General features: G+C 46.4%; 1 long non-coding RNA gene and 1 other non-coding gene across 2 annotated transcripts; one reads left to right on the top strand and one right to left on the bottom strand.

The window, feature by feature from the left end:
* The first annotated feature begins 27,701 nt into the window (after positions 1-27,701).
* Positions 27,702-103,498, top strand: LOC142786486 (uncharacterized). Its single transcript, XR_012889069.1, has 3 exons — positions 27,702-27,832; positions 68,985-69,042; positions 103,309-103,498. It is a non-coding gene; the product is annotated as an uncharacterized LOC142786486 (long non-coding RNA).
* A 7,662-nt stretch (positions 103,499-111,160) lies between these two features.
* On the bottom strand, positions 111,161-111,233 carry TRNAT-CGU (transfer RNA threonine (anticodon CGU)). Its single transcript has one exon. It is a non-coding gene; the product is annotated as a tRNA-Thr (tRNA).
* Positions 111,234-144,179: the final 32,946 nt, after the last annotated feature.

Here is a 144,179-nt window from a genome sequence, read left to right as displayed (position 1 = left end):
TAAAATTTGAGAAGCGATTGAGAGAAATGGGAAAGAACCGTTGGGCTAGGAAGGTATTCAGCTACATGTACATGGAGAATGTCGATAAAAAAAGAGGAAGCGAACCAGCAAATTGACTGGTAAATACTTAGAAAACAGCGGGGGGCCAAACCAAAAAAAAAAAAATATTGGTTAAGAAGGAGGTAAAGGAAGCTGTGACAGATATGTGGAGAATTGGCATGATTAAGAAGTCCGCACTAGAGATGTACCGAACGTTTAGGCAGGAAATTGCCAAAGAAAGGATCTATGATAATACTCGTGATAGTTCTTTACTGCTTGAGGCCAGGACGGGAGTATTGCGAAACAAGATATGTCGGGCCAAATACGAAGGGGTAGACACGGTATGCAGTGCGTGTGGAGAGTAAGAAAAAAGTGCCGAACACTTGATAATGTTCTGTAAAGGGATTCACCCTATAGTTCAGGATGATGGCGCAGAGATTTTGAAAGCACTGGGGTTTAGGGACAGGGAGGGCGAAATAGGCTAAAGCGGGTTGAATTAACTTGAAGGAGGTTGTCTGATTGGTGGCTGAAGTCAAGACACGACTGAAAATTAAACTCTTCACTGCAAAGTATGACTTCTGAACCTCACTATATATAAAAGAAAAAAAATCCAGTTTTTGGTTCATTAAGTACTACGGCTTGGTGGCGCTAGCCACCGCTTGATCTAAAGGGTACAACCATATCCATTCATCCATCCATGCAGGCAATATTGAGTTTGGGTGAATGGACACTAGATCGCATTGGAGGTGCCGCTGCTCCGATTTACTTTTGCACGGTGCTGCGCTGCCGCGCCCGCTTTCTCTCATTCTCCTGAATCGTCGCCGTACGTGTCAGATTACGAGTGTGGTACCGGGCGGATTCCGAGATGGTGCGCGCCAAGGACGCCACTGCGAAACAGGCTAGAGGTGAAGCGGACCCCGAAATACGACAGCGGGAAACGGCGAGGTTCTCGGGGTTTTCATGGTATCATTGGAAAACCCCCGGAGCTTCGCCCACCTTGCCATCATTAATTCCTTGCAGATTCGGGAATTTTTCGCTCGATACTTTCTTTGATCGTAGGTCAATTTAACAAAAGCATCACAGAAATAATGTTATAACACTTCAGCACAGTGTTCTGCGAGTGTTTCAGACATGGATAAAAACAAAAACAATAAAAACATTTTTACCTTGCTTAGTGTTACGTACCTAGAAGTCTCGAAGTGCCATGGTGAGTTTTACTGTGTAAAAATAAAATAAATTGGTTGAAAGAGTTATACAAACAGAAATAGCTCAATTTTAGCAATAAACGCTTCTGAGGGTACCACATTCAGGCAGACATTTGGCAGAGCATTCCAATTTCTTATGGTAGACGGGAAAAATAACTGACTTTTGAAAGGGCAAAAAGAAGAAGTAAGCGCAGTTCCGTTACTGCTTCTCTCAATGAGGGCACCTCCACAGTTCTGTGCAGGGGATGGTGGTAAGGAGGGATTGAAAAGAATAGGGAGGAATTAAAGGTATAGAGATATAGAGCGGAGCAGGGACAGTCACATGCGGAAGTAAGGAGAAAACAGGAAAGATGGACGTGGTCGCAGGCGTCCGAGCACAGCGCACCACTCGGCGAGAGCTCTTGTCGGCTTCAGGAAACGGCGTAGGGTGAGCCAATCGGGCAGAGCTGTATTGTCGCTGGAGATCGCAGGAGCACAACCGGTTGGCACGAAATCCAGCGAGCGAGTCCGGTATACGGAAAGAAAGAACATTCGTAAGTGTCGCAGCGTGCTTTTATATATAGTGCAAGTGGTTTGAATAATCCCACGCGTCCAAACGGCTTGACACCACTTGGACGCATGGGATGATATCGGCTAAGCCTACCCTGATTTGTTTCGGATCTACGTTCCTCGAGGTGCACCAGAAGCGGAGACAACACCACAGTCATACTTCGAATTGTCTAGGACTGTCGACTCCCTTCGCCAAAAGCTCTTTTGACACGCCCTACTGACTAATGGTCTAGAAAGGGCTGTTTACTGTTGGAGCTGCTTCAATTTTTCAATTTCAATTCAATTTCAAAACTTGTGTTATTGTTTTCTTGTACAAGGCACAAGAAACAAAAAGATGTTGGGGCAAAACTCATATAGCCTGAAAGAGGACCCAACACCCTTGTACACAGTTCGTACATAAAAAATAAACATAAAAACAGCTTTCGCGGCATCAGTCCTTCATGAACAAAAGAAGCAACAGAGAAAAGATAGCTGCCAAAAAATATCATGTTACATTGAATCTGACTCACTGTACAAATCTCGTAACATACTTAGTGCATAACATACTTGAATAACAATCCCTCAGGAAAGAATCAGACTAGAGCATTAGAGACATGTGATACATAACGTTTTATTTTATAGTTATTAAAGTACATGCAGTACAAGATTTCCATCGCCCGACTACTACCCTTGCTAACATCAGTATTTTTAGTATCCACCAAAAAGTATGTTTTCCTGCATTAGCACTTGTTCAACTTGTGCCCTAAATGCTTTTTCTGTCCAATCAAAATTAAGCTTATGTTCTAATTTGTTTATTATGCAAGTTGTTTGGTGGGTAAAAGTTTGTTTACCATAATTTGTTCGTGTTCGTTGTGGACTGCGTAAGATTTGGCGAATAGGATAAGTGTGCTGTCTAGCTCCTTCGTTGGGAGCTAGAAAACACACAATTTTTTGCTGTACATGATTTGCATAAGTTTCATGTAATAGAGTTGATCAGCACGAAGCATATGATATGTTTGAAATAAAGGTGCTGTGCTCAAGTTTGCGTAATTTCGTTGGTGTTTGCAGTATATGCGAAGAACCCTTTTTTGTAGAATTAAAAGTTTCTTGTAGTTAGTTTTGGTAGTTGTTGCCCACACCAGAGCTCCATAGCACAGCTTAGAATAAAAAGGGCGATTGTATAGCTGTTGTTTCAGCCATAGGGGAATCAGTTTAGAAATTCTTTACATAATACCAATGATTTTGATAAGTCTACACATACTTGGCTAATATGCGCGTTCCAGCTTAACTCTTCATTAAACGTCACTCCAAGAAACTTATAGTTTGTCACTTGCTGCAGTTTCATTCCTGAATAAGTAATGGTTATTTCCTTATCGATGGGTGTATTGCGCGACCTGAACATAATGTATTTTGTTTTTTCAGCGTTTAATTGCAATTTATTTTAATTCAATGAGCAAGCTAGTGATACAAGGCAGTGATTCACACTGTATTCTAATTCATTCAGGTCCCGTAATTTAAAAAATAGATTAGTGTCGTCAGCGTACATCATTATTTCTGGGAAATCAGGTATATTAACTATATCGTTTACGAAAATTATTAATAATAAGGGACCTAGCTTAGAGCCCTGAGGGACGCCTCGTTCAAGCATTAGATAACTAGACGAAACATTCTGCATACGTACGAACTCTTGATGATTATTTAAATAGCTTAGCAGCAACCGACTTGCAACACCCCTAATTTCATACTTCTGTAACTTCTGTAACAAATTTTTAGCAAGGTTGGTCACCTCAGCACTGCTTTGTTTATCGAGGTGCCCTCCACAATAGATTGAGCATCTGTAACCCGTCTTCGGTACTTTTTCCACGCGAAATGGCCTGCCCGGCAACGCAGCCGCATCGATGAGTCAACCCTGCACTTGCCTACACATTTGTTCTGCACGTAGAACACCACGTCACTGCACAGTGCTGTGTTGTGTAGTATTACCGCAGATGTCTTGTGTTCTGCTTCTACGTCACCGTGGGACACACTTAGCGTGCCTCTTCCCTATTTCCTAGTTTTGAAACGAGAGCGCCCTGCTTAGACGCGGACAGAAAGACCTCCGACTACGCGACTGTATGCTTCTGCAATGGTTCTTTCAATTTTCTGACTGCTGAGCGCCAAAATAGTAGCATCCCTGAGATGCGGGCTATAATTATAAGCAGAGGAGCGCTGAGCGAGATCCCCTTTAATTGCAGTCCTGCTAGTGCTATTCTTGTATTCCCTTAGCGTTCTGTTGAGACACCTTTCCGTCTGTGCAATGCAAGAAAAAGGTACTCGATAGACTACTTCTAACTCGTACTAAATGAATTTCTCGACACATTTTTGTGTATAAGTCAAGTCAAGTCAAGTTTATTAAATAGTTCAGTTGAGTTACATGGTTAGCAAATTACAGCAGGAGGTCCCAAAGTTTCAGAGAAACTGACAGGGGGACCTTCTATGGCTACATGGATGGGGTAATTACAAAAAATACAGCAATAAATACGGACTTGTAATAAGGAATAATCTTGATTAACAATAAAAATACGACCAATACACAACATAATGGTAATACTCACTATTGAAAAATAACAAGGAAATAGTCAAAAGCAAGTGAAGACAAAAAACAATAATAATGAACTCTACGTGACAAATGCAACACGTTTCATTATCAGTGTTATCAAATATACAAAGGCAAATTGAAGTAGTAAAATAGCACAGAACTGTGGAGAGCTATTAACAGTTAATTACACAAATGGGATGCGTTGATTAATTCCTGAACGTAAAATTTCTTACTGCACGAAGTGAAACTATGGATGTTATGCGATGATTTCAATTCGAAAGGCAATGAATTCCAAATGGCTATGCGAGTAAATAAGGTTGAGAACTTGCCGTAGTTTGTCCTTACGGCCGGCAAAAGAAAATTATTGCACTGAAAAGCCGGATAATGTTACTATTAGTTAAGTGACGATGATCAATGCATGCAATGAAAATGTCATGCGTGATGAGTCTAAAGGCGACAACGGACATTCTATGACAAAATAATTGTCTCAATGGGAGTATGTTAAGCTGAGGAAACAACGAGCTGCAGGAGAAGTAAAATGGGCTGAAAGTCATTAATCTAACTGCTTGATTCTGAAGTCGCTGCAAACGTTCGATGTGCGTGAAATATGTGTTGGCCCAAGATGATACGCAATACGAAATATGGCTATGAATATAAGCAAAATACAAAGTACGTATGATGTGAGGCGGAAAATAGGTTCCTGTCTTGATGATAACGTGAATACCAAATGCAATCTTTTTAACGAGTGATGCTGCGTGTTTATTAAATTTTTGTTCGCTATCTAAGATGACGCCAAGAAACCGTGCTTCACTGGAAACGTTTATGATGGTATTACCAATGTGAACGGAAGGTTGTATGTCAAGTGAAAGGCGCGGGGAACGGAACAACATAAACACGGTTTTAGTAGCATTGATCTGAAGATAATTGGCCTGGCACCATAAAGTTATGTTATGTATATCTGTGTTGAGGTCAGACTGGAGTGAAGAAACTGATTTAGATGACTGAAAGATAGTTGTGTCGTCAGCGTAAAGTATGCGCTTGGTCTTTGTAAGAATGGTAGGTAGATCATTAATAAACATCAAAAATAAAAGTGGGCCTCAAATTGATCCCAGTGAAACACCAACGTTAATTAACTTGGGCGTTGAAAGATGGCCATTAACATGAACCATTTGAGACCGGTTACTGAGGTAGCTCATAATAAAACTTAGTGGCGGACCAGACATACCAAATGATTCGAGTTTAGCAAGTAGAACGTGATGATTTATAGTGTCAAAAGCCTTCGTCAAATCGATAAACACAGATCCCACAAGTAACCCTCTATCAATGGCTTGTTTAATTTTCCCCGTTAAGGTAATGAGTGCCAGTTCCGTTGAATATCTTTGACGGAATCCGTATTGTTGTGGAGATAAAAGATTAATTTTTTCAGATAACGCATTAATCTAATGTGAAATAACTTTTCAATTACTTTACCGAAGAAAGGCAGGATACAGATTGGCCTATAATTCTGTACAAAATTCTTATCATCCTTCTTAAAAACTGGAACTATTTTACCAGCCTTAAGGCAGCTCGGAAACACACCTGCTGAAAACAGCTTGTTAATAATTACTGCCAAAGGTGGTGATATTAAGTTTGAAACTAGTTTTACTTTAAAAGGATCAATATTATCTAAACCAGCACTTGTGGTCTTTAGTGATGTGATGACCTGAAGGACTTCATCTGAAGACGTGGAATGAAGATAAAAAGAATGAGCACACCGTGGTATATTGCGTAATTGACCTGGTGATTGCTGCGTATGCGCAGATGCGCAGAAATGCTCACAGAACGTGGCGGCCACTCTTACAGGGTCGGTATACATTTCGTCGCCTTGCTTTATTTTTATTGTGGGCTCTGAGCAGTTTTTCATGTTCAAAATTTTTTTAATGATTTCCCAGCTGCGTCTCGTGTTAGCTGTGTTTTTTACAATGAGATTCCGGTAGTAATTGCGCTTAGCACGCCTAAGTATGGAAGATAATGTTGCTGAGTATTTGTGAAAGCGGCATTTTAATGCGAGGTTATAAGGCTGCGTCTTTAGCTTCTTATGAAAGTTATTCTTTTTATTAATGGACTTCAACAACGAGTTGCTTATCCATGGATTTCTAGGGTAACGATACCACTTCGTGACAGTAGTGGAAGTGGTGCGTGCATCTATACCTGAAGCTATTACTTCTGATAAAGACTCAAGAGCCTTTTCTGCGCAGTCTAGATTAGTCACCGATGTCCAGTCTACTGTGCTAATTATTTCCACAAACTTGTCCGCATTGAATCGGCGTTTCGTAAAGTGTTACTGGCCTTGGTATTTTCGGAGCCCAGAATGAAAAATACGGGATTATGGTCTGTAATGCTACGATCTATTACAGCTGCGACGTGTTCAGTGGAAATGTTGGAGATGATATGATCTATTAGAGTATTCGAACCTAGTAAATCGTTTCTAGTTGGTGCTGAGATATGCGACGTAAAGCCATAGCAGTATAAACAGTTCATATATTCTAAGCACGATGCACTATCAGGAACAATAATGGTTATATTAAAACCACCACATAAGACAACGTTTTTATTTTCCCTCACTAGGTTATTTAGAATGATGCTTAACTGATTACAAAAATCGGAATACGACGATGAAGGTGACCGATAAATGGAAGCTATAATAGAACTACGGCTATTCAATGGTATAACACTACGGTCGAATTCAAGCCAAACAGATTCACATAAAATATTGTTGAAGGTTATGTCACTACGGCGTGTGAAGGTTAAGGATGAGTTGACAAGTATGGCACTACCGCTACCACGACAGAGCTCCCGATTACAGTATTCAGAATAATAACCTGGTAATCCGTACAAGTTATCATCCGTACCAGACAACCAAGTTTCAGATAAACATATGACAGAGAATGAATGTTTGAGCAAGAAAATCAACGCAACAAGGTCATCCTGGTGCTTTCTAAGACTGCGAATGTTTAAGTGAAGTAGTGATAGGGATGGTGACTTCTCGAGTAGCAATTCTGATGTTTGCTGGCACGAGAACGCAGCCATGTTGATCTAAGGTCGGTTTAAAATGGAAACTGATATCATATCTAAGAGAATACTCGCAGATCTTCTGCGCATGCAATTCGAAACACGTACGCGACTGTCATCCGCCTTTCTGGCTTTGATTGTACAATTGTCAGTCCAGAGATGCTTCCACTGGTTGGCTTTCTTAAGCGCAAGTGCCTGTGCAAAAAGGCGCTTTCGCTCTGGTGTGAGATGGTCATTGACATACACAGGTTTAGGGCCTGTGCTCTGAGAAAACCCTATATCTGCGGTAGACAGGCGTGCCTTTCTTGCCTTCTTAGCGAATTCAGCCTTCTTGTTTCTCGAACAGAATCGCGCAATAATGTTGCTTTCATTCTTTGCGGGCACCCGATGCGCGGCTTCTATGTCTGTATCGGCGATTGGACAACCAATCTTCTCACGGATAACCTGGACGACTGCCAAGCAGCCTTCGCCCTTTGACTCAGGGATTTCCTTCAGTTCAACGTTATTAAGTCGCGAGTATTGTTCGAGATCACACATTTGTTTACTGAGCTTCTTATTCTCATCCCTCAGGACCTTGTTTTTTTTAGTTAGAGCCTTTTTGTCATTCTTTACACGTTGACAGAGGTCATTGAACATCACAAGGCTTGTTTTCATCTCTGCGACCTCCTGCCGAAGAGCCTGTAATTCCTTTGCTAGTCCCACGCAAGTCGGCATTCTCAAGACAAGTAATGAAGAAAAGTAAACTCAAAATACGAAACACAAGACACAAAAGAAAAAAAGAAAATAAACTATATAAACTATATTAAAGGCAGCAGTGGAAGCGAGAAAAAACGCAAAACGGAAAGGAGTGCACCGAGAAGCAACGAACCTGGACGGAGCGAACACAAGGGTCAATGCTTGTACACAGCCGCAACCACTGCTGCCAAAATGACAAGCAATGCAAACGATGGTCTATTTGTAGGGCTCCTTTTCCGGTAGATGGCGAATGTAGCGGCTGAAGTTCAGTGACGTAGTTGCACGTGCCGAGGATACAGCAGCAGCAGCTAAGCAGTGCTGTCCAGTGAGCCGTGCAGATAAGATTCACCACCTGGACGGAGCGAACACAAGTGTCAATGCTTGTACACAGCCGCAACCACTGCTGCCGAAAAATGTCTACTTAGTGATCAAATAGTAAACGATTTACCAATGATGATGCCACGGAGGGACGAACAAATGCGATATAGATCAGTGTAACAGGTATCTAGCGCATTTCCGAATGGGTGCAAAAGCAGCGTAGGTTCCCTCCCCGCCGTCAAGCATAAAAAGGGCCCTATCTGATCGCGTGGTCATACAAAATAGTAGCACGAGTTTCAGCGGACATTGGGAACACGCTTACTTTGTGGATACCACCGGACCCCTTCACCACAATCCTACGGCAGCCATGGGTAACTGGAGACAGGTCATGGACTGCATCTTGGCTACCAGAATAGGTATCTCATTCATGAAAGAGGCCGGTATAGCCCCAGTGATGCGTAGCCGAAAAGCCTTCACAGATTTCCAGGCGGCATTTTGCAATTTAGCCAGAGGTCAAGTCGGCTGCTTAGCACATTCAATTCTGCAAGAGGCTGCGGCCACTTGTCAAGGAATTCAGTGAATACCACTGCTATGGATACCAGGGCACACAGAGGTTATACGCAATGAACTTGCTCATGCTTCCGCCCGTAATCTCTTACACCGGGCCTCCACTGCTTCATCTACAGTACAGCTCATCACTGACAAGGATGACTCCCAGCTCCTCCTTTCCTATACTGGCATCCAGGAACACCTCAAGCTGAGTAGACGCACTCTACCACCACCTGATTTTAAATTAAATAAGGTGTCGCAGGTACCTTGGTGAGGAATACATTCATCATCATTTCCCAATACTTATCTATTGTCCAAGATAGACCCTTCGGTGTACAATCCGGTGATCAGATTTTGTTTCAGTCGGCCACTTTATTTTATATTGGGACTATATTGGCCAATCATAATTCTGAAATAGTCAAGTGGGAGGCGATCCTGTCTAGCTGTGACCCAGTGCATCAACTGGCTCTGGCCGACCAAGCCCGGACGGCGGCCAGTGTCATTGGTCTTCTGAACTAGGAGGTCCGACCACTATAGCGACCTTAATATTAGCAACAAATAATTTTTTATTCTTTCTCTCACCTGGAAATTCGTCTGCCAGTAGTGTAAGTATCACCATCATCGCCACTGCTATATTGAGTGTCTACAAGTTATAAAGAAAACAGAAAAACAAGCGCAAAAACGATGAGTCACTGGAACCAATAAACAGGATAGAACGCTCACTACCAACTGAATTCATTATGAAAGAATTGTAGGAAAAACACAGATCGTACGTCACGATGACGATTGCGTTAGCTAAACGTCAGTGTGTTTGGGAGCGTGAATTTATATTGCTATGTCGTGTTGTGCTACAGTTTTCTATACAAACAGTTTTTATATGAACCACCGTGGTTGTGACGTACGATCTGTATTTTTCCTACATTTTTTCTATATAAATCATTTGTTAGTGAGCGTTCAATTCCGTCTACTTGTTTCCTGTGCCTCATCATTATTTTGTCGCTTGACTTTTTTGTTCAGACATGCACCAACTCGTCTAATAAGGCATTTTATTATAAAGAAATCATTGCGGTGTCTGGAATCACTGGTATGTCTGAAGTCACGACTAATTTTCGCTTCGATCTATCTAAAAGCAGAGATTCTGAAATTGACACAGGTCAGAGCAGCAATGAGAAGGAACCTGCAGATGAATGCTTGGGCCATGCTGGCTAAGAGCGAGTGATGTATTCAGGACTAACGGTTGATCGTCTTGAAGGTGAAATACTTACGCACTGCATAGGAATCCATTCGCGTCTGCCGATTCTTTTATTACGCTGAGCTAACATCTACCCACCCAGAAACAGCCTGTGGACATCTCGGCACCAGCCAGGTGTCCGTGCTGGTGCGCCGTGCCCATGTCGCTATTAAACTATCAATAACAGACGATTCTGTGTTTTTGAAGCAAACTTTAAATGTATCGCGAAAACGCGTGCAGAAACGTAGATTGCCAGTGCAGTGCTATCTGGAAGCTTATTTGTTTTTTACCATTGGAGCTCTCTGCGACAAGGCATTTATTCTCGGGGTACTTGAGACGCCGAGGGTGTAAGTCATTTACAACTGCTCTCTGACATTACGGCAAGTAATGCTATTGAGGTCGTCGCTCTGCATTATCACACGCTGACGGGCACACGAAAAGTCGTTTGTAGGGGCGCGGCTCTGACGCGGAGCGTGAGATGATCTAATGCAGGCAATCGAAGCCAAGCCAGTAAAGCCGCTGCCAGTCGACATCGCGATGACAGCACTGAGATCGTCGACGTTATGGTGGTTATCAGACTGTGGGTCGTGGCTTGAGGTCCACTGAACTCGTGCTGAATGCTCCCCTGAGCCTCCACACACTGTTCGCCTTAGACATAATAGAACTTCTACGTAAAGAACACAATTATTACTTTGCTCAAAAGAAATCACAGCACGTCCATGGAGTGAATGATGATGAATGCGTCGAAGCTTCAAAAAGTTTTATCGGCAAACCGTGAATCAACCGCTGACCGCGTCTGTCTGTCTGTCTGTCTGTCTGTATATATGTCTGTCTGTCCCTGCGTTCCCGCATGTCTATCTGTCTATGTCTCTTCATCCATCTGTCCGTTCGTTTATCTAGTGAAAACTCCAAATACCGTCATCTCGCTTCTTTTCTTCATATATTCACCAGACACAAGTACCGTCATTTAGCGGACAATCCAAGGATTAAAACGAGAGCTGGTGTTGTGACCCTCGTTAATTGGCGCTATTCTGTCCCTGAAAAGCGTAGCCGGGCAGCGCTCCCACACCCGGAACTCCAGTTCTGTCGGAACCAGCGTCCAGAAGCGTGACTCGTATTCAAGACCCGAGCCCTCCACAAGAACGTCCCTTTATTCTGACTGCTCGTGCCCAACTTCTACCTTCTCTTCTGTTCTCCTGCTTGTTGTCGTGTGGCCGCAATCATTCGCAACATACTCCCAAGGAGCCAAGACGATCACTAGGCCGTCTCGCTAGTCTAGATCACTTGCCTCACTGACTTGCCTCCAGAATATTTGCTAACTGAACCAGTCGCTTTCCTTGCCTTTCTAGAAGCTAGTCACTCCAAAGCATGAGCACAGTATCGTTCTCTTCTGTGTCCACTGACTACCCCATTCAGCTATTGTAGCACTGGACGTGCGCTACCGTAAACATAGGAACACACTTCGCAGCTCCCAACAGCAAGGCCTTCGGCGTTCAGGCTGTAGCACAAGTACCCATCTCGATGCATTTCCTGTCAAGCGGGTGATCTAATCTGACCAGTATTCCCACCAGTGATCTCCCCTGAATTTCCACTGGACGACTGGGTGGCTCTGGAAGATGAGCAGCAACTATATAAAATCATCGTTGAGCTTTGAACCCTTCAGCAATGCGTCGTTGTGGCAGGGATGACCCAGCGCATGCGAGGCGTCAGACCCAGCACGAAGCCTTGGTGTGACAGCACTTTCACGTAATGCATGATGCGTCACATAATAGCTATAGTCCCGTGGCTGTGGTGCTTTGAATCGCCTTGTCTGTTTTTTGCTAAACGCCACTGTAACTGCCTCACCGCGGTGCCTATACAGTTCAGAACGGTTCTTGAACCAGTCCAATTGCACTTGTGGATATACTTCTCCCAATCTTCCATAATTGCTTCCTGAATGTCTACCCGAAATCTGTGGTTCAAGCGGAACCTTGTAGCAGCCGTCAAACCTGAAGATGACTTGTTCAGATGCCGCGAGTTCTGGTGGATCCTTACTTTTTTTTCCTCAGCGGGCGTCTTGATCACCATGACGTCAAGACGCCACATTGCAGAAAGATCACAGTCTGGAACAAACTTCATGCTACAGTGGAGGAATAGAGTGCTCATGGATTGTAAACTTCTCTCGTGTTCCATGGAACCCTGAACGGTCCAGCCGAACTTGGTTTCAACAGCCATCAGATTGCTGGGTAAATGATCAACCCTTCCAGTCGCGACCTTCCAGTGAACGTCAGAACAAGCAGGACGCTTATTTCCTGTGGGTACCAAGTGTCGGGATGAAAGTTGTCTGCAGCATCATAGTTCTTGTCACACAAAAGTTGCAAAACATAGGTACCAAGCGGCAGGCTTGTAACTGCGCACACTTCGGGTACCTCCAAGGCCTCCAGGGTTATCGCTGTGCCCCTACGTTGGCCTCGTAGCGTCAAGGTTACCCGTCGACTGCGTGTTACTTCGCGGGGCTTCGAGTGGCCGAACGTAACGAAGGAAAGCTCTTCGGTTCCGATGACCAAGCATCTGAGGCTCTTTGTAACATCTGCTCGGATAAATGTGCGCTGACTGCCACTATCATGAAGAGTGCGCACGAAACGCTTTCGGGAGCCGCACTCGATGCAGGCTCATCCTGTTTGAAGAAGAACGGCGTTGATTTCGCAAAGGACACTTGGGGCTGATGTTACTGAAGGCGTGTGAGTGCCTCGCCCGGCAATGTGCGGGTCGTCCTGGTTCAGTGTCATCGCGTTTGTACAGGTTGGGGCAGCCGCTGTGAACAATTCACAGAGGATAGTGAGGTGTCGTCGGTTGCACTTACTACACATGAGGCTGCGTGCACGTCGGCCATGTGGTTTTGCAAGCAGATGGTAGCATCAGCGAGCAGTGAGCAACCGAGCCCGTTTCTCCTCAGCCGAAAATTGAACGTTGCAGTCCGCGATGGTGTGCTGAGAACTGCTGCATGTAGGGCACACCTCTTCCGGAACTCTAACAGACTCGGCAGCAAGTGCGGACGCCGTATACGATGAGACATTTGTCATTGGCAAATGTCCCATCGGCGTCGACAGAGGTTCGACCTCTTCAGGCCACAACCGCAAGAAACCAGACGCCATTTGCTCTGGCCTGCTTTTCTCTCGACCCTCAATCCAAAAGCGCACAAAATTGAGCGATTCGGCAGCCTGGAGAGCTCTCTGTTCAAGTGTCGCGATGCCAGATGGTTTCTGCGGCACTTCCTGCACCTTCTGGCGGTAGAGAATTGCAAGATCGACCGGCAGGCACTTCATCAAAACGTGGTTGAGGACCATGCTGTACTGGGCAGGTGGGATGCCAAACCGGTCAACGCGGAGTCTCGAAAGTTGACCTTGTCGTAGAGCAGGCGAAGCTTCTCCACGTCTGCCGATGACTTGAGTGCCGCTAAAGCGAGCAGGTGGTCAACATGCTCGATGACAAGCAAGTCACGTCGACCAAATCGCTCCGTCAAGGTCTTGATTGCGAAGTTGTTAGTCGGACACCATCGGTTAGTCGGCTGCCTTCGATTGCTCTCTTTGCTGCATCGCTCAAATACGACTGAAACTACTTGAAGTTCTCGATCTTTAAAAGGTCTTCATTCAGGTAAAGCATGGCACTGAAATGGTCCCAGAAGGACAGCCAATCACGAACTGTGCCGGAAAACTTGGGGATCTGTAGTTTTGGCAGGACCACCGTGCGATGACACGGCATCGTTCCTTGACTGAGAATCGCATCGGCTACTCGAGTAGAGTCACTGACCTGGCTTTGGGCTGCGGTGCTGAGACCACCAGCGTCGGCGTTCGGTGATTAGCCAGCGACCTCGTAGCACTCGTTACTGTCGCCTTATTTGTGACCTCTCGGAGGAAGAAACGCGCTCGTGACACGGCGTGAGAGACCCTTCGGTTGTACTCTTCCGCGACCTGGAGCTCTTCCTCGAATAGTTGTCGTCACTCGGTGTTCTTCTGAGGGAGGTAAGCAACGTGGCAGTCGTCCTGACTGACACCGGGAACGGAGGCCTGCAGCACGTCCTTCTTCCCGGGTTTCGGTCCCAGAAGGTCCTTCCTCCCGTGTTTCGGCACCAGAAAGATGTCGCATATTCAAGACCCGAGCCCTACACCAAAAACGCCCTTTATTCTGACAGCTCGTGCCTAACTTCTACCTTGTCTTCTGTTCTCCTGCTTGTTGTCGCGAAGCCGCAATCATCCGCAACACTGATTTGAAGACGGTCCGTGAGCCCTACAAGCATTTCCCGCAGACTGGCTTGCTTAGGGAGACGGCGAGGCAGCCCGACCGCGCAAGTAGTCATTAAGCAATTCAAGTCTCTACTCCTTGGCTGCCCTTCCAGGGAAAGGCGGAAGAACCTACCCAACCACCAAATTGTTGCGAGAAAGAACCCCATTTTCCTTCTCCTAAGTGAAACTTGAACCGGGGGGCATTGCGTCAACAGGTGCAATAAGTATTCGATGAACCGTGTGTATTTGACTGATGGTCTGAAGAGCGTTATCATGTGTTTGTGTGTGATTGGTGCTTCAGTCAGGAAGGAGGAGTCCGACAGGGCTTGAAAAGACGATGACAGTGCTGGACGTTGCTTTGAACTATGTAACGGTTCAAGAGGTTAGGAGTTTATGAAACTCCTAACCTCTCTATTCTGTAAATAGCTGTAAATAGTGTCATAAACCTGTTCGTTTTTCTTATCCCCATCTTGTAAGCGTTCGTTTCCTCCACTCGAAGTTACACCACGCTACCGAAGAAACCAGGTCTCACTTAACCCTGACGTTCTGGGAACCCCCGTCAGCGGGGCAGCGTTGGGTAGACCCTGGTCTGCAACAATTGGTGATCAGCACTGGAATTCGAAGCGACTACTGGTGAACAGCGTTGAGATTCCCTACAGCTGGTGGCCGCGGTGGTACACAAGCTACAAATGATCACAACAATCGGCCCAGGAGAAGCAGCTGGCTAGAGACATGGATCCCGCATGGGTGAGTGCTTGGCTTTTCCTTTGAGTGAACCAGGTTCTAAAAGAGGGAACATTTTAGAACTGGTAGTTAGCTTTACCGAAAGATTCAGTTTCGCCGTTTTGGGAAGTTTCTTTTTTGGAAGTAGCGAGCACTTAGTATGATCATGGACTTGCGGGAGCTGCAGATGTCAGACTTGCTGCTGTGTGAGGAATCGCAGATTGATAAAAAGGGTTTGGCACGAAATCACATAATCATTCAAGCGATTATCTCTTTAGAGGCTAATGATGGGGAACTAAGCGAAAAATGGAACCTCATCATTGAAAGAAATTTGAGAGCAGCTCAGATGGAAGGAAAGACAGAAGACGAACGACTAGACCTCAAGATAAAGTTTGTGAAACAAGATATGGAGTTGAGTAAGAGGTTTCGACCGCCGCGAAGAGTACTTCTTCTCGCCAAGAAGGCAGACTTTGAGACGTTTAGGTACATGCAGCCATATGAGCTATCATGTGATATGGGCCTGTATCGGAACGAAAGTGTAGGCAACTGTCATGTGAATGAGACACCTGGTATCAGAAGCTACTCACGGTTCTCCCCTGCAGAGAAGTGGATGTTGTTGCGTGACTCAGTGAGCAGGACGCGAACAACTACGAAATCAGTAAATCAGAGCTAATCAGGAAATTCGGATCTCCTGTTAGCAAAACGATAGAAAGGCTCAGACCGGATTTTAAAAGCGAAGCGCGTCGCAAAGCGCCAGAAGTTGAGGCGCGTGATGAAGCGCTATAACCAGAGATTGCACCAGTAAAGGGCCCGCGTATTCTAGAATCCATCAAGATAGAGTATGCTGAGAACGAGGCCATGGCTGTTCTAGAAGTAGGGATGATGTCGAAAAACGCTCCTTGCGTGGATGAAGAAGGTGTCAGCAGCCCTGATGGGCTCAGTAATGAACTGGAAGCTTTTCTCGTTTTTTTCAGAGGACGTTTCGACAGCGTCAATTGTAGGCATGTTTAGCGCAATGGTTCATGAGAACAATAATGTGATGCTCCAGCAGTGCAGCGATATCATCGAGGTGGTACGCAAACATCGCCGAAAAAGGAAGAAGCGGAAGCGTACGGCACTGGGATGTTTAGGGAAGGTCCCACTCCGCCCTGAGGAAGACGAAAGGCCAGGCCGTTAATCTGTTTTAAGAAACTTCAGTGGTGGCGTTCATAGAGCCAGAAGCGGCGAGCCAGGTGTAGAGGGGCAAAACGAGGTGCGTCACCCCAACGAAACGCGCGGTTCAGTTCATTAAATTCAGGAAAGCGACCTTATCCGAAGTGAAAGGTCAAAGTCGAAAGAACACAATGACTAAATGCCGCGTTAGGGCGAACACAAAGTCACAATGGCCCGGACTTCCCGCCTGTTTCTGGCGTCCCTTGCACATTCCTGAGGGGAGCCAGCCGAAATTCAGAATGAGGTGTGACAGCAGGACACAGCCTAGCGTTCCTGCACTTTGTAGCCTCTGGCGTCCTATAAAATGGCCGGCACCACAACCCCATCAAGTGCGATTCAAGCGAATCTAGTTGAGAAAATGAACGGTCAGTTTGAACAATTGTTGCACGTGCGTGTTAAGCATGATTGCTTAGTGTTGCTTTGTAGATGCAGATTTCAGCCATTTTAAATGCGAAGCATTTCTTAGTAACTTCGGCGACCTTGAGCGTATCTATCTATCTATCTATCTATCCATCTATCTATCTATCTATCTATCTATCTATCTATCTATCTATCTATCTATCTATCTATCTATCTATCTATCTATCTATCTATCTATCTATCTATCTATCTATCTATCTATCTATCTATCTTGCCGCCACAACATTTAGCTCTCTTGGCCGTTTCGATAATGGTATTAGTACCAAACTTGGTATGGCATAACATGACCGTATGAAGAACATATTTGCCTAGTCATAACATGAAAAGCATGGCATGTATGTCAAGAATGTCATGATTTACGTGTCATAGTCCTGCAGCTCATGCGGCTGTTTCATTCACATGGCATGTTGCAAAACTGGTATGGTATGGCATGATTGCTTGGCGAACACAAGCCACAGACTTTAACAAGAAAATTATGAATGACATGCGTGTCATGTGATAACATGACTACATGCTACGTTCATGATGCACTCGCGGCCGTTTCGCCAGCGTCACGTATACCAATTTTGATACTACAGTACGTGAATGTATGATGAAGGTATAGGACTGATGCAAAGATACTGAGCAAGCAATGCGTGTCAAATTGCCTAGAGAGAATATGTGAATGTTGGGGTGTGTATCATGCTTCTAGATGAATAAGAAACATTTGCCTCAAAGTTGATGTCGCCACACCTTCAAAAGTTAAAAAAAATTGTTTCTAAAAGACGTTTTGTGTTTTTAAGCTGATTCAGTGTTTCTTTTCACTGTTCCTTTCTCAGTAATTTTCATTCTATAAGTACCTCACAAGGCAGATTTGAATTGTTATTGATTCTATGCTTGACAAATGATATAGTTTAGACTTGGTCGCTATACAACCTCCTCCTTCACAACTGTGTAACTGGGATTGAAATTGTAAAACCGACTGTTGTTGGCAAAGTGCCTTCTTGGCCTTCCACATACTGTTTAGCTTCAATGAAGCAATCTTTGTCGACTTTCCACAAATCCAGTGCTGGTTAAGTCTAGTGATTCAATGTGGGGTCTTAATGAATGGCCAGTGGGAAAATATTGAGCCACCGTATGCATATCACTAATAACCTACCGGGGAACTTCTAACTCATACAGTGCAAAGCCCTAGTTGTAGACCTGTCGCCGCTCAGGTTTCATCAGGACAGGAGTAATAGTACCGGAACTATTTCGTGACCAAAATTAAGCCTAATCACTAAAAAGAATAATTTGGTAAGATCACCTCACAAACGAATTTAAATTTTGTCCACTTAATATATTAATAAACAGCACCCCATAGGCTAATCGGAGGCCCAACTCCGTACTCTCTAGGCCCTTAGTTAAGGGGGTAATCAGCAAAATCTCATTTCATTAAAACATTTTTGTAAAAATAACCACAAACTTGACTGATACACCGCTGAAACCTACATTTAGAACATAACAACCCGGGTGCGGCGATGGCGTAGTGGTTAGAGCATCCGCCTCGCATGCAAGAGGTCCGTGGTTCAAATCCCGGTGCCGCGCAGTTCCCAACCGGATTAAAAAAAAATCCGCGTGTTGATGGAACTGTATTAAGAGGCCTGGGGTGCGGCCTCACCGGTAACCACCGCCGGGAACGCACTCCCTCACCAGAGAAGGATTGGCCACCCTGGTGCAGAATCTGGCCACTACCTCCCACATGCATACCTCTAATAACTCACGGCCCTCAGTCCCCAGCAGCTGCGAAGCAACTGACCACGGCGGTGGTCAGATCTGCAACGGAGCAGAGGGTGCTAAGAAGCTCTGGATCCGGACAGGCCGCCATTGGAACCTGAACTTGGCAACGTTTAACGCTAGAACCTTATCTAGTGAGGGAAGTCTAGCTGTACTATTTGAGGAGCTAGAGGTTGCTAACTGGGATATAATAGGGCTCAGTGAGGTTAGGAGGACAGATGAGGCCTATACGTGCCCATTCTGTAGCACCTATACGGTGCTACAGAATGGGCCCGTCCTTTGCTATCGGGGCTTGGCAGACAGAAGAGAACTGGGAGTGGCGTTCCTAATTCACAGAAACATAGCTGGCAACATAGAGGAATACTATTATAGCATTAATGAAAGGGTGGTAGGTATTGTAATTAAAATGCATAAAAGATACAAGTTGAAGGTAGTACAGGCTTACGCGCCTACATCCAGCCATGATGACGCTTCAGTTGAAAGCTTCTATGAAGATGTGGAATCTGCAATGAGTAAGGTAAAATCACAGTATACTATAGTAATGGGCGACTTTAATGCAAAGGTAGGGAAGAAGCAGGCTGGAGACCAGGACGTAGGAGATTATGGCATCGGCACTAGTAAACCCCAGAGGAGAGCTACTAGTAGAATTCGCCGAACGCAATAATTGGCGGATTTTGAATACCTTCTACCGAAAACGAGAAAACCGCAAGTGGACATGGAGGAGCCCTAATGGCGAAAATAAGAACGAAATAGACTTTATAATGACTGCACACCCAGGAATCGTGCAGGATGTGGAAGTGGTTGGCAAGGTACGGTGCAGTAACCATAGAGTGGTACGGTCTCGAATTCGCCTAGACTTGAAGAAGAAACGACAGAAACTGATGCGCAAGAAGCCAATCAATGAGCTAGCACTGAGAGGGAAAGTACAGGAATTCAGAGTGTCGCTTCAGAACAGGTACTCGGCTCTTAGTGAGAAAACCAACCTTAGCGTAGATACAATGAATGATGATCTGGCGAGTATCATTACGGAGTGTGCAGTGGAAGTTGGAGGCAGGGTAGTTAGACAGGACACTGGCAAGCTTTCCCAGGAAACGAAGAACCTAATTAAGAAGCGTCAAATCATGAAAGTGTCAAGTACAACAGACAAAATAGAACTGGCAGAGCTTTCGAAGTTGATTAATAGACGTAAAGTATGCGATGTAAGAACGTATAACATGGAGAGAATTGAACACGCTCTGAAAACGGAGGAAGCGTCAGAGCAGTGAAGAGGAAACTTGGGATAGGCAAAAGTCGGCGATATGCACTAAGGGACAAATAAGGCAAAATAACTACCAATATAGATAGGATAGTTGAAATAGCGGAGGAGTTTTACAGAGATCTGTACAGTAACCGAGACAACCACGACCTTAATACTATAAGAACTAGCAGTAACCAGTAATGATAGAAGAAGTCAGAAAAGCTTTGGAGAGCATGCAAAGAGGCAACGCTGCTGGCGAGGTTCAGGTAACATCAGATCTGCTGAAAGATGGAGGACAGACTGTGTTAGAAAAACTAGCCACCCTGTTTACGAGGTGTCTCCTGACGGGAAGGTACCAGAGTCTTGGAAGAACGCTAACATCATCTTAATACATAAGAAAGGAGATGACAAGGACTTGAGGAATTACAGGCCGATAAGCTTGCTCTCTGTAGTATACAAGCTATTTACAAAGGTAATTGCTAACAGAGTAAAGAAACATTGGAATTCAATGAAACAAAGGAACAAGCGGGATTTCAAACAGGCTACTCAACAATTGACCACATTCATACTATCAATTATGTAATATAGAAATGCTCAGAGTATAACCAACCACTATACATAGCCTTCATAGATTACGAGAAGGCGTTTGATTCAGTAGAAATATCAGCCGTCATGCAGACACTGCGGAATCAGGGCGTAGAAGAAGTATATATAAACATTCTGGAAGAAATCTACAGGGGATCAACTGCTACCATATGCTTCATAAAGAAAGCAGCAGAATACCAATCAAGAAGGGTGTAAGGCAGGGTGACACAATCTCCCCAATGCTATTTACCGCGTGCTTACAGGAGGTTTTCAGAAGCCTAGAATGGGAACAGTTAGGAATAAGAGTTAATGGAGAATACTTCAGTAACCTGCGCTTCGCCGAGGACATAGCATTGCTGAGTAACTCAGGGGACGAATTGCAACTCATGATTACGGAGTTAGAAAAAGAGAGCAGGAAGGTTGGTCTTAAAATTAATGTGCAGAAAACGACAGTAATGTACAACAACCTCGGAAAGGAGCAGCGCTTCGAGTTAGATAATCGTGCACTTGAAGTTGTAAAAGACTATGTCTACTTAGGGCAGGTAATAACCGCAGAGCCTAACCACGAGACTGAAGTAACTAGAAGAATAAGAATGGGGTGGAGCACATTCGGCAAGCACTCTCAAATTATGACAGGTAGATTGCCACTATCCCTCAAGAGGAAGGTATATAACAGGTGTATCTTGCCGGTACTTAGCTACGGAGCAGAAACTTGGAGACTTAGAAAGAGGATTCAGCTTAAATTGAGGACGACGCAGCGAGCAATGGAAAGAAAAATGGTAGGTGTAACCTTAAGAGACAAGAAGAGAGCAGAGTGGATTAGGGGACAAACAGGGGTTAAGGATATCATAGTTGAAATAAAAAAGAGGAAATGGACATGGGCCGAGCATGTAGCGCGTAGACAGGATAACCGCTGGTCATTAGGGGAAATAACTGGATTCCCAGAGAAGGGAAGCGGGTTAGGGGGAGACAGAAGGTTAGGTGGGCAGATTAGATTAAGACGTTTGGGGGTATAAATTGGCAGCAGCAGGCACAGGACCGGGTTAACTGGCGGAACATGGGTGAGGCCTTTGTCCTGCAGTGGACGTAGTCAGGCTGCTGCTGCTGATGATGATGATGATGTCATGTAACAACATGAATATGCGCCACGCTCTTGATGCGCTAGGGGCCGTTTCGCCAGCTTCACTTATAGAAAATTCGGCATTACGGAACGTGAATGAATAAAGAAGGTATGATATTGGAGCAAACAAGGTAAACATGAGATGCGTGTCATGTAACACATGATTACATGCTGCACTCATGATGCGCTCGCGGCTGTTTCATTAATTTCCCATGTACCAAACTCTGTATTACGCCACGCGAACGGACAACATAGGTAAATGACACATCCAAACATGAAAATCAAGACATGCGTGTCATGTGACAACATGAATACATGCCACGCTGATGATGCGCTCGCGGCTGTTTCGCTAGCTTCACATATGCCAAATTTGGTATTACGTGACGCCAATGTATGGCGAAGTTATGTGACAAGTGCAAACATTATAATCATGAGATGCGTGTCATGTGAAAACATGAGTACATGCCACAGTCAAGGCCCCAATACAATTCGACATGACACAGTGAAGGCGTCAATACATTTCGCCGGCGTTCATTTAGTCGTGTCACGCTGGCGTTGCTACGGCAGGCGCCGGTCTTGCCATATACTCGCAGGCGCGCACTGCGCTGCATGGCTTTGACGCATGCGCATTTTAGCGCGTTCGGCGTCCCTCCGTAATGAAAAGAGGGAGACGCCCTGCGGTCTGGATAACACATTAGCACGAAATGCATCATGACGCCTTGCTGGCCGGTCGCGATTGAGCTTCGCCAACAGACGCTGGTCGTGTCTGGCGTAAGACGATAGAATGCTCGCGTGCCCAGCGTCGCTGTGCCTAGCCTGCGCATGCATCGACGTTTCATTGAAGTATATTGGGCCCTTCATGATGCGCTCGCGGCTGTTTTGCCAGCTCCACATATAACAAACTTCGTACGTGACGTCAATGGATGACGAAATATATGACCGGTGCAAATATGATAATCCTGACACGCCTTTCATGTAAGAAACTGACAACATACCACGCTCATAGCATGCTCGTGGCCGTTTGGCTAGCTCCACATATATATAATAAATTTGGTATCACGCGAAGTAAATAGATGACGAAGGTAAACGACACATCCAAACATGATATTCATGACACGGATGTCATGTGTGGCATCATTTATCTTCACCTCGTAACGTTGTACTGATTTCAAAGTGTCATATCAACATCTTATTCGTCCTTCGTATATCATCAATTCCAACTCTACGTACGATCTACCAATTTTTTTGTAAGTTACATGACATGGTTTAGAGATTTCAGAAGGAAAATCACCAAATTAAAGGCCGAAACTCAAACTGCTTTAAGAATTCGTACTAATATACTGAGAAGGTAAAAAACTGAACAAAATGTTTCATTTTTCTAATGTTTTATAGGTTTATTTTATTGTCAAAGGCCTTCACTGTCATGTGGATGTGGCGTGAATGAGTATTTTAAGTTGGAAGATGTTAACATAGACCAAATGATTTCGATGAATGATTAAGTTTGGCACGACACGGTAGAGTTGTCGTTACGTGCCACGAGAACTTAGAGCCATCTAGTGCATCGTTTCAGCATAAAACCTGTGCAATTGTTGTGAGGTGCTTTGATGAATTGACCTAGGGTTATTGTTTTTGTACACGGTGTGTTACAACGTAATGCATGAATGAGCATTCAGACAAACTGTGAGTGATTATGCCTTTCGTTAATAGTGCTGTTTGGCAACGATGTAGAAATGCTGGAATTGAAGTGCTCAGGAAAGACCGTGGTTTTTACGCAGAGGCGTTAGCTGAAGAGTTGAATTTAACCGAACGAACCAGAAGAAGGCAGTGTTTGTTTCCTATGTTTTCTTGTTTCCTTTGAAGAATGAGTGATCAAAAGCTCATAGGAGTGGATCATTAGGCTTTTCCTAAACTTCGAGGTAGACCATGGGCATAGGTTAAGGTTTCAGGAGGCTCAGTAGTAGACTACTATGGAGTAGATGGTTACTCCATAGTAGTCTCAGTAGTAGATGGTTATTGGCGGCCGTAGACAAAGACAGACGCTAGTACAATTGTAGCATTCGCTGAATTAAAGATCGTAAGCGTTCGTAAGGTTCATAGCTAATGCTCTCCGCAGGACGGAACAGATTAAAGTGTTCAGAGACGAAAGAAATGAAGCAGCTTCCTTAAGCCAGGAGGCAGTACCGAGCAGATGTTCCGTTAGGAAAGCTCCACATTGCGACTAAGTTATGGACGATTCAATGTTATGCGAGAGATCTAAGACTAGGTGCCATTCTATGTCAGGACGGCAGTGGTAACAAGTATTATGCGATCTCCTTGCGCCGGAAATTGGGCTCAAGAGAGATGACGTACTTCACTTCGGGAAAAGGAGTGCGCTTGCATTGTGTAGGTCATTCATAAGTTGCAGTGTTATCATAAAAGTGCTAAATTTAAAGTAGAGACAGACCATTCTCCCCTTACGTGGCTGCAAACCGTGACATCGAAGAACAGTCGCCTCTTGAGGTGGAGCTTGATTCTTCAGAAATATCGTTTTGACGTTAAGTATAAGAAGAACAATTTGAATGGAAACGCTGACACGTTAAGCCGCTCTTTCTAAGCCATCTAGGGGTGCTCTTGATGTATCAAAATCGATATTTTAGTATTTTTTGTGCAACCTATTATGTTAAGTGTGTAAGGTAACACGTCCAGTTTCTCCACACAACTCCTGAGACTTTTGATTGTGAGCTTCTCGTGAAAAGCTAGTAATGAAAATTGGTTTGCCATCCCTCTTTTGGCTTGGTTTGTTTGAAGGAGGCCGAGTGCTTGCTTGTGCATGTGGTCGAGTTTCCAAGACGCTGTCGAAGTTTTCGGCAATCACCCAGACCATGCGACGAGCGAATGCGAGTTCCTGACATTCAACTACGGACCCTTCCTTCGCCACTTCGTGCCGCAGCAGTGACTGCTGCCATCCGTTACTAATCTGGTGAGGTGGAAGCAGTTGTGACCCTCGTCAGTCGGTGCCATGCTGTCCCTGAGGAGAAGAGTAGCCGGGCAGCGCTCCCACGCCTGGAACCCCAGTTCTCTCGAAACCTGAGTCCAGCGGTGGGGAGCGACAGAAGAATTTGAAGACGGTTCGCGAAACCTACAAGCATTTGCCCCACGCTGGCTTGTCTGGGAAGACAGTGAGGAAGCCCGACCGTGAAGGTAGTCACTAAACAAATAAAGTCTCTATTCCTTGGCAGGGAAAAGCGGAAGAAGCAACCCAACCACCAAATTGTTCCGGGAGAGAACCCCATTTCCTCTCTCCTTAGTGAAACTCCGACCGGAGGAGCATGGCGTCAAGAGGTGCAATAACTATTCGGCGGACTATGTGTACTTGACTGATGCTCTGGAGAGCGGTATCTTGTGTTTGTGTGTGATTGGAGCTTCATTCAGGGAGGAGGAGCCCTACAGGCCTTAAAAAACACTTGAAAGTGCTGGAAATTGCTCTGAACCACGTAACGATTCAACCACCGCGCTCGTGGTTTGTGAAGCGCCTAAAGTTTGTATGCTCTAAATAAGTGTAAATAGTGCCATTAATATGTTTGATTTTGTATCCCCATCTTGTCAGCGTTCGTTTCCTCCACCCGAAGTGACACCACGCTAGCAAAAAAGACCGGGTACGACGTAACTCTGACGTTCCAGCAACCAACGTCAGCGGGAAGCGTCGGGTAGACACCAGTCTGCAACTGGTGATCAGTGCTGGAATTCGAAGCGACTACTGGTGAACAGCACTGGGATTCGTAACAGTGGCTACTGCGTACGGGAAACGTACAAACCACGTCTTAAAGAGCTTCACTCCTGAAGGTTACGCCTGCAAAGCTCTAGATTGAAGGCCACTTCTCTAGCTTGGAACCTTATGGAACTACTCCTCCTGAATCATTGTTGCAAGACCTTGCACCAACTCCTTGTTTTGCGTTGAAAGAATACTATGCGTCATCGTCATTGTATTAAGGTACTGTCGGCAACGACAGCACTCATCGCTGCATGCATCATGCAAAATGACCTCGGCAGTAAAAAAAAAAAGGTGGGGGTTCATACATGCTAAAGAAGAATCTCTGGATGTGAAGTCAATATAATAGTAGTTTGAGCTTTGCTAGACATTGAGAAATACATTTTGCAGTGTAGTGGTTCTTAGAGTAAAAAAAAATAGCCCAGCAATGGTTTCGTATTACTGAGAATATTTTATAAAACATCTTCATTTTTCTAGGATTACGGGGTATCTAAAGGTTAGACAATTTTATTGCAACACCATAAGGCGTGTCAGCTGTTCTAACATTTGAAATGACTTTAGAGTGGAAGTTTATTGATTGATTGATATGTGGAGTTTAACGTACCAAAACCACCATATGATTATGAGAGACGCCGTAGTGGAGGGCTCCGGAAATTTCGACCACCTGGGGTTCTTTATTGTGCACCCAAATCTGAGCACATGGGCTGACAACATTTCTGCCTCCATCTAAAATGCAGCTGCCACAGCCGGGATTTGAACCCGCAACCTGCGGGTCAGCAGCCAAGTACCTTAGCCACTATACCACCGCGGCGGGGGAACGTGGAAATTCAACATATGTAACTCTTCACATTAAGGTATCCTCCTGGTTGGAAGGTTTTCATGCAACCCTATGCCCTTAAGCTTAACTCGGACTGTTTATTTCATTTCATTTCATTTCATTTATTTAACCCTCAATCGCACATAGCTTTACAGAGGGGAGTGGGGTACAAAAAAATAATACACTATAAACAAGAGCAAACATAGTAACATCAAAATAATAAAGATTACAAGACATGAAAATTCGATGTTAGGCAATTCAGTGAATGTATGTGTAAGTATCATCAGAAACATGGGGGAAAACAGAGTACAATAGTATATATGTATAATTTACACTTCACGCGTCATCAAGTAAGTACTCCTGTATTGTAGAAGAAAACAAGTCATGATTTGACATGCAAACCATGTCCGAGAGAAGGTGGTTCCAATCATTGGATGTGCGTGGGATGAAGGAATAATGGAAAGTGTTAGTGCGGCAGCTAATGACGTGTACCTTATGTTGATGATCTAAACGAGGTGAGTAATAGAATGGAGTGGTAATGAACTGAGCTTTTAAAAGTGGAGTTTAACGTCCCAAAACCACCGTATGATTATGAGAGACGCCGTAGTGGAGGGCGCAGGAAATTTCGACCACCTGGGTTTCTTTATAGTGCACCCAAATCTGAGCACACGGGCCGACTACATTTCCGCCACCATCTAAAATGCGGCCGCCACAGCCGGGATTCGAACCCGCAACCTGCGTGTCAGCAGCCACGTACCTTAGCCACAATATTACTGTTCATTAGCAGAGTACTATTGCAGGAAAGTTAGCGCATAGCTTAACGAAATATTCGTGGCTAGTAAGAACGAGGGAGAAACACGGCAGATGACCGCATAGGCCACGAGGTGCCCTAGCTTGTCTCCTCTCATTTCTCTTTCTCGCTCTGACTGCCACTACCAATATTTAATTAGGCTGTTGCTGTTTTCAACGCAATTAAATGATTTATTTTGATTTTCGCAGAACCAATATAAAAAGGTAATGTGCCATGATGAAATGATACCAGTGTCTTCTGAATGTCCTGCTAATACTGTTACTTTTTGTGTTCCCTAAAATATCTAGTTTTTATCATGTGCATGTAAATTGCATGCCACCTAATGGCCACAGTGGTTATTCTTTGAGGCTGGGCTTACATTACCTTAGTGGTTGTTCACAATGTCAGAAAAAATACAAATATACCAAAACGTTCAGTCAAATCAACTTTCTGTATTGTTGTATTGTTTTATGAAAAGGAACTGCGAGTATATGACAGTAGAACATAATTCTAGAAAAAAAACCTTATTGCACAGCTTACGAGGCCTCGACTCTTTTATTATTTCAGGTCACTAGAATACCTTCATGCAGCTTTTTGCCAAGCTCCGCACAATTCCGATCTTTAAAAAAACCTAAAATATGCGTAGATTCATTTTGCTGTCATGGTGAAATAAGTTATTGTCTACGAATTCCGCTTTTTCATTCCCGCCTAATGTTATGGCTCTTTTTTGTTGTGAAGAGTGAACCTACACTACTGAAAAATTATTTTTATAAATGGGATGCATTTCAAGCGCCACCATTGGTGTGTTAGCAGGCTAACATTTCCACTCTCTTAAAATCTAGCGAAAGAACTTCAGGAATAATTAGCGCTGCGATGTCGTCTGTGAGATTTGCTTTCTTGTTTGTTTTCGCTCTGACAGTCATGACAAAGTAAGTAATGCTGCCATTTCGTCTAGCGTGTCATGCAAGTTTATGGTCATCTAAGTCATTGCTCTGAGAGAAAACTTCACAGAAAGGAAAGCACGAAGCCGTTTTAAAACAAAAGTTGGACACTCTAAATTGTATTAATAAGAAATTGAAGTTATAGGCTAATAATCAGACTAAACGTTTCCACCTAACATAAGTTTTATGGCATCCCACTACCCTTTAATGCCTTAAGCATTAAACTGCCGAACAAGTTAAGAATTGTTTTCATCTTTCGGATTTAAGTAGCAGCTTTTATATCGATGTGAAGTTAAATTATCTAAAACGTAAACTTTATGCATACTGTCACGTATGTCAAGAGTTGTTCATATGGCACAGAAGTGAAGACCTTGAAACAAAAACATACTTCTGAATTAGGTAACCTGACTGTGCCACATCTTCGGTGTTTACACACCAAATAAAAAGTATTGAAGATAGAATTTACGTCATAGGGAGGAAAGAACGAAAACGTTATAGCTGCAGCTGAGCTAATCAGGCTGCTTCTCCTGTTTGTGTTGTGTAGTCCCCGAGACAACAGACCATTATCATCATCATCATCATCATCAGCCTGACTACGTCCACTGCAGGACAAAGGCCTCTCCCATGTTCCGCCAGTTAACCCGGTCCTGTGCTTGCTGCTGCCAATTTATACCCGCAAACTTCTTAATCTCATCTGCCCACCTAACCTTCTGTCTCCCTCTAGCCCGCTTCCCTTCTCTGGGAATCAAGTCAGTTACCCTTAGTGACCAGCGGTTATCCTGTCTACGCGCTACATGCCCTGCCCATGTCCATTTCTTCATCTTGATTTCAGCTATGATATCCTTAACCCCCGTTTGTTCCCTAATCCACTCTGCTCTCTTCTTGTCTCTTAAGGTTACACCTACCATTTTTCTTTCCATTGCTCGCTGCGTCGTCCTCAATTTAAGCTGAACCCTCTTTGTAAGTCTCCAGGTTTCTGCTCCGTAGCTAAGTACCGGCAAGATACAGCTGTTATATACCTTCCTCTTGAGGGATAGTGGCAATCTACCTGTCATAATTTGAGAGTGCTTGCCGAATTATGACAGGTAGATTGCCACTATTATATTATATATATTATATATTAGACCATTATATAATATATTGTAAAAGATACACCGCATTGCGCAAAATTACATTAGATGCCATCTTCTGTAGGGCGAGATTGGAGTTAAACACCCCAAATGTCCTTTCTTTTCAAGCTTTGTTCCGCAGATTCAGGGACGAAAAAGTTGCCAATGCCTTGCAGGGTTTCAATAAAGCTTCAAAGCGATTCAGACTATAGAACAATTTACTACTTCCAAATACTTGTTTTGTTATTGCTTTCTTATTCATTTATTCATTGTTGTTGAAAAAATGTGCATCATTTTCTATATCCGTTATCTCTCATTGCCAATTTCTCATATTTTTGACTTTTATCCTTCTCATTAGTTTAAAAGACGCTAGCTAAATAATTACCAGTGCTTCCTTAGCCATACTCGGTTCTTCGCCAATCCATGAGCGTGATTGTGCGCCACAGATTCCACGTTCTTTCTGTTCCTCTTCGCCATCAGCTACAAAGCAATTGATTGCAGCATTAAAAACCTCAGACTAGAATGCGCTATATTTTACATGCTCAAAGCTAAATTCACCGTGAGTACTTGACAGCCGGCATTAAAGCCGTCACACCTTTCGCGACTTGTATTCTCGAATTTTTTCAAGTATATGGACACTCTCGGCTGGATTTTGCCCCCGGCGTCAGCTTCACCATCACTCACTGTATATGTATACTCATCTATAATTTATGAAAAAGACAAGACAAAAAATAATCTCGAAAAAGACTGCGGAGCGCGGAATGGAGTTCGGAACTTCAGCATCATGAGTGCGAGGCGTTTATCACTGAGCCACCGAGGAGCACGTCCTTCAACGTTCAAACGGCCAGCCATTTATATCTACCACTTAATGCTGGTAATGGGCATCTCGGGGGAAGGGGGGACTATCATGCTTTTAGCATTGCCAGCAAGATGGTCCAATGAGCGCGCGTAGCCACATCGTCACGACGTGGCGGAGTACGCTCTCATTTCCCACGTGCACTTTCCCCGCGGAGAGCAAGGGGTCGACGCTCACTCGCGTGCCCTGATGTCGGTGTGGGGAGTACCATACGTCTTGGCTGGCCTTCGGATTTCACCGGAACTATTCTGTTGTAGTTACCAGGCCCACAAAGGTCACTGCGATTGTTGCACAGTCTCCATTCACGAAAAGAGCTTGTTTCACAGACACAGCGATGTAACAAATGAGACGCTTCCTGGTGTTCATCTGTTGGTGAGAGTACGTTTCGTGCGTCATTTGTGCATCAGAAACGCGGGGAACGTTTCGATCTTCTGGCCATTTCGTGCGTGACCTTCCAATTTGTTGCTATTGCGTTTATTGCGTCGCCTATACGGCAAAGCTGTGTCTTTTTTCTGTAATGCGAATACTTGACGCCATGCAGAAAAATGTTAACATTTATTTGGGTTAAGAATGACCGGTGCTACTGGTGGCGACAATACCTTGGTAGGCTGAGGCGACGGACATCACCTCTGCTTACTCAGCCATACCATTCAAGGGAGTCACATGCCGACCAGCACATCGGAACTCGACGGAAGACCCGCTAAGCTTTTGCCCTCGCGAGAACTGCGGCTGCTCTTAGGCACTGCTTCGTTGCCAGAACGGGAACGCCACATGGAAGGTTGCGCCCTCCACGGATAGTTCGGAAGCAGCGTTGAGGCTTGGACACAAAAGACGCGACCTGCAACGGTCATTGCTGGAACTCCGTGAGGCCGCGTACTTCAAACTACACCGTGGACAGCTAAAGCCTTCCGGCCTCGTCGGACTTTACACATTCAGGTCCGGAACTGGACATCGCAGCCATGCGACATGAGCGATCTTCACTCTAGACTGTTTGAACTCTTTCATGTTCTTGTTCTTGTTGCCCTTCACTTGTGGACCATGTCCACTGTGGGGAATCAGCTTATAATTGAGTGGTCTTATAAAAAATTAATCTATCTTAGGGTAAAGAAACGTACAGATTGAAAACGTTACAACTTTTAGAATGAAACTCTGATGATCACTAATCTGTACTTACTATAAAGTTTTTGAATTATAATAGATAAAAAACCTTGATCAGAACCTAGCTTAAAAAGGAATTAAAAGGGAGAAGTTATGCGTATGTCGACAAAGAAGAATATTATGAGTTTGTTGATCTTTTCGTTTCATTCAGATAATTCCGCACTGCCTCGTGAACTTTCGCACTGGCAAACTCAGAAATAGAGGCTTCAAAGGACAGAATCACGGGCATGGATAAGTTTATTTCAAGAGCACGTAAAGGATTTTCTAACTTGAATCTGCGAGCTGTAGTAAATCATCTACATGTCAAAAAATAATGATCCATAGTTTCCGGCTCACCACAGAAAGCACACATTGAAGAAAGAGCCTGACCAGACCTGTGTTGGTAGAAATATAGTTTGGGCACCTTACAGCGCAGCCTGGTAATTGCGACTTTTAGTTTACGTGTGTCACAAGAGGATCAGCGCCAGGAATATAATAAGCGCCGATATACAGTCGAATTTGTGACTGATGTACCTGTGGAGCTTTTCATAATGGTACGCCTGCGAAATCGCGCAGCCGTTACATAAGCGGATGGTGGAAAACACGGTAAAATTTGTCCACTTATTGCTGACTTCGCTAAAGAATCGGCCATTTTGTTTAAGAGCAACCATTTATGGCCCGACACCCAAACTAATCTAACTTTTCTCGAATGGGGGGGAGGGGGTGGGAGGGTATTAATGCACGAAACGTCTTTATTATGTGCGATTCAGCACCAACCAACAGTGCAGCGCAGAGACAGAAAATCTGTAATTATAACAGCCGAAGAAATCCGCGTTTAACTTCTGTAGGGCCAGTACCCTTCCAGGAACTCAGCCACAAAAACGGGTACGAAATCAGGTAGTCGGAGCGAATAGGACCAATCCATGTTCGCGCTGAATATACCAACAGCTGACTTTTCGTCACTCTGTGATGCATCTGTAGCAATAATTACACTTGTTCTGTTGCTCTGCAAGTGTTCTTGCAATAAACCATCTAGAGTATGATGGGAGAGCAACTTTGCATTATTAGGAAAAATGTTGTCGAATTGAATATCCACATGGGGTGAATTATTGCTTGTCGGTCTTATATCGCTGATACGTACATTCAGCGGGTCCAGTAAACGTTGTACAAATATAATTTGTGGGGTGTGAAATTGTGGCCATCTTACACAAAAAAATAATTTCGGAAAGGATATAAATAGTGTCTTCGACGGCTGGAATGGCGGCTCATAAATTCTTAAAAATGTCTGAACGGCCGAGGTACGAAATCTGCACAAAAAAGAAAGAACTCTCGATTCTACGTTTAAAACGCAGATAGAAACTGTTTTAGGGAGACCAAGACATAAGCGTAGTGATTATTGTTCTAAAAAGAAAGGTCATTTTGTAGGCTGGGGCACCAGAGAAAAGCACGCATCCAAATTCCAGAATAGGACGAACATGCATTCAATATATATTTACTAGTGTATCTCTTCTCTTGCCTCTTGGGTAGTTGCTTATCCTACGTAACATGCCGACGGCTCATGCACCCTTTCCAGCTATGTATTGAATGTGTTGGTACCAATGTAGAGATTCATTATTAATTACCACAAGATATTTAATAGATTCCACCTGCGGTATGTCCTCCAATGGTAACGTAATGAGATGTGCGCGGGATATTTCAAGGGGAAGACAAGAAGAGCGCATTTACTCGGATTTAGTAAAAAGTAATTATGATCAAGCCAGTTTTCAAGGGTGTTAAGATAATATTGCAGGTGGTCGTATAACCTCCTAATGGTGTCTGTCGTGGCAAAGAAGGTGATATCGTCTGCATATACATAAGTTATTATGTCATAGTTATATGGATTGGTGCTCATTAACACAATAAATAACACAGCGGAAAGCACGGAGCCTTGCGGTGCTCCTCTTGTTTGTGTGTGCACAGTCAATGAAAAGCCGCCTTTGAAGAAATAGAACTTCCTGTCCAAAAGGAACTTGTGAATCCACGTTACTGTGTATGCCGAAAAACTGAGCGATTCCGTTCGATCTATCAGAATACCGCGCTCTACAGTATCGTATGCTTTGGCAATATCCAAAGTAACTAAAGCTGTATGTTTGTGGTCCCGCCGGGCTAGCAGTATAACTGTATACGACATTCTAAATCAACATGAGCATTCCATATGAAACACCCAGCCCTGAACCCGATTTGACAAGGACTTAGAATCAACTTTTTGTCAATAAATTTATTGATTCGAGTATAGATAATTCTCTCTATCAATTCCACCAGATTTTTTGTCAAGGCGATCGGCCTTATGTTGCCTAATTTGTACCTGCCGCCTTGTTTCTTCAGCAGCAGTATAATTTTAGCTAGTTTCTATTCTTGAGGTATCCAAAAGTTCTTCAACGAGTAGTCCACAACATTTAAAAGCCCAATAGGCAATTCTCGATGTAAAATTTTTAACATGAAATTTGTAATTCTATCTGGTCCAGGAGGAGCAATTTGTAAACAAAGTACAGTTTCAGTCAATTCAGATACGGAAATTTTGTAAATTCAAGCATAGATACCTGCATGTTGCGAATGGTTGTGAAATGTGTCCTAAAGCGACTTTCTAAACCTTTAGCTATCTCTTCCTTAGAAAGGCGGTTCAGCCCTAGACTTGTTTTGAAACATTTCTTCTCTTCTTCCTCGTGCCTGCTTTCCATGGGTCTTCATAAGGACCTTGCTTGCTTGCTTGCTTGTACGTAGCTTTAGCTCGTACCCACTGCGGGTGATTGGCCATTAATCCGGCGGTTAATGTAATAGGGAAAAAGGAAACACTTGAGCACTATAGTCGGAAAATAATTATTACTCCTATTTGTGAAAAAATTGCTACGTACCAGTGGCATGCAGATGACGATGAAGAGCATATGACTGCTCTTGTCGACACCGGCGATGAACTGTCTGTTACTACGAGTGCTTTTCGCCAAAAGCTCAAGAAGATTCTCCACCTGTGACCTCTCAGTTCGTCCGTGTTGCCGATGCAGAAACAGCATGTATCGCTGAAATGTGCTGCACTCGTGTATGCATCGTGGATAGACACGCACTGTTTCTCATCACCATCCTTCATAAATGCCCCCACGACGTAATCCTAGACATCGACTTCCTGTGCACGCATTCTGCCCTCATAGACTGTTCAACCAGCGCGCACTGTCTACACTTGCCCACTACAGAACCTCTTGCACAACGACTGACTTGCCTATGCACAACGGGACCTGCCGCCTCCCTCCACAAACACTCACCTATGTAGAGCTCGTCTCAATACCACCAGTTACCGACGGCGACTGTGTTCTAACCCCTATCACTGATGTCCTCCTCAACGGCTGCATACGTCACCGCACATCATTTTATCCGTCGCAGGGAGCTCCATGTGCTTCCCAGTTGTGAGGTTTAGTTCAACACCTTAAGTGCTGCCACGAAAGATCTCTTTGACGTTGGTCTGCACCTTGGAAAACAACGCAGTGGATGTTTTCATGATGGCCGCTCCTTTTGACCCCCTTCCTCAACATCAATCTGACACTTGCTCCGATAGTGCCATTAGGTCGATGATTACTTAAAATTTATTGCCGTAGCAGATTGACGAGCTCCACCAGGTTTCGCTGTCCTACATCAATGTTTTCGACCTCAGCGGCCGTTCATTGGGGAAAGCTACTGGTGTCACCCACCGCATAAACACAAGTAATGAGCACTCTGTTTATAAGCGTCCATATCGGGTGTCGGCGGCTGAGCGTCACATTATTCTAAATGGGGTCGACAAAATCCTTATCAAGCACATCATTGAGCCATCTTGCAGTCAATGGAATTCTCCTGTCGTGCTAGTTCACAAAAAAACGGCGCATAGCTTTTCTGTGTCTATTAGTGACACCTAAACAAAATTACCAGAAAATACCTGTATCCTATGCCATGACTGGGAACGCGAAGCGGACATCTACGAGAACGGACGTGATCGCATTAGGCTCTACAGTTTCCATCTGTTTTCCGGGTGTACCTCTTCAGCATCCGGAAAGGTTTTATATCACTGCATTCAAGACTTCAAGAGGAACAAGTGGATACCACAGTTTTGGACCTCAGGCCGATTTTCACGCCATCACGCTTCTGAGAAGCCTTCGATGCAGAAGCGGCAAATAAGGGAAGCGGCTGCTTTAACGCAGGAAATCGATGGCATCTCTGCAACAGACGGTGCCGACGGCGACCATCGCGAAAGCTGCGGCGGATGCCATGGCGGCGCAAGGCAATGCGACAAGGAGCATGACATCGATGTGGCCAGGTAATGTCTCTGGAGCCGATAGTGACGGCATAAGATACCAAGACGCCAATACACCGGTGCCAAGCAGCCAACCAAACTTTCGAACGCCCGTAGAAGGACATGTACGAAGCTCACCCGGTGACGAGGATGGCTTGAAAACGCTGCTGACGCTGCGTCAAAAGACAGCCTTGGCGTAAAGCAAGAAACTGAAGGCCAACTAGGCTTAAAACGAAGGCAACACCAGCCAGCCGCAACAATCGAAGGTGACACTCCCCGACAGATTGAAACCGTTCTTCCGGAAACTGCCACCGCTACGGAAAGAGAACTTTAAAGTGGTGATTCGGCCGCATAAGGGACTACCACTGAAAAACTTTACAAGCCAACAAGTCGCTGTAGCCGTGATAACAGCCTGCCGGGGCCAAGTAAGTGGGGACAAGTTCTTGCAACGCTTAAAGCCAGGGTCCAACATGTTTATTGTGTCGACGCCAGACCAAGCGACGGCGGACCCCATCCGTCGCATAACGGAGCTCAGCGTTCATGGAAGAAAGCACGCAGTTATGCATACTGGGCCACTGGAGAGGGCACTGGCAAAGTTGTAATACACCCCCTAACGCCCCTCACCGCTGCCGCAATGCTGCTTCCGAACCTACGAATCCACACGCAAAGAGTCTAGATCCTGAGAGCGCGAATGCTCGGCGATACCAAGACCACTGTCGTTACCTTCTACGAGCCATTAATACCACGATATGTATATTACATGGGTAGTGAGTTGCCGTGTTAGCCGGATAAGAGCACTCTTCAATTCTCGTACACGTGCCGGCAAACCAGACACCGCACAGACGTTTGCCCACAGCCTGGTCTGCCAGTTTGTCGAAAATGTGGCACGCAAGGAACCCAAGAAAACCACGATGGCCTTCGAACCTGCACCTCTTGGGGGGGGGGAGAATATATAGCAGGCGAAATTAATTGCAAAAGAAGGCTGGAAACCCAGATACGTTCCGTCATGTCCACAAAGACATCCAGCAAGAATCCTCGGAAAAACACAGCCAAGCAATCACCACCTCGACCAAGATGGCTCGTCTCGGACTGCTCGGATGGCTCGGAGGGCGAAGACGAGGAATGGCCCTCGCTGCACGCAGAAGTCAAGAAAAAACTCAGCAGTCAGCTCTGATCACGACCACCCAAGGGCCAAAGAAACCCAAGGTGACAACACGTTCCCTATCGCAATCAATATCGAGGAGAAGAGAGGCAGACGTGGGTACTCCCGACCCCAAACCCCACTCCTTGTGGCTCAACCATACGTCCAGGCTTTCAAAAACACTACGGAAAGCATCGACTATACAAAGGTGGGCTGTGTGGGGACGGCTTCTGCCAGGCCTCCCATAACATCAAATCCTGAGTACCAGAGAGTCTTGGCATAAAATCGCCTGCTCAAACAAACGCTAAGCGAAATAAAATAGGAAAATGGCTGCCTTAAGACGACAGAATAAAGCAACGGCTCAAGTAGAGCAACCGAAAGCCAAAAACACGGAAGTGAATATTCTTTCTCAAAATTCAAAGAATCGATGCTACAGCGAATGGTGTAGCAAATGCAAGCCATGCAAAATTCTCAGAAGCAGTTGCATAACGATTTCCAAACTTTAAAGAGCAAGTCGATGATCTTGCCACTAATAATAAACTACTAAACCGTAAGCGTGCCGCAGGTAGTCCAAGCGCTCTCACTCTTCGAACGGCCAGACAAAGTGTAGTCTCTGACTCTATGGATGCGGAGAGTGACACAAGCCATGACCACTAATCAAGCAAAAACAAACGACACCATTGAAATTTGGCAATGTAACTGTCGCAGTTTCCGAAATAAAGTGGTGGCCCTACAGTGCTACATCGACACGGCAATTATTAAACCGGACATTATATGCCTTCAAGAAATAGGCAAGGCCACTGTTTAATTGCGCGACTACTATACGCACTGCAATGGGAATTACCCGAAGATCACGACGGTGGCGCATGCATAGGAATTGCGTAGAATGTTAGGTACGCCTCTAGCAGTCAAACACATCACCATATAGTAGAGCTCCTTCTGACAGAGCGAGAACGAGCCAAAACCCTCATATATAATATCTATAGCCTACCTAAAGAGAGATGCACAGATTTTGTGCCTATGTTTACCCGCGCCATAAAACATCTAGAGAAGAAAGACAAAGTTATCATCTTGGGTGACTTTAATGCCCCACACTCAAACTGGGGCTACAAAAGAGATACACTTAAAAGAAAATTACTTGTTCATGCTGTAGAAAATGCAGGCCTACAGCTGGGAACGCTGCCATTTGCTCCTACTAGGACAGGGAATAGCGTAAGTAGCGATACGTGCCCAGGCCTTCCCTTTTCGCTAAATGTTCGCGATGGGCGCTGAAAATATTTAGAGGAAAACCTGAGGAGTAACCATTTTATCTTAAGCTTCTCCACCGCAACTCCCAAAATCAAATGCGCACTTGGTTACGCGTCTATAACAAACTGTCCATTATATCGCAAGTACCCCTTATCTTCAACCACGCCAGAAAACGTGGAAGAATGGGCACTGGGCCTTAAAAAGGCCTATGAAGCCTCTAGCAGGAAAACTACACTAACTATGGAAAACCCAGTGGTCGATTCGCACCTTCTACATTTGTGGGACTGTAGACGGGGACTAACCTAAAATGTAAACAGTAAAGCCTGAACAGGAAATTAAGAATAAGGATTGAAGAACTCCCAGACCAGACGAATGCATACTCGCGTAAACTGGAAAAGTGGGCCCAGTCTACTGATTCTTTAAGGGGAACCATATCGACATCGAAAACCTGGGGCATACTAAGAAGTATGCTCGATCCAGAAAATACAAAGACTGCTACTACAAGATCCCTCAAAACACTAACGGGCACGCACCAAGGCGACAACGCCAAATTGCTGCAGGATCTTAGAGAGCAGTACATCGGAACAAAAGATTCACAGCATGCTACATGCACATACGTAGGCATAGAAAATGACAGGCTACCTGTAACTAAGGCAGAAAATTTTGTGCCACACAAGCATTTAAGAGAAATTCAGCACCCGGGGAATATGGTACAACCACTTCCATGCTCCGCAATTTAAACGACGAGCAGCTTGAACGCTTAGTCAAATATTGCAACGAGCAGATCTGGGAGACTGGCACTTTCCACAACGGTGGATTGATGCCACCATTATACTTATTCTGAAAGCGGGCACAACTCACAGTCTGCAAAACTTACGTCCGCTATCCATCACCTCCTGCCTAGAGAAAATAGTTGAAAATGTCATTCATAAGAGGCTCATGAATTACATAGAAGACCATAGTCTGCTATCAGGCTGCATGTACGGTTTAGGAGATACCTATTCACTAAGTACACAATTCTTCGACTTAAGGAGGAGGTCGTGAGCAATATTCCTACGGGAGAGGAGCACATAGCTGTAGTGCTAGACCTAAACAGTGCTTTTCACATTATGTCGCCCACACTTATACTCGAAGAACTAGAAAAGGTAGAATGCGGAGAGAAAGTGTACAATTACATACGTTCCTTCCTCAAAGATAGCAAAGCCACGATAGAAATAGACCATGTCAGGTCTGTTTCCGGCGATCGTAAGCACTCCTTTAGTTGAGTTGTGAGGCACATAAACGATCCCGAGTGACTTGGTGGGCGATGCCCGCAGGGGCCAGGGCATCACGAGCATAGGCAGTCGATGAGGTGCGTCAGAATGGAGCATGGTGTCCATGCCTAAAGGCGGGTAATAACCAAATAGTAGGAAAAAAGGTGAAAATCTAGCTGTATCAAGACGTGAAGAGTCGTATGCGAAGGGAACGAAAGGGAAGCGGATCTCCCAATCCTTGGGATCCTTGGAAACATACACCGCTAACATGTTTGTCAGGGTATGGTTAAGACGTTCGGTGAGGCTGTTGGTTTGTGGGTGGTATGCTTTGGTGAACTTGTGGTGGGCAGAGCATGACCGCAGGTGCTCGTCGACTGCTTTAGATAGAGTACAGCGGCCGTGGTCGGTGATCAACTTACGTGAATCACCATCACGCAGAATGATGTCACGAAGAATGAAATCGGCTACATCAGTAGCGCAGCTGGTGGGGAGCGCTCGTGTAACGGCGTACCGCGTTGCATAGTCGGTTGCGATGACAATTCTCACAGGTCCCGTCAATCAGGGAGGCAATCGCTGGGCTAATTCCAAGGGCAAAGTATTGGCCCCCCGAGCTGCACCACGAAAGCGTGGACAATTTAGATGTGGTCTTATTTGGCATTCCAACGGACGTCGGCTGTGGTCCAAAGAACGGGTCACAGCCGAGAACTGATAAACAAAACAAAATTATATTCTCATTTATGTCAGATCAAACGATACACAAATATGCACACTCGACAATAGTTAGATACAATATGTCACCAATTAAACAACGTGCTACACGTACATTACAATCAGCCACACTCGAACCAACGGACACAAACAACTATACGCGCTGCAATGCAATCACATGCATCGAACAACCAAGACACCTAAAGACTAAAGAGTACGAAAACTTATTCAGTCCAAAGTTCTTGGAACAAAGTCTGAATGATACTCCTCCAAGAATCACTCACTCAAAGTCCAGCGCTGCTGTCGATCCGCTGTTCCCGAAGTTCTCTTCCAGGAACCTCGCGTCTTTAATTGGCCGCTCTTCAAGCACCAAACGTCGACGGTAACACGTCGGCTTCTCACGCGTTGCGATTGCAGGACGCGGCATCGCTCTCTGACGGTAGTCTCACACTCTTCTGCTTGTAGCACGAGTCTTCACCCCTCAGGTGGAAATCCTATTCATTATCTGCCTTGTGGCTAAGGACAAAAACTTCGCCGATACGATATGGCAAAATGACCCTACGCACACTTGCGCAAAACTTTCATCTTCTGCCTACACACACGGCCGCAAGCTCTGTTCTTCTCGTGATCTGCCTTCTCCGCTGCTTGCTTGAATACCTTTCGCACTAGATTCCAGGAAATTCTAATCATCTCGTCGGCGTGATGCACAGCCAAGGCTGGGAAAAGAGCGAGACGTTTTGAGGGCCGTCCGCGTCTTTTGACGCAACTCTGCATCACCGCGCCCCTTTCCTTCGAGAACCTCCCAGGGCTCGCTCTTCCGCCGATGTGAGGAGGTTGGTCGGCGAAACTACGCTTCCGAGGGTTGGGGGAGAGGCGGGGCCTCTGCGGATTCTTTGGATGGTTGTTTTCTTTTTTATCGTTGACCTTGAGGCGCTTCTCTGGCGCTTGGTCGCCAGCATTCGGCGGTGCGCCCTTTTTTTTTTGAGCGCTCGTTTGTGACAATGCCCTTCCCACTTTAAGGATATTATCTCGTAATATTCAAAACCACAAACAAGTGTGAACAGTCACCAGATGCTTGAAGCCTGCAGCATAGTCTGTCGCTCATGGCACGTCACATTCACAATAGAACACTCGATGCAATGTACATTATAATAAAATGTCAAATTAAATGCAATTTAACCACAGGTACATGAGTACAACACTCCATCAAACAATTCAAACAACTCGGACGTACAAAGGTTTGACTTTACAACAATTGTACAATACTATACATCTCGTTACCGAAACAAACATTTTGTCTCGCTTTACATACACCTGTGACACAGGATAACAACAATAATAACACATTGAGGCTCACCGCTGCAAACACATTTCGATTCGACCTCAGCACCTATCCTGTGTACTTCGAGCTGCGCTTGCGCCCTTTCTTGCGGTGCTCGCTCGATCTCTTCTTATTTTTCCTTGTTTCGTTCCGGCGAGCACTTCCGCTCGACGGTATCTGAGGCGGTGTCTCAGCCATCGTTGACACTTTCGACACCGTTAACTGGTCATAACGTTCAACTGATCTTGGCTGGTTATTCACCAGCTTCTTCACGTCATGACATTCAGCCTGGCTGGCCGACTCCGTCACCTTTTCACAGTTGGTCGGTTGAGGTCGCTGTGTCACAAGTCCAGCTGCACGGCACCTTCTCTCGTTCAACACGATCTTCTCCCGATTCACTGCCTTCTGTACCCGGGCTTCACCTTGAGCTCGGGTGAATTCCATCGCGGGATGCTCGTCCCCGGTATCTCACGATCCCGGTGTCGGTGAGGACTCCATCTTCGGGTCTTCTCCCAATCGTTCGGTATCGCTCGGCCCTCGCGCACCGTTGATGTTTTTGATAATGAGGTCGTACAGGGGGTCGTCATACATAGGGCAATAACCTCCCGCTGAAGTAAGGGGTTTTAACCTCAATCTCTGCTTCAGGATGCACTTGAATAGTGCAAGTAAATTAGGCAAACCGGGTTCGTTTTGCCTGTTAACTCATCTTCCCGCACCAAGTTCCTCCGCGCGATAACAGTGGAGCTGCCGGTGTCTTTTAGCACCGCAATCTTCTTGCCAACAACTTTTCCAGACAGCGTTGGCATTCCCTTTGTAACACTGGTTGGCTGTTTTGTCATTACAGCACCCACAAAAGGGAGTTTCTTTCCATTTTTCAACTCTACAAATTTGTCAGTGACGTCGTCATCATGGGCTTTTGGTGCCACCTGCACACAGGTGACATGTTGAGTTTGACTCGCTCCGTTACGACATGCGTGTGCCTTTTGCATGGTCTGACCAAATTTGAAACCTTTTACAACCATAGGGCTCATATTGCTAGTTAGACAGCTGTTAGCGTGATGACCCACTCGGTTACACAGAAAACATTGCAGAACACTCTCCGATGCACGCTTCTTTTGTTTGGGTGCAGATTTCTTCGAATCTTCGGGACACTTCTTCTTGACTTTGGCCAAATTTGTCCCACTTTGCGCTTCTAAGAATCGGTCAACCAATTCAAGCATGTCTTCAAGTGACTCAGCTTTCCTTTCTTTCAAACACAGCGACAGGCTTGGGGGCAACTAGTGAGAAATTGCTCTCTAATAAGGAGCTCTCTAAGCTCATCGTAGTCTTGTGCTGTCCCTGAAAGTTCGATTCATTTGTCAAAATAATGGCTAAGTCGGGTGGCATACTGCGTAGCCGTCTCACCATCAGCTGGCTTTCCCGCCCAAACTCTGTCCCAGAAACCTTCTACAGTAAATCTAAATCGCTTCAGTAAAGCAGCTTTCGCCTTTGCATAGTTTGCTGCATCGGTCGGCGTCAGCCTACCATACACACTGAGTGCTTCGCCACTCAAGCAGGTACTCAAAGCAGTTGCCCATTGATGTTCAGGTAAAATCTGGCTCCTTGCAATCGTCTTAAATGTGTGAAGGTACGCGTCAAGATCGTGCTTCCTTTTATCAAACGCTACGAGTAGATTGCTTGGCCTCTCTTTCTTCTTTCGCCCTCTCAGCTGCCAGCGTTTCTCTCTCTAGTTCCAAGTGCAATTGCTGCTCTTTTTCTTCTTTGAACCTCTCAGCTGCCAACCTCTCTCTCCCTCCCCATCTCAGCTGCTTTTTCTTCCTTGGCCCTCTCAGCTGCCAACCTCTCTCTCTCTAGCTCAGCTGCTTTTTCCACTTTGGCTCTTACAACCGCCAACCTTTCTCTTTGCAGCTCCACTACATTTTCTTCTTTTTCTTCTGGGTGACCCACTCCCGTAGTTTGGTGCCAGAAAGACCCATCTTCTCACCAAGAGCTACTAACTTCTCGTGATCCATGGTGTCTCGCAAATAAAACCTTGCCGCGTGCACAAAGTATCTGCCAACTCAGTCTATCGAAACACTCTCTGCACCCTCGTTAACGAGAACATTGAGCAACACACAAAAATCGTTCCGATAGCACTATCAACGACTCGAGGCTCTTTCTCATCACTTTGGACACACTGTGCACCAAAATGGTCCTGTCGCGGAGGCCACAGTAATTGTCACAGGTACTGTTAATAAGAGAGGCGGTTGCCAGGCTAATTCCAAGGGCCGAAGTATCGGCCCCCCGAAGTGCAGCACGAAAGCGTGGACAATTTAGAAGTGGTCTTTTTTGGCGCACCAGCGTACTCCGGCTATGGTTCAAAGAACGGGTCAGAGCCGAGAGCTGATAAACGAAACAACATTATATTCTCAATTATGGCAGATCAAACGATACACAAATATGCACACTCGACAATAGTTAGATACGATATGTCACCAATGAAACAACTTGCTACAAGTTCAGTACAATCAGCCACACTCGAAACAACGCACACAAACAACTTTACGCGCTGCAATGCGGTCACATGCGTCGAACAACCAAGACACCTAAAGACTGAAGAGTGCGAAAACTCATTCAGTCCAACGTCCTTGGAAGAAATTCTGAATGATACTCCTCCAAAATCACTCACTCAAAGTCCAGCGTTGTTGTCGATCCGCTGCCCCGAAGTTGTCTTCCAGGAATCTCGCGTCTTCGATTGGCCGCTCTCCAAGCACCAACTTCGCCGGTAACATGTCGGCTTCCCACGCGTTGCGATTGTAGGACGCGTCTTCGCACTCTGGCGGTAGTCTCACACTCTTCTGCTTGTAGCACGAGTCATCACCCCTTCGGTGGAAATCCTATTCATTACTTGCCTTGTGGCTAAGGACAAAAACTTCGCCGATACGATACGGCAAAATGACCCTACGCACACTTGCGCAAAACTTTCATCTTCTGCCTACACACACGGGCGCAAGCTTTCTTTTTTTCGTGATTTCCCTTCTCCTCTACTTGCTTGAATATCTTTCGCGCTAGGTTCCAGAAAATTCTAATCCTCTCGTCGGCGTAATGCACAGCCAAGGCTGCGGAAAGAGCGAGACGTTTCGAGGGCCGTCCGTGTCTTTTGACGCAACTCTGCATCACCGCGCCCCTTTCCTTCGAGAACCTCTCAGGGCTCGCTCTTCCCCTGATGTGAGGAGGTTGGTCGGCGAAACTACGCTTCCGAGGGTTGGGGGAGAGGCGGCGCCTCCGCGGATTCTTTGGATGGTTGTTTTCTTTTTGCACCCACCGCTGACACCCACCGCTGCACCCACCGCTGACACCCCTAGGTGTCCACCGGTGGGTGCATCATGAGGCTGGGCCAAAACGTCTGAGGAAAGATGCGCAGGAACAACGAGCAAAAGCTCATCAACATCAGGGCATTCGTTTTAGCGATGGAACATGTCGTTGCGAAGGACGAACATCTGTAAGGAGTGGTCAGGGTGTGGAGATTGCAGACCATTGATAATAGGACGCAAAGAAAAGTCGCTGCATTGTTCAGAAGCTATGTCAGTGAAGGCTCTAATTGAGAGAACGAGGGCTTCGTGTTCGTCTTCCATCATTTCAGAGGGTTTGACTGAGTAAGGGGACAAGCAGTCGGCATCTTTGTGAAGTTGTCCGGATTTATAGGATACGAAAAAAGTGTACTCTTATAAGCACAGAGCCAATGACCAAGGTTTCTGCTATGATTATTGAGCGAGGAGAGGCAGCAAAGCGCACGATGGTCCCTAATAACTGAGAATTGTCTGCCATACAGGTACGGTCGGAACTTTGCAATGACCCAGACGAGAGCTAAGCACTCGCGTTCATTGATTGAATAATCTTGTTTTGAGCGCGACAACAGCCGGTTTGCGTACGCGACGACGCGGTGCAAACCTTGTTGCTGTTGCATCAGCACTGCGCCTATGCTGTGGCCACTTGTATTGGTACGAAGCTCCACGGTGGCAGATGAGTCGAAGTGTGCCTGGACTGGTAGATTTGTGAGATTGGAAACGAGTAACGAGAAGATTCATTTGATTTGATTTGTGGGGTTTAACGTCCCAAAACCACCATATGATTATGAGAAACGCCGTAGTGGAGCGCCCTGGAAATTTCGACCATCTGGGGTTCTTTAACGTGCACCCAAATGAGTAACGAGAAGATGTTTGCTTGCTGTTGGCCACAGGTGAATGCGGCATTCGTTTTGAAGAGACAGGTTGGAGGACGGGTTCTCGACAAATTCTCGCACAATTCTCGACAAAATCACGGAAGCAGAAGCACAGAGCCAAGTCTCAGAAAACTTTGGACGTCCTTGGCTGAGCGGGTTGTGGAGAATCCGCGAACGTCTAGGATCTTCGCAGGGTCTGGTAGTACGCCTGCAGCGCGAGCGAGATGGCCGAGTACGCAACTTTGGCGTTGCCCAAAGTGACCTTTCGACAAGTTAAGCTCTAGGTTTGAACATCGGAAAACATCAATCACTGTAGACAGACGGGTAAGATGGTTGTAGATAGTCGAAAAAGCAAAATAACATTGTCAAGATAGCAGAGGCAATTGGACCACTTCATGCCTCGAATGAGTTAGTTCATCATGCGCTCAAAAGTCGCGGGAACATTACATAATCGAAAAGACATCATTATGAACAGATAAAGTTTATTAGGATTCACGAAGGTCGTCTTGTATTTGCCTTGGTCAACCAAAGCGATCTGCCACAAGCCTGAGCGAAAGTATATTGAAGAGAAATATTGGACACTGTGTAAGCAATGGAGTGCATCATCTATGCGCGTGAGAATATATGTGTACACAGAATTTGCAGCTATTCTTTTTCTTTTTAACAAGAACAACGGTTGAGAACCAGAGACTAGATGAGGGTTCGATTATGCCCTTGTGAAGCATTTTATCCACTTCCCGCTGTATGATAGCACGCTCCAGGGCTGACACACTATAGGACCGTCGGCGAATAGATTGAGAATCACCGTTATCGATGCGATTGCTTACCACGGATGTCTGGCCAAAATTACGGTCGCCGAAGTTAAAATGTCTTGATAAGAAGTGAGGACGCGGCAGAGAGCAGATACTTGTTAACAGGTGAGCTTGTTGGATATCATTGGTGTGAAAAGGTCGGAACAGGAGCATGACGAGATTGACGTTGATGAAAAATTGAGTGGCGAATCAGTTGTTAAGGCTGAAACTGCGTTCTCGACCAGTGACGTCAGACGCGCAAGTGTCTTGCCGCGAAGAATAACTTTCGCTGAGAAGCCAAAATTGAAGACGGGAAATGAAGTTCAGTTGTTCTTAACGGTAACCACCGTGTTGAGAAGCGCGACCTTACGCGTCATGGCCAGGTCATAAATTGGGGCAGCAACGTAATCAACATCGGGTGCTGGAGGAGATGGTGAGAGCTGGACTCGAACTGCGGCTTGCAGTGGAAGTCGGAGGAAATCCACAGAGTGTACACGAGGTGTGCTGGTAGCCCTTTCGGCCCTGGCGGTGTCAATTGACACCACCGCACAACATTTCCTCTATTATTTCGGAAACGTAACCAATACAGCTCAATTTTGGGGGCACGGTTTTTCAATGATCCCCACCACTATTGACACCAGTATTGCGGCACGTTTGTGGAGGTAACAGCCATAAAGAAGAAGCGCGACCAAGGTCTTCCATGGAGCCGAGGCGCGTAAGTTGAGGTGGGTAAGCGCTATTTTCGGGACGACGTACCGAAGCTGTTTATGTGAGTATTAGGCTGAAAAGTAAGACGTTCGTTTCCATTTTGTTTACACTATTGATAGGCAGGAAAAAAGAAGTCATTTTTTTATATTTCAATCTCTGAACCCTCATTAGCTAATTTGATGCTACGTTAATTATTCCAAAAATGATTGTACCAGTGGCTCAAATTTTTGCTTGTGGTCTTCTGAGGTCGAAACTACGAGGAAAACGCGCACAATAAGTGTATCCTAGCAAAATAAAAAATCCAGGGCTGGAAGGCTAGAGACGGTATCTGACAAGGAGGGGAGTTCGAGCCGAAAAAGAGCTTCAAAGTGCAGCGAGCGAGGTCAGAAAGTCGAGGCCTAGAATGAGGTTGTGAGGGCAATTTTCTGGTTCAGCAAACAGAACTGAAGTTTGATGCTCCGAAATCGTCAATCGCGCAGTTCACATCCAAATCACAACAGGAGTATTTACATCCGATGTACGAACGGTAAGCGTAGTCGCTGGCGTCAGAACTTTTTGAAAGTGGCGGTGGCGGTCTGAGCTCATGACAGATATTTGTGCACTGGTATCAATAAGAGCAGTTAAGGTAAACATTCGACGAGAATTGTAAGAAGGTTGCGCCACCAGTCGGGAGTAATCAGAGGATTTTGAGAATGAGTCGCGCATGCAGCGTCCCTTCCGAGGGCTGCACCAGCTAGTTATCCGAGTGACGGCCGTAGGGATACCGAGAACGGGGAGGTTGGGGCGAGAGGGACTGACGACGCTGGGGTAATGGTGAGCGGCTGGTTGGATGTTCTGGAATATGTCCTGCACTTGTCTCAGCATGGTAGGATGGGGCACGTTGGGAGCAGGGCCCCCAATTGTAGAAGCTTGGTCGAGTTGATGAGGTCCAACGGCTGCGGCAATGGCGAGCGATGTGTCATATGCAATGGCACGTGAAATAAATGGGCTGATCATCAAGAGTACGCCATTCGGCAGGGTTTCGTCGTGGTGCGAAGGTGCGGTTTGGAGTAACAGCCGCAACGACTGGAGGATCTGAGATGGAAGTAGCAGGGACATTTTGATAAGGTGGCGAAATGTCCATAGTTGCGATCTCTTGGCTAACCACGACCTGTATCATTGAAACAGCAGCTAGATTGTGTCCTAGAGCGCTGACGCTAGACATAGCGGGTGTCTTAGCCTCGAGTTTCCGACGGACTATTCCGATGACGTTTTCCGGCGCTGGTGGTTGATGTAGTTGGAGAAAATCTTGCAAATCTTCGCAGGAGGATGTAGCCGCCGTGTTAGAAAGGTGGTCAAATAGGTGAACGTTGCGCCGACGTTTCTCCTGTTCGAAGCGACGACATGCTTTGATCAGCTACTCCACAGTCGAGCAGCCCTTGCAATGCAGGAAATCGAAAGCATCATCGGCAATTACTTTCAGGATGTGTCCGACTTTGTCCTCCTCAAGCGTGTTTTGTCAGCCTTGTGGCACAAAGCCAACACGTCCTGGATGTACACGATGTACGGCTCTGTGGATGTCTGGGCACGAGTCGCAAGCTCTTCCTTTGCGGCAACTTATCATTTGATGGGTTTTGCAAACAAATGGGGTAATGTCCGGTTATTGATGTCCCAGCTGGTTAACTCTTTTTCATGCGTCTCCTACCAGAGTTTTCCCGTGCCACGCAAGTAGAAAATGATGTTCGCCAACACAAGCGTCTGATCCCAATGGTTGCTGCTCCTGACGCACTCATACAGAACCAGCTAGTTATCGACGTCTATGCCATTTGTGCCATTGAATGGGCGTGGGTCACGAGGTTGCGTCACAACGATCAGCTGTGGGGCTGACGGACCTTGTTGACTATAAGTAGCCTGGTCAGTCATCGTAGTAGCTACCACACGCTGTCCACTACAGTGATCCAGCTCTCAGGCCTGTATAACGAGTTGTACCCCGCATCTTCACCAATGATATAGCGGGGAAGAAAGCATATGCGAACAAATGAGTACAATGCTGCTGCAGTCTACACAAGCTCCCCTCAGACCTTCGTCGTCGTCATTCGCAGGTATCTACTCAGTCCGTGAAACTATGATGAAAAGATGCCAGACGGCGGTACTTGGAGTGTTCACTAGTTGAACGGACGGATAGATGTACGCACGGATAGACAGACGTATAAGCAGATGGGCGCGCGGATGGCCGGATGGACAGAGACAGACACACGCACGAACGAAAGAACGAATGGATGGACAAACGCACGTGTGAACGCAGGGATGTTTGCATGGACAGACAGATAAACAAGACGATCGCTCGGGTGGATGGATGGACGGAGAGACAGGCAGACGCACAAATGGACTGACGTTCGCACAGGCGACCGCACGGGCGGACGTATGGTCGGACGGGTGGAAAAGCAGATGGACTGACGGACACTTCGCTCCGCTCATCATCATTCACTCCGCGGATATGCTGTGAGCTTTTATTGCTATAGCGATTTTATGAAGACCATTTAACTTGATTTAACATCTTTATTTCGTTAAAAGATGAACCAATACCAACTAGTTAATTAGTTCATGCTACTGCAACACATTTTGATTAGATGGGAGCTTTTTTGCTAATTAGTTCCACGTCATTAACCACAGTTCTCTGTCTACATTGATAGCAATATGCATCTGCAGAGCAAGAACTTTTTCTTGGTTTGCACGAGAGGTTTGTGTCCGAGCGAAATCCAGGTGGTATACTGCAACATGTAGACACTCTAAGCGGGATTTCGCCGCCGACGTCGGCGTGATCATCCTATACTTCTTAATTGTGAATGCGAGGCGTTAGGCACTGAACCACGCAGAAACACCTCCTTCAATGCTGAAACGACAAGCTATTTATATCTACCGCTTCCCACTGGCATTTGGAATCTCGGGGGAACGAATATCAGGTTTTCAGCAGTACCAGCTAGAAGGCGCCATGCACGCGTCACCGGATTGTCACCACATTGCAGCACGCACTCTCATCTCCACGTAGAGAGGGGGTGTTCTCACGTGTCCTCACTTATCTCGTTGGGGGCAGTGGCAATTGTATGCGTAGGGCTTTCACTGGAACGATTCTGTTTTATTTGCCGGGCGCACAATGGTCACTGCATTCGTAGCACAGTCTCCGTTCGCGAAAAGAGCGCACTTTTCAAATACAGCGAATTAACAACTAAGATGCTTATTCGTGTTCATCAGTGCCAATGAGTATGTTTCGTTCGTCATTTTTGCGCGAGAAACGCTGGGCACGTTTCTTCCTCCTCGCCATTCTTCACGTGACCTTTGAATTTGTTGATATCGCGTTCATTGCTTCGTTTTTGCGGCAAAACTGTTACTTTTTTTACTGTTCAATGCACAAACAGCCCTAACACTTAGCTCAATCGTTGCTTCGCACGCACTAGTTGCTTCTGGTTGTGCAGCAAACGATGCAAAGGAGCTAGGCTTTGCACTGTCTGAAACTGCGTTGACAGGTGGCGCTACGGGTCTGTAAAACTCCAGAGTCTGATGTCTTTCAGAGGGTACACTCTAAAATATCTCATGCTTACTTAAGCGCACGTTTTAAGTTTTTTTTTTACTCGCTTAGAGTATGCGCGACCTTTCTCCACGCCTACCGATCATTTCTACTAGAAGTGATCAGCGAGCCCCTCTTTACGCATGGCAGGCGTGACAAACGGGACCCTTTTCCCACGTCTATTGCTTGACCATTATGCAGGGTTAAAGATGACGCTGAGCATGTGTGCCACAAGAAAAAAGAGATGGAGTGGGGGTGAACCCCACTTCCTCTCCCGTCTCTCCTTGGGGTCACATACCAGTCAGTTCCAGTCACTGTCTGCTTGGGTTACTTCTCCGAAGCAAACTTTCCCCGCAATGCTGTTCTTCCCTCTACAACTTAGCAGCAGGTAGGCAAAGCAGTTGCTGAACGTTCTACAGATAGATCACGCAAGGCACTCGCGCCATTGACACAGAAACTATTCTTTTAACAAACGGTTTTGGTAAGCCCTGGTGCATTTCAAAGATCGAAACAATGTATGGCGTAAACATGCATCTCTTGATTCGTTGGAAAAATGAATAAATGCTACATCAAACATGCTGTGCCGTGCAATGCGTTTGAGTATAGCGACCATGAGCACGACGTATGGGACGATGGGACAGTGTTTCTCGCATCAAACATTCAGTGTATTCTCTTCACTGATATGTGGTGTTTAACGTCCCCAAACCACCGTATGATTATGAGGGAAGCCGTAATAGAGGGCTCTGGAAATTTCGACTACCTGGTTTCTTTAACGTGCACCTAAATACTATCCCATGGACCTACAGAATTTAAGCTTCCATCAAAAATGCAGCCACCACAGCCGGGACCCGGTCCCGGGATCTGTTGGTGGCCAGCCGAGTACCTTACCAACAGACCACCACAGCGGGGCTCAGTGCACTCTGTAGGTGACCAAAATACGTAATGAGATTATATTCATCTGGCTCTTTATTGTAAGAAACAACAGACAATTGACCTATACCTTTTCTTTTTTATTTGTTTATGTATATACACTGACAGAAAGTGCGGTGCACCTACACAATAGCTAAAACAGAAGGTACAAAATTTACAGCTGAAATAATTTCCTGCTGTCGAGTAGCCTTAAGCCGGTGTACACCATCAATTTAACAGCGCAATGCAGTAAACAAACTTCTTAATCTTATTTGTGCCCCTGGTGACTATTTGTTTCAACACAGTTTCATGACTGACTGGACGAAGCTAAGCAGTTAGTCCTATATTTCCGGATATGTCAAATCATTCATGTAATACATGCACAGGCAGATCACTAGTACGTGCGTTCTTTGGAGATGACTTTTCCCTCAAATCAAGTTTTTGGGCTCACTCTTGCTAAGGGGAAGCCTCCTTTTCCCCGCAGAAAATACAAGGTTCTATAAGGTTCCTTAGGTGTGTCTAGAAAAAGATATACCTGTGAGTGCAGATAAAGAGGAACAAGGATGCAAATGACTAGTATGGAACACATCACTGTCAGAAATGGGACAAAAAACAACAACAAAACACACACAAACACACACTAACCCCCCCCCCCCACACGCACACACAGGTTGAAACACAGTATCTCCGAGGAATTCAATAATACGACCTTTAAGATGATTAGAAAAACACGAAGACGAATATATGATAGAAAGATAGGATAAGGGTGTTATTTCTCCGACAGCAGGTTATCACCCTCCGCCAAATAAACTGCTTCATTAAGGTACCTTTCGCACTCCACATGTAACAAGCGGTCAAGAAACCGTTGCAAATAATTATGTTTGATGCCATAGAGATCGAGTGAAACACGAGAAACTTACTTACTCCTATTTCAGTCAATCATGAATTGCAGTTCAGTTGTATTGGTATACGCAGCATCCCCGTAGAAATGGTTCTTTCTAGTCTTCAGAGTGCAGTGGATTATCTGACATAGCACGACACAATCAGATTTGGTGTGCTTTTTTTATTTCATGAATGCAGTGCCAAGATTTTTTGCCGCGTTGAACGTCAGCAAAAAATCTTGGCAATGCATTCATGAAATACTGCCACAGTCATCTGCTGCATTCGCAACAAATATGGCTCTGAGCAGACTTTCAAACCCACGATACTCGACAGCCTTCCACGAAGAAGTTTCGTATTTCTCTCATGGGGAGCGAGGACGAGGCATGTGCGCAGGCACATGCACATCGTCACGTTTGCGTTAGCGAGTGCGCCTGCCCGCTCTTCAAACAGACAGTGCTGCATATCGTGGCTCCTCTATTAGGATTTGTGTGTGCGTGATGACAATTGTTCATTGATTGATTGATGTGAGGGGTTTTACGTCCTAAAACCACCATATGAGTATGAGAGATGCCGTAGGGGCAGGCTGCGGAATTTCCACCACCTGAGGTCCTTCAACGTGCACCCGAATCTGAGCACGCGGGCCTACAGCACTTTCGCCTCCATCTAAAATGCTGCGGCCACTGCCAGGATTCGGTACCGCAACCTGCGGGTCAGCAGCAAGTACCTTAGCCACCAGAACACCGCGGCGGGGCCGTGATGGCGAATGTTAACGCCTGTCCGGTGCATGATTCTAAGCATGTGATATCCGCTGCACACGCGTGCACTTCCCGCTCACGCGTGCCCATTATACAGAACCGTGGCACGCAGCTTTGCCCTCACGCTGACCTGAACGAAACTGCACGTTTACTTTGGTAACGTGGGGCTTGAAGCTTCATGCACGAGTAACTGACATGCACATCACGCTTAAATATACAGCTCAGCGTAACATTAGGCGTGGTAATGTTTAGAGTGCATACGATGCGTAGACGCCTAGCGATGCAGAATGGTATTTTTTAAAAAAAGAACAAAAGACTTGGTTTGAGCAAAAAAAAAAAAAACACCGGATCTGCGCGGAACGTGCAGCAGAGTCACAGCGAAAGCTGGAAGAGCAGCCTCTCAGAGCCTTTTATGAGCACTCCTTGGGTAGAAGCACACTTGCAGTGTAACCACCAAGTCATAAATCATTGTGTAGTAGTTGGTTGGTTGGTTCCTCAACAGCTTGGCGCAACCCCCAGGGAAATAGGCCATGAATCGGACGGTGCCTTACTTTTTAAACTAATTACTTTGAAGGAAAAAGTTGAATTGGTTAGGTATTACAGGTAATAATTTAATGTTGAAGGATTTAAAAAAAAGCTTTGAAAAGATTGCCATAATAAACACACACAAAAAATGTCTATGCCTAAAACAACTGAATTCAGCTATATTTAGCATTACAGTATTTTAGACCCTCGTAAAAAAATTTAACAGCGGTTGAAGACAGACAATCATATTCTTCGTCATTCTTCAGAGAAGCATGATACCCGCTGCCCACTTGCAAGACATTTTATGCTATTGTTATATTGCGGCTGACGACAACGGAGAATTATCCCTGAATTTGTAATCCCCTACAATCTCCCTCGTATGTGCCGCAGTTAGTAGGTGAACAAGATCCAGCTTTTGTTAGTGGCTGGAGCACTCGACGACCCACTCATTGCGCAATTCGCATTGTATGATACGTGCTTGTTCCTTTGCTGTTCTAAAACAATTTATTGATCACATTAACGCTATTCCTTTCCCGACATCAAGCCTGCCTAAGGCCAGATTACAATGGTGTTCCAAGTATCGGTTGTTGTTGAAGCCCTGCAATAAAGACAGGAAGATCGCTTCGGCTCAGTGGTAGACTACTGGACTGGCACGCAGGGTATCCGGTTTTTGAATCGCACTGTGTCGTCGGTGTTTTTATTTACAAAGTTTTTTTTATGTCGTGTCATAGTGATTACGGTCACAGGCGAGGGCAGTGGCGGACAACTACGGTGCCGCAAGCGACGCTTGTGATCTCGTAACAGATTTCACTGTAAAAGGGGCCGTTACCTGCGAATGTGATACGAGACCGGAGGCAGCATTCGACGGAGCACCAGTATTTTGTTTCTTTTTTTTAGGCCTCACAATAAACATGCTGGAGAGGGAGAAGGTGACATTGTGATGGAGAGATATAAAAAAAACATGATAGGAATATGTGGTGCGCAGTTCATTTTCAGGCACGCTTTTACAAAAGAAAATCACGGTATGAAATGATTCGTTTTACTATTGAATAACGTGAAGATATGATTCGTACCTACTTAACTCAAGGTGCCGGGTGAGGGGAGCACCCCATAAAGAACCTAACCTAATACGTGTACTTGATCCCTCTGCCTTTGAGACCCGTGTCCCCCGGCTGGCCCTGTGAATCGAACCGAGTTACTTTTACAGTAGAAGCCGACGCTCAATCATTACGTCCGCACTGTGGTTCTCGCTACGGGTATACAATAAAAACCCTGTCTGCACTGCAGCGACAACAACGCCAGAAAGACGAACGTCTAAAATAACAGATGTGGGCCTCTCACCTACAGCAGGAATCCTGCCAAACACGACACAAAATGTGCAGACACGATATAGGTAGTGCATAGGGACTGGTGGAACAGTGCCTGAGTCTGCTATGTGACTGCCCATGATGTTACAGTAAAAGCGCTTGGGACTGAAATCAGTCTTATCCCTTTCTAAGCATTCCTATTATTCGAGACTTATCTAGTAGAGTACCGAAATCTTTTTTATTCAATCTGTTTATGTGTATGTATTCCGCTTTGACAAACAGGTATACTAAACATGATATTCCGAATAGAAACGAAGTATGACTAATGAACATTTGAATGCACGGTCAATCGAGCCATAGTGCACTCATGTATCTAGAGGAGCAACCACACGCAATACGCTCAAAATAGGACCTAACAAAAGTCTCCTGGAATAATTCCCACTGTGATTTTAATATCCTTTCTTCAACACAATGTCACCCTCTCCCCCTTCATCATGCTTGTCGTAAGCTTGCGAAAAAAAATGGCGCCGCTGCGCCGAATGCTGGCGCTGGTCTCGTATAACATTCGCATGAGGCGCCTACTTTTTCGCCGAAGTTTTTTCTTCTTGTCTATTTTTAACAGTACCTTCTTACCATCGCTCCCGTGTATCGTACTAATCGACAGCCTGTTCAAGCCATCTTTATGCGTGAGCAGGCTTTGATAACTCCTTGAACTTACACTTGAGGGCTCTAAAAACGCTGGGCCTAGGGCGGCAACGACGGGGTATTTTTGAATTGCACGCTTTTTATGTAAAAGATAAAAAAAATTAAGAAGGGCAGTTATCTTACCACATGTACCAAATTTCATAAGTTCTGAATAAGCGCTACACGTTTTGTGTTAAGAATTGTTCACTAGAGTCACTATTTGAAAGTTCATTAAGCCATGTTTTTGAATTGCTCAGCTTGGCTGAACGGATGAAGAGAGACAGTGAGAATTTATTAGAAGACAGAGAGGTCCGCCTGAGCTAGTTCGCTCTAGACTGCTATTCTACGCAGAGGGTAGGGGAAGGGGAAGAAAAGAGGGATGAAGGGGGATGATGGGGACAAGAAGTGATGGTGCGTGCGTACAGTAGCCACTTAGCATATTAACCTACAGTCTAATATCTAGTCCAGTGCTTTTGATAAAGTCTAAAACAGCCTTTGTAGCAGTTTTTGACACTGTTTGGTCGTTTATTGCTGACAATATGTGGCTCTCACTCAATGGCGTTCATTCGATGCTTGCCAACGTGGCAGTTAGCATTTTTTTTGCGCCACGTATAATGGGCAGTCACAAAATGTGTGAGCTAAAGATTTGCGCACTCGGCAGCGCCCACAATTCGGGCTGTCCGAACAGCCGATTAGGTGGGTGTAGTGATGAGTTAAGGTGACGCCCAAGCGAATACGTTGCAGTATATTAGCATGTCTTCGGCTGATCTTATCCGGAAGACGAAAAGTCATACCGGGGTCTGTTTCCCACAGACGCTCGTTCCGATGATCGGATGAAATATTCTGAGGTGCTCTACATGTCTCAGTACAATACTGCGCTAATTGAAGACACGTAGCGCACATGTTAGTTTTTTATTACCTTGGTGCTTTTTAGCTTAAATGCACAAATGTTACACGCCTAGACAAGAATGTCGAACAGCCGCAGATGTTCCATATAACCTGTTATTTATTGTCCCGTAGTGATACCAAGAGCAACACGAGCGTTACGAACCCTATAGAAGTGGCAAGCTGAAATGTAGCGATTGTGTTCGCAAGTAACGTAGTTCTAGATTCAGTGTATGACACTTAAGTACAGTTGACGCTAACCCGACGTGATTCCTGTACCTTTGAAGTACATTGTCGCTTCACAAAAAGGACAGAAACCGTCGAACTTGAGAGCAGGCACTCTTTGCTTTATTATACGCATCGGTGGTGTCTCAGTAAAGGGAACGAAACATAAAATAAGACATCAATACAAATATCTGCCGGCTTTCTTATAGCCAGCGCACAGGCGTCACATCATGGACACGTGGACAGGCACGCTGGCAGTTAGCATAGTGGCCTGTGCGGATTTTATCAGAGATAGCATCCAGCTTCCGCGAAGCCGAAGAGACTCATGCACGAAATTATTCATATGCAACACAGGTGCATGATGTTTTCAAAATTAAATGGCCAGCACTGCAACCACAGCTGTCGTTTCAACTTTCGCCAAGATTACACTTGCATAGGTTCTTTTTTCCAAAGCCGTTTCGAGACCTTGTGTAGCTCTGTGGTAGAATACTTGAGTGCCACGCAGTATTCTTGGGTTCGATTTTTGCTGCTACTATAGCATTTATCCTTGGATTTCAACAGGTGAATGCTGCTTCGATGTCGGGGTTTTTAACGCTTTCGCATTTAATTTACCAGTGTCTGTTCTCGCTGTTTTTCGACAGATGTGAACTGTGAAACACCTGAGGCGCATAGGCACCTTTTACGATCCGTGGTATACAAGTACTCGTATGTCCCAAAACGTATTTGGAGGAAAGTGTTTCACGTTGTACGCGACAGAATTCTTACAATATTCTTGTTATGACCTGAGAGTTATAATTAAAAACTGCATTTTAGGCTATTGCCTGTTTTGTTTCTTGCGGTTCTATCAAGCAACTTTGATATATGAATACAAATTCGCGGTCAAGAAGAGCTTTCGCAATGTTTTTATGGCGCCTAGAAAAGCCTATTTTTGACTTTTTTGCATCAAGGCCAATAGGTGCCTAAAGGAGCCTATTTTGAAAACTAGTACCTTTATGACTACTATTATCTAAAATTTTACTTCTGAATGCAGCTGAGACTATTGTTTATGCTACCGGGAAACATTGAGGGTTCGAAACTTTCTGCGTTCAACCTAGCCCTCCAGTTCAGCCAATTTCTGAAAATTAAACGCTCTCAGAGGTGAAAGTTAGTCGTCGGTAAGACATTTTAAATGCGGAGATTTTCTTAGCAAACCTCGGCCACATTGACCGTATCTATCTATCTATCTATCTATCTATCTATCTATCTATCTATCTATCTATCTATCTATCTATCTATCTATCTATCTATCTATCTATCTATCTATCTATCTATCTATCTATCTATCTATCTATCTAAGACTTTTAGCTCTCCTGGCCGTTTTGATAATGGTATCGATACCAAACTTGGTATGGCATAAAATGATTGTATGAAGAACATATTTGACTAGTCAAAACATCAAAATTATGATATACATGATGAATGTGATGATTTAAATTTCATGGTCTTGCAGCTCTTGCGGTGGTTTCGCTTTCATGGCATGTTGCAAAACTAGTATGGTATGGCATGATTGCATTGCGAACACAAGCGACAGACCCTAACATCAAAATTATGGCATCCGTGCCATGTAACAACATGGCTGTATGTGACTCTCATGATGTGGTGGCGGCCGTTCCGCTAGCGTCACATATACCAAAATTGGTAATACAGTACGTGAATGATTGACGAATGTATGTGAGTGGTGTAAACATGATAATCATGAGATGCGTGTCATGTAGAAACTAGACTACACGCCACGCTCGTGAAGCGCTGGCGGCCGTTTCGCTAGCTTCACTTATACTGAATTTGGTATTACGGGACGTGAATGGATGCACGAAGGTATGATACTGGTGCAAACTTAATAAACGTGAGATGCGTGTCATTTAACAACATGAATACATGCTTCGCTCAAAATGTGCTTGCGGCCGTTTCACTGGCTCTACATGCACCAAACTCGGTATTACGCGACGCGAACGCACGACATAGGCATATGAAATAGAATATTCTAGTTCACTATACCACAGGTAAATGACACATCTAAACATGATAATCACGACATGCGTGTGATCTAACAACATGACTACATACCTTACTGATGATGTGCTCGCGGCCGTTTTGCTACTTCACATATGTCAAAATTTGTATTACATGACGCTAATGGATAACGAAGGTATGTGACTGGTGCACACATGATAATCATGAGATGCGTGTTATGTGAGATCATAACTACATGCCACAGTCAAGGTGCCAACACATTTCGACATGCCGCGGTGCGCGTGCTCACCGGCGATCACTTTGTGGCGTCACGCCGGCGTTGCCACGCCAGGTGCCGCTCCTGCCATATACTCGCAGGCGCGCGCCGTGGTGCGTCGCTTCGACGCATGCGCGCTCCGGCGTCCCTCTGTAACGAAGGGGAGACACAGTGTTGGCTTGGTAACGCATTGGCGCGAATTGCAGCATGTCCTATTTCACGCCACTGGCTGACGGGCCGCGCCGACGGACGCTGGTCGTGCCTGGCGTCAGAGTATAATAGAGTGCTGGCGTTTCGCTAATGTAACATCGCTGTGCCCAGCGTGCGCGTGCGTCAACGCTACATTGGAGTATATTGGGCCCTTCGTGGTGCGCTCGCGGCTGTTGTGCTAGCTCCACACATACCAAATTTGGTGTTACGGGACGTCAATGAATGACGAAATATATGACTGGTGCTAACATGATAATCCTGACACGCACGTCATGTAAGAACATGATAACATACCACGCCTATAACGTGCTCACGGCCGTTACGCTAGCTTCACATATACTAATTTTGGTATCACGTGACGTGAATGGATGACGAAGGTAAACGACACATCCAAACATGATAATCATGACACGGAAGTCATGTACGGAATCATTTACTTCCACCTCGTATTGTTGTGCTGATATTAAAGGCACATATCAGCATTTCTCATTCGTGCTTCGCATAGCATCGATTATCACTGTACTTATTTATTTATTTATTTACAGTACCTCAAAGGCCCCAATGAAGGGGTTTTACATGAGGGGTGGGCTATTACAATCGGTTAAAGGAGTAGATGCTCGATCGCTGCTTTGAAGTTGATGATACTGGAGTGGTGCGCAACGTGAGGAGGAAGGCCATTCCAATCTTGTGCGGTCTTGACAAAGAAGGATGAAAGGTGCGCAGTGGAGTGAGCTCTTGGCGGGTAAACAGCTTTCCTGTGATTGATGCGGTCTGAATGACGATGGGCTGGCTTGATGGTGGCAGTACGAGGCGATCCATCATAAAACTTAAAAAACAGGCACAGACGAGCTATACAGCGGCGAGACGAAAGGGTAGCGAGGTTAGCACGAGATTTAAGTTCGGTTACGCTTAACTGATATGAATAATCTGAAAAGATGAATCTTGCTGCCCGGCTTTGCACTGTTTCAAGTGTTTTAGTATTGTTACTCTGATGAGGGTCCCAAACAGCGCATGCGTATTCAAGTTTTGGTCTGATTAGTGTCTGATAAGCGAGTAGTTTGACAGGGGTAGGAGCTAGATGAAGGTTTCGGCGCAGACAGCCAAGAGCAAGGTTTGCTTCGTTAGTAATGTGCGTTATGTGAAGGAACCATGTTAAATCAGAAGAAAAATGGACACCTAGATACTTGTATGTAGTTACGCATGAAATTTGAGTGTTGTTAATGAAGTATGCTGGAGATAGGTAGCACTGTCGGCGATGGAAAGAGACTAGTGACGTTTTCTTTGCGTTAAGGGACATTAACCACGTTGTACACCAGATTTCAATTTTATGAAGGTCAAATTGAAGTTCATGAACATGTGATGTGTTGTTAATTGGGCGATAAATGACACAATCATCGGCGAAAAGTCTGATGTTAGAAGAAATATTATTTGGCAAGTCGTTAATATATATGAGAAAAAGCAAAGATCCTAGAACCGTGCCTTGAGGCACGCCTGAAATGACAGGGCGTAAAGACGAAGAAAAATTATTTGCGTAAACGAACTGCTGGCAGTTAGTTAAAAAGTCGCAAATCCAATTGAAAAATAAGGGGTCAAGGTTGAGACAAGAAAGTTTTAAGAACAAGCGTTTATGAGGAACTTTGTCAAAAGCTTTTTCGCAGTCTAAAAAGAGCGCGTCTACTGGTATATTTACATCAATGCAAGAGCTAATGTCATTAGTAAACAGAGCTAGTTGAGTGTCACACGAAACACCTTTCTGAAAGCCATGTTGGTTTTTATGAAAGAAATGAAGAGGTGCGAGAAAGTTGACTATGTGGGAATAGATTACGTGTTTCATTATTTTAGAGCATACACTTGTGAGCGAAATGGGACGATAGTTTTTGGGTGAATACGAGTTACCTTTCTTTGGGATTGGAATGACGTTGCCTACCTTCCAGTCTTGGGGCACCACTGCAGATGAGAGTGATTGCTGAAAAATGTTAGATAAAATCACACTTGTTACAATTTTAGTGTTCTTCAATATTTTTGTGGTAATTCCATCTATACCCATTGATGAAGTAAGCTTTAACGAGTCGATTATCTTGGAATTACCATTGGCATGAAATGCGATTTTCGACATGATCGGGTGGCATACAGGGAGGGCATGGGGAAGGTCACCGTCAGGTTCTATGGTGAATACAGAGCAGAAGGTTTCATTTAATACATGCGAAGTGTAGTGTTCAGGAATTGAAACATTTTGTTCGTCGCGTAGTGTAATGTTCGATGAAGGGGTAATAGATGATGGGTTAATTGTTTTCCAAAATTGCGTAGGATTTTTTCGGAGCATATCAGGTAAGATAGAAGAATAGAAAGAAAGCTTGGCTTTAGCTGCGAGAGAATCAAAAAGCTTTTCGGTTGCCTTGTAATTGTCCCACGCGTACTGGGTGTCTGAATGCTTAGCGGAGCGCAACTGGCGCTTCTTTTTATTTTTAAGACGTTTTAGTGAAGCGTTGAACCATGGGGATGTTGACCTTATGGTTAAGGTGACGGTGGGAACGTGAACTTTTATCAGGTGCTGTAGTTTGGTTTTAAATAGGTGCCAGTTTGTTCCGACAGTGCGCATAAAAAAATCGGTTAGAAAGGATTCAGAGAAAGCTCTTAGTTCATCGTTTATAGCTCTGTAGTTGCCCTTATCGTATAATGTGATTGTTCTCTTAATTTTCTTGGGAGTAGGTAACTAGCACTGAAAGGTTGTCTGAAGAACAGAGTGATCGCTAATGGCAGATAAATATGACACTGCACAAAAATTATCAGGGTGAGACGTAAGCAATAGGTCTAGAATGTTGGAGGAGTGTTCTGTTTGTCGAGCAGGTTTAGAGATAAGTTGTGATAAGCCGAATGTTAAACAAGAGTTTAAGAAGTCACTTTCAGCGCTGTGGTTTGATGCAGTTAGTGCTACATCTGACCATGTTATTTCGGGTCACTTCCATGTGTTTCAACGTCTACAAACCAACAGGTGGTAGGCAAGAGACTTCTGCTCGCAAAACATACGTCTAGACAGCTGCTGTACGATGCGCCACGGAGGTAAGTAGGTGAGCCATCGTTAATGGACATAAGGCCTTCATTGAGCACAAAATCGGCAATGTCCCTGCCGCGGGTGTTCATTGAGGCAGAACCCCACATGGGATGATGTGATGGGATGATCTCCCAACATATATACAGCTAAAAGGTTTCCATCGTTCGTCTCCCCGGCCTGTGAAAAGCGTAGACTGACCAGGATTATAAGCTTCTGTAAATGCTCAGTGCGGGAACATTCAATCTATATCTGAAATAGAAAGCCTAATTACATTAGCCTTAACAACGCATACGAAACTTGTGAATGTGTCGCTACCAAGATCACAACTTGACGCAAAATATGAATACCTTCGTGCAATTCGTCGCCGGGCAGAGAGAAAATACAGGAGGACGAAATTACCAGCTGACCTATCTACAGCACGCCAAGCACAACGACATGTATTGCGACACCTCGATAAGCTCGATAGGCAATGGTGGAGGGTATTTTGTAGCCCTCTTGATCCCAGAAAACCCCTGTCTCGAATATGGCAAATTGTCCGAAGCCTTCAGACGCCCACTCAACAGTTGTTCCCTTTCCGATCTTTGGCTCTAAAGCAAGGCCGACCTGAAGTAGAGGTTGCAGAAGATTACTGCCACTTGCTCGTACGTATATCCTCCTCATCGATATCAACTTCGTATTTAGCCTCACCGCCATCCAGCGACGATCGCCTTGACTTGCCATTCACAATGCACAAACTCGACGCTGCGATTTCTACGTCCCGACGGTCGTCCGCACCAGGGCCTGACGGAATTACTTATTCGGCTCTATATCACCTCAGCCAGGAAGCAAGGCAGGCTCTCTTGTCGTTCTACAACTCTACGTGGGAAACAGCGACAGTACCAGAGAGTTGGAAGTGCAGCCGCATAGTGGCCTTACAAAAACCAGGCCAGTGTTCACACGAGTTGTCTTCTTATAGACCCATTGCCCTAGCCAGTTACATCGGTAAGGTGATGGAACACATGGTGCTGGCAACATTGGAATGGCTGCTGGAGAATAATGTCGGCTTACCAGATTTTATAAATGGCTTCCGTAGAGGTCGATCATTTATAGATGGTTTGTAGATCTAGTTTCTTCTGTTGAAAAGGAAAGACAACGTCGGAGATTGGTAGGGGCCATTTTCTTAGATATAAAGGGCGCGTACGATAGCGTCTACCATGAGGCCATTCTTGACGCACTTGAAGACATCGGCGTAGGTGGCCGACTACACGCATGGATAGGGAGCTATCTCAGAGGACGTACCATTTTTATGTCGACATCCAACGGTGACACGGCCAGGCACCTCGTAAGCCGTGGAGTTCCGCAAGGCGCCGTCCTGAGCCCCATGCTTTTTAACATAACACTCATTGGCCTTGAAGTTGAGCTTTGCGACGTTGTCAGAATCAGTGCATATGCGGACGACATATGCATATGGGCATCTGGAGCAACGCGACCACAACTGCGAGCAAGGCTACAACAAGGCACATCAATAACATCTAAGTACTTACGTCGTCAGGGCCTGGAACTTTCAATAGCAAAATGTGCTGCATTGGCATTTACGAAGAAATCAATGTCGCGGTACCCAATCTTCGCTCACGGAGCAGTGATTCCCGTGGTTAAGCACCACCGCTATTTAGGAGTCGTCAATGATCGCAACCTGTCCTGGTCAAAGCATGTGACTGTGATGAGAAACAAACTAATCAGTTTTGTGTATGTTCTTCGTGTTATAGCAGGACTGAGATGGGGCCCTTCGGAGAAAAGTCTTCTGCAGTTATACAAGGCATTGTTTGTGGGCTATATAAGGTACAGCTCACCTGTGCTTTCCAGCATGCGGGAAACGTGCCTTCGTACTTTAAAGAGCCTTCAGGCACGAGCACTGAGAATATGCCTTGGCCTGCCACGGTGCACATCTACCTCTGGCACTATAGAGGAGTCACGCACCTACCCTATACAGGTTTACACGTCCTGTGAGCCTCTTCGAGTGCACCTTCGTCTGCTGACCCGACATGCACAGCTCCCGTTATCTTCGCTACAAGTGGACCGACCAGGCTGTACCTATTCGCGATGCCTCGATACGCATAGGCACATGATCCCGGCAGGCTTTGCACCTGCCGTAATCTCTGCAGTGCCTTCATGGACATTGACTAAACCGCTGGTGTGCCTTCACATACGTGGAATTTCGTATAAGTCGCATGTTTTTTATATTGCCCTCAAGCAACTCACCTTGGCACATTTAGATGACCGATACAGCGACTCTGTGCACATTTACACCGATGGATCCGTAACTTCATCCGCCTCAGCTGCAGCCTTCGTGATCCCTCAACTCGGTATTTCCCGACAGTACAAATTAGATCATAGGTCATCTTCGACAGCTGCACAACTTGTTGCTATACAAGAAGCCATAAAATTTGTGAACGACGAAGCACCGCGTAAATGGACGATTCTGTCTGATTCAAAATCAGCGCTTCAAGCTATCCATTCTTGCTTAAGAAGAGGCCAATTTTACGAGTTAACGTTAGGAATCGTCCAAGCATTTGACCTAACACAGAGGGGCGGTCACTTGATTACACTCCAATGAATTCCTGGACACTGCGGCTTGGTTGGCAACGAAACAGCCGATAGCGAAGCAAGAGCGGCAATATACAACGCTCCTATGTACGTCTAAGTACCCTACTCGCGAGGTGACGTCAACACATTGTTGAGATCACTCATGCGCGAATGCGCTGCCACTTACTGGTTGCTACCAGATCACCGGAACAAGCGCCTGCGGGAAACAGACCCCAGTATGACTTTTCGTCTTCCAGATAAAATCAGCCGAAGACATGCTAATATACTGCACCGAATTCGCCTGGGCGTCGCCTTCACTCGTCACTACACCCACCTAATCGGCCGTGCGGCCAGCCCAAATTGTGAACGCTGCCAAGTGCGCGAAACGATAGCTCACATATTTTGTGACTGTGCATTATACGTGGCACAAAGAGAAATGCTAACTGCAACGTTGGCAAGCATTGGACGAACACCATTAAGTGAAAGCCACATATTGTCAGCAATGAACGACCAAACAGTGTCAAAAACTGCTACAAAGGCTGTTCTAGACTTCATAAAAAGCACTGGACTAGAAACTAGACTGTAGGGTACTATACTAAGTGGCTACTGTACATACGCACCACCTCTTCTTGTCCCCATCATCACCTTCATCCCTCTTTCTTTCCCCTTTCCCTTATCCCCTGTGTAGAGTAGCAGGCTAGAGCGAACTAGCTCAGGCCGACCTCTCTGCCTTCTAATAAATTCTCACTCACTCACTCATGTTATTCCGGGGAAATTGAAGTCACCAAATAAAATATGTGGGGCGTTTGGAAATGCAGTTGTGACAGAATAAATGGCATCATGGAAATGTTTTCAGAAAGACGTATCGGCTTCAGGTGGGCGGTAACACACTCCGATTACAACAGGTGGATTAGACGCTTGGCAATGCACAAAAAAGATTTCTAAGGGAGAGGGTAGATCGACTATGGAGCACTGAACACTATTATGGGCGGCCATCATGACACCACCACCACGTTTATTTTCTCGTTCGCGCCGAAAAATTACAAAATCAGGGAAACAGCACTGTAGTTCGGTGTTGGAAATGGATGAATTTAGCCAAGTTTCGGTTAGAACTATAAAATTGCAGTCAGTGGTATCTGTTATGTGTGAAAGTGAGTCGCGTTTGGGCAGGATACTTGTTATGTTCGTATATACGAAAGACAGAGCTGTGCGTGGAAATTCTCGCTGAGAAGAGTCATGTGATTGCTACCATGGCTGTCGAATGACCTTCTACTCAGTATAATCAAAAAGGTAAGTAGTGTTATCGAGTATACGTTTATCATAACGGAGCTTGAAAGGCTTGCGTTGAGATTTACCGAATTCGACTAGCTTTTTCCGGGCAAGGCGAGTAGTTGGCGAGACATCTGCTGTAATCTTGTAGTTGGTGTCCTTGAGTCGCGCGCTTCTTGATAATACGCCCTCCTTATCTTTGAAATGGGAAAATCGGACAATAATGGGTCGATTGTTATTTGGTCGAAAGCGGCCAATTCTGTGAGCGCGCTCTATGTCTCTTGGTTGCAGAGAAGTTTCAAGTCTCGGGCTGCAGAAATCGATTATTAACTTCTCCGATTGCTCCCATGTTTCATGTTTATTGTCTTTTAGCCCAAAGAACACTAAATTTGAGCGTCTATCCCTATCTTCGGAGTCGTCTAGCCTGGTAGCCAAATTTCCAAACATCTTGGTGCCCTGCTCTGCCATGCCTCGAACACCATGGATTTGTTTTTTGACTAAGGCGATCGAAGAACAAACGCCCTCTATTTCCCCTAGTCTTTTCTTTATATCGTCGAGAGCTTTGTCATTTTCTGATAATTTTAGGTGGATTGATTTCATTTCATCTAAGAGTGTTGCTTGTCTGCTCTGAATTGCGCTCAGCACTGACATTATGTCATCAGATGGCTGTGATGAAGCGGATCGAGTGTTGGGACCGGGGTTTTCCTCAATATCGCCTGCTAGAAGCAAGAGGTTAAGAATAACATGAGTACACTCACAAATCATGGCAATGCAACACCGTGGGCTTGGCAGCACAACTAATGCCATGTATCGGGTACGGCGGGTGAAGAGAGAATATGAACATGTTATTTGCACAAAAGGCAAGCGGATCGCGTGAGCGTGAGGCGTTGCTGACATGCTGCCAAGCCAACTGGAAGCAGGTTACGTTTTGTCAGGCCTTATATAGTGCTGCTGTGACGTTAGAGTGGTCGACGTAGCGGTGAAGCATCCACAGAAGGAAAGGGCATGAGGCAGCTGAGCGATGACGTTGGCAGGGGTGTGCCTGCGAAGATCATCATGCACACGCCGCTCGTTTTCGGAGCCAGGATCTCGTTGAACGAAGACTGTCGTAGTTGAAGGATGCAGCAGCTGGTGGCCCATGAACATCGGGTCTCCATCGGCTACGCAGGGCGGCCCATGGAAGGATGTCACCAGGCACATCAGGGTGAGTGACTGCACGAAAGGCAAGCGGATCGCGTGAGCGTGAGGCGTTGCTGACATGCTGCCAAGCCCACTGGCTTAGCCAATTAGCCACGTAGGATATGCCAATTTTTAAATGCGAAGCATTTGTTAGCCCTTTATTGACGAAACGTTAAATATTTAAAAAAAGCACTTTTTTATATATTGGAGCTTAATATAGCACAAAAATTCGCACTTGGCTAGCAAAAAATTGCTATGTTTGGTTGTCTAGATACAGCTCTGTTGTCCGCGAGCAACACTAGGCATGAGGGCGAAATCAGGCTTCGTTGCAAGACACTTACGGGTCAGTGTGAAATTTCTGTAGGCACTCCTATCCTGGCGTAAAACAAAGATGTGCATCGCTCTTTCTGCACGTTACCCGTGTAATACCTGTGAATTCATCCATTTACAGCGGCATTTCTTTTGTGAGAACGTTAGAAGGTGACCGACCGTGTCCAGCCTGATCTCTTCGCACGGAACAAGAGCTGCTGGTCTACGCCGTTTTTTTTTGTTTTTTTTGCTTGCAGTTCATTCTCCACTTTTGACGGGGCGAAATAACGCCTCCTTTAGGGTGTCGTAACCTTCCCTTGTTGCCTGGGCACCAACGCAATATACGCCTTGAAAGAGAGGAGGGTCACTTGCTCTTTGCGTGGCACATCAGCGGCGTTTGCATCTCGGCGGTGTAGCAGCCAACACTTTACAATTACTATATTCAACAGATGAAAAAATAGCTTCCTGTACCAGAATAACGTAGTTACAATGTTGCTATACACTGTTGGCAAAGTCATAAAAAGGTTAACACAATCTCCTGAACCGCAAGAGCATCAAAAAAGTGCTAGGGGTCCCTTTGGGTACCAGTACGGAACCCCTCATGCAGTTGGGTATACACAACACGTTGGCAGAGATCATCGAGGCACAGCATACGGCTTAGATGGCCAGGCTCTCCTCCTCGGCACCAGGAAGGAGCATCCTGACAATCATAGGGTATATTGTGGTAGAAGAGGAACGTGGTCACTCGCTCGCTAAAAAGCAAAGGCCAAGATTTTTGTCGCTCCGTTCCCCCGCAACGTACATGCGCAGCACAACGCGAACAGGCGGAAGGCCAGGGGCGAAGCACTGCTCAAGAGTGTTCGTGCAAACCTTTAGTCTCCATTCTTCGTAGACGCGGTGCAATACGGTCGGACAGCCAACTTATCGGCTGTTGCAGTTGACCACGCAGGTTATGTTATTCACTCCGCGTCTATCAGGAACACCACTCCCGCTAAAGCTGAACACGTAGCCATAGCTCCCGCTCTCCTTAACGACTCCCGGCAACACATCTATACAGACTCACGAGCCGCTGTGCGGTGAGCCTTTGCATCTGGATTGGTATCGGCTGAAGAAGATCGCATCTTTCGTAATAAGGATATTTCAGAACACGCCATAATTTGGTTTCCGGCTCACCTCAGATCGCATCTGGCCTCCATGGCAAACCTAAACGGGATTACCCACGCCCAAGCACGCAAACTTATCTATCTATCTATCTATCTATCTATCTATCTATCTATCTATCTATCTATCTATCTATCTATCTATCTATCTATCTATCTATCTATCTATCTATCTATCTATCTATCTATCTATCTATCTATCTATATATCTATCTATCTATTTATCTATCTATTCATTATTCTATCTATCTATCTATCAATTTCTACTGTAAGTGGCGTCTGCCAATTTTTAATTTTTTGGATTCTACCAAAGAAAGAAAAGGAACGTTCCAGTGAGACTTTGTGCCTCCTATTAGAGAATTCTGCGCACACCTATGCAAGTGACCGAAGAGGTTGAATGACCGTTCAAAATCGCTACTGTCACAGCTTTGGGCTCGCACACAATAGATTGCTTTAGCACTCATAACCGCAGTTGCACGAGCAACGTCTACGAGTATTTGTACTGTATTCTAATTAGGTTGAAAACAATGCCTTGTTGCAATATTCAATGGGAAAAAATTTAAAATCTGTTGTCATTGCAGTACCCGTGAGTTCCTAGAAAAGTGAACGCTGCATTTAAATTTCGCCACGTTTCTTTCTTCTACCTGCAGATATCTCTCAAGCGCAACCAGCAATAGTTTTTCTGAATCCCCAGATTGTGTGAATCAAGTAAGTAACAGTATATTTGGCAGTGCTGTAGTTAGAACGTGTAAAGGTATTCACAAACTGTATTCTGTTTTGGTTGAAACAAAAGCTATCGGCAACTTCAGCGTCGTTGATAACGCTGCCTGGCATTATTCTATTTCTTAGAATAAACGGAGTTTAGTATTTAGATTGGCATAGCTTCCAATAGAGCGGTAGGATGCGCAAGCTAAAAGGGACATATTTCCTGGATCATGGTTAAGGAAGTCCGGATAATGCGTTCGAAGCATGTAAGTAGTCAGAAACAGTTAGTACGCGAGTGATGATTTAATTCATCACTCGAGAACTCACAACAAATGGGATGACGCCGCTAAGTTGGCCTACGTCTCCTTCTACCTGTCGGACGTGGCCAAGCTGTGGTTTATCAACCACGAAGCAGAACTCCCTACATGGTCGGTCTTCAAAACGAGCCTCACACAAGTTTTCGGATGGCCGGAGCTACGCAAGCGCCGTGCCGAACAACGCTTGCATACTCGGTCCCAGCAGCTTGGTGAGAATTTAACAAGCTATATTGAGGACGTTCTAGACCTTTGCAAGCGAATCAACGAGTCGATGTCCGAAGAGCTTAAGATCAAGCACATCATGAAGGGCATTGAGGACGCGCTTTCCAAATGTTGTTTTCTAAGAGTCCTCGCACTCTCCTAGAACTGACTGAGTTATGCCAGAGTTTTGACGAGTTGCGCAGGCAACGTCTTTCCACCCGACGTCCCTCGGTGCTCGACGACTCTATGTCCAGCCTGTCCACCCTTGTCATAGCAGAAGACCATGCCTCTCTTCTATCCAAGATCCAAGAGTTCATCCGCGCTGAGGTCGCTCGTCAGCTCTCTTTGATATCCTGCGTACCCGATCAACCACGCAGATTGACGTCAACACTCCGCGACTTCATTCAAGACCATGTCGCACAAGTTCTTCCTCCCGCCCGTGAACCATCGCCAGTCGCCACACCTCTCACGTACGCCGAGGCCGTTGCTCGACCTCAAAAGCCTGCGTTCCAGCCAGCGCCTATGTATTCTCCGCCGCCCTTTTTGCCGCTGACCTATTCACCGCCGCCTATGCCGATACCACCTCGGCCGCAGTTTTCTGCCCCCCAGCCGCAAGACGGAGTCGACCAATGGCGGACCTACGACAACCGTCCAATATGTTTTGCTTGTGGCGGTGTTGGTCACGTGGCACGTTATTGTCGTCGTCACAAGGCTGCTTAGAACATTCAACAAATGCCCTCTTTCGACCCTCAGTTTTCTTCTATGCCTTCGAACCTTCCTTCCTCTTCCTTTCCTTCTGATTGTTCACACGGTTCCACCCGCCACTCCCCATCTCCACGTCGACGTTCGCTTTCCCCTATGCGTCGCTGTTCCGGACCCACCGAACAGGAAAACTAACGGCCGCAGTTCCCAAGGCACGAACTGCGTCTCCGTCGCCATGCACAAGTCCTCGCCCCTGTCCAGCTAACGTCATCGAAGTGTCAGTCGATGGTATCGTCGTCATGGCGCTTGTCGACACCGGAGCCGCTCTATCCGTCCTTTCCATCAACCTGTGCCGCAAACTCCACAAAGTTCTGACGCCATTATCCAGCCTTTTTCTTAGAACAGCTAACGCACAAAATGTAACACCTCTCGCAGCCTGTACCGCACGAGTCATCATCGAAGGGATTGTGTAAATCGTCGAATTCGTAGTGCTGCCCTCGTGTTCCCATGACATGATACTCGGCTGGGACTTTCTTGCGAATAATAATGCCGTCATTGACTGCTGTCGCGCTGAACTTGAGCTATCTGCACTTCCTGGTGTTGACGCTGTCGAAGCCTCCCTGCTGTATTATAAACTGTTTGTTTCCGACGACACCACCGTACCACCGCGCTCTTCTCTGCTGGTGACTGTGTCGTGTGACGCTATTTCCGATGGTGATGTTCTAATTACGCCCTCTGCCCTGTTCATTCAACGCAAATGTTCTCCACTGCCCGTTGCTTTCCTTACTCTCCACCATGGCGTCACGAAGACGCTCGTGTACAATACGCTAGAAGGGCCTTTACCTTTATTTTATGGTGAATGTCTCAGTCACGTGCATCCGATCGACGCCCGTCACATTTTTGACGCTCCATCTAGTTTACTTTTCACGGACCTCAGTGCACTCATTTCTGACTGTTGTTGACCAGTCACTCCTTGATGCTTTCCAGCGCTCCATCGATGTCGCAATGTCTTCTTCAGAACGAAGCCAGTTGGTGAACCTGCTGCAAAAGTTTCGTACTTCTTTTGACAGCCATGCTTCTGGCCTCAGTCACACATCGAACATATCTCACAAGATTGACACAGGAAGCCATACGCCTCTACGGAAGCGCCCCTACCGAGTCTCAGCGTCGGAGCGCCGTGTTATTTACGACCAGGTTGCTGACATGCTCCAGCGGAGTATTGCACAGCCTTCTAACAGTCCCTGGGCGTCACCGGTCGTTCTTGTTAGGAAAAAGTATGGCTCCATTCGGTTCTGTGTGGACTATTGACGTTTAAAGAAGATCACCCATAAGGACGTTTACCCGTTACCACGTATAGACGACGCCCTTGACTGTTTGCAGGGAGCAGAATACTTCTCTTCGCTGGATTTACGGTCTGGATACTGGCAGGTTCCTATGGAAGCATCTGACCGACCGAAAACAAGCATTTGTCACACCTGATGGATTATACGAATTTACCGTTATGCCTTTCGGCCTTCGTAATGCACCAGCCACTTTTGAAAGAATGATGGACACTATTTTACGAGGCCTCAAGAGGAACACATGTTTATGCTACCTCGATGACGTACTTGTCTTTTCCACCGATTTTGACACCCATTTAAATCGTATCGAGCACGTCCTCACACGCCTCACCGACGCCGGCCTTCAACTCAACCTCAAGAAGTGTCGTTTTGGTGACCGGCAGCTCAACATCCTTGGCCACGTCGAATCGCGGGACGGCATACTTCCCGACCCCGCCAAGCTTCGAGCAGTCGCCGATTTTCCGAAGCCACAGAACTTAAAGGAACTTAGAAGTTTTGTCGGCTAGTCGTCATACTTCCAACGCTTTATTAGAAATTTTGCTTCCATATGTGCGCCCCTTACGGACCTTCTTAGCGGCGACAAGGACCTTTCCACCTGGTCACCAGCACGCGACGATGCGTTCACCAAATTACGCCGCCTGCTAACTTCACCACCCATCCTCCGCTACTAGGATGCTGCCGCTCCCACGGAGGTTCATACTGATACCAGCGGGGTTGGACTTGGCACTATGCTTGCGCAACGAAAGGCAGGGTTTGATGAATGTGTCGTCGCCTACGCAACCCGAACGTTGACGAAAGCTGAGGCTAACTACTCCGTGACCGAGAAAGAGTGTTTAGCTATTATTTAGGCCCTCGGAAAATTTCGCCCCTACCTGTATGGTCACGCATTCGACGTCGTCACTGACCACCACGCCCTTTATTGGCTATCCACACTTAAAGACCCTTCCGGACGACTTGCTCGCTGGGCGCTCAAACTTCAGGAATACGACATATGCGTTATTTACAGATCCGGTCGTAAGCACACGGACGCCGACGCCCTTTCTCGCTCACCCATATCGGATGAAGGTGTTTGCCTCTCTTCCCTCGAGCCTGCACTCGCGTCATCCGCCTTGCGCAACATGACGGTGGAACAACGAAAGGATCCCTGGATCAGTGGCCTCATAAGCATTCTTTCTGATCCTCTCACTCCATCGCCCTCTCGCGCTCTCCGCCGCCACGCTAGCAACTATTGCCTAAGGGATGATCTTCTTTATCGACGCAACTACCTTTCTGACGGTCGCAAGTGTCTCTTTGTGATACGCTGCCTTCTTCGAGGTGCTATTTGCGAAGCTTTTCACGCAGACCCACAGTGCGCCCACGCAGGCCTCTTCAAGACACACCCTAGGCTTCGACTCAGATTTTATTGGCGTGACATGCATAACTACGTACGGAAATTCATTCGCTCGTGTGCTCAGTGCCAACGACAAAAGTTACCTTTCGGGCAAGTCTACCCGTCACAACCTCTTCCTTGTCCTAGTCGACCTTTTGATCGTGTCGGCATTGACATTTACGGACCCCTGCCATCAACTCTAGCTGCTAATCGCTGGAGTATTGTTGTGATAGACCATCTGACACGCTTTGCCGAAACAGCCGCGCTGCCGACTGCCACAGCCCGTGACGTTGGAACGTTTCTGTTGCAACGTCTCATTCTGCGTCATGGTGCCTCTCGCGAGCTTTCAAGTGACAGAGGCCGTGCCTTCCTTCCTGACGCCTTGAAGGCATTATTCAACGAATGCCGAATCGTGCACCGCACAAGTACAGCGTACCACCCTCAGACGAATGGCATGACTGAGTGCTTCAACCGTACTCTTGGCAATATGCTGTCAATGTACGCCGCCTCTGATTATTCAAATTGGGACCAAGTTCTCCCGTTCGTTACCTACGCGTATAATACTGCCGTACAAGCTACTACTGGGTTTTCGCCATACTTTCTTCTGTGCGGACGAGAACCTTAAAATACAGTAGACACTATTCTTTCATATAAACCTTATGAGTCAGAAAGTACAACTCTGTCCGACGCTGCTCGACATGCTGAAGAATGCCGCCAGCTTGCGCGCTCTTTTTTCTACCGAGGACCAGTGGCAGCAGCGATCCCGCCAGACTGGGCACCGTTTGGCTCCAAAGTTTCCACCTGGTTCATTGGTATGGCTTCGGGCGCCTGCTACCGCACCTGGCCGCACCGCAAAACTTCTTTTCAAATACATCGGGCCATACCGCGTTGTAGAGCGAACGTCACTCGTCAACTATATCGTGGAGCCCATCATCCCATCTACAGACCTATGCTACCGCGGCTGCGACACTGTCCACGTCTCTCGCCTTAAGCCATATTATGACCCATTAGTCGTTTTTTCTGCCTAATCCGCCAGGATGGCGCCTTTTTCTGCGGAGGGCGAATGTAGTGAAGAAGAGGGGCCTCAGCACTGTAGTGAAGAAGAGGGGCCTCAGCGTCATTTCTCGGCACCTCAGGGGCATCGCTATCAGCATAAGCTCGTGCTTGCTGCGCTTGGCCGGACGCTGCTGACTGCTTTGCCTTCTGCATTCTGCTCAGCTAATCAACCCCGTTTCAGCATTTATACCCTTACCATAGAATATCCTGCCGTTATCGCTAGTGGTGACGTAGGTTCCAGAATTATCTCTAATGTTCACGAAGTGAGGGTAATCTTAGCAAACTGATCTACTGCAGCCTCGACCCTTCTCGAACATCATAGGTGCGGTTTTCGCTGAACGTAGTGTAACGGGGCGATAAAAAAACTTGAAGAAGTGAACGTGGCATTGCCCCCTCTGAAAAAGGCATCGTCCCGTTGCTTTAACAAAAGACGATGGCACAATATAAAAACAATAAACAATAGTTACAAAATATAAAGCACTCCAGCAACGAAAAAATCAGTGCCCAGGTTTGCGCATGAAATGGCTTGAGGCACACGACACGGACGACTTCTGGTCGAGCACGGCGACATTGAGAGTTCGTAATGCCGCCGGGAACAACCTCATAGTCGAGTAGGCTGAGCTAGGCCTCGAACTACTCTGTAGGGTCCGAAGTACCGTCGCAGAAGTTTTTCACTGAGCCTACGTAGGCGTATCTGCGTCAACACCCAAACACTGTCCTCGGGGCTGGTACTCCACGAAGCTTCGTCGAATATAACGGCGGTTGTCAATCGCCTGCTGATTCTTGATGCGCAGGCGGGCGAGTCAACGAGCTTCTTCAGCGCACTGAAGGTAGGTGTTGACGTCGAGGTTCTCTTCGTAAGTGACGTTTACAAGCATAGCATCGAGCGTCGTTGCCAGGCTCCTTCCATATACCAACTTGTCCAGCATGATCTGCATCATTTCTTGGACAGACGTATTGTACATGAAGGTCACGTACGGAAGGATTTATTCCAACACCTTGTGCTCGACATCGACGTATATGCCCAGCATGTCAGCGATGGTTTTATTAAGGCGTTCGATGAGGCCGTTTGTCTGTGGATGGTAGGCAGTGGTCCGGTGGTGACTTGTCTGCCTGTACCTCAGAATCGCCTGAATCAAGTCCGCCGTGAAGGCCGTACCTCTATCAATAATAAAGACCTGTGGAGCTGCGTGACGCAGAACAATTTTCTCGACGAAGAACCTTGCTACCTCGGAGGCACTGCCTTTGGGCAGGGACTTTGTCTCGCAGTAGCGTGTGAGATAGTCAGTAGGTACGATGATCTGTTTGTTCCCGGAATTCAACGTCGGGAACGGCTCCGGTAAGCCCATGCCGATTTGCAGGAACGGTTTGCGAGGTGGCTCGATGGGCTGGAGAAGTCCAGCTTGCTTAGTCGGTGGCATCTTTTGTCACTGATAATTGCGGCAAGTCCTCACGTAATAAGTGACGCCAGTGGCAAGTCATGGCCAGTAGTAGTTTTCTTTTATTCTTGCGAGCGTACGGGAAACACCGAGGTGTCCAGCCATCGGATCATCGTGTAAAGTTTTAAGTAATTCTGGTTTCACTGTTGAAGTAACCACGAGAAGGTGGTCGGCTCGAAAGGTTGAGAAGTTATTCTTTGGGAGAACTCTGTTTCACAAAAAGAACGACTCTATACCTCTCTTAAAAACATTTGGGACAGTCGTGCTTGTTACCCTCAAGATATTCCACAAGGCTTCTGATTTCAGGTTCAGCTATCTGTTGTTCGGGGAAGTCGTTGGCAATAAGCGTTCCTAAGATGCTGTCCTCATCCAGGCCATCGGCCAGTGGTGGTTTGATGGGGGCGCGAGACAAGCATGCGGCGTCGGAGCGTTTTCTTTTAGACTTGGAAACAACGGTCACGTCGAATTCTTGAAGTCTGAGGTTCCACCGTGCGAGGCAACCCGAAGGGTCTTTCAAGTTAGCTAGTCAACAGAAGGCATGACGGTCGCTCACAACTTCGAAAGGCCTGCTCTAGACGTAGGGCCGACACATCGACGCTGCCCGAATGATGGTAAGGCACCCCTTTCCTGTTGTAGAATGGTTGGCTTCGACCTTGGAGATAGACCAGCTAGCATAACTGGTAACGTTCTTAACACCATCAGTCTTTTGCACAAGGATGGCGCCGAGTCCTACGCTGCTTGTGTCTGTGTACTTCTGTTTCGGCGTATGTCGAAATGCGCAAGTATCGGTGGTGTCTGAAGGCTTCGTTTAGGTTCTTTAAATGCTTCCTCTTTTGCGCTTCCCACCTCAACTTGACGTTGCTTTTCGTGAGGCGAGTTAGCAGCTCGGAGATCTGTGAGAAACGTTTGATGGAACTCCTGTAGTAGGCGCACAATCTGAAGAATCGGCGTACAGCGTTCTTGTCAGTGGGCTGTGGGAAATCGGCGATGGAGGCTATTTTTCGCGGGTCAGGACGGACTCCAGACTTGTGAATGACGTGTCCCAGGAACAACAGCTACTCGTACACGAAGCCTAACTTTTCTGGCTTCAGGTTAGGTCCAGAGGATTTGATAGCTTGAAGAACCGCTTCAAGGCTCCGGAAATGCTCGTCAAAGCAGGAGAAAAACACGACGACGTCATCCAAGCACACGAGGCAAGTCTGCCGTTTCAATCTAGCCAGCACGGTGTCTATAACGCGCTGGAATGCCGGAGGCGCCACGCAAACACCAAATAACATGGCCTAAAACTCGAAGAGGCCATCTCATGTGAGTAAGGCCATCTTCTCTATATCTCTCTTATGAACCTCAGTTTGCGAATAGCCCGTTTTGTTGTCCATCGAGAAAAAGTACCTCGCGTTGTGGAGTCGGTCCAGGGCGTCGTCTATACGTAGAAGAGGGTACATGCTCTTCTTTGTGATTTTGTTCAGGTGGCGGTAATCGACGCAAAAACGTAGGGTCCTGTGTTTTTTCACTAATACCACGGGTGACACCCACGGACTCTTAGACGGCCGAATGATGTCGTCGAGTAGCAATTCGTCGACTCGTTTCTTCATGGCGTGGCGTTCTCGCGTCGAGATTCAGTACGGGCTTTGTCGAACTGGTTGTGCAGTTTCTTCTGTTATGATGCGATTTTTGGCGACTGGGGTTTGTCGAATTCGCGATGATGACGAGGAGCAGTCCTTGAATTGCAAGAGCAAGAACTTGAGCTGGTAAGGCTTGCACTTCATACGGCTCAGGTTGTAATCGAAATCTGCTTCAAGACCTCAGTTCATCGAAGCAGCATCGGCAGCATCGAAGAGGGTGAATGAATGGCTGAGATGCTTGTATTCGTGGCTGAAGTTTGTCAGCACCACCTTTGCTTTGCCGTCACGCAGTCCAGCTATGCCTCTTGCGAAGCAAATCTGACGGTTTAGAAGAAGGTGCTCATCACCCTCGACGATGCTTTCAAGGTTTTAGGCTTTTTCGGTGCCAACGGAAATGACGACACTGGAGAAAGGCGGCACGGTGACCTGCTCTTCTAGCACATTTAATGGGTGATTCTGTGGTGTTGTAGGGGTCCGCATCATGTTTTTTGAGGTTCGTGTGATTGACTGAGAACTCAGGTCAATGACATCGTCGTGTTGACCTAAAAACTCTATTCTTAATATCACATCCCTCGAGCAATTTTGTAAAATTACAAAGCTTGCAGGATAAGCCTGGTTATTCATGGTGACTCAAGCTGTGCAGACTTCAATCGACGTTATTGAGTGACCTCCAACGGTCAGAATTGCGGAGCCTTGCAAGAGACCTCACTTTTTTCAATGCGTCTCAAAAGATCCACTGATGACGGAATAGTGAGCTCCAGTATCGACGAGAACAGTCACGAAGTGCCCGTCAAATATTACGACGAAGTCACTGATTCGTCGCGGTACGTTTCGGTTGGGTCCTGTCGTTGGAAAACGGCTACGTATGTTTGCTCCGCTGCTTCCACGTTGCGTTGTGATGTCTTCTCCAGACGGCGAAGGTTGGACGAAGATTCGCGTAGAATGTTCGTAAACTTTTAGCTGGCTGGACACCATGGCTCCTGATTTACTTCGGCAGCTCGCTTCCTCCTGAATATCTCGTCATTGCAATTAACCTGCGATGACGGCACGTCTACGTCGGACGCCGTTACATCGTTTACAATTTTATTTATATCTTCCGTGAATAGTGCCACATTTTCATTTGGCATCTGCAGATGGGTTTCGAGGAGGGCTGCAGCCTTCTCCTTGCGGACCACACTTGCGAAAGTGGTGAGGCACCTGGCGCGAAAGACATCCCACGTTGTAAGGCTTTGCTTTTGATTCTCTAACCAGGTCTGAGGAGCATCTTCTAAGTCAAAATGCATATGCCGGAGCTCGTCATCGTCGGTCCAGTTATCGAAGGCGGTGACGCGGTCGAAGCTTTTGATCTAGCATTCCCGGCCTTGCAGTGGCAAACCACAGAAAGTTGGCGGCTCTTTGGGTTGCCGGAGCAGGAGTGGTGCAGGTGGCAAAAGCACTGTCATCGTCGCCGTGAAAGACGTCAACGTCTTTGTTTTCTTAGTCTTGACCAATAAAAGCCTGTACTCCGGTGGCAGACCTTGTTGCCTGCAGCTAACTGGCTGCTCGTAGACTGGACTGCAGGTGACACTGTACGTTTGATTTGGCGGTGTTTTCTTCACGTACCCCGATTGTCAAGCAGAGGCACGTGTCGCCGAGCTCTTCAAGGTTGTGCTACCATGTAGATCACAATGTTCTTTGCAAAATCAAGGGAGCGCAGCTCTTGTGCTTATTACACACAGCCCTTGCTGCGTATGGGTGCCCCAACAGTTCGCCTCTAGTGCCGGCAGCACAACTGGCGTCGACGAAGTAGGAAGAAAACCCGCGCCAACGGCTGCAATAAATTTTGGTAGTGTTGAGGCAGATTGAATAGTAGAGCAATAAGAAGCGAACGAGTTGCATATATGTAAATGCTCTGCTGCACACAGACAAAATGGCTGGCACGGGCTCGGAAAATGTTTTCAAAATGGCGACACGATGGATATTGGTGAGGCATGGTGTGGAGAGTACAAACACTTTTGCGTATGTTTGCTCCTCGTTAAATGGGTGTTATGAGTATATCATTCCATGAGAGCTCTTTTATATTGATAAAGTTCTTTACTTCGATGAGTATGGCTGTTTTGTGTTTGCTGTCTTTTCAGTGGCTACAGATTACTGGGGATGAAAATACTCCCTGCCACTGCTAATTAAGTACACTGAACTTCCCTTGTGAAGAGCCACGTTTACCTTCCTTGACGCAAAGGAGCCCGTGACACACGGATCGCATGTATGTTGTCGTAACGACAAAAGAGTTCAATGGAGTTTCAAGGGGTCCCCGTAACAGGGCTGTGTATCTGGCCGCAGCGACAAATTCCGTCATTGGAAGGACAGCAAAAACTGGACCTGCGAGGAAAACAATAAAATGGTCACGCAACGACATAATAAAATAACCACGTAACTAAATATGATCTCAAGTAATGCCATCCGAATATACCAGCAAATCTCATTCATTCTACTTAGAAAATTGGGTACTCAACACTATCGTACGTTTTGATATATCTAAAATAACTGGCGCTGCATACTGTATCTGACGACGTGCTAGATCGATCTGGTTATCCTGATCAACGTGTGCACTCCATATTGGTATGCCTTGTGGAAAAAAAATTGGCAAGGACTCTTTTAAAAAATTTGGTTATCCGAGCGTATGATAATTTTTGAAGTAAACTTACGAAAGTGCATGGTAAAGAAATTGGTCCAAAATTGTGGAGAATAAACCTAGTGTTTTTATCTTTGGGCAGATGAATCAAATTTGATACTTTCCACACCAACGGAACGCAAGCGTGCTCTATAGAATGATTTATGATATGTAACACCTTTGGAGTGGCAACGAAGAAAATTATCAGCATATTCGTAATGAATTCCACAGCTACCGCTCGTAAACACAATACCACTGAGAGTAAATCCATAATAACATAATGTCGTGACGTGAAAACAGAGGTCGTATTTGAAGACGCTGAGAAAACAGCAGCGGGTTGGTCTTTTTATTAACCACGCGCACCAGAGAGTTCCTCATCTTTCTCGTTGTTGCGTTCTGCATAAAAGCGTGCAGATGCGCGTATGCGCTTTCGCCTTCGTCTTTTTCGCGGGACGCACGTGACATTTGCCTCCCTCCAAAAATGGCATCGTCCCGATGCGCAGCCAAGGCGCTCTACTTTTAAAAACGCACATATGCGACGGCACCCACAGGACAAACGAGAGTTAGCTGGACAAGTAGGGTTTCATCCGGATGTCATGCACGATCTCGGGTGAGCGGTTTCGGTGACTGAAACTGCAATAGCCGTCGGAAATAACTTCGTAGTTGATATCAACCAATCGTCGGGTGACTCGATATGGGCCGAAGTATCGTCGCAATGGCTTCTCTGAAAGTCCAAGTCGACGTATCGGAATCCAGACCCATACCTTGTCACCTGGTTTGTAGGTTGCCAATTCATGTCGTAGGTCGCATCTTTTCGCATCTTTGTGTTGCTGGTGACAAATACACACGTGGGCTAGCTGTCGGGCTTTTTCGGCGCGCTGACCAAATTCTTCGGCGTCAGCGTGAGTGTCGACACACTCGTGCGGCAGCATAGCGTCCAACGTTGTAGTCATTTCACGCCCATGTACTAAACTAAACGGCGTCATTCCGGTAGTTTCCCGCCAGGCAGTATTATAGGCGAAGGACACATAAGGCAAGATTTCGTCCCAGTTCTTGTGTTCTGCGTCGACATACATGCAGAGCATGTCTGCGAGGATCTTATTAAGCTGCTCTGTTAGTCCGTTCGTTTGTGGGTGGTACGCCGTTGTTCTCCTGTGAGCTGTACCACTGAGCCTGAGAATCGACTCTAAAAGTTCTGCCACGAACGCAATTCCTTTATGCGTGATGAGAACTCTTGGAGCACCGTGCCGAAGGACGATGTTTTCTATGAAGAAGTGAGCCGCTTTTGCTGCTGGGGCCCTCGGCATGGCTTTAGTTTCTGCGTAGCGAGACAAGTAATGGGTGGCGACAAAGATCCATCTGTTCCCTGTGGTAGAAGTTGAAAATGGGCCTAGGAAATCCATTCCAACTCGGGTGAATGGCTTTGCTGGTACTTGGACGAAATGTAATAAGCCTGCCGGCCTGCCGCGTGGTGCTTTGCGTCTTTGACAGTCGGCACATGTTTGGACGTGATGTTTCACAGCAGCAGGTAGGTTCGGCCAGTAGTAACTGTTTTACAGACGGGACAATGTTCGAATGTAACCGACATGACCGGAGGTGACTTCGTCATGGCAGGCTTCCAGAGCTCCAGGGACGACGAGCAAGTATGGGCTGCCTGTGGCAGAAAAGTTTTTCTTGTATAGGACGTCGTTCCTTAAACAAAAAGATGGCACTCCTCTCGCGAAAACTAGCGGCACGTCTTGACGTCTTTCTTCTAAGAAGTCTATAAGCGGAAGCAGGTCAGGGTCACTGCGCTTTTCTTGTGAAATAGTGGCCGTGCTGATGACTTCCAAGAATGCGGCGTTCATAGACTCGTCAATAATAGCGGCAGGCTCGACGGATGACTGCGAGAGACAGTCTGCGTCGGTGTACTTATTCCCTTATTTATAAATAATGGTCATATCAAAATCCTGAAGCCGAAGGCTCCAGCGTGCTAAACAGCCGGATGGCTCTTTCAAGTTAGTGAGCCAGCAAAGCGAGTGGTGATCACTGACGACCTTGAATGGGCAGCCGTAAAGATACGGTCGAAATTTGAGAACCGCCCAAACCACGGCGAGGCACTCTTTCTCGGTGGTCGAGTAGTTCTCTTCCGTGCGAGATAGAGGTCTGCTGGAATAGGCTATCACTTTTTCGAAGTTATTCTGCCATTGTATCAGTACGGCGCCCAGGCCTACATTGCTTGCGTCGATGTGAAGTGCTGTTGGCGCTTCCTGGTCAAAGTGCGCAAGAACCGGAGGTGTTTGGAGGCTTTGGTGTAATTCGTTGAATGCTGTTTGTTCCTTTTCGCTCCAAAGAAAGGGGACATCCTCTCGTGTGAGCCGCGTGAAAGGCACTGCAATAGACTAAATGTTGGCGATGGATCGTCGGTAATAAGCGCAGAGGCCTAAGAAGCGTCTCACTGCTCTTTTGTCATGCGGTGCGGAAAACTTTGCGACAGTGTCGATTTCGCCCGGGTCAGGTCGAACACCTTCGTGGATGACCACGTGGCCAAAGAAGCGAAGTTCGCTGAAACCGAAATGGCACTTCTCTGGTTTGAAAGCCAGGCCAGTCGAATGTATAGCTTGTAGAACTGCGAATAATCGACTTAGGTGTTCCTCGAATGTAGCTGAGAAGACGATAACGTCGTCTAGATAGACCAAGCATTCCGCCACTTAAGTCCTGATAACACAGTCTCCATTAAACGCTGAAAAGTGGCTCGCACAGAGCATAACCCGAATGGAAGCACTTTGAATTCGTAAAGACCGTCGGGCGTCACGAAAGCAGTTTTCTCACGGTCTCTCTCATTGACCTCTATTTGCCAATAGCCACTTCGCAGGTCTATCGATGAGAAATAGCGTGCATGCCGCAGCCGATCAAGAGAGTAACCTATGCGTGGCAGTGGGTAGACGTCTTTCTTCGTTACTTGATTTAAGTTGCGGTAATTTATCCAGAAACGCAAGCTGCCGTCTTTCTTTTTAACCAATACCATGGGGGATGCCCAGGGACTTTTGGAAGGCTGTATTACGTCATCTTGGAGCATCTTCTGAACTTGCTTTTGGATCTCCTCACGTGCTTTCGTAGCCACACAGTATGGGTTTTGACGGATCGGTCTCGTATTTTCTTCAATAATGATTCGGTGCCGGGTCAGTGGTGTTCGCTTGACTTTCCACGTGCAGGAAAAAAAATTTTGAACTGGTGTATCAGTTCTAGTAGGCGCTGTTTATCCGAGGGTGACAGGGTTGAGCAAATGTTGACAGACAAAGGTGTCGAGGCTGGGATGGTCACGTCGTCCGGCTGCAAAGCGAAGCAATCTCTGGCTTGGTTCACGTCGTCGTAGTAGGCAATCACGGTGCCCTTCTGAATGTGACGACGCTCCTTGCTGAAGTTAGTGATGAGCACTTCTGCCCACCCATCAATTAGTGCCAGAACGCCTCTCGCTATTGAAACACCTTGCGTAAGCAATAGCGTGTTATTCGCTCCGCTATCACCTCATTACGGCACGGCCGTTCACATAACACCGACACAAGGCAGCAAGATCTCGGCAGGAGCATCACATCATCTGCTACACGTAAACGTTGCAGTTGTTCTTCAGTGGTGGCGTCGACGTAAGGATGGGCGGAAAAGGTGACGGTACGTTCTGGAATGTTGATGACAGCATCGTACTCTTGCAGAAAATTCATACCCAAATCAACTCTACAACAGTCCGGTAAAATGACAAATGTGGCGACGAAGCTCGAATCACCGATTACGAGCCGAGCGGTGCATTTACCGGTTAGCGTCAGTAGCTGTCCACCAGCACTCCTTATGCTCGGTCCACTCCATGGCGTCTTGACCTTCTTAAGGCGGTCGGCAAGCTCTTGTCTCATAATAGAGATGTCAGCACCAGTGTCAACCGGTGCTGTTACATAGTGTCCGTCTATAATAACGCTAAGGTCGGCACGTACAAACTCATTGGCATTAGTACTCGTAGCTGTCGTCATCTTCGTCACCACTGTCTTCACGTCGTTTTTGTGTAGAGGTAAGGGGGTCTTTTTGGCGTCTTGGCGATTGGCAACCTCGCCCCCGGAGGTCGCGGCAGTTAGTTTTCCTGGCACGGGCTTGGGGAGCGGTTTCTGACGGCGTCAGCGTATCTTTGGTGATTCGGGGAATTCTGACCTCGTGCAGGTGAGGGAGACCGCCAGCGACGACTTGATGAAGACGCTTGGTTGGTCGGCAGGTGATCAGCACTATGGTTACGAGGGTCTTCAAAAAAATGAAGCGAGCCGAAAAAAGTTTTCAAACAGGGCTTCTCGATGACGGCAGTAGCGCGAGATGTGGCCTGGTTCGCCGCAGTGGAAACAAAGGGGTCGACGGTCGGCAGTGCGCCACAAGTCGGTCCGACGTACTGATGGTCGCCGCACAGCTTCCCGCTGCCACCACGGCAAGGTAATGGGCCGTGGCTGAAAGGGTGCTTCTTCTTGGGCAGGCGAATGACGGCGGACGGCATCAGCAAAGGTCAGCGGACGCTGTTCGAATGGTGGCGCGGGTGATGGAAAGGCTTGCCGTAGTTCCTGGCGCACGATTTCCGCAACCGAAGCAACTGGAGGCTCGGTAGACGGAAGGCCGAGGGCCCGCAGCTCTTAACGCAGGACTCGCCTAATCATTTGCCGTAAAGCAGCACCAACAGGCGTTTGGTTTGGCAGGCGATCAAAGTGGCGGCATCGTTGCCGGAGTGCCCGCTCAATGACAGTCGCCTCTTTGATGAATTCAACCACTGTTGTTGGCGGACTTCGTACAGGGCCAGCGAAAAGCGGTTGCTTAACTCCCCGCATCAGGGGACGAACTTTCCTTGCCTCGGGCGTGTCAGGGTCAGCGCGGTGACATAGACGGGCCATATCCTCAGCAAACATGGCGACGCTTTTGTTCGGCTTTTGCACGCTGGCTTCAATAATCTGTTGTGTGAGATCCCGTCGGTCCGCACTCAGGAACGTCTCGAGAAGCTTTTGAGGGAAATTGTCCCAGGTTTGAAATGTAGGCACCCTGTTCTCGTACCATGTGCGAGCGCTATTTTCCATTGCGAAGTAGGCATGACCAAGGTTTTTTTGCATGCTTGAACGATTCACCACAGCGGTCCGCTTGACCTGGTCGAGCCAGTCCTTGACATCTTCATAATGGTTCTCCACGGAAGACTTCGGAAACACGAGGAATCTCAAATGTTACCTGGTAAGGATGAGTCATCTGGGCCGGAAGAAGATTTGCAGACATTGAAGGGGCTGCCATGTTGGTAACAGGAGATGCCTTCAAGAGTTCTGAATTTAGGCCTAGTAGGTGCCGGCTGAATCGGTGTACTGAAGTCGTAACAAGATGTTGAGGCTCCGGACTGGGTGTACTGTCCCGAACAACGCTTTCTTGCATCAGGTTGCGGGCCCCAGCACCTCCACCAATGTCGCGACGTGAAAACAAAGGTCGTATATGAAGACGCTGAGAAAACAGCAGCGGGTTGGTCTTTTTATTAAACGCGCGGGCCAGAGAGTTGCTCGTCTTTCTCGTTGTTGGGTTCTGCATAAAAGCGTGCAGATGCGCGTATGCGCTGTCGCCTTCGTCCTTTTAGCAGGAAGCACGTGACAATATAATAAACACTTTGAAGAGTGTCTTGGCTCGCAAGAATCGAAAGAATACAGGTAGAAAATGTAGCCTCAAAACCTCTTGCATTTATACCAGACGATGTTCTGCTTCTCGAGTGGTCGGCACTATTGATTATATTGCCGCGCATATGTGCCAGTGGCGACGACAAAGAAGCAGCGGAAGGACACTTGGTAACGCAATTACGAAGGCGTTGATTATGACCAAGAAAAGTTTATTTAGGTGCAGAAAAGACGCAGGGGAGACCCCACGCGAAACGGCTAGTCCCATGTCGGCTGGGCTTGGCAGACCAATTACGGACCCTCTGGACGGCTAAGGTTTGGCGTTGAGTTCAGTGCTGTCCACCTGTCCTCACTGAAGGCGGAACCAATGGCTTCACATTTTCGTAGCATATGGTTTGATTTCGCTAATAGTCCGCAGGCAGGACAGTCTGCACTAGCACACCTTTTAGTGTATATGACATGTAGAACCATGGAGATAGGATACACATAGGCTTGTAGTAGAAGACATCGCCGTCTTTTTTTTTGCACTTACTTATAAACCATATTAATTTGTCGTTGTTCGTTTGACCATCGATCATACGTCGTCACACTCGTGAAAGTTCTGGGTAAAATGTTTACACTAGTGAAATATCTTCGTCATTCATTCACGTCACGTAATACTAAATTCAATTTAGCACATGTAAAGCTAGCACAACAACCCCGCACGCATCATGAGTGTGGCATGTAGTCATGTTACATGGCACGCATGTCATGATTATTATGTTTGCAATCGTCATTTACCTATGTCGTCCGTTCGCGTCACGCAGTACAAACTTGGTACGTGGGAAGCTAGCGAAATGGCCGCCAGTGCACCATGTGCTTAGCATGTAGTCATGTTGTTACATGAGATGCACCTCATGATTGTCGTGTTTCACCAGTCACATACATTCGTCATTTATTCACGTCCCGTAATACCAAACTTGGTATATGGCTTGGCTAGCGAAATAGCCGCGGGCCCATCAAGAGCGTGGTGTATAGTCATGTTGTTACGTGTCACTCACCTGGTGATAATTATGTTTGCAATGGTCACATACATTTGTCATCCATTCCTATTGGCATCTCGTAATACCAAATTTGATATAAGTGAAGCTACCGAAACGGCTGTGAGCGCATCATGAGCGTGGCTTGCAGTCATGCTGTTACATAACACGCATCTCATGGTTATCATGTTTGCACCACTCACATACCTTCGTCATTCATTCCCGTCCCGTAATACCTAATTTGGTATATGCGAAGCCAGCGAAACGGCAGCGAGCGCGTCATAATTGTGGCATATAGTCATGTGTTTACATGACACGCATGTCATGATTTCTAAGTTAGGGTCTGTCGCTTGTATTCGCCATGCAGCCATGTCATACCAAAGTAGTTTTGCAGCTTGTCATGTCAACGAAACCACCGAAAGAGCAGCAAAACCATGAAATGTAAATGATGCCATTCATGACAATCATGTCATGATTTGCATGTTATGACTATTCAGTTATTCTCGTCATGCAGTCACGTTATGGCACACCAAATTTGGTATAAATACCACTACTGAAACGGCCAGGAGAGCTAAAAGTCGTAAACGGCTAGATAGATAGATAGATAGATAGATAGATAGATAGATAGATAGATAGATAGATAGATAGATAGATAGATAGATAGATAGATAGATAGATAGATAGATAGATAGATAGATAGATAGATAGATAGATAGATAGATAGATACGCTCAAGGTTGCCGAAGTTCGCTAAGAAATGCTTCGCATATAAAATGCACAACAGAAAATCTTGAACCGACTTCACCTATATCATGTGTCGGCAAAATTTTTCAAGATGCGAATAACGATAGGGTCTCAAAGTACATAGAGCGCAGTGACCTCTTCCCATTTAACATGGTTGGCTTTCGCCCACATCTTTCAACCCAAGACGCCATGCTTTTCATCAAATAGCAGGTCATCGGCGCCTCTACCAGAGATCCCAGAGTCATTCTGGCTCTAGATATCAAAAAGGCGTTCGATATCATACTTCATGATTACATCCTTGAAGCCACCTCCGAGCTGGGTCTCGGTAGACGTTTCTTGAATTTTGTATGGCAGTTCTTGTTGAAAGTTCCTGTTGGCAGTTGTATGGCCAGTTCCTGGGCTTGGCAGCTGTTCTGCTAGAGTGACCACTAATCCTCTGCACTTCACCATGCAGGTTATTTTCAGGTCTTCGCTCTGATGCTCTTTCCTGCGCTGTCTGGATCATCAACGTGCGCATCACTGGTGCGCGCGCTACCATCCCGTGGACCTGCTCAAATGTCAACATGCACGACTTGGCTGGACAGTCCTCGGTTTTCAACGCTGCAAGCCACCCTACTATCTCATCACTTGGTCCTGGGCACAGCTTGGAAGGCCCCAACGCCAACGACATCAATCGCTCCCCAAGCTATAAAGCCATCGCCCCCATCTGCATCGCCTTGTGGGCTCGGCAGCTGTTCTGCGAGAGTGACCACTAATCCTCTGCACTTCTCCATGCAGGTTATTCTTGATGTCTTGGCTCTGATGCTCTTTCCGGTGCTCTCTGGATCATCAACGTGCGCATCACTGGTGCGCGCACTACCGTCCTGTGGACCTGCTCAAATGTCAACATGCAGGACTTGGCTGGACAGTACTCGGTATTCAACGCAGCCAGCCATGCCACTATCTCAACACTTGGTCCTGGGCACAGCTTGGAAGGCCCCAACGTCAACGACATCAGTCATTCCCCAAGCTGTAAAGCCACCGCCACCGTTGGCATCGCCTTGTGGGTTCGGCAGCTGTTCGGCAGCGAGAGTGACCACTAATACTCTGCACTTCACCATGCAGGTTGGTCCTTCATACAGCCTATACGCAAAAAAAAAATCAAGCAATTACTTCTTACTTCAGCTGCCGAGCCCGCAGCGCCTGTTTGCTACTTGTTGTGAGTGTAGAGCAGTCGTGTGTTCCTTGCTGCTAGTCGCGGGTCGTATCGAGTCGAACCCAAGACCCAATAATGCGGCGATTCTCACCGAGCTGCGTAATCTAACTGCCGGTCAAGCAACTGCCATTACGGGAATTAAAGACATTAAGGCACAACTTGTTACCAGGAATAACACTATCGCCGAGCTCGCTAAGCGTGTGGCTTCTGTGAAAGTGAGTTGTGAACACATCGAGCACTTGCGGCAGCAGCTTGCAACCGTACAGACTGACAACACCGAAACTGTGTATCGTGTTTCTCATTTAGAAAGCCGTTTTGATGATGCCGAAAATCGTTCCCGCCGGAACAGCCAGATTTTTCATGGTATCCCCGATTCTTCATCTTAATCGCGTGCACACCATGAAGAAGCGATCATTCAACTTTGCTCCGAACAACTAAATTCAACGGTCAACACAAAAGAAATAGAGAGAGCGCATCGCTTGGGTCACCATACCTCTGACCGTGATTGTCCCATCATTGTCAGATTTTGTGCCTTAAAGACGAAAAAGGCGATCCTTACTAACGCTCGTAAGTTGAAAGGTACGGCGTTGGGGAGGACTTTTCCCAACGGGTAGAAAACGCACGTAAACACCTTGTCGCCTTTGCAAAAAACAAGTCCGTGCCTTGCTCATCTCGATATAAAACGCTAAACATCGGCCCACGACGCTTCTTCTTTGATGAAGTTTCACAAAGCATGCAAGAACAAGTATAGCTATCTCGACACACCCGTCAACCGCGCAGCCACCTTGCTCGCTTGCCCAGTGCCACCATTTCACTCTCGGTTATCTCCAATAACATTCGCAGCTTCCTTCCAAAACGTGAAGTATTGGCGAATCTGGTGTCATCAACCGATAGTAATGTAATTGTACTAACCAAAACATGGCTTTCCAGTGAAACTGTTGATGCTGAAATTTCGAACAATTTTCCCAACTTTGATATTTTTCGGAAAGACAGGCATGGTGGCAGAGGGGTGTGGTATTAATCGCTGTTCATACTGAATTATCCTGTTTCCTTGTCAATATATCAAGTGACCTCGATATCCTGTGGCTTATCTGCCATACCAAACTTTCATCTATTATTCTTGGCATGTGCTACAGGCCCCCTACTTATCATTCCAATTTTCCCAGCAAACTTAACAATATTTTGATTGATTTACCCAGTGGCACCCTAATGCATGCATCTTCCTTTTCGGTGACTTTAATTACCCCGGTATTGATTGGTCTTCTATGCAATTAGCTACAGGTAACTCGGAGAGAGTGAGCAAACTTTTTATAACCAGCGGATTAAGGCGTGGGCACTAAGCTGCGCCAGGGGCGGTGGAGAGACCCTGTCTCTCAGCCGTCTCTCGTGGTCGCTGGATGGCCCCGGAGGCTGCTGAATTTCTGGACTTGTGCCTTAACCATAATCTGACCCAACTGATAAAAGAACGAACTCGTGTAACGGTCGACTGTGCCAACACGCTTGACCCTATTCTGACATGGCATCCCGAATTGATGTCATCCATTAGTTACTCCAAAGAAATAAGCGACCGTAAAGTAATTCATGCCACATTTTTCCTCAAACCACCTTTTCACCATTCCCCAGCGAAAAAAAATTTGCCTCTACAATAAAGCTAACTACTCAGCAACAAACGACGAACTGCATGAATACTATCGGTCCTACGAGTCGACTTTTCACAATCGCTCTGTGCAACAGAACTGGTCATATTTTAAGGGTAAGATGAATGTTTTAGCGGACAAATATATTCCAGTCGCCACTATTCCTTCTAATTGTCACCGTGGTATACCGAAACCCTTAAACCAGTTCAGAACCAAAAGAAGCGGCTCTCTCGTACCGCGAAGTTTAAACCGAATGCCGATTCGTGGGACAGATACTATCAAGCTGAAAGCGCATATCTCGCAGAAGTTCGCCATTGTAAACACTTCTTTTTTACTCGGACCATCCGCGCATGATAACTGATAACCCCCATAAATTCTAGCAGATCATAAACCCTCAGTCCAACCACAATATCCGTATCTATATGGATCAGGGTGATATCCTTTCAGATCCTGAGTGCGCTAATACAATCAACGCCGCTTTTTTCATCCATTTTCACAGCCGAACCAGACGCCCCACTACCTGAGTGCCCTACCCCTTGTGATGCAGGGTTCTTGTTGCTGATTTGTTTTTCTCCCGGGCTGAGCCTCAGAGAGTTTTGTTAATAAGGACAAAGCCGTTCGGTTTCCAAGAAACACACAAAAAGTTTAATTGAAAAGTAAAAAGGCAAAGATTCCTCACAAAACAAAACACTTAATAAACAGTTGACTGGACATGACGAAACACATCTGTAAACACCCAACAAGAACGTTCAAAGTCAGTAACTAAACCTAACGTTCGAAGGAGGCTGAGTGATGGGAGTAGCGCAAGAGTATCGGTGCAGTCTCACCCACAAGTTGGTTTTCGGCGGTGATGAGAAACCGGAACGCCGTGACTCCTGCGTCAGTGCGTGGGCTGGACGAGGACGAGGGAACGCTGGCTGCTGGCGACACGTCGAAAAGCCCTACCAAATCGTGATGGTTTCGGCTTGAGGAGCGTGGACACGTCGGAGACGGGAGAACGCAGGCTGGTGGCGACGCGTCCGGGAACTAGGGTCGACCTAGTCAAGCAGCTGGGCGCACAGCTCGGGCCCGGAGCCCGACGGCTGTAGCTCGCCTGCCGGAACCAAAGTCCGCAGGCCCTGGAAAGGAGTTCAGGACCGGATGGCCACGGTCCTTTGGAGCGGGAACCCGACAGCAGGAGACCCCGGCCGGTGGAAGTCCTGTAGGCTCGGGTCCGGAACCCAACGGCCCATCTTCAGCGCCCGGTCCGGTGACGACCTTCCGCTTGCACTGCCTGCCTCGAATTCCCCTTGCTCTGGTCCCCCCAGGCTCCTGCTTCAGCTCTGGCCCACTTGTCTCGTTCTCATTGGAGATACTGCTGTTTCGTGGTGTCAAGCCATTGGGCCTTGAAATCTCCGTGTTCGCTGCCCATTGGATGTTTTACCTTTTGTTTACTTCACGTCCTGCCACGCATCCTCGTGCTTGACGCTCTTTAACGTCGTCATTCTTGTTTAAGCAGCACCGCACGTGCACTCTGGTATTTCTCCTTTTGTTTTTTTTTTTCCGTGACGCGCACTTTTCGAAGGCGCGCACTTTGAACGCGCACCACACATCACATACGCCCCCCTTTTATTCAAGTTTTTTTTTTTTTAGAAAAAAAAACTGCCGATGAGTGCGCGTTCTGCACTACGTCACAATTAAACCACATATTTGCACCACGCAGTTCAACACATCACCGGGCTACAGTTCGCTACATCGTCCAAATGTCCACACTTAAACTTTAGATTCACCCAATTGCATTTAAAAGTTCTGAAACCCGGAATAAACCTTTTTACTACAAAATCGACTATGGACAAAGCTACTTGTGTCCGCATCTAAAAGTCGAAGTCCAGAAAGAGCTACCGGTTTTCTAACCCTACACTCAGGTTATCGCGTCCCAAACCAGACGCACTGCCCTTCTCGCACGTTTCGAAAGTAACTGTGGCAAACATGCTTTTATGCACTTTCGCTGAAACGCGTGTCTGCGCCCCCGCCGGCCACATGAACGCTTACCGGTCACAGAGGAACAGGGCGCGGTCTCGAGCCGTCGGCGTCGACACGAAACGCACTGAGACACGAATGTCCAAATGCCACAATCTCTCACACAAATGCTTTCTTTTAATTCACCATCTAATGAACACAAGCTCGGGGTGCCCTCAGCAAGCCCAAACGCTCCGACAAGCGTGTGAGGTTCCTGGATTCTTGAGAAGGGATGCCGTTGTGCTCGGTCATTATACAGCTCATCTTGAGTGGACTTAATTATAGGTTCAAAACCAATCACGTTCTCAGGTTCAAGACCCTGTCTGGCATTCTCCATACCTACTATCGAGCCCACCTCCGATTCGATACTGTTTATTTTGAAGAGTGCTTCAGCACTCCCATCGTGTTTTCTCGGACAAATAGCAGTTACGCTATCCTGTGAACTAGAATCCCCTCTCTCTCTGAGTGAGATATACGTATGGTCTAGGACCATTGACGTGGTGCCTGCTGCTACCTCTGTCGGTACAAAACAATCAGTGGCCACTATATCAGAGCCTTCATGGCATTCGCTGCCATCTTCCCAATGACGTTCTAGCGCTCCTTCCATGGAGCTATTGAGAGGTAGCCCTACCCCTTCCCGAAATGTGCTCGGCCTTTGAGACGTTCTGATACACACCTCATTCTGAATGGAACTTCTTTGTTCCCTGCTATCGAAGCTTTGCTCCACAACATTTTCCACAGCTTCTAGGTCGCCCATATCCAGGCGCTCTTCTTCATAGGTGCTTGGCCTCTCAGAGGTCCCCAAGCAGCTAACGGAAGTAATATGTTCCCAGCCAGAGAAGCTTTCCGTCGCTTCAACAAACTCCTCATGACTCCTGCCTTCTTGGCTGTCCACCTCTCTGCCTTCCTCTATCTGAGCTTCTCGCTCCGAAGTAAGGCTGTCGCGAGGTTCGAGGCCAACCTTGCAGGAATCGACTTCCCTCCAGCAAACGCTGCTATCGGAGCAAACATTCACCGCTTGCTCGACCTTCTGCATCGCCAGCTGCCCCCTTTTCGCCATCGCAAGCTCGAGTCGCCGCTCGAAGTCCACCCTCTCTAATTGGAGCTGCTGCTTCAGTATGCGTGTCTGACGCTCTAGCAACACTTTATTTTCACGCGTTACGCGCTCTAGCTCCTCCTTCTTAGCTCTAAGCACCAATTCAAGCTTTTCCTTCGCCGCCTTTCGTTCTGCAGCCCGTTGCTCACGCTCCCTCTCCATCCGCTCCTCGTACCATACTCTAAACTCCGCTCCCGTCAGTCCCATTTTATCCGCCAACTCAATTAACTCCCACGTGTTCGTCATCGTGTTAACCGCGTCAAAAAATCTACTGGAAAAACAAACGACTTTGTCCTGTCGCTGCGGACGCCAATTTGTGATGCAGGGTTCTTGTTGCTGATTTGTTTTTCTCCCGGGCTGAGCCTCAGAGAGTTTTGTTAATAAGGACAAAGCCGTTCGGTTTCCAAGAAACACACAAAAAGTTTAATTGAAAAGTAAAAAGGCAAAGATTCCTCACAAAACAAAACACTTAATAAACAGTTGACTGGACATGACGAAACACATCTGTAAACACCCAACAAGAACGTTCAAAGTCAGTAACTAAACCTAACGTTCGAAGGAGGCTGAGTGATGGGAGTAGCGCAAGAGTATCGGTGCAGTCTCACCCACAAGTTGGTTTTCGGCGGTGATGAGAAACCGGAACGCCGTGACTCCTGCGTCAGTGCGTGGGCTGGACGAGGACGAGGGAACGCTGGCTGCTGGCGACACGTCGAAAAGCCCTACCAAATCGTGATGGTTTCGGCTTGAGGAGCGTGGACACGTCGGAGACGGGAGAACGCAGGCTGGTGGCGACGCGTCCGGGAACTAGGGTCGACCTAGTCAAGCAGCTGGGCGCACAGCTCGGGCCCGGAGCCCGACGGCTGTAGCTCGCCTGCCGGAACCAAAGTCCGCAGGCCCTGGAAAGGAGTTCAGGACCGGATGGCCACGGTCCTTTGGAGCGGGAACCCGACAGCAGGAGACCCCGGCCGGTGGAAGTCCTGTAGGCTCGGGTCCGGAACCCAACGGCCCATCTTCAGCGCCCGGTCCGGTGACGACCTTCCGCTTGCACTGCCTGCCTCGAATTCCCCTTGCTCTGGTCCCCCCAGGCTCCTGCTTCAGCTCTGGCCCACTTGTCTCGTTCTCATTGGAGATACTGCTGTTTCGTGGTGTCAAGCCATTGGGCCTTGAAATCTCCGTGTTCGCTGCCCATTGGATGTTTTACCTTTTGTTTACTTCACGTCCTGCCACGCATCCTCGTGCTTGACGCTCTTTAACGTCGTCATTCTTGTTTAAGCAGCACCGCACGTGCACTCTGGTATTTCTCCTTTTGTTTTTTTTTTCCGTGACGCGCACTTTTCGAAGGCGCGCACTTTGAACGCGCACCACACATCACACCCCTATCATGTCAATAATGCCGGCTATAAATGTTTCGGCCGAAGGCGTCGCAACACTGATTGAAAAGGTAAAGGTATCTTCGTCCGCATGCAGGTGTTGATGACGTCACTTCTAAACTTCTAACGAACACTAAGCATATTTCTGCCGCAGCCCTAACCTTGTTGTTCTCACAGTCCCTATCATCAGGCAATCTACCGAACGAGTGGAAAGTGGGGAAGGTCGTTCCCGTCTACAAGTCAGGTAACAGAGTTTCACCATTAAACTACCGGCCCATCTCCATAACCAGCATACCATGTAAAATCCTGGATCATATCATCTACACTAACATCAAGAACTTTCTCGATTCCAACAGCTTTTTCCATTATTCACAGCATGGTTTTCACAAGAATCTGTCCTGTGAAACACAGCTCGCTCTTTTTATTCATGATCTGCATTCCAACATGAACTCTAATATACAGGTAGATGCAATATTTCTTGACTACGCTAAAGTCTTTGACAAAGTACCACATAAACGCTTGCTGTTAAAATTTTCTTACTTAGGTTTGCATCCAGATGTCATACAATGGGTTAAAGCATTCCTTACTAATCGGTCTCAGTGTGTGCGCATCAATAACATAGCCTCTAACCCCGTCCCTGTATCCTCCGGCGTCTTCAAGGGTTCCATGCTGGGTCCCCTATTGTTCCTGATGTATATCAATGATCTGCCATTGGAAGTATTCGTGTGTTCGCAGACAACTGCGTTATTTAACAGTCGACGAGAAATTGCTCCGACCAGGCTGTGCCGCAGAGCCGTCTATCTAAAGTCCTGAATTGGTGCGATCGCTGCCTTAAGGTCGTGAATCCCAGTAAACGTAAATTACTTTCTGTCCGTGCTCGCGAAGCCCTCTCCTTTATCCGTACAAAATTGCTAGCACTCCTATTGAATCTGTTAGTATCTTCAAATATCTCGGTGCAACTATCTCCAAAGATCTCAATTGGTTTCCGCATGTGTCCAACGTCATCTCATTTATTAACAAAACCCTAGGCTTTCTCAGAGGTCATTAACGCAGCTCTCCTCCTCATGTTAAACTCATAGTATACAAATCTTTAAATAGGCCAAAACTTGAGTACGCGTCCGCAATCTGTAATCCTGGTCAATCTTATCTCATAGACGCATTTGAAATGGTACAGAACCGCGCCATCACGTTCGTTCACTCATCGTATTCGTAGAACGTTAGTGTATCCTCATTAAAGGTGCCAACTGGCCTGCCCACCCTTTCTTGTCACCGTCACACTGCACTGCCAGCCTATCCCTGTTTCACAAAATGTATTACAGTTCACTCAATCAGCCACCTTACATCTCACGGCCTGCTCGCATATCTCTTCGTACAGGTAATTACTTAGTGTTGCTCGTCCTCAAACCCGTACTCTCACCTTCTCGTCTTCTTTGTTCCCACGCATCATTGTAGACTGGAATGGCCTTCCCAACGCCATCGTTGCCACCACCACACAGATGCTTTCATAGATGCTGTAAAAGTGCACCTCTGCTCCTGAATGGCCATGTATCATGTATCCTTACTGTACACCCACCACTTATGTAATGCCCCCACTCGGGGCCTTTAAGGAAATAAAGTGAAAGTGAAAGATAGAACCGCCACCATAAAGTTAGGGGAGATGAAATCAAAGAAGTTTCATCTAGGAAACACAGGCAATCCTCAAGGGGCAGTGATCTCGCCCCTTATTTTTAACATAGGTACGACGGCTCTAGCTAGAGATCTTTATAACAACAATGACATCGGCTCCGCCATCTATGCTTACTACATCACGCTTTGGTCATGGGGTGGCTTGATGAGCCACACCGATAGTACGCTTCAAGAAGCTGTACGCACGGTCGAGAAACACATCTCTCGTATGAGCCTAGTGCTGTCAGACAAGTCCGAGCTCCTTGTTTATCGACCCATTCGCACGGGTCGACGCCCTGATGAATAGATACCAACCTCGGATATCGACATACACCTATTCATGAAGACCGGCGCGGGAGTACCCCACAAAGACACTATACACATACTAGGCATGTTAATCTCTGAGAACAGCAGGAAAGCAGCTACAGTACAGAAGCTGCAACAGCACACTGCTGCCACCGTTTGGCTTATTGAAATGATCTCAGGTGGACGAGGAGGCATCAAGGAGGACAACTTCTTCCGGCTATTCTATGCCTTTCTTTTGAGTCATAACAATTACGCCGCCTCTATGCACGCATCGTTTACTGCCGAAAAGATCAAACTAGAAGTCCAGATTCGACAAACTTTCAAAAAAGGTTTTGGGCCTCCCTTCTCAAACGAGTACCATGAAACTCAAGGCGTTGGGTATTCATAACAAGCTTAACAAATAATTTAAGCACATCACACTGCCCAGATTTTGAGACTTTGAGTGCGATGAAGCCGGCAAGGCGATTCTATCCTGAGCAGGTATCACCTCTCCTCTGACTAAAGAAAGAGCAGTTCCTCTTCCAGACACTGTAAGGTCGACAATAATGGTTCATCCACTACCACGAAACATACATCAGGTACATAATCAGGGTAGAAGAAGAGCGAGGGCTAAAACCCTCCTAGTTAATTTAAATAGCAGATGCGAAAACACGCTCTTCATAGACGCATCTCGGTCGGGACCAAATAGCTTTGTGGCCATAGTAGTAGACGTAAGCGGCCACACCGTTATTGCCGCTTCGGTGAGGACCAAGTCCATTGGGGTAGCTGAACAGGTCGCTATCTCTCTAGGGCTGATGACTAGAGATTCACCTGCTATTTTTTCTGATTCTATGGCGGCCATCATGTTGTTTGACATAGTATCATGAACAGCACAGTATTTCCTCACTAGTTGACGTGGTTCCCCGCCCACATGGACGCCTCCGTCTCCGGCATCACGAACCCCAACGAAATGGCTCACGCATGGTCGGTCGTGAGGACTCATTATGCGCCCTGGGCTAATGAGCCCCCCTCATACTGAGGGGGAGATGAATGGTGATGGTGCCGACGGGGACCCGTTGACCACATTTCATGAGCTATGTTCGCACTACCGATTAGGTAGGAAGTCCTTTTCAGAACCGCACAGAAAACTAATAAAGAGACACCAGATAGTCCTCCAACTACTCCAATATAGATCCTTTCCGTCACCGACCACTCGGGCAATGTATACGGACATTTCTCCTAACTGCTTGGCATGCAATCAGCTCACCACGTTTCCTAATTTGATGTGGCGGTGCCCCCGCTTGCGCGTTTCAACAAGGAGGCATCCCATAAACGAGACAGACTTGTTAGAATGCATCGGAAGTTCACAATTTACGAAACAACCCCGGGCGGTGCAGGGAGCCTGTGAAGCGATCGAGAATTTTTAGTCCCCAACCCCGTTGCGGGTGCAGCCCTAGGCGGGTTCTTAGGAACCTTCTTTCGAGGACGCAAATAATGTTCATCTGTTTGTCTGTCTGTGGTGGTAGAGGCTCTCGACAACACTCTAGCCAAATATTATAACACAACACGCGGCCTGGAATTCACAATAAATTATCAGTCTGCGTAAAATCGCTTACTCTTCTCTCGACAAATCCCGTCATACGCCCAAAAATCTCACATCTACGACCCATCTATCAGTAATTGGCTGATTTAAACACGGCGCACTCGCTCGTTGCAAAGATCGCCGCGGGAGGTCGCTTTTGGTCCACCCGTGCGTGCGCGATCACACTGAAAAAAGCCGCGCATTCGAAGAAAAAAAAGTGCTCAAGGTCACGAAGCGCGCGTGACGTTTTTCTGCAGCCCTGCCATCCCTCCCTACTGCCATCACTCCCTACTACGCGACAAACCTTTGTAACTCCACTCGCACTGGACGTATTTTTAAAAACTTTTGTGGCATGGAATTTCTCAGGCAATGAGCTTGTAGTGCAATCATAACCATCATCATTTCTTGATCACTGCGCCGCGCCTCTCGTGCAGCTGATGCTAGCTCGAGCTGCGCGAGGAGTAGAGAATGAGCTTCTGGTCTTGCGGTACAGACGTGGTAGCTGCCGCCGCTCCGCTTCAGCAAATCGCCCTGGATAATAAAGTGGCGAGAGAACGACACGACCACGTTGGCCGCCGTCCCGTCTTCATCTCTGGCTACATTGGTGACCTAAAGGACACGCCCTTCGGCGAGCTACCAGGTGCCATGCTTCCGCCACTCTGCCCGCCAGTGCCACCGTTCCACTCGGCTTTCCCCCGGGCATGGCTCATGCGGCTCGACGCCGTTCTCGCTGTGAATGGCGTCGCGGACCAGCCGCTTATGCACGCCATCTTGCTCGACGCACTGCCGGTCGAGTTTTGCCATCTTGCCACCACATCGATCACGAGCCCGCCGCCATATGACGCCCTCTGCACTGCGCTGCTCACCTGCTACGGCCTCACGTACCAACCGCTTCCAGGGTGCCGCGACTTTGAGGCTGTCACTGCGGCGGAACGTGTGCTACCAACCGGCACACCACCTTCTAATTACCACGACCTCACCATTCCGTCTACGACTCCCTCTACCTCAGATCCTGTCACAGGAACATTGAATCCTGCACCCGACCACGACGACGAGGTAGAAGGCGCTCACACTTTCATTGACTACAACACCGAGAGCTGCGTTCCGTTGGCGCCCACGTACAAAGGTTCACTGCAGGTGCCTGCCACATGCACAATTTCCGTGACATCAACGGCACGCGACACCTCAGCGACCCCAAACTCCACGACGGCTACCTTCCCACGCGCCTCGGAGTCTGGGCACGAGATAATTTCACCCATTATTCGGCACCCAATCCCGGAGCTTCCACAGTCGACATTATCCATTGAACATGATCTTTCATCAACCTTGGCGATCTGCGCATCCTGCAAGCAGCCAATACCATCTACCTTGACGTCTCCCGCAGCTGAAGTTGTTGCCCGCCACATGCTACAGCAGAACTTCCGAAATGCTGCTACAATGACCAAGGACCAGGTGACAGATTTGCTAATGGCAGAACAGCCAGCACAATCTATACCAACCACACAGGCTGACATCCACCAGGTTTCCCCGACGAGCACGGGTGCGCCAGCCAAGTCTCCGGTAGAGCCCACGCCTTCCGGATCCCATGGCCAACATCCGGAGCCTTAGAAGGGCGACACCACAACGCAGCAATCTACCTTGAATTCAGACATGACCCTCATCATGACCCACGTGACTACAGCCTTTGCGCGGAACATCGGCAGACCGGCCACAGTGGACCTGACTGCCTGCAGTGACTTCCGTGCACTATTTCGACCACGGTGTTTCCACGCCCGTCGACTCGGTCACCCGCGCCGGCATGTCAGCCACTTTGCAACGCTCAGGTCGGTGTTCCATTGCTTGCTATGTCCGGACCAGAATTTATTTATTTATTTATTTATTTATTAGAATACCCTCAGGGCCCGTAGGGCATTACAGAGGGGGTGGGTACAACATTTATAACACACAAGAAAAAAAAAGACAAAATGAAGAAACAAGTGTCAGATGCGCAAATCAGGAAGGCAACATAAGTCAACTAAAAATGTATAAGAATTCAAGCACATACAAGACAAAGATAGATAATGGAAGCTGCGTATAGTTACAAGCATTGCTGAGAAATTGCAGTCTTGAATAACAAAGGGTCTGTTACTGTTACAACGGAAGAGGGAAGGTGGTTCCAATCGGCGGCTGTTTCCGGTAAGAAGGCTGCTGAAAAGAATTTGGTGCGGCAAAACGGAATGGCAACCTTATTGCCATTGCCACTGCTCCTTGCAAACAGCTATGTCGGCGACATGTGTGCTGTTGGAGAAGCTGCTGCTTACTTTATGTTTCCGTACTTGATCGTCCTGGTTCCACTTCAATGCATAGCACCATCTCGCCACTATCACGGGCTCGGCCTTTTCGGCGCCCTCCCACGGCTCCACCTGTGGGTACCTTTGTCAAACACGCATGCTCGAAGCACCGGGTGCACTCTCCAGTGATCCCACCAAGTCATCGTGGGACACACGTGTTTATGACCACAGCGACCCGGCGCTTCCTTCTTTGTCCCTTGCGCTTCTCCCAGAGTCGCCCACCGGAGACCCGCTGCTTACCGATGGCCCATCAACGTTGACAACCTGGACTTTCCAAATGAACACTTTATGGATTGTCGTTCATGTATGTAGCTTTTGTCACTATTTTTTTTCATATGCCTTCAAATCGCGCAAAGCGCTAGGGAGGAAGCCCTGTAGTGCCATCATCACCATCATCATTTCTCGATCACTGCGCCACGCCTCTCGTGCAGCTGATGCTAGCTCGAGCGGCGCGAGGAGTAGAGAACGGGCTTCTGGCCTGGCGGTACTGACGTGGCAGCCGCCGCCGCTCCGCTTCAGCAAATCGCCCTGGATAATAAAGTGGCGAGAGAACGACACGACCACGTTGGCCGCCGTCCCGTCTTCCTCTCTCGCTACAAGCTCTTCTAGTGAATCCATTCCATGGTTACATAAAAAAGTGTTTCAGGGCCCCTTTAACGCAGGCGCCGTGCCATAATCCCAACCAGGCTGCAGATATTAGGCGCATTCTTTTAACAACCACTCTCGGCCGTTCGCTGGTTTGGCGCCTCTCAAGAACACCCGAAAATGTGTGCTCTAAATGTCATTGTGAAACGCCAATGCCGAGCCGAGAACGCTGGCGCACCCACTCTTCTCTCCGCTTGCTCTTCACTCACAACCGTTCGCAGGCTGGGAGCTTCTCAGAACGGTCGCAGAAGTCAGTGAAGGCAAATGTGTGACGTCTGGCGGGAATGGTACCCTCTCTCGGCGCAAACAATGCATTCGCATTTCCTCAAGACTCCCTTCGGAGAGGTGGTGGCATTTTTTCGTGAAGGTTAGGTCGAGCAGGTGTCCGGACTGACAGAGTTACGCCCGAGTTGGCACGATATGGTTGCTCAGGGTCGATGTGAAGAGGGATAACCAACGTGAAAGTTAGCTAGGCGGGTAAGTTTTCTTCCCCGCATCTTTTTTTTTTCGCGATAGGCACAATGCCCGCTAAGAGCGATGAGGTCACCCTCTATTAAAATGGGCTCACATCCTGCAAGCTTCAATGCCCGGCTGCAGATCTCAGCGAATGGGATGCTTTTTAGCATATGTTTAAAATAATCATTGAGAATGTGCACTGGGGGCTCGTTTTGTGCAGAGGAAGGACCGTGACCAAGGTGTACGAGTAGGATACTGAAAGGTCGAGATTGACCTTTTGCTTAGTGTGTTTATGTACAAGAAGCAAGTGAACGCGCGCCGCTGAAAAGTGTTGTAACCTGAGAGGTAAAGACAGCTGCTATATGTTCCGTGGCAAACAGCTTAGTGCGACAAGCCGGGATGTTGATCGGAAATAAATACATAGACATATCATTAGCGGTGCGTCAGTAGTGATGTTCCTGCGGTTCTTCCTTTTATCTGATACGACAATGTTTAGATGTGTTCATGTGGCTGCGTGCATAAAACATACTGTTCATAATAACGACGATAGCAACTTAGTTGAGGCATCTTACCTTGCATAGTTAACTGATCCGGTCACCAGAATGATGTAAGATGTATGTTTGCTTTTGTTGGCAAGAAACGCACTGTCTATTGAGATAAGACACTTATGAAATGTACCGTCTCGTGCTTGCAGCATTATTTCTGTTAACAGCTCATTATTAGGTGCATGGGTAGGAACCACATAAAGGGCACTTACACTCATATTCTATTTGGCATACTGATCTGTAAATCATTCTTCGTATAGTTAAACAACGTAGCGTCCTGATGTACTTCAATCTGTTCTTCACATTTTCGGAAATTCGGAACCTTGAATGCTTTATGGTCAAGCCCTCCAATCGATATAGGAGTAGCAGGGGCCTTAAACGTAAGGGCACCAACATCTTTTTATATACTTTTGATTATTAAAAGTTTGTTATTTATTAACGTATTATTACTTTCTTCGGCACAATTGCCTGTTTGGTCTATTGCTATACACGTGTCTGTTGGTAATCAACTGCGTTTGTTGCAGTACGGTGTCTGACATTGTTCGCCGCTGTACTCATTTACAAGCTAGCAAATGACCAATTCGGAACTCATCTATACTCATCTCTGATGTTGAGGAGGCTAACTAGCACAACAAGCTATTATACTTCGTCCAAGCTCGTATGAAGAAAAAATATTGGTGGTAATGATGATCAGCCAAGCTACATGAAAATTGTTGGAAGCCGCGCTATAATATAACAGAATGATAAAATAAACACTACACAAATGCAAAGTAGTCAACCTGCTATATATCTGGTGGTCAATTTGTACGTTATAGTGCATTATTTCATTGCTTATGAAATAATGCACTCTGTAAAAATAAAATAGAGGTGGTTCTGCATAACAAATATGCAAAAAAAATGTACGAATGGTTTCAAAACGTGTTTCAAGGTCGCATATTTGAAAATTTATAAACTATGAAAAAAACAGAAGTAAATTGAGCGAGATAAAAGGTAGGGTAAGATCTAAATTGCGCTTGTGCTTGGTTGATGATGAAGAAAAAAGGTAAGTAGAAACCAAAATATCATCATTTTTGTCACAATGGTACAGCAGCTTTTACATGTAAATATAGAAACATAAGTACGCTACGACTACGAATGCGTCTGGTATAAAAAACGAAAAAACCTTGAGGATTTCAAGAACACTGAAGTTGAATAGCACGAAGCTTTTGAGTAGTGATTTGATAGCAGACATTTAATTCCCAATGACAGCAAAGCGTGAGAGCTCTATTTACTGCGGAGAGAAAAATTATAAGAAGACAGAGCAACGAAACCACTCACTTTGAAAGTCACCTAATCAGTGCTTGTTTTTCTCTTTCGCTATTTTAGCCTTGCACAGATTCAGGATGGTGCGAACCGCCATGCACTTGTCAAACAATTTATATCAACCTAATGAGGCGCGGGATTTGCACTTGGAATCAGGGTAATAATGGAACACCACCTGCCCCAAGGAATTTATATCAATAGGAAAATAAAGGCAATAAAATGTGCTACTGCCATCTATTAAACTGCATGTGAAGTTTGGATGTCTATCTTCAACGTGCTCACAGTGCCCGCTATATTCGCTGTATGACTTTCTGCAACGTGTTAGTTCTCATTGGACTTTTTTTTCTTTTTACCTGTGAAATGAATTGTGCCTTCGAATTCAGTTCCCTTTGTCTAGCCTTCTCTAAACAATGAACTGAAATAAGCACACTTGGGAGCGAGAGGTCTAGCCACGTACTTCGAAAAAAAAAGGCTGTAATTTTTTGTTCGTTTTATTGACTGACAATGATTGTCATCTTGAGTGACAAAAATTGTCATATAACTCGTTTGCTTTGCTTCGTGTTTCCCGAGTAGCTACAGCGCTATAAGCTTGGCATGCTGTTCTGCATAGCCAAGCTCCCAGATTAAAGAAAGTGAAGGCAAGGAGGCAAGACAATTATTATAAGGAGACCGCGAAAGGCTCGAGAACAGTGAAAACAACGTTTAAAGCGTGGCTGATCTCAAATAAAATCACACACACACACACACACACACACACACACACACCCACACGTATATATATATATATATATATATATATATATATATATATATTCCCAAGCACACAGATTCCAACGAATCTGCTCCCGCACCAAGGACTTCCACAAAAACAGCACACATATGCGCGAAGTACTCCTTAATAATACCCGCCAGCTATCATCGATGACGCCATCAAAAAAGCTGAAAATCTGGACCGCCAGATTCTTTTCAACTACCAGAAAAACGCCGACCAACACCGCAACAAAAACTTGCTATTAACTTTCACGAGCAACCCACCGAACATAAACAAGGTCCTAAGAAAACACTTTAACATATTGGAACAGGGCGTGCGACTACCCAAAACTTTCACTTCTCCTCCTTGTGTTGTATACAGATGGCCAAAAAATATAAAGGATCATTTAATAAATTCAAAGATAGGTGTGAAACCTCACATTGGGTGTCACCCTTGCGGAAAAAGCAGATGCAAGGTATGCAGACACATGCAGACAACGACAGTGGGAAAAAGCACCCACTCGGATTTTAAGCACAGGATAAGAGGTGCACTAGACTGTGACTCAGACAACGTCATATACCTCCTGGAATGTGGGGTATGTAACAAGCAATACGTGGGCCAGACAGACACTCCGTTTAAAATTAGATTCAACAACCATCGGGCACATGTTCGATCTCTGCCAGGCCTTCCACTTTCAAAACACTGCACATTAAAAGACCACAGCTTTGATGACCTCAGGATTACACTACTAGAAAACAACTTTCGAACAATCAGAGAACGGGAACAACGGGAATCTTATTTTATCTACAAATTTAACACGATAAAATCCGGAATAAATGAACACCCAGGCACTCTGTCAGCGTTACGACCGCTAAAAGACGCAAACGCTTCTCTCTAATCAGTTCGGTTTCATTACGACAATAACATTACCCGCTAACAAAGCTTTTGGCCTGTGTATCTGACAACACAGAAATGATTTGCCTCATCAATCACAGCCGGAACGCACAGATAAGTGGTCCCGGATGTCGTACACCCCCCCCCCCTTTCTTTTCTTTTCTTTTTCTTCTTTAAGATTTAACGCACATTATGTTTGTTCACTGACAAGGAGCTGACAGCTAGGTGCTTTCGTTACTTTTTCATACATGCGCGCATGTCTTCCCAGTGAGCCGCAACTGTGTGGTGACTGTCCGGGATGTCGTACAGTCTCCCCCCCCCCTGTTCTTTTTTTCCCCTTTTCTAATTTTTAACGCACATTCTGTTCCTTCACTGACAAGGAGCCATTGCATATATTGAATATCGATGGCGGTGCCTCAATCACCGGCTTTTTCATTCCTCCCGACGCCACCAGCAAGCACTCGAAGCACTTAAGCCCTCCCCATCAACTTGTCCTAAACTTCAAAGAGGAACGAGCCGCCAGCGAACTACACGGAAAGGTGAAACACAGGAACGGCGGCTCACTGCCCACTTGGGGAAGAGTGGGTGTGGGGGAGGGATTGTTGACAATGATGACATTGCTCATCTACCTCTGCCCTACTCTGTTGAGATGCGGCCCCTTTCTAATTACGCCGTTACGGTCTTGCTTCTTCTCCTAGATTTTCTATATTTCATTTAATGTTTGTCCTCCCGTTTCGCTGTTTCTTCTTCACTTTTTTTTCTCTCTCTCTCTTTTCTTTGTTTTTTTTCCTTTTTTACTTTACTTTTGACCCCTTCCATTCTGTCTCGACAGGCTATAAGAAGACACGGAACATGTGTAAATAGTATTATGCCTTGAGAAAGACGGGGTTCCCGTCAAAACGTCGGCACAATAAACAGTTGTTATGTGAAAGCGCATCTACTTTCATATTTATAACCTTGCGGTCCCGAAGTTGTCGCGGCACGGTATATATATATATATGTATATATATATAAATATATATATATATATATATATATATATATATATATATATATATATATATATATGTATATTATGTTACCACGTCTGGTACGGCAGTAACCAGGTTATATCTTTAATCCAGGTGCACGAGACAAAGAGACAGCCCACGTGACATACGATGATGATCACTACAATGTTTTTGTCATACTGATGAAGATGAAGTACATAGTCAGTGCTCACACTATTTTCTCCCCTTCGCGAAAGAGGGCAGCAAGTTAGAAAGGGTTGGAACGCCGAATATAGGGTTTGACTCGAGAGATGTGGACGATCTCGGTGTGGCGGTGACGACGATCAGGAGCCGCGCTGACAGGGGCAACGCGATAGTTTACTTCGGATGTTCGTTCTAGAGCGGTGTATGGACCAAGATATTGGTGAAGGAATTTTTCGCAGAGCCCAGATGCACGAACAAGTGCCCACAAAAGGATTTCGTTGCCTGGGCGGAACAGAACAACTCGACGCTTTGCATCAATGTCGATTTTTCTCTTCTCCTCAATGGTAGCAGTGTTGGCGCGGGAAATTTCACGGCAGCGAGCGATGCGAGTGGCGAACTCTTCCGGGATATATGAAGATGGAACGGAAGATGTGGACAAAAAGGTGGTGTCCAGAACGAAAGTCGGTACACGGCCATTATATGCGAACGTGACGAAAGGAAGTATAGTGTCCCAGTTTTTGTGATCCGGTTGAACGTACATGAAGATCGTGTCAGACAAAGTTCGGTGAAAACGCTCAGTCAGACCATTAGTTTTTGAGGGATACGTTGATGTGGTCTTGTGGATGGTGTTAAAGGCCTGGGGGACTTCAAGGACGTGTGAAAGAAATGTCTTGCCACGGTCACTAAGAAGCACACGCGGTGCGCCAAGTCGTAAAATAATGGCGCGAAGAAAAAAATCAGCGACTTCAGAGGTAGCACCAAATGGAAGAGCTGCCGTCTCCGCGTAGCGAGTAAGGTGTCCACGGCAGTAAATATCCAACGGTGACCGGCCGGCGTACGCGGAAGTGGTCCGTATAAGTCTATGGCTACAAATTCAAAGAGAGTGGACGGGCATGGCAGCGGTTGCAATGGTCCCGCGGGAAGACGCGTGGTACGTTTGCGGTGCCGGTATGACGCACAGAAAGCGACGTAATTGGTGACAGAAGTGGAAAGACCAGGCCAAAAGCAGCGAGACTTGAGGCGTTTGTAAGTCTTGTGGAACCCTAAGTGGCCAGCTGTCGCGTCGTCATGAAACGCCTGTAAGACTTCCAGACGAAATGAGCGAGGAATGACGGGAACCCATTAATTACCGAGAGGATGGTAAATTTGCCGACCTAATGTTCCATCTTGAAGCTTGAAACGGGCATGTTGTCGTCTTAGGCGGCTGTTTGGAGCACGCGATAAGCCAGTGAGCCGATCGATGATTGTGCGGCAGTAGGTATCGGCATGTTGGAGCGAGGCGAGATCTGTGGATGAAAGAAGGTCCGCCGAGGCAATGAATCTTTTCGAACTAGCAGCTGTCTGCTTGGTCATTTTGGTGGCCAGTGACGAACAGATGGAAGGTGAAACTTCGGCGCTTTGCGAGAGCGTGTAACATGACAAAGCGTCGGCATCTTGGTGCTGTAGACCCGACCTTAATGTGACAGTGTAGTCATACTCTTGCAATCGTAGTACCCAATGGCCAAGACGTCCCGAAGTATTTTCGAGAGACGATAACCAACACAGAGCATGATGGTCAGTCACTATTGTGAAATGCCGGCCGTATAAATAAGGGCGAAACTATTGTACGGACCAAACAATTGCGAGACATTCTTGCTCAGTATTGCTGTAGTTTCGCTCAGCAGGTGAAAGAGTACGGCTCGCGTAGGCCACGACTTCTTCTTCGAAAGCGTGGTTCCGCTGAAGAAGGACAGCACCGATGCCAAGTCCACTTGCGTCAGCGTGTAGCAGAGTAGGTGCGGCAGGGTCGAAATGGCGAAGCACTGGCCGTAATGTGAGGCATCGCTTGAGGGTGTGAAAAGCGACTTCACAGTCATCCGACCAGACAAAGGTTGCGCTCGTGGTCAGAAGTTTGTTCAGAAGAGCCGCAATAGTAGCGAAATCACGCACAAAGTGGCGGAAATACGACGCCAAGCCAAGAAAGCTGCGCAGGCCTTTGGGTGTGATTGGTGTAAGAAAGTGCAGTACCGCAGCAACCTTGAACCTTGTCGGGATCGGGCTCAACGCCATGTTTACTGACGACGTGACCTTACACCTTGATGCTGCGACTGGCAAACCGACACTTCTTAGTGTTGAGCTGGAGACCGGCCTTAGCTAAACACGTGAGGACTTCGTCTAACCGTTCCAGGTGCTGCGATATACTGTACGAAAGGATGACAATGTCGTGCCGGTAGCAAAAACACGTCTTCCATTTTAATCCCCTCAGTACCATGTCTATCATTCTTTCAAATGTGGCTGGGGCGTTGCATAGGCCAAAAGGCATCACATTGAGTTCAAAGAGCCCATTTGGCGTAGCAAACGCAGTCTTCTCTTTATCAGACCCGTGCATCGGAATCTGCCAATAACCAGAGCGCAAGTCAAAACTTGAAAAGTACTTGGTACTTTGTAAAGTATCAAGAGCGTCGTCAATGCGAGGCATTGGGTAGACGTCCTTACAAGTAATTTTGTTGAGTGATCTATAATCTATGAAAAATCTTACCGAGCCATCCTTTTTTTACTAGTACGACAGGAGGAGACCATGCACTTGTCGAAGGCCTGATGACGTTGCGTGCGAGCATGTCGTTGACTTGTTCTTCTATAAGCTTGCGTTCAGAAGCCGACACATGGTAAGGGCGGTGGCGAATGACACGAGATCCATCGGTGTCGATGCGATGGGCGGTCACTGTTGTTTGACCCATACCTTCGGAACAAACGTCAAAGCAAGTTTTGTGCTTCATTAATAACGCTACTAAGGCATCAGTTTGCGTTCGGTTGAGATGTTCACACTAAGTGGCCTTGAGAGCGGGAGATAGATCTTCAGCTGGCATACACTTTGAGAATGACGAAGCAGATGAACCAGTGATGACACAAACCGGGGCTTCTTCTGTAATGCTGGCAACAGGGGTCCCCTCTGGCAGAAGTAGTGGTTCTGGCGTCGTGTTGCAGGCGGTGATGCTTGCATGACCACGTGAGAACCGCACTAAACAAGACGCGATGGTGATCCCTCGAAAAATACAGCGCTGGCAAGGAACAACCACAGCGTCACCATCTAAAATGTCTCGTGACTTGATCGTAAGGACACGTTCTTGTCCAGCAGGCAGGAGAAAATCCGCAGCTGTCACAAGGTTGGGCGACGAAAGGTCGGCAGCATAAGAAAGCTCAGTGTCCGTAATACGAATGAGGGGCCGACCACACAAAATCACAGCAGACACCGCTGACAAGAAGTCCCAGCCTAAGATTATCTGATGAGCCCATGAAGGCAGCACAGCCAATTGTATGTGATGACGGATTCAATCGATGAGAACACGAGCAGTACACAATCCGGTCGGGCAAATTGGACTGTCATTAGCGCCGCACAACATGGGACCGGAATAAGAAGTTTGCACTTTACGCAGGCGAAAACACAATTCAAGATCAATTACCGAAATGGCGGCTCCAGTGCCTATAAGGGCATCAACAAAAACACCTTTCACACAAACAGGCAGTAAATTAGCTGGGCGAGACGGAGGAGTTGTAACGCTTAGACAACAAGCAGTTTCCCTTCGAGAAACTGCACCTTCTAGTTTTCTGAGTCCGGAGATATCGGCACGGAACGCAATTGTGATGACGTACGCCGAAATGGTGATGGAGAGCGGTGGCGAGATGAACGAGAAGGGCGAGGTCCAGCTTGAGACCGTGGAGGGGAGGGCGACCGACGGGATGTGGAAGGATACGGTGCGGGATCGTATTTATCGGGTCTCGGGGCAAAGTCTCTAATCGTAAGCTGCATTACCACGACGTTCATCCTGCTGACGGCGGCGGCATAATCGGGATATATGGCCCTTTATGCCATAGTAGAAGCAGACGGGGCGCGGAGGACGCCATTTAGAATTGTAGGGTGGCCTTGGCACTTTGCCATCGCAGCCAATTGGTCGCATACGATCTCCGCAGGCACGGTTGTAACTGGTGCCGGGGCCTGTGATGCAACTTCTCCGTACGAAGGCGCCGGAAAGCGCACAGGAGACGGGGAATGTACAGCGTTTGTCATTGATGCCAGATCGTCCTTGATTATCTCACGCAGGTTTGGAGAAGGTGGGCGGACAGACGCAATGGTTGGGTTGCCTGGATTAAGGCCGTGGAGTTCCTCTTTGACAATTGTGCGGATAAGGGCTCGCAATTCATCCTGTCCGGTAAAGCGAGCGTCGCAGGAGGCATGTGGAAGGCGCATGGAATAAAGCGTGTCCAGGCGTTGGCATATGGTGGTGACGTCCGGGACGGTAGTTGGGTTCTGGATAACGAGAGCATTCAAGGCCACAGAGTTGATGCCTTTCAGTAGGTGTCGAATGCGCCCCACCTCCGTCATGTCATTTTGTGCTCTACGACAGAGAGCCAGAACATCTCAATGTATGAAGTATATGATTCGTCGTCCCGATGGATGTGGGTTGCGAGCTTCTGTTTCGCTACCACAGAGCATCCTGCAGACGTGACAAATACCTGACAGAGATGCCCCGTGAAGGCCGACCAATTGGCGAAATCGCTTTTGTGGTTGTAATACCAGGTTTTAGCGACGCCATAAAGGTAAAAAGGATTGTAGCGCAGTTTGTGCGCCTCTTCCCAATAATTACACACACTGGTTCGATCATAACTGTCCAGCCATTTTTCGCCGCGAAGGCCGGAAAATACCGGACGGTCTCGGTGAGACGTACACACGGTCTAGTGAAGCCTAAGTGGCTGAGAAGGAGTGGTTGCAGCAGCGGACGCGTTGGTTTCTGCAATCGCTGTTGCTTGAGGGCACAACCGTCGACCAGACCGGAGCTCCAGGTGCACGAGCCAAAAAGACCCAGACTGCGTTACATACGATGATGAGCACTACAATATATATATATATATATATATATATATATATATATATATATATAAGGGAAAGAAGTATACCTAAGGGCTCGTTTTTCCGTGTTTTAACACAATATTATTGAGATATAACAGACAGTAATGCCAAGGAATGTACAGGGGAAGTTATTAGAACCAATGGAATGTAAATAAGAAGAAAGAAGAAAGAAAAGTGGATGAAAAAATTACCAACTGTGAGCAGGAATCGAACCTACGACCTTCGAATTACGCGTTCGATGCTCTAACCACTGAGCTATCACAGCGGCCCTCCCTCCATCCACTTTTTTGGGCTTATCTGTGAACTTAGAAGTAGGAGCGACAGTCAGCGCCATCTATAAGCCAAACAACGAGTGTGAAAACACTCTTATGCGCATGTTTGGCGTCACGTAGCACGTGAACTTATTTTGAGCGGGCAGCTGATTAATTGTCCCTCTTATACAACCTAAACACACCAAGTCTGCCAGTACGAGACCCTCGTTCAATGAAATAAGGGAAAGAAGTGTATACCTAAGGGCTCGTTTTTCCGTGTTTTAACACAATATTAATGAGATATAACAGACAGTAATGCCAAGGAATGTACAGGGGAAGTTATTAGAACCAATGGAATGTAAATAAGAAGAAAGAAGAAAGAAAAGTGGATGAAAAAATTACCAGTGGTTCAGTGGTACAGATAGCTCAGTGGTTAGAGCACAGATAGCTCAGTACAGATACCAGTGGTACAGATAGCTCAGTGGTTAGAGCATCGAACGCGTAATTCGAAGGTCGTAGGTTCGATTCCTGCTCACAGTTGGTAATTTTTTCATCCACTTTTCTTTCTTCTTTCTTCTTATTTACATTCCATTGGTTCTAATAACTTCCCCTGTACATTCCTTGGCATTACTGTCTGTTATGTCTCATATATATATATATATATATATATTGCAATAAGCGAGACAGAAACAACACCGGTTAGTTGGGCAAGCTGTTCTATTCTGCTTCTTCTTCCTCGCTCGCCTAGCATGCGGGTCTGTGCCAGTTTCGGTGTTCGTCGTCACATTCGGCCATGACTGCAAGCATTGTCGATGGACCACACGACAATGTTCAAAAGGATGAGAGAGATTGTGGTTATATCAGAAGAAAAGAAAAGAAAGGTGCTGACCCGTAACTGTCTCTCCTTACGAGGACACCTCAACAGGTCAGCAGAGGGATGGGATATGGGGAATAAAAGATATAGAGAGAAGGAATAAAAAGAATAGAAGGAAAATAGATGGATAAGAAGCCGCCAGCCAACGAGAGGAAAAAAGAAGGAGATAGGAAAGTGGAGATCCGGTCGAAGCAGTCCAAGGGCGGGGTGCCACAATGCGAGAGCTGCACGGCATCAGGAGACCGCGGAGGGCGAACCAGTCGGCGGGAGCTACGCTGAAGTCGGAGATCGCGAGGGCACAACCGTCCAGCTTGAAATCCTCCGAGCGAATCCCAAAAGGATGAGGCTAGCTGCAGCAGTTGACATTGCTTCAGGTGGGAAGGGTTGGCTGCATCGTCGTGGTCAGCCCCGAACACGCTGGAAGTTTGTCGGAATCGGCTCCGGCGGCCGACACTGGCTGTTACGCACGGGTCATTCGCCATGTCGTGGTGGGTACTGGGTCCTGGTTGGTCTCTTTGTTGATGATGACTCCGCGGGACGACATTGACTGTCACGTGGCAGTCTACCGCCTCGGCCACGCTGCGACTTTTGAGAGAAAGTAGTTCGACTCCGGGGTTTTTTTTTTTGGTGGACCGAGCAGGCATTCTCGTTGTAGAAGTTTCCTGCGGTGGTGTGGTTTTCTTAGAGATGGTTCTGGTGGGCGGCCCCGACTGGATCGACATGGTCGCAGGTTGTTCACAGAACGCTTTCCTTTGTCCCACCACAGTTTAGAAAACAGGGCAGGAAATGGTGGATCCGGCAATGAAACGAGTAGCATCTTATGCAGCCGTCTGCGCAATTTTCTGCGGATTGAGAGATGTTTTTCGGTGCGATTAGACATCTGCACGAACTTGGCGTGAAGTCCTCGTGCTGACCTGTGGCATGGCTCCTGCGTCGTGACTTGCGTAGTCTGCGACTTGCGCAGCGTTGTCGCTATGGGTCTCCCGGACGCTGTAAAGTCAGCGATTCTTGAAACCAGGCTGCGTACTCGCGGGAGATCTTCGAAAGAAGCCGTTCCGGAAATCGGAGACTCTACCGATTCAGGCAGTGGATGCGTCGCACGCATATCCTCTTCTGTCTGGTCAGATGCGATGTTATTAGACTCACCGGAAAGACCTGTCTCATTAGGTGGTAGAATGTCCAGTAGGATGGGGACCGGTGCCTCTAAGTCACCCGGACGACCTGCGTTGGGGCCTCTTGCGGAGCGTTGCGCAAAGCTTGCCATCAGGGACCCGCCGGACACGGCTGCACCGTCGGATCGGTGCTCCTCAGGAGCTTTAAATACGACAGCAGAAATGCCTGTGCAAGGCAGAGTTACACGATCGTGATTGTTTCCTACATCTTTGTCACCGAGAGATGACAGGATGGTAGGGGCTCGAATCGCATCCTCTAGGTCGGGCTTTTCCCGAGTTTCGTCCTGAGAGAAAGTCGAGTTACGTGGGCAGGTGGCACAGGGAATCGGACCGAAAGCAGCTATGAGCTTGACGCTCCACTCCGCCCATGACTGCTGCTTCCAACCTTCATACCGGTGCCACGCCGCTGCACCTTCCCGAACCGGTCTATGGCCATATACCATTTCTGATTCATTTTTCAGGCCGCGCGCATTGCAAGCGCGTTGACGGTTGCCACCCAGCTGTCGGCGTCGTTCCGGACGCCGTTGAATTCCGGCAGTTCGTAGGTGGACGGCGATGGTGGGGCGGCACGTGAGAATGCGGATGTCACTGAGGCAACGCCGTCGAGCTGGTCTGAGAGCTGCAGGAGGGTGCCCCAAAGCTGCCTGCGTTGCTCCAATGGCCTTGCTTCAAGGTCGTGCGAGGCAGCTACATCCAATGCGGCGTTAGTGGCCCGCAATTCCGGCAACATTGTAGGAGCTCGCTCGGAGATTAACGCTGTCAGTTCGTTAGTCTTGACGCGGAGTAGCGCGATGGTACGCCGCAAGTTGGCGGCACTGTCGTGTGTGAAGTCCGAAGCGTTGGTGATCGCGGTCTTCGAATAAATAGTGGTTGCAGCGCTCACGCTGGTGAGGTTGACGAGCAGAGAAGCCTGGACGGCGTTCTCTGGCAGCTCGTATGTTGAAAGAGTGCGGCAACGGGAATGTAGGCCATGGGAAGCGTGAGCGGCATTCCCAAAGGACAGAAGCCGGTGCGGATTCCTGCCGCAAAACGGTGGCAGGGTGTCAATAAGCTCATGCCCTACAACCCCAGGGGAGGCCTGGACGGCGTCCACTGGTGGTTTGAAGGGTAGCTGAAGCGGTGGGTGGGACCCCATTGCCAAGGAAGCGTGAACGGCGTTCTTCGATGGAGAAGCCCGCACTACCGACGAACCACGAAGACTCGTACCGGTGGCTTCCCGCAGAGGGTTCACTTGTCGGCTTGAGCTGACGGCAGAATCTATAGCCAGGACGCGTGGATGGCGTCCCTTGTGTACTGCAGCCGCCGAGGAGGCCTGGACGCCATCCCCGAACGGTGGTAGCAGTGACGGCAGGTGAACAGCTGCCGAGGAGGCCTTCACGCCGTCCTCAAGCAGCGCTTGTCACGGCTGTCCTGGATGACGAAGCCGGGACGTAAGACTTTTTCTTCGTCAGCTGCGCCATTGTAAAAAGCAAGACAGACACAAGACCCGTTCGTCGGGCAAGCTGTTCTATTCTGCTTCTTCTTCCTCGCTCGCCTAGCATGCGCGTCTGTGCCAGAGTACCAGTGTCGGTCTTCGTCATCATAATATATATATATATATATATATATATATATATATATATATATATATATATATATATATATATATTAGTTCAGTGGTAGAGCATCGAACGCGTCATTCGAAGGTCGCAGGTTCGGATCCTGCCCATGGCAAATTATCTTTTCATCCACTTTTCTTCATATTTACATTTCAATTTGGTCTAATATCTTCCCCTATACTTTTCTTGGCATTATTGTCTGTATAATAAAGAACTAGGACAGTCAGAATTGTTAGTTGATACTAGGTAGTAGCGTAGGCCTAGCCAGCGAAAGCAGCGATAACGTTCGGCGCGAGAGTCTCGTGCTTAGCACTGACGATGTGTTTTCCGAGCTATGTATGACCCACTACATTCATTATTGCACCTGTTAGATCTCATAATATTGTGTAAAAACACGAAAAAACGAGCGCTTAGGTATACACTTCTTTTCTTATTCATTAACGAGAGTCTCGTACTGGCAGACTTAGTGCCTTTAGGTTGTATACGAGGGACCATTGGTCAGCTGCCCACTCGTAACAAGTTCACGTGCTACGTGACGCCAAAAAGGCTCAAAAGAGTGTGCCACACTCGCCGCCATGGCTACTGGTGGCGCTGACTGACACTTCCACGTTTAAATTGACATAGATACCCATTAAAGTGGCCGGGGGGATAGCTGTCGTGGTAGCTCAGTGGTAGATCATTGAACGCTTCATTAGAAGGCCGCAGGTTCGGATCCTGCCCACGGCAAGTTATCTTTTCACCCACTTTTCTTCATATTTAAATTACAATTTAGTCTAATATCTTCCCCTATAATTTCCTATAATTTCCTTGGCATTATTGTCTGTTGGATCTCATTAATAATGTGTAAAAACACGGAAAAACGAGCCTTTAGGTATACACTTCTTTCGTTATATATATATATATATATATCTATATATATATATATATATATATATATATATATATATATATATATATATATATATATATATATATATATATATATATATATATGTGTGTGTGTGTGTGTGTGTGTGTGTAACGGATGAGACATGGCGTCAGTCAGAACACCAGTTTATTCTGACCCTTTGTCTCCCTCATCTTCCTTCCCCACATTCACCTGTGAAGCGTCACACGTTTCCCCTTCCCCCCGAGAGAGCGTCAACTTATTGGGCCAATAGTAGCGACGCAGTTTGTTGACGTGCACAATGTCAGTAGTTGTGCTAACGGAGCTTCGCATCGGTCGACCTCATAGTTCACAGGAGAGACTCTGCGAAGAATTGTGTAAGGTCCTTCCATGACTGAACTGAGCTTTCCTTTGTTCGTGTGCCAAGGTGTTTCGTAGAAGACCAATTCACCAGGTTGGAGATCTTGTGGCAGGAATTTTTTTGTCTTAGATTATCTTGTTCTTCTCATGATAGGCAAGCGTGTTCTTGATTGCACTTTTCCCTGCTTCTTGCACACTCTCCATTGGTGCGTCTAAAATTGTGTCGTTAGAAGGAATTCCATACATTAGGTACGAGGGTGGATATCGTGTTACTTCATGTGGGGTTCTGTTGTATTCATCGACAACATCCGAAAGATGTTTGACCCAAGACTTCTGTGGCTGCTCATTCATTTTGCACTTTAGCCGGGTTACAATAGTCCGATTTGTACGTTCGTTCATGCTATTACATTGAGGGTGTTAGGAGGATGTGAACAATTGGTGGACACCATTGCGTTTTAGAAACTGCTTGAATTTTCCAGCTGTGAAAGCTGGTCCACAATCAGATAGGACCTTCTTGGGTTTTCCTGCTGCAAAGATGGCGGTGTGCACGAATTGTATGCGTCACAAGTTTCGTTCTTGTGGGGAAACTCGGAGACATACCGTGTAGCGTGGTCGATCGCCAAGTGAATAAACTTCTTTTTCGAGCCATATCCTGAAAAGCCACCTATAGTGTCCATTGCTAAAAGATCAAAGGGTGATTCTGCAGGTGGTAGTGACTCGACAGATCCGAATCTCTTGGTTTTTGGCTTCTTGCAACTCTGACATATGTCACAGTGGCGGACGTAGGATGAAACGTCTGTGATGATTTCCGGCCCATTGTAGGATGATGACAACAAGCCCAGAGTTTTCTTTACTCCGACGTGTCCGAACTGACAGTGTGCTTTCTGCAGAAGGCCCAGTCGAAGCTTGAGGGGAACGTACACTTTGCGAATTCCTTTACGTGTCACGATAGTGACTTCGTTTTCCATTGTGTACTTGCAGCGAGGGCGGTCATCCTGGTAAGTTTGAAGCTCTGGTAATGAAAGGAGTTGAACCATAGGGCTTCGCGAAAATGCGTCTGCCTCGAAGTTTTCGCTGCCTTTTCGATGTCGAATGTTAACGTCATACATCGACAGCTTCAAAGACCATCGAAAGAGCCGGCCATGTGGGTTTTTTATGTTTCTGAGCCATTGTAAAGCAGCATGATCGGTGACAACAGTGAATGGTCGTACATGTAGGTAGCAGTGCCACTTTGTCAACAGCGTCAATTATAGCGAGGCATTCGAGCTCTGTAATGGCATAATTTAATTCGTGCTTGAGTAGCTTACGCGAGTGATAGGCAACGGGGTGTTCTATCCCATCATGATCTCTTTGCTTCAGAACTGCACCTACGCCTACGTTACATGCGTCGCAATAAAGAATGCATGGTTACTCGCAAGAAAAAATTCGTAAAATGCGTTCTTTGGACAGACAGTATTTCATGTTCTCAAAGGCTTAATGACATGAGGAATCCCATTCCCATCGTGTGTATTTCTTCAACAGCTTCGTAAGTAGGAAAACTATGTCACTGAAGTGCGGTATAAACTGGCGGTAAACGTTGGTGGTGCCTAAAAAACGCTGAAGCTCTTTCGAGGATTTCGCTCTTGGGAATCGCAATACAGCTTCTATGTTTCTTCGTATAGGCGACACTGTACTGTGCGACACTCTGTGTCCCAGATATTCAATAGAATCTTGGACAAAATGACATTTCTTCAATGTGAGTTTTATATTCTCCATTTTTATGGCATGCAATAGAGCTTGGAGGTGCTGTAGGTGCTCAGTAAATGTGTCGGAGAAAACTACGATATCATCAAAATAATTAACGACATTCTTTAAGTTATGTTTTCTGATAACTGATTTCACAGCTCTTTCGAATGTAGCAGGAGCATTTCTCAAACAGAAAGGCATAACAAGCCACTCATAATGGCCATTCGGCATGACGAAAGCTGTTTTTGTGATGTCCTCTGGGTTCATTTTGACATGCCAATAGCCTGATGTGATATCCAATGTCGAAAAATATTTCGATTTTCCCAGGTAGTCTAGAACATCGTCTATACGCGGAATAGGTTGGTAGTCAGGCACAGTGGCAGAGTTAAGTTTTCGATAATCAATGCATAAACGTGTGCGTCCTTCACATTTTTCTCTGCAAGAATGACTGTAGCCGCGTATGGGGAAAAATATGGACGCACTGCACCTTGCTTGAGAAGTAAGTCCACTTGCTTGGCAATTTCCTCTTTGTCTGCCAGGGAGCATTGATACGGTGGTCTGTGGATAGGCACGTTGTTGCTGAGGGCAATGCAGTGTCGTTCCTCCGCGATACATCCGAAGTCCATCTGAGACTTTGAGAAAATGTCTTCGTAATTGTGAAGCACCTCTCTCAAAGCAGCTTGTTGCGACGGTGGAAGGTGCGTGACATCAACGGCTTGGAGAAGGGTTGTATCGGCGCTGAAGACACACTTCTGGTTTGTAGGAATTCCGCAAAGCTTTGTTGTCTTGAAACAAAGTCATTGTGTTTAAATCCAGTGACAGGTTAACAAAGGAGGCGTTGTCCAAGCCTAGCAAGAAATCAGTCTTCATGCCTGGTAGAACGTGTGCTTGGACTGCCCGCTTTAACTTCCCTATTTCCAACTGTACGTGTACGCGGCCCAAAGTTTCTGTGGTTGAGGTGACTTTTTGGACACTAATGCATGCATCCTTGAGCAACTGCAGCTTGAGATTTTTGAACACAACTTCATTGATACAAGTAATAGTCGCTCCTGTATCCAGAGTTGCGTTCACCATGTGTCCGTTCACAAGTGCACCAAAACGTATTAATGAGCCTTTGGGCCGCCCTCTTCGTATCCCTAGTTGTCAGTTAGAGCAGACACCATTTCATGACGAGGGCACTCATTGTGCCAGTGAAACTGATTCGGCAAACCAGTAGATTCACAATGTCGGCACTCACTGTGAGGGGTGCGCATCAATCCTGCAGGGATCCATGGTCACGTAGAATGAGGCTCTCGACGCATGAACTGCCGTTTTGACGAGTGTTGGGAAGCATCTCCGTGGACAGAGTCTTCCGCTTGAAGCGCAGCAGCAAGCCACTTGGCTGGGGTGGTGAGCGTCAATCTTGCGAGGCGCCTTTCGATCTCTTCAGGTACACCATCAGTCAATCCTGATACTACGTGAACGTCTTTTAAGTCTGCGAGGCGACCAAGGTGTGTCTTCTCTTCGTAGTAGTGCCTGATGCGCTGTTCTCTTTTGAGCCTGCAGTGTATGAATTGGCAGAAAGGGTCGCTAACAGGTGCAGAAAATCGTGATATCATGCTTGTTTTGATGCTTTCCCACGTATCTTCTGCGTCGAAAATCTCGGTGAGGTACCAGTGGAATGCCTCACCTTCCAGGTACTCGCTGATGCAGTTGATGCGATCTCGTTCGGACCAGCTGACGTTGCTCGCCTTCGTTTCGAAGAGGTGCAACCACTTGTCAACAGGGACGTCATCTTCAGCTCCGGTGTATTTCGGCAGGCTGATCATCTTCTTTGGTGGGCTCGTGATGTTACTGCGGTAGATCCTGTCGACTTAGTGTAACGGATGAGACATGGCGTCAGTCAGAACACCATATTATTCTGACCCTTCGTCTTTCTCATCTTCCTTCCCCACAATCACCTGTGATACGTCACACACACACACACACACACACACACACACACACACACACACACACACACACACACACACACACACACACACACACACACACACACACACACACATATATATATATATATATATATATATATATATATATATATATATACGAGAAACAAGTGTATACTTAAGGGCTCGCTTTTCGTGTTTGACACAATATTATTGAGATCTAACAGACAATAATGCCAAGCAAAGTACAGGGGAAGTTATTAGGCCATTTGTAATGTAAATAAGAAGAAAGAAAATTGGGAGAAAAGATAACTTGCCGTGGGCAAGATCCAAACCTGCGACCATCAATATATATATATATATTCGAACACACACCTACTCGCAAGTAACCGTAATGTTTCTTGATGTTACCATAACAATAGAAGCAGAGAAGCTTTATACAACCATATAGCGCAAACCAACGAATCGACAACAGCACCTCCATTAGCAAAGCGATCACCCGTGCCACTGTAAAAACAGTATTCAACAGCCAGGCTCACCAGTTTAAGTGAATCTGCTCCAGAAACGCTGAGTTTGACACGAGCTCACAGAGGCTAAAACTTATGCTCGATGAACAATAATACCCCCGACATGTAATTCATAAAAAAGCGAGAAAGCTTAAGCGTGATGACTTATTTATGAAGCGACCACCGCAAGATAACCCACGACGAACAAACCACTGCTTAACTTACAGCACAAACTTATCCAATGTAAACGAAACCCTAAACGACATTACAACATTTTGGAACAAAGTGAACGTCTGAAACGCGCATTCCCATCCACTTCTGGCGTCGTTTACCGACAACCACGCAACTTCAAACACACACTTGTCTACTCTCAAATCAATATCTCACCCTCTAATAAGTCATACAGACCTTATTTAAAGCCACGATGTTTTGTATGCAAAGCGATGCGAGAAACACACAAAGCAACCAGCACACAACCCAAGATGTGTGCTCGTGCTTTTCTGGTACCTCCTCTTTACACCACGTGTTCCACTCCCATCACTCACTGTCACTCACTGGCACCCAAAAAGTGGATCTTGGCAGCGAGATGTCGAGTCGCTTGAACCAATTGCGGCAGATCCACAGCAGTCGATCGAGGAACCACCCGTCGAACTCAGCCTGTGGTATTATCCAAACAATAACAACGCGGAGAAGTAAACAAGTGTATGTGAATGGTAAAAAAAAGTTGTTCTTTACGCGAAAGCGTAATAAACTAGCATATAAGAATTCGGCTCAGCTCAGAAGTCCACGATCGAAAACGGTATATCCGGCAGGCCAGGGCCGCTACACGGAGGCAAAATATCCCAGCCTCTATATATAGCTGGGTGATCTAGCACGGACCAGCCGAATCTCGCAATTAAGTTTCTTCTCTCATTTCCATCTGTAAAGTAAAATATTCATGAATTTCGGCAAGACGTGTATGACTAACGAATGTTATCGCGCCTTCTGCTTGCTGTTATAATTTTTTTCTGATATTTCTTCAGTGAAGCGCAACCTAGAGTTGAGTACCTGCTCTGTATGCCTCTTTTCTTTGTCGCGTTTCGAATCCGTTTCGAATCGTATTGACAGAGAGGCTCAGAATAAAGCTTGCAAAGCCTCCGCGGAACACACAGCACAGTCACAGTGAAAGCTGGACGAGTGGCCTTTCTGGTGTCTGTTGATGACTCTCTTGTTGCAACTAACACAGGTTCTTCTGCAATGTAGCCACTACTCGACAAATAATTTTTGAGATACAAGAAAGCACGCTACATGAAATTATTCGTCATTGCGCGGCGAAACAACATCGAGGCGCGACACTTCTGAAAGGCGTTATGAGCACTTGATTTGTGCTGTGGCTGATAACAATGAGGAATTGTAGCTGAACTCCTTGCAATAGGTTCGAAGAACTCAACGACCGACTCGCCATCTAATTTACATTGTGTCACATCACGCTGTATTGCACTTTAACGCGATTCCATGCTCGACTTGACGCTTCCATAATCGAAAAGCGTATTTACTGCGACCTGCATGCTTCCACCTTAAAAATGTATATTGCTACATCAACAGTACCTAAAGGTTTAAGCCTTAAGACCTGCTACGTCTGAAATGACTAGCGATAATCTCTCCAGGTGGAACAACACACTCAAACAAGCGTCTCTGGAACTCACGCGCACTGTCACTAACCTTTATGGGTCATCCGGAAAACAGCTAAGGAAAAAATAGAATCAACTCTGTGCCACGCGGAATTTCACTGTCGAAAAAAGAGCGTCGCTTGATAACTGCAGGAAAGAAAAGATTCGCGAGCTCAGCGACAAAAAATATAAAAAGTTGATGCGCGATGACATTTGCACAAGCGTCAGCACTCCTGATGACGCAACGTCTTCAGTGCATTCGTCCTACGCAGAACCTTGAAAAATAGTAAATATTTCTAGTGCCACGTTATCGGCTGAAGAATTCAGTGTTCTTTCCCATGGTTTGAACTTCTGTCCTGCCACTGGAGGATACAATGAATTCCAACTAATCAGTGACTTACACAATTTTGAAAGAAGCATGCGTTTACGCGAATACTTTTATAATCAGCCTCCATCTATTAAAGGAGCATTTTTTTCTACTAAGCACTGGACTCCCCCTTCCCAAAGGGATATATGTCTCGATATTTACATCCAAGCAGTGCAGCGAGGTGTACTTGAAGCAGAAAAGAAGCAATCGCTGTTTCACCGCAACCTAAGCGACAAAGAAAAAACAAGCGATCCAGACCCTAGTTTTCCGAGACGACATTGTCATCAAACCGGCCGATAAAGGGGGAGCAATCGTAATAATTAATAAGGCTTATTACCTTCGTGAGGCCCACAGGCAATTAAATGACCGCAGATTTTACAGATATTTGAGCTACGACCCAACCGAGCAATTCAAGACAAAGTAAAAGAAACTTTAAATGATCTTGTAAGAAAAAAAAATTCAGAAAACTGCGCTTAAATCCTTAGTCCTTCTAAGTACGGTAGCTGGTAGATTTTATCTGCCTCCTAAGATTCATAAACAAAACAATCCAGGCCGGCCCATAATTTCAGGAATAGGAACCATCGCGGAAAGCCTGTCTCGATATGCAGACAGCTTAATTCGTTCAATTCCTCCTAACTTTTCTTCAAATGTCAAGGACACTAATCACTTTCTGCGTGACAGGCCTTTGACCGCGTTGCCCATTGCCGCCTAATATCTAAATTATCTGCACTTAGACTCGATTCCTTAACCCTTTCATGGATCCGCAATTTTCTTTCCTTTCGAAAACAATTCACTACGGTTAATAACTACGCCTCTACTCCCTCTGATGTCATCTCGGGTGTTCCACAGGGTAGTGTTCTCGGACCTCTATTATTTCTCATCTACATAAATGATTTGCCAAATAATATATCTTCCAATATAAGACTATTCGCTGACGATTGCATAATATATCGAGCTATTAACAATGATGGCGACCACCTTACCCTTCAAACAGACCTTAACCTAATTAGTGACTGGTGTGACGTGTGGCAGATGTCTTTTAACTCTTTCAAGGGCCGCGCTATGACCTTCAATCGTTAACACAAAAACTGCAATTATTCCTAGTCTATTAAAAATGATACAATAGTGCAGTGCTCTTCTTACAAATACTTAGGCGTCAATCTAAGACCCAATCTTTCATGGTCGGCACACATTAGTGTCATTTGCGCGAAAGCCTCAAAAACATTAGGTTATCTGCGTCGTAATCTGCGAAAGTCTCCAACAAGCATCCGTAAACTGGCCTATTTCACTTATGTACGCCCCAAGCTGGAATTTGCATCTTCAGTCTGGTCCCCTTTCCAAGATTACCTAACCACAATGCTAGAGTGCATACAAAACAGAGCAGCCCGGTTTATATCTCGCAATTATAGCACTAATTGCAGCGTAACAACAATAAAACAAGAACATTCTATTTCACCATCGCACGTTCATCGCTCTGTTGCACTGTTATGTTTGCTGCATAAATATATTCACAGCACAAGACGTTCTACGCTACCCCTAACAGCACCATTGCGCATGTCCAGACGCCTGCACAATCACCTTAGTTTCACTCGCATTTACAGCAAAACGAAGGCATTCGAATTATCAGCGCTTCCTAAGGCCATATCATTATGGAACGAAATTCCCGATTGCATCGCCTCCATCACCGATCCAGATTCTTTTCACGAACATGTGTGTAATCATTTTTCATCGCACTAATCGCTGTAACTTCACTGATGTTTGTAGATGCAGCTGTGCCATTCACCTAGTTTCACAATTCTCTTTGTTCTCTTTAGTTTTTGCTGTACCCACCGTTGTCTTGCAATTTATATTGGTAAACGCCTTCGTACGGCTAGCAGTATGTGTGTTTGGAAAATGCATGTGTATGTTGTACACCTCGGCCTTCCGATTTCTCTTTGATTTTTTTTTGTTATTGCCATTGTTCTCCCAGTTCTTGTTATTCTCCCAGTTTTTGTTGCTCAGTTGCACCGCCGTTGCTGCTCACTTGAATTCTATACCTACGCCTTCCGAATTTCTTTATTGTGTTTCGTTCATGTTCCTTGAATTTATTCTTATTCAAGCTTTCTGCATATCGGTAAACATTCGCGTATTACATTTGTTTGAGTGTGAGTGACTAGACACGCTTTGTCACGATGTTGTGTTATTTTCTGGGTATTCCATCTTATTGATGACCGCCCTATTACTCTTTGAAGTTTGTGCCCCCCTTACTCAATGCTCTCATTGAGCTTGTAAGGTATCATAAATAAATAAATAAATAAATAAATAAATAAATATGCGTTTTCCGAGTGAGGCTCTTCTGGTCACACTAGATGTGGTGTCACTGTACAGAAATATACCCCATGCGGATGGGATTCGTTCTGTACTTCAAGCATACAATGACATGGTAAATGACAAACGCATGGGCAGTTGCACCTTGGGCACTATTTTATCACTGATACTCGAGCTGAAGAACTTTGAATTTAACCATGAACATTAGGTTCAAACCAGCGGCACCCCGATGGTCACAAAAATAGGTCCCAATTGTGCGGACATCTTTATGGGCGTTTTATAAAATACCTTTCTCGCCACTCGTGACCTTAAATCACTTTATTACAAACGCTTCATTGACGACATTTTCTTAATTTGGCACCATGGTGAAGCGGCATTACATTCTTTCATTGCAGGCTTCAACAAAGTAGAAACTTCCATCTCCTTTTCCCACTCTTATTCACCAGTTACCATAAACTTCCTTGACTTCAATGTAGCTTTAAGCAATGGTAACCTAACGACAAACCTATATGGGACGCCCACTGACCGACAAAGATATCTTCATTTTAAAAGTAGCCATGTCAAACACTGCCAAAAAAGTATTCACTATAGCCAAGCTATCCCTTTTAAAACAATTTGTTCGGACAACAGGGAATGCACTCGAAACTGTGACCGGCTCCGTAAAGCATTAATCGAATAAACATTATCCTTCACAAATAATTGACGACACTCTCCAACGGGCCAAATGTCTTGATCGGAAAGAGCTCATCAGTAAGGACAAGCGATTAGCGCTACCTTCCCGAACTGACCTCGTTCTAATGCATTGTGCATCTATTCCTAACGTGTCGCATATACTCAGAAAGTATTACAACTTACTGACACAGAGCGATCGGCTTAAAGACATCGTCACTGAATCACCGCGGGTTGTATATCGGAGATGAAGGAACTTGCGCGACGTGGTAACTTCTTCTAAGACTAGATTCATTGCTCCCGTCGGTTGTCACCCCTGTGAAAAAACGCGATGTAAAGTTTGTGCGCACATGACCACTGCGACTGTTGCTAAAAGCACGGCATCCAACATTTCACTTAGGAATAAAGAAGACTTAAACTGCGATAGCAGCAACATCATTTACTTCCTTAAATGCTCAATCTGCCACATGCAATACTTCGGTCAAACCGAGACATCTTTTCGCATGCGTTTCAACAAGCACAAATCACACGTAAACAGTTTGCCACATCTTCGATTGTCCAAGTATTTTCATCTGCCAGGTCATTCGTTTGACAAGATTATGGTGACACTATTAGAATCAGGCTTTAAATCGCACCATGATTGCGAAATTCGAGAATCGTTCTTGATTCACAAGTTCAACAGTCTGTTATCCGGCATTAACGAATGCGTAGGCAAAGTGTCATGCCTTTCTACGATGCCCTGACGTCCGCAATTTTGCAAAATATTTAAAGAAGCATCCCTAAAGGATTCTATACTTCGTAAAGGTTATCACATATTTATAATTTTTATTTTTTACTTTTTTTTCATGCTTGATCCTCGTCGCCAATGGTGAATGTTACAAATGCCTTTTTACATGCCCACAATCTTGTCTATTGTATTACAATTTTAATGATTTTTTAGTGTAGTCAATGCTGTTTCAAAGAATTTTTGTGACACTCACATGCTGACCGCACGTGTTTTGTACTGACGTGTTCATGCCTGCCCATAAAAGCAGCCACATACTCGTATTTCTGTTAATCCTGACGAAGGCCGTGTCACGGCCGAAACATAGAGTAAACAACTATCAAATTTTCGTAAGTGTGCTCCTTAATTCCTACTTACCTACATATATATATATATATATATATATATATATATATATATATATATATATACATATACGTAGATTATAACGAGTGTGGCTTCATTTGCCGTAAAATTAAGGAAAAATAAGTATACGCCTCTAAAAACTGTTTATTGGTGACGAACAAGCGCAACGGACCCGAAAAAGAAGCGCACGTTCCAAGAAGATGATGATTTTCAGCCAGAAGATATGATGATGATTGACTGCTGTTCAGATGAGGATGAAGCGCATAATCGATGCCTACACTGATTTCCCCCCCTCCCCCTCCCCGTGGAAGCGGCCAGCCTGGCTGCGGCGGGCGGGTAGTCAAGGTGACGAGGAACGTCGTGTGAAAAGCTTCATGCGGGAAACGTGTACAATTTCGGTGCTGCGGTAACGGCGGTCAGTTGGCACGCCAAGAGGCGTCACACGATAGTTGACAGGTGAAGTCTGCTCTAAAACAACATATGAGCTGATGAATCGAGGCTGGAACTTGTCGCAGAGACCAGGTGTGCGAATTGGCGTCAATAGCAGCACCTCGTCACCCGGTCGGAATGATACCACACGTTGGGAGGTGTCGTAGAGACGGCCTTCCTTGCTTGTTGCGAAGCTTCCGTGTTCATACGAGCGCGCTGGTGGCACTGGGCAAGGCGATAAATATATTCTTCGCAAGAAGATGGTGATGGAGGGCCATTGCTGGTGAAGAAGGAAACATCGATAAAGAAAGTAGGTGAACGTCCGTAAACGAAATAAAACGGTGAGTAGCTGGTTGTGCGCTGAACAGCGGTGTTGTAGGCGAAAGTGAGGAATGGTAGAAATTTATCCCAGTTTCTGTGATCCGGTTGAATGTATATGGCGATCATGTCGGCAAGGGTTCGATGAAATCTCTCGGTCAGACCGTTTGTTTGAAGATGATAGCTAGACGCCATCTTGTGTGTGGTACCAGAAACGCGAAGAACTTCACCTAAAAGCTGTGATAACAACACCTTTCCACGGTCACTTAGAAGTACACATGGAGCACCATGACGTAGTATTATGGCCTGAAGGACAAAGTCAGCAACTTCCGATGCTGAACCAGTAGCTACTGAAGTTGTCTCGGCGTAGCGTGTCATAAGGTCTACGGCGGTGACTATCCATCTATTTCCAGCACCAGTAACAGGAAGGGACCCATAAAGATCAACGCCGACGACCTCAAAAGGTGTTGTAGGGCAAGTCATTGGCTGTAACTGACCAGCCGGGGGAGATGTCGGAAGTTTGCGAAGTTGGCACGGAGAGCAGGGACCCACGTACTTTGCTACGCTGGTAGAAATCCCAGGCCAATAGAAGCGGCTTCGAATGCGGTCGTAGGTTTTGTGAAAGCCTACGTGGCCAGCAGTCAAATCCTCATGAAAGGCGTTAAGTACATGATGTTGAAGAGCGCATGGCCGAACAGGTACCCAGCGTTGGCCGTCAGGATGATATATGTGACGATACAGCACACCGTGCTGAAACTTGAAGTGCTCGAATTGTCGACGAAGGCGTGCATTGGGTGGACGCGTAGCTCCTGAGAGGTGGTCTATAATGCGCCGACAATACGGGTAAGCCTGCTGGCGAGAACTGAAGGGTTGTTCATCGTCGATTGGCGGTTGGTACAGCAAGGCGAGCAAGGCAACAGAAGTGGGAGTCACGTCCGCACTGGTGTCGTTGGAGGTGGCAGCTGGAGTGTCAAACGACGCCGTAGGTAGTGGGCAACGAGAAAGAGCGTCGGCGTCTTGATGTTTCTTGCCCGATTTATGAATAATCTCAAACTGACACTCCTGTAGGCGTACAATCCAACGACCCAAGCGTCCGGACAAGTTCTTCATTGTAGAAAGCCAGCATAAGGCGTGGTGGGTCGTTACGATGGTGAATTGACGGCCGTACAGATAAGCACGGAACTTTTGTATGGACCAAACCACAGCGAGGCACTGCCGCTAAGTGATGGTATAGTTTTTTTCGGTAGAAGTAAGCATTCGGATAGCATATGCGATGACCCTTTCCCGTAAAGAGTTATAGCGTTGGAGGAGAACAGCACCTATACCGCAACCGCTGGCGTCGGTATGCAGGAGTGTTGGGGCGGTGTCATCAAAATGGCAGAGTACAGGCTCTGACATCAAAGCTTTCTTCAATAGGTGAAACGCCTACTGACATTCCTCGGACCACACAAAGGGTGCATTAGATGCAAGTAGTTTGTGAAGTGGCGCAGCTATTGAAGCGAAATTTCGTATGAAGCGACGAAAATATGATGCGAGGCCAAGAAAACTTCGCAAATCCTCAAGTCTTGTGGGGCATGGAAATCGAAGGACAGCAGCAATCTTTTCGGGGTCAGGGCGAATACCGTCCTTGCTGACGACATGACCGAGAACCTGAATGGATGTGGTGGCGAAACGGCACTTTTTAGTATTGAGCTGCAGACCCGCACAGGCGAGGCATGTTAGGACGTCATCCAAGTGCCTCAGGTGCTGAGAAAACGTTGATGAAACGATGATAGTGTCATCAAGGTAGCAGAGACACGTTTTCTATTTCAGACCACGCAGGACGGTGTTGATCATGCGTTCAAACGTTGCCGGCGCATTGCAGAGCCCGAAAAGCATCACGTTAAATTCGTATAGGCCATCGGGGGTTGCAAATGCCGTGTTTTCTTTGTCGTCATCGTGCATGGGAATTTGCCAATATCTCGAACGCAAATCAAGGCTTGAAAACTATTCGGCGCCTTGCAGTGAATCAAGGGCGTCGTCGATGCGTGGCATGGGGTATACGTCCTTGTGTGTGATGTTAAGTGCCCGGTAATGAACGCAAATGCGCACGGAGGCATCTTTCTTTCGTACTAAAACAACAGGGGATGACCAAGGGCTAGTTGATGGACGAATTATTTCTCGTTGGAGCATGTCAGCGACGTTTTCCTCGATGATTTTTCGCTGAGCGAGAGACACGCGGTACGGGCGGTGATGTACAATAGATGTTCCCTCCGTCTGAATGCGATGCGCTGCAGTGGTAGTTCGGCCCAACGTTGAGGAGCAGGTGTCGAAATAATCGGCGTGTTTCGTTAATAACGCAAGCAACTGCTTCGCCTGGATAGCTGTTAAGTCATCACTGATAAGAGCTGTGAAGAGAGAGGATGAGCCAGGCTTACTCATAGAACGGTCGTTGGTAGAGGCAGGTTTAAGTGGCGTGACGCTGACAGGCTCAGCATCCACAACACAGGCTACTGCAGTGCCCTCAGGCAGGAGAATTTTCTCTGGCGTTTCATTCGTAGCAATGACGAGGGCGGAGCCATGGTGAAAGCGTACGACACCTGATGCAAGGGCTACGCCTTTTGCGACGCATGTCGACGAAGGGGACACCAAGACGTCACCGTGGTCGTTGTCCTTAGAGATCAGGGTCACAATTCGTTCTTGATGTGGCAGTAGTTCGAGATCTTCGCGAGCGAACAGGCGTAGTGGCTTGTAGACGCCTTCGTAGAACATGGAGTCCGTATTAGTTAGGTGCAGAATCCGTTCACCACAACATATAGCGGCTGAAGAAGAAGATAGAAAGTCCCACCCTAGAATTAGCTGGTGAGAGCACCGGGTAAGCACAGTGAACTCGATGTAATGCAAAATGTCATCAATAAACACACGAGCAGTACAAAGAGCAAAAGGGCGGATAGTGTTCCCCTGGGCTTCGACTAGATTGGGTCCATTATAAGGTGTCATTACTTTTTTCAGGCGTTTGCGCAAATCATACCTAATCACAGATACTGTAGCACCGGTGTCCACCAAAGCGTCCACGAGAACTCCCTCCACCGTAACAGAAACCATGTTGAACGGGCGTGCTGGAGGAATATGAGTCCTACTGTTACATGCAGTTTCTCCTCCGAAAACTGTACCATTTAGTTTTCCGACCGGTTGTCAGTCGTAAACGAGGCTGGCCGAAGAGGAGAGGAGGAGCGACGGAAGGGCGAAGGTGATCGGCGTCGGCTTGAACGGTAAGTGTTTCGCGTCTCGGTCGACGCGGGCGGAGATGGAGACCGCTGCTGTTCAGATGAATAACGCCGAGCGTAAGAATCCCCACTGGACAAGTCCCGTTCGCGCATGTCGTACCCGCGACGCTCGTCCTGCTGGCGCTTGCGGCAGAAGCGCGATATATGACCACGATATCCACAGTAAAAGCATGTTGGGCGAGACGGGCGCCAAGCCGGGTAGTAGAGGGCGTTCGGCGCACCGGGAGATAGCGCACGCAAGTGGACAGATGGAGGGTCGGGTGGGATTGGCCGGAAGTGGACCGGTGGTGCCGCAGCAACCGGCGTGAATGATGGTAGCGGCGAAGTAGAGTTTACGTTGCGAGGAGGCGCGGCCGCAACTTGCGCGTACGTTGGAGGGCTAGACGGAGGTGGCTGTATGTAGGCTGTACCGGTGAATGATGTTAGTTCCTCCCTTACGTTGTCACGGAGGGCCATGCTTGAAGGCCGTGTGACAGATGGAGAAGGTTGTGAGATGCCCATTGATTGAAGTTCTTCTCGTGTGCTCTCCCGTATCATGTCACGCAGGTCCCGGTCTGCTGTACGGTGTTCACTATTGCCCGACTGAAGGCGAACAGAATCAAGTTCGTCGAGACGCTGACACGTAGAGACGACGTCAGTGACAGTAGAAGGATTCTGGGCAACAAGGACAATGTAGGCAATGCTTCCGATGCCCTTCAGGATGTGGCACAGTTTGTCCGACTCGGACATCGAAGAATTGACACGCCGGCAAAGCGCAAGGACATCCTCGATGTAAGATGTGTATGACACGCCGGGATGTTGTTGGCGAGTATCTAGGGCCCTCCTCGCTAGAGCGGATCGAACGGCTGGCGTGCCGAATACTTGGCGAAGCTGCTGCTTGAAGGCAGGCCAGTCGGTGAGGTCGATCTCATGGTTCAAGAACCATCTCTTGGCAACGCCCGTGAGATAAAGTGATATTCGGCGGAGCTTGTTAGAGTCGTCCCAGTGATTAGTTGCACTTAATCGCTCGTAGTTATCGAGCCAGTCCTCCACATCTTCGCCGCGGAGACCAGCGAAGATCGGAGGGTCACGCTTGTGGTTTACGATGTAAAGAGGAGGGGCTTGCGGCGCAGTGACGGCTTGCGGCGCAGAGACGGGAGCAGAAAGGGCATCCACCCACTCACTCTGAGACATGTTGGCAGACTGAGGGTCCAAGCGGCGGCCTGAACGGAGCTCCAGCGAGTAGGCGTTGTAAGGAGAGGTACTGGGAACGTAAATCCACCTTCACCACGTATGACGTCTCGGTTGTAACGAGGTTTATTGGTTGTGAACTCGGGAACGAACAAGCGCAACGGACCCGAAAAAGAAGCGCACGTTCCAAGAAGATGATGATTGTCAGCCAGAACATATGATGATGATTGACTGCTGTTCAGATGAGGATGAAGCGCATAATAGATGCCTACAATATATATATATATATATATATATATACATACATACATATATATATATATATATATATATATATATATATATATATATATATATATATATATATATATATATATATATATATATATATATATATATATATATATATGTATATATATATAGAGAGAGAGAAAGAGAGCATGTACACATTGTCACGCACCTCACGGTCATTATAAGCCTGCTGCTGAAATTCTGACGACTTCAACAAGTTGAGCACCACCTTGGTCGTCTTTAGCCATGACCACCTCTCAGGATGGTAACTGCGGTGATGGTGGTGGCGTTAGACACCAGGCGACTGATTACGGAGACGCCCATACATAGAAAATAGACTGTGTTTTGTTTCAAAATAACCCTCGCTGGGTCCCTTGGCGCATTTTGCTCAGTCCACTCGAATGCATACGCCAACTTACTTTCCTTTTATGTCCATGTAATAACCCTCAGCCGCCGAATGCTTTTTGCAGCTAAGGTTGCTTTCCTCCAGAATCGGAGTCATTGTAAGTTCCTGCATTTTACGTTATTCTGCGCTGCCTCCGGTATCGCTCTACCTTTGACGAGGCACTTATTTAATTACGCCATCATGCGACGTCAAGCGACATGATGTTGAATCGACGTCGTGAGGATGTCGCATGTTTTTGATGATCTGTGACGCCGTGATGACATATCATGACCTCATCGCACGATGATTCATTGATTGATTGATTGATATGTGGGGTTTAACGTCCCAAAACCACCATATGATTATGAGAGACGCCGTAATGGAGGGCTCCGGAAATTTCGACCACCTGGGGTTCTTTAACGTGCGCCCAAATCTGAGTACACGGGCCTACAACATTTCCGCCTCCATCGGAAATGCAGCCGCCGCAGCCGGGATTTGATCCCGCGACCTGCGGGTCAGCAGCACAGTACCTTAGCCACTAGACCACCATGGCTCGGCACGATGATTCATTGCGTAACTTAACCATATTGACGCTGCTGACGTGATGGCCGACGAGGGACACCATCGCAGGATGCCGGTCACTTTCAGAATCTGACGGGCCATTTGAGGCATTTCCCTCAAAAAGTAAGGGTCGTTCTTATATGCTAATGGCTCACCGTGATGACGCGGATGCAGAACTTCGCCACCGGCTCAGCAATGTCGTCGTCGTGGATGGCTTTCCATAAAACTACGCGCACAAGTCCATCCAGTTTGTTTGGCGCCAACAACTCAGGCTCTAAAGACAGCAAAGTGAGTGGCTTACGTTGCGATATAGACGGAAAAATTTCGTGTTTAAAGTGCACTGGTCTGGTGAATTCATACTAAACTGAGGAATAGTTATTACGGAATGCATTTTATAATTGTCTAGCTTAGAGCCCTGTTACACAATTCCGAATACGTTGCAAGGTGATGTAATACGGATGTCACTCGTACAACTTTGATCGCGACCAGGGCAGATCAAGACGATCGCAGTCTGGTTTCTTGATAGCAAATTCACATACACCTACGCCAAGCTCGACCAAAATGATTTTGAACCGTGCAGTAGCAAAGGTTCTTTATCGCAACCAAGAAAATTGATCCTGAGTCGCCCTCGAGGCATATTGTTGGTGAAACGTTGATTATGGTTTCAGAGCTGGCTATCTAATTGTATAGACATTACACATTTACCCTTATGATACCAGCGTCACGTCGAATTAACATCAAATGTATGCTTCAGCGCCTTTCACTGAAAATGGTGCACAGTGGCAGACGAAATATTATGGACCAGGCGCGTAGCCAGAATTTTGTTTTCAAAAAGGACAGCTCCTTAATATGGCCATTTTCTACTCTCTATGCCATGGCAAGAAATAAATTTGTGGGGCGTACGTGACCACTGTATTACTCCCTGGCTACGCCCTTGTTGTGGACGACAAAAACGGGTGTCGAATTAAGGTCCCTAGATGGAATAAGCTTCTAAAGTAGCAACACCTTTCTCTTTGCTCCTCGCCTCAGTTCCTTAAGCGCCCCATAGGAGGGGGCGCTTCAGAAAGTTGACTTTAATCAGGAAGTTCAGCAGCTTGACTTTAATCAAAAAGTGAATGTTCGGGTAAAGTTGCTACGGTGAATACATTAAATGAAACAAAGGGAACAAAATGAGTCGTAGGACATACGGCTAATTTTATGAAGATAAACGATACAACAAAAAGAAATCGCAGATCCCACGTACAGTGGGAATCGACGGTATGCGAAGCACGAATAATAAAGGTTGATATGTCACTCTATAAACAGCACAACGTTACGAGGTGGACGTAAATGATGCGGTGCATGACATTCGTGTCATGATTATCATCTTGGAATGTGTCGTTTAGCTTCATCACTTATTCACGTCACGTGATACCAAATTTAGTATATGTGAAGTGAGCGAAACGGCCGCGAGCACGCAATCAGCATGGTAAGTTGTCATCTTCTTCCATGACACGCGCGTCAGGATTATAATGTTTGCACCAGTCATATATTTCGTCACTCATTGACTTCACGTAACACCAAATTTGGTATATGTGGAGCTAGCAAAGCGGCCGCGAGCACGTCATGAAGGGCCCAATACACTCCAATGTAGCGTTGACTTGCGCGCATGCTAGGCACAGCGATGCTACGTGTGCAAAACACGAGCACACTATATCCTGATGCCAGGTGCGACCAGCGTCCGTCGGTGCGGCCCCACGGCAACCGGCACGAAATTCGCGCCGATGTGTTACCCAGACTAAGGTCCCTAGATGAAACAAGGTAGCGTCACTCATTGTTCTCGAGCCGTCCTCCTCACTCTCTCGATTACTCCTTTTTTTTCTCTGTCATCCGCGTCTGTAATTGGTGCATTACTTGCACGTGATCTTGCAAATGGCTGGTGGTGTTATTTATTATTATGCAAAAGGTTCAAAACGAGTACGCATGCGCATATGGCTCCAGCCGGATTCTCGCCGTGACCAAAGACAAAATTGTAGCCAGAACATAAACTGAAGAGGAGGAGCGTTTCGGTGTGCGCTAAGTCGACCAAGATTGTTTCGCCATGCTCGTTCAATGCAACATCTGCGTTTTTGAGCAATGCTGCGTTGCCGTAAACAACAGAAAATGGTTTCGCTCTCTTCAACTTACCTCATGCTTTCCGAGATGAAGCGCACCATGAAGTGCAACTATGAACCATTTCACGCGAATGCTTTCGTGCAACTCCGTCAACGTATGTCGACGCGGATCTGCGAAGCGAGTTCACTTGTCGGTTTTTATTGAAACGCCAGGCGCGCGTCTAATGCGTGTCTAGTGCATGCCAGTTGGTACAAATACATGTGGGTATGCACGTATACAGAACAGCTGTAGGTTGTAATCAACGCACCTTCAGAAACATTTCACTCTTGACCAGTTCCCGCTTGAGCCAAAACGCGCTGCTTCGAGACACCTCACCAGTAAAACTCTCACTTTTCAGGAAGTTCCCAGCACCGCATCAGAATCACTTGGCATCACGATTGTCCAAATGAGCACATTTAAAAAAAAACGCCATCACAGTGCTGCTGGACGAGTGTTCGTACCAGTCTGGTTGTAGTTTTTTTTTCTTGCGTGTGCACAAGCCGGTTGTAATCAATCGTCACAACATCACGCCCTGTGCCCACTTACAGGATCCAGCAAGAAGCAGGTTCACTGTGTCACAGCACGAACAAAACACAATCGGAGAAGTGGACTAGTTAGAACTGGACGAAATACCACGGCCGTGGAACTAAAATGTACTACGCGAGACGCCATGGCTAGTGGTGTAAAGTATAGAACTGCCCAACGTTGCCGGTTGAGTAACGCACATCCCGCTTGCTCTTGTATTGTGCCGTTTGTGTTCATAAAGGTAACTGTTTATTCTACGTCTTATTTCGTTCCATTTTGTTTCATTTACATCTATTCACCGTAGCAAGAGAACCCAAACATTCGCTTTTGGATGAAAGTTTTAAAACTTCTAGGGGGCGCTTCAGGCAAATAAGCGAGGAGGAAAAGGGAGGGTGTCGCTACCTTGGAAACTTGTTTCATCTAGGGACCTTAACCCAGACAACACTGCGTCTCCCTCTTTTCGTGACGGAGGGACGCCGCACACGCTGAAACACGCATACGTCAAACCAACGCAGCGCGGCAGCACCTGCGAGTATACGGCAGGACCGGCTCCTGGCGTGGCAACGCCGGCGTGACGCGATGAAATGAACGACGGTGAGCACGTGCAGCGCGTAATGTTCAATTGTAATGGCGCCTTGACTGTGGCATGTAGTTATGTTCTCACGTGACACGCATCTTATAGTTATCAAGGTTCCACCAGTCAAAACCTTCGTCTTTCATTGACGTCACGCAATACAATATTTAGCATATGTAAAACTATCGAAACGGCCGCGAGCGCATTAGTGTGGCGTGTAGTGATCTTGGTACACGACACGCATGTCCTGATTATCAGGTTTGTATGTGTCATTTACCTATGTCGTTCGTTCGCGTCGAGTAATATCGAGTTTGGTACATGTGAAGCTAGCGAAACGGCCACGAGCGCATTATGAGCGTAGCATGTAGTCATACTGTTACATGACACACATATCATGTTTATTGTGTTTGCACCAGTACCATACCTTTTCCATCCATTCACCAACCATAATAGCAAATTTGGTAGAAGTGAAGTTAGCGAAACGGCAGCGACAAATAATGAGCGTGGCATGTAGTCATGTGATATGCCACGCACCTATTGATTATCATGTTTGCACCAGTCACATACCTATCGTTCGTTCGCGTACCGTAATACCAAACTTGGTATATGGTACGCTAGCGAAACGACCGCGAGCGCATCATGAGCGTGGCATGTAGTCATGTTATTAGATGACACGCATCTTAAGATTTTCATGTTAGGGTCTGTCACCTGTGTTCGCCATGAAATCATGTCATCACATACCAGTTTTGCAACATGCCATGTGAACGAAACCACCGCAAGAGCTGTAGGACAATTGAAGGTAAATCATGACGTTCATAATATACATGTCATGATTTTCATGTGATGACTAATCAATTATGTTCTTCACAAATCAGGTTATGCCATACCAAGTTTGGTATCAATGCCAATATCGAAACGGGCAGGAGAGCTGAAAGTCATAGACGGCTAGACAGACAGACAGACAGACAGACAGACAGACAGACAGACAGACAGACAGACAGACAGACAGACAGAGAGACACGGATAGGCAGATAGATAGACACAGATAGACAGATAGATATACACAGATAGTCAGACAGATAGACATAGATAGCCAGATAGACACAGCGAGACAGACAGACACAGATAGATAGATGGATAGATAGATAGATAGATAGATAGATAGATAGATAGATAGATAGATAGATAGATAGATGGATAGATAGATAGATACGTTCACGTTAGTGTGGAGGTCTTGACATACTTGTCAATTTCAGCGTTAATTTGTAAGACAGAGAAGGCCGTATCTGATAGAGCTCAGAGCACGATGCTGACGCGCCCCTTTGTGGATGCATCATCACGTCGTTCTTCCATATTTGAGTTTTCTTGACCCCAGAGAGTGGCGTCCAGCACTCGAAGCAGCTGCTGGTCACTCGCTCCTTCCACTGTGGCGTCGTCGGACGCGTCTCCCTGGCCCAGGTCCTCGTCAATCCACGCTGCATGAAAGAGTGTACACGAGCAACGTGCTTTTCTAGGAGCGAAGCTCCTTTGCCCACAGCTCTCCGTCGCCATTAAAGTTTCACTCCGCATCACCACTCCCCACCGCAGCGTTTCAAGAACCAGGTGTGAATTGGACGCGATGGCCCTTGCAAGGACTAGCGACGCTGCAGTTCCATCTTGCATCATGCCTCGCGCGTTCGCAAATCACGTGCGGAGTAATGAGAAAGCGAGCACGGAGAAGCGCGCAACGTGCCGTAAGCGTCCACTCCTCGCGTGTCTCAGCTTGCTGCGGCATGTGGGGCGCCTCTGCTTTCACGCATCAGCTGCGTGTGCCGGCCCGCGAGCGGAGCTCTGAAACTGTACTGGTTCTAATCGTCTGCGCTTCATTTCCAAAAAGCTTCTCTAGTCGGTTGCATTCGTACACGGGATAACTGATAATTTTAAATGCTGAGCATTTTATAGTCCCCCCTTCTCACAAGTACAGCGTCGGCGGTGTCAACTACACCCCCACTGTGCGCATGCTAGCGTGTCGTGCCAACTGTCGCCTTCCACCTCTTCCTCTCTAGCCTCGCAATGCCGATGCAAGGAGCGTCTGCTAGTAAAAACTGACTGCTCACGCTGCACAACCATTCACTGGCCACCACTCACTGACCCGAGGGAGCTGCATTGTTCACACTGCCCCGTCGCACAGTCTGACATTCGCCATTAGGCGCATGAAGAAAATAGACGCACGCGCACGTACCCTTGTATCCCTGCCACAATCCGCTGATTGGTGCAGGGCGCGAGACGCGCACGTCGCGTTCCATTTTTGTGATTTATTTATTACATACTGCAGACCCTTAATTCCTAGCAGGTGGGCAGTTTGAAGAGGACAGACTGAGAGAAAAAGAATTTTATTGGGTCTTGAGGACATAGTTGATACAATAAGTGGCATAAAAATTGTTTGGGATAAGTGTTTCATACACTCATAGTGAACACAATGAGCGACATAGCAAATGTTTGGTAATAACGCATGTACCGGACAAAAAAAGGACATCATAAATTCATACATCTTATGTTGTGCAATTAGTGAAAAAGAAATTCATAATAAATGTAAAACAATAAACACAAGATTTTTTGCTGTTCAAGCCAAGAAAGTAATGAATACATATGTATACAATAATAACAGCACAATAAAAAAAGAAAAAGAAGAAGTAAAGAAAAAAAAAGAATACGCTGTAATAAAAGATCAGAAACCTGGTTTCACAAAGCAATGTCATTTAGAGCGAAGGAGGCCCAACCGCGGTGGTCCAGTGGCTAAGGCACTCGGCTGCTGACCTGCAGGGCGCGGGTTCGGATCCCGGCTGCGGCGGCTGCATTTCCGATGGAGGCGGAGATGTTGTAGGCCCGTGTGCTCAGATTTGGGTGCAAGTTAAAGAACCCCAGGTGGCCCAAATTTCCGGAGCCCTCCACTACGGCGTCTCTCATAATCATACAGTGGTTTTGGGACGTTAAACCCCACATATCAATCAATCAGAGCGAAGGAGAAATAGATTCTATGAGGATACCTGAGTTGTTTCGTTTCAATCTGCGACCGTGCCACGAAAATATGAGTACTTATAAGCATCTGTCCAGTGGAAATAAGGTGTTAGTGATTTGGCGTGATGATGCCTTGTGGGTCTAGTTGATAACGATGTCAGGTACGGCGATAAGTCAATCGCAAGTTTGTGGTTCAGAAGAAGCGAAAGAAGGTCAAATCTTATCTGTTTTCGACGTGCGCTAAGAAGGCACATGCTATTGGCTTTTATTATTTCGGAAGGAGTGTCGACTCGTGAGAACTTGTTGAAAATAAACCGGACGGCTTTCCTCTATATTTTTTCCAGGCACTTGATGTTAGTTTGAGTGTATGGGTCCCATACTGCACTCGCATGTTCTAATTGAAGTCGTATTAAAGAATAATAAGACAGTAATTTAACATTGCTTGAGGCATCATGAAGCTTATGTTTTAGAAAGCAGAGCTTTCTGAATGCAGAGGACGAAATAATATTTATCTCTTTAATGTACGATAAAGTAGCTGTTATTTTGACACCTAAGTATTTATATCTGTCGACATGCTGATGTGGCGAAGAACCAAGCCGGTAAGTAAAAGGCAGAGGTGCTTTTTTACGCGTTATAGAGAGCAGTACGCTTTTATCGGCGTGCAAAACCATTCCCCGTATCGCCACTGCGATACGGTATTTATATTGCGATTTACAGAACAATGGCTTTACTGGCAGACGATGGTGCGAAGCGCGTGTTATCAAGACCAACTACGGGCAGTCCAGAAGGTCCACAATGACGCCACAAGTCTCGGCCTGACGTTACCGACGTGGACGTGGCCTGCCTCGGTCTCAAAAGACGAGGCATCAAGAAACAAATAAAGTTTTGTGAATGAATGAATGAATCAACCTGATCATCGCGATGAAGACTTTCTTTGAATAGTACGCAGTCGTATGCAAATAATAGAATTTGAAGACCAGGGCCTACTACATTAAGAATATCAATATTATAAACGAAGAAAAGCAGAGGCCCAGGACACTGCTTTGTGGCACCCCTGAAGTGACTGCCAAACTTTCAGAAAGTTCACCTCCGATGTCAGTATATCGCTTCCTGTGAGTCAGGAAGGAAGGAATTTATCTGATGAAGTGTTCACGTATGCCGAGAATTTTAAGCTTTACCATAAGTTTATCGTTTGGAACTTTGTCGAAAGCTATGCTAAAATAAAGAAATATTGCGTCTACCTGGCCGTTCGAATCAACAAATGAAGTGAACGAATGAACTGCCGTGATTGGTTGGGTGATCGTGGAATACCATTTCGAAAGCCTTGCTGATGCTTAGTAAGTGCAGCATTATTTTCCAGAAATTCGCGAACACAGTTAGCTATTATATATTACACAAGTTTGCAGCATTGAGATGTCAGTGAAATATGACAATAATTTTGTATAAGTGTCCTGTCACTCTTCTTGAACCCAGGAACAGCCCGGGCTGTCTTCCAGCCATTAGGCAGTTGTGCAGTAATGACTGAGACACGAAACAAAGTTACAAGAACGTTGGCAAGAAGCTCAGCGTATCGTTTTAGAAATATGTTAGGGATTTCCTCGGGACCACAAGAACCCTTACTTTTCTAAGGACTCTTGCATAATAAACTAAACGAGCTAGCATAATTAATAACCCAGCATACAATACAGCACTCGGTCGTATCTGATTTTTCGGGTAATTAGCCGTCACAAGCGCATACAGTTGCACTGGATTATACACTTTAAAGTAGGTAATGAAGTGTTGAGCAATCTCACACTTATCTGTCACCGGCTTCTGTCAAGTGATATATGAGTAACTGCTTTCTTGTCATCTTTTATAAACTGCCAGAACTTATCAGGAGTATTTTTATCATAGCTGGAAGCGATATTCTGAAATACTTATCTTGTGCTGCGTGATGTGCACGAGCGAGGTCATCTTGCATCTGTCTTATTTTGCCATTCTGCACATTTTTTTATATCTTTTTATCCTGTGTTTTACTTGAATGATTTTCCGATTCATCCAAGGCATTTGCTTTTTTAACTTTCATTAGCTTATTGGGGACGAAATTTTCTAAGAAATAGTGACACACACCTTCGAACTTGTTCCGAAGTAATTGAGCGTTCTTGCCCTCGAAATCAATCAAATCTTTTTGCATGTAATCGATAATGCTTAAGTCATTGGCATGAGAAAAGTCTTTGAGCACGTCTCTGTATGTTCCTTTATACTTTTTATTGGTTGAAGAGGTAATGATATGCTTAGAAGATTGTGATCAGAGTGCCCTGGCTCCACTTCTACAGTGGATTCAGAAAAATCATGACTGATGAACGCCAGGTCTAACAGAGACCTTTTGACACCTTTGAAGCAATCAAATGTGTACCTACTGTAACAGCTGGACCAGTGGTTTCAACGGCACGCTGAGTGGTCAAGGTCCTTGCAGTACCATTTCCACCCTGCTGTGACCTCCCACCCGTACCCTTCATCCTTTCAACATGTCAGTGTGCAGTCAAATATTACAGGCCCAATTAGCACTGCAGTCAGTGCAGTTTTGTTTTCACCACTTAGGAGTACACATTTATTTATTTGCAAAATTTACTGACCTAGGGGACAGTGTCAGCTAATGTGCAATGAATTAGGCACGTATTGTATTTACGTATACATGTATCGTTATGTGTATATGTACTTATGTATTACCACAATGTAACTGCTTTACTTTACAAATTTGTGTGATAATTTTTTTCAAGAGTGAAAAAAAATTATGTATGTGTGCTTGTGGTGTTCATGAGTGTTGTGTGCATGTGTACGGTGTATTGAATGCAGTCTAGATTTATATCATAGTTGTAATATGTTGCACAGTTATACATATATTATAAATGTATTGCACATGCTTATTTGTTTTAATGATGATTGTCTGCAGTCATAAGAAATTTAAGGATCTGAGACAAACTTACAAGTTCTTCACGGCATAGCTTTGGTGGACATTGATTTCTGCGTGACCATTGCCATTTGATGTTTTTATTTAACTGAACATTAGTGGGTGGGATAAACATGTTAATGTACTTGTGTTAATAGTGGAATTCAGGTTGGTCATTGCGTCTAGGCATGTTTGCCTTATTGCAATTATGAGAAACCAGTGAAGCTCTTAGAATTGCTACCTCGAGCTCTGGGTGGCTTAAATTTTGCGAATGCTACATGTGTCAGAATCTTGTTTGTGAACTTTAGCTTTGTCACACATTTTCTGGTTGCCATTGATGTGTTTATTTAACTGAATATTAGTGGGTGAGATAAACATGTTAATGTACTTGTCTTAATAGCGAAATTGAGGTTGATCAGTGCGTCTAGGCATGTTCACCTCATTGAAATTATGAGAAAGCAGTGAAGCTCTTAGAATTGCTACCTCGAGCTCTGGCTGGCTTGAATTTTGCGAATGCTACATAAGTCAGAATCTTGTTTGTGAACTTTAGCTTTGTCACACATTTTCTGGTGTCCACCACCATTATTCTTGGCCAGTATAAAATTTCTGAGCTCTTCACTTTTTTAGTAATTGGGCATTACTGTCAAGGAAACATCCAGTTCATGAATGAAACAGAGGTGGCTGGAGCACCCAATTTTTGTACCTCCCTCAATGTGTATTGTTTGGAAGGAGCATTGTTGTGGTTTTTGTTTTTGTTAGGTATTGTGTGCTGCCTTCATTACATGAGCAGAGGTTGCTGGCGCTCGGTGTCTGATGTGATTCAGGTATTGTTTGAAGTTTTGTTTTTGTAGTTGTTCTAGAGTGGTTGCTGTCCTTTAGGCTATGAATTACCGTTTTCTTATTTGTGCAAATAACATAAAGCTGCTTCTTCAGCACTAAGAGTATGAGCTCCATTTTTTAGAAGCACAACAGTTTGAATCGAAGAGGTAGCAGTGTTCAACGCCGTCTCAAGGCTGTCTTTTTTATCCGCTAGGTTATGTATTCTGTCGCTGCAGTCAGAGTGTAAAACTTGACAGAACGTTTCCTGTACGTATAGGCACACAATCGCACATTTGGAATTTAGTTAAGGGCGTCTTTACTTGGCTTTCGCTTGACTTGACCGGAGGCGAGTACATGTCCCAGCACTCGTTGAAGACAATGCTTCTCCTTCATTCAATAAATAAGAATGAAAAAGATGAAATAACAATTAGGCACTCCTGACTTATACCTAATTACGCAACATTCAAGCGATACCGCCATTACTCTGCGACGCGTTTACTCGAGTTCCCCCGCGGGAAGATGCGGGCGGATTTTTGCTTACAAGCGTGGTTGGTTCAAGTAGCTACTATCACAGCCGCTGGATAAAAACAACCTTGTTTTTATCCAGTGGCAGTGCAACTATAAACCACGGCATTGCATCCTCAAAGAATTGCCTCCTCCACTTTAGAAGACAACGGCATTGCCTACTCATAGGCGTATGTGAACAAGCTTGCCCTAATGGGTGCGCACTCCTGTGTCGCGAAGGCAATGTCTCGCGGAAAACTTTTTTCTTTTCAGCTACAGCTGGAGTTCATTCTTTTCCAGATGCTCTTGTTAGGGGCGCTATTTAACCACTTTTATCGAGGAGGACGCTTCGGCGGAGAATGAGAATCCGAACAGAGAGGGCTGCTTCCGGTTGGTCACTGTGCACCCCGCGCTGCAAACGAACGAGCCGCCGCTTGAGTCCTCCGGGGTAAAAGGGTACCGAAATTTGAGCACTTGTTACCGCATCAAGGCCGTTTTAGAGAATGTGCCCGTTTCAAAAAGCTGCCATAGTTTTTTTGCGGGGCAGGCTTAACGCGACCATAAAACTCGTGTTGGATTGCTTATCCTCGGCTTGCCTGAATTGGTCCGCGCACCCGTTGATGTTGGAAAAGCGTAATCAAGCAGCGATTCGGGCCCTTTTTGGTGTGAGTGGACTCGGGGTCAACAGCGCATCTCACCACCGGAGACCAGCCATGCAAGCCGAGGGGTATGCCATCATTTTCCATTATTTGTATTTGTGACTTAGTGCATTGTGTAAATTCAAGTTGCGTTAGATGAATAAACACCCCATTGTGCCCCATGAAATCATCGTGTCGACTGATCATCGCCTGCCTGTGCGGAGTTGCTCCCACGCTTCTTCGTCTCG

Source organism: Rhipicephalus microplus, unplaced genomic scaffold, assembly GCF_043290135.1.
Source record: "Rhipicephalus microplus isolate Deutch F79 unplaced genomic scaffold, USDA_Rmic scaffold_24, whole genome shotgun sequence".
NCBI lineage: Eukaryota > Metazoa > Arthropoda > Arachnida > Ixodida > Ixodidae > Rhipicephalus > Rhipicephalus microplus.
The sequence above is the reverse complement of the archived record's forward strand: the minus strand, read 5'-3'. Positions and strand labels throughout refer to the sequence as shown.